Genomic DNA, 144,179 nt, shown 5'->3' with positions numbered 1-144,179 from the left:
TGTCTGTTACCATAGTTACCTATAAGGTACGACAACAACTGCAGCTCCAGAAATTAAGGTGTCACAGAGCAGAGAGTGACTGAGACCACTGACCTAAATGATCTCACGTGACGGCTCACGTGACGGCTTAGTGGATTATTAGAGAGACACTGTATTCCTGCAGGTGGAGCCAATAACCAAGTGAAACAGCCTCTGAGTGTGGCGGGTGGAACCGGGGCCCAAGGTTATGCCAGGTGCATCCGAAGATGGCGACTGGCAGAGAGCAGATGGCGACTGGCAGAGAGCAAACGGCGATCTGAATATGCATGGAGAAAGGCAGGACGCGTTTACAATTGGCTGCATGATAATCAGTTCAGCTGCCTAGCACGTGGACAGATATACTTTACATGTATGCTCCAGTGAGTGACTGCTTGACCTTTAACAGGATTGGATGGACATATCTGGTTACAATTGCTTATGCATGAGACTGCTTATATATTGAGGGTGTTATTGGAATAAACGGGAAGCTGCTTCATGAACTTCTAAAGAGTGCAGTGTCTTCTGTCCCGATGGTCGGTTGGGGAGAAGCGGCTTTCTGTAAGCGGAGCCGCTTGGAGCCGCTGGGCAAAGAAGCCTCCGTCGTAAGAGTGGCGTGAGCCGCTTGAAGCAGCCGGTGGGCAAGCAGCAGCGGCTCTCTGCACTGAGAAAAGGGTTTGCTCAGTGTCAGCACTACTCAGTCCCAACAGACTGATAAAATGATCCCTGGAAATCTCTGAAAAGCAATTTTTCAACCTCTGGTGTTTGCAAAGTTTAGGAATGCAATATCACAGTAATTGCCCAATTGAATCACTTTAGACTTCATAATACCAGCTCTGGCCACCACCACCAAAGAGAAAAAAGCACAGTGTTGTCCCATCTAGATAAAAGCAACCACCCAAATTGACCTTTGCCCTTAAGTGCCTGGTTTTACCTCCAAAATACTTGTAGAGGGAATCAATCTGAAATGTCTATTTTATTATCTTAAATGAATTGGCAGATCCATCTGTTCAAACTGTTTACACAAGTAGATGTGCCCACAATTTAAAGACTCTTGGCAGCATTTACTGAACCTGGGCCTTATATTCAAAGGAGGATGCTCAGAATCAGAAATCATTGACTGAAAGTTCATCCCACATGTTTCAAATGGCCCACACAAAGCCATTCTCATTCCCAGCTCCTTGGAGGTTCTTGTAAAGTAAACAGGTATAAAAAAGTCAAATTTATTCTTTAGCAAGGAGAGGGGTTAAAGCTTTAATGATAAAAGGAATAGAACTCTCCCTCTGTAATACTTGATTATGCTGTTAACAAGAAACACACACACACACACACACACACACACACACACACACACACCTTTTCTGGGAAGGTACACTTGCTGGCAGGATTAAGCTGGAGTTGGAACACACAGCATCTTCTCATCATTCCCCTGGCTTGGTCTTTCCTTCCCACTTCAGGGATAATAAAGATTGGTGTGAAGAAAGCCACTTACATGGGCAGGGGAGATTGCTCAGTTGGCAGAGTGCTTGCATTATGAGCACAAGTCCCTGGGTTTGATCCCCAGCACCGCAAAAAAATTAAAAAAAAAAAAAAGAAAGAAATCCACTTACAGTATTCATCTTAAGCTCTCAGTAGAGATCACAAAATCTAAAAGAGCTTGAGGCAATTCACATGGTGAAGGGTAGCTTTTCCTAAGGAAATGTCAGGGTCTGTGTGCCGTGGGATTTGGAGAGCGCTAGAAGGATTGAGAGGTTAAGTAGGAAGAACCTGGAAACATCTACATGGCAGACCTTCCCCAACCCACAGAAGTTATATGAGATCTAGATAGTTAGAAAAAGAGAAGGAAGCACCCTGTTTTCCTAATCTGTGATATTTTGAGATATTTACACAATATCAAGATATTTAAGCGCTGCTTAAATGTCCATCACTTCTCAGAACACATTCGGTCTAGACAAGATCACAGGGAGGTCACCTGGGAGTAAAAGGGGCTCCGTTCTGCAGGGCTCTGGCTGAGACAGCTCCACCACCTCATGGGTGATTGACAGAAATAGCTACCGTGGGCAGACTCCTCTCCCCACCATGAGACAGAATAAAACCCATCCTTGACTTCCCTGACTCACCCTTATACAACAGCAAGAAGGTCCCTCACAAGCCCAGGTTACACCTATATAAAAAAATATAAATCAAATGAAGTTCTTGTGCTTAATCTCAGTTATATGAAATCCATTGTCAATGGCATACAATGGGACATCTTAAATCTTTGTTTCTTCCATTAACCTTGGAGTCAACTCTCAACTTACTATATGAAAATACCTGGAAGGAGTTACTGATGGACATTAAATAGTTAAATCTTAAATTTCAAGGTGAAGAGGGGATTTCCTTTTTATTCTTATGAATCATCCTTTTTTCCACCACATTTTTCTATTGTTATTCCATAGGGTCTCCTTTAATTAATTTTGTTTCTTCATATTATGTCAGGTTTTTTTTCAACTTCTAGTATTCTTTTTTCTAATTCCTTTTCACAACAACAGATTTCTTTATTCCTTAAAAAGCACTGAGGTTGTTATTCCAGTATGTTTTAACATCAAGTAAGAATGAAGTGATAGTTTCCCCTTCAGAGATCAATCTAAATGATAATATTATTTGATAATAAGTGTATGTATACATCAATGTGTGGGTGTTAAAACTCTCTACCCAACTTTACATTTGGTAAATCATTCTAGATCACAATTTTATGTTGTGTGTTTATGTTCAACACCTTTAATGGCCATATACTTGTTGAAGAAATAAATGAATAAATGTTGACTAATTTGCACTCTTATTAGAAACTAAAATTATAAGGCTGGAAGACTTCAAAGGAACCTTTGAAGATATGGAGAGACTTTTAATGTCAGATTTCCCAATTAGCCTTCAAATTAGGGTCACAATTTTTATCTGATCAAAATAAATAATAAGAGATTGCAGTACTAGTTAGTATGGAGTACTCACGTTGCTCCCACCGAATGCAATTAAACTGGAAAGAATGCATAAAGCACCTATCTGAAGACTCCACAAAGTAAACCGTGTGAGTGTGGATGATTGTGGGAGGAACAGGACTCTCAATGGATCCCTGAAATGGTGATGGTATCACATTTATTCTCCACTTGATCCTAGCAGGACTCAAAGGCAATCTAAAACCTGAACGTGTACACCCTGTGCGTACAAAAATGATCTAAAAGAAATTCCTATGCAGGTTCCCAACACTCTGTGGGAAGGGAATCCAGCTCTCTGACCAGAGGAACTTGGTCCCAAGGGTGGGGGAAGGTATAGCTCCATTGTCTTTTTTCTGTCCATTTTCCACCACCTGGACAGGCATATGCATATGTGGAGGGAGCAATAGTGTGGGAAAAATAAGCCCCAACTTTCTAGTCAGATGTTCAAGGGGAAGGAGTCCCCTTGCAGCTGTTATCATGTAGAATAGGGACCCAAGGAAGTCAAGCTTTGTAGTAGTGGACAAACTCCTGGACTCACCCCTAAGCTGTGACACGTGGATCTGACTCTCAATATCACACCAAAGACTTCAAGAACTGAATCATAGGAAGGACCAAGACTCAGCTGTGAACACACAACACAGATACAGAGAGCACTGCAGAGTCTTTGAAAAATGAACTGTTTCAGAACCATATTGCAATAGGCTGATGGGAACTTGCGACCTCAATCTAAGCAGGATGGTTGATGGAAAACGAAGAAGGCAAAGAAAATAGCAAATTCTCCATCAGATTCAAACAAGACCCAAAGTCCTATTTTAGTATTCATAGCGTTCCAAGATACTATCTAAAATCACTTGATAATACAAAGAGCCAGAACAATCTCAACATCTCAAATGGGAAAAGAAAATAAATACCAATCTCCAAATGACACAAATCAACTTTAAAGCAGCTTTTACACAACCATACTATAGAAGTTGGCAACCACTTTTGAAACCAATGGAAAGATAGAAAATCTCAGCAGAGAAATAGAAGACTCAAATGGAAAAGAACTAAAGAATATAATTGTTGAATTGAAAGTTTCGCTAAATGAAACTTTTTTAAAAGCAAAATAAAGATGACACAGGAACAGTTCAATGGCTTGAAAATAGAGTAATAAAAATTTTCCGTTCTATTTGATCCAGTTATCCCATCCTCAGTCTATACCCAAAGGACTTAAAATCAGCATACTACTGTGACACAGTCACATCAACATTTATAGCAACTCAATTCACAGTAGCCAAGCTATGGAGCCAACCTAGGTGCAAAAGAAGCCAGACTAAAAAGAAGGAAAACTGTGTCATTCCTTTTATATCAAATTATACAGCAGAAGCCAGGCGTGGTGGTGCATGCCTATAATTCCAGTAGCTTGGGAGGCTGAGGAAGGAGGATCATGGGTTCAAGCCCAGCTTAGAAACTTAACAAGGCCCTAAGCAACTTAGCAAGACCCTGTCTCTAAATAAAATACAAAAAAGGGTTAGGGATGTGGCTCAGTGGTTAAGCACCCCTGGGTTCAATCCCTAGTCCCCCATCCCACCAAAACAATTTTTATTCAGCAGAGAAAACTATTCTACTGTGACAAAAAGAAGATCCACAGTTGCACGGGGCTAAGTGAGAGACAGCAAACTGCCTAAAAGAGAGCAACTGGGGACTTTTTCGTGTGATGGGAATGCTCTGTCATAACATGGGTGGTGAGATGGGTAAAGATGTTTGTCAAACAAATGAACAAATGAACCTTGATAAACATGAGCTGTATGACACTTCTACCAGGGTAATATGCACACATGCTGTTTTACGATAAACTGTTTTTTAATAAGTAGGAGTACACTAAAAAATAATGATAAAGAATGTAAGCAACAGTTCTTTGTCATCATTTCCAAGTATTATGGAGATCTATTTTGGGGGGGACTGGGGGTACCCAGGATTGAACTCAGGGGCACTCGATCACTGAGCCACATCCCCAGCCCTATTTTGTATTTTATTTAGAGACAGGGTCTCACTGAGTTTGCTTAGCGCCTCTCTTTTGCTAAGGGTGGCTTCAAACTTACAATCCTCCTGTCTCAGCCTCCCGAGCTGCTGGTATTACAGGTGTGTGCTACCGCTTGGCCATTTCCAAGTATTATGTATGTACACAATTATATGGTCAGTACATTTACATGACAGGCAGGGCAGCAGGTTTGATTACACAAGCATCACTACAAATGTGAGGAAATCATTGTGCTACGATGGTAGAACGTCATGCTGTCACTGAGTGATAGGACATTTTCCTTCATAATCTTATGAGACCACGGTTGTATATGCAGTCTGTCATTGGGTTGTTATGCAGCACATGACTGTAGTTTTTTTTTTTAAATTGATGGTAAAATAAATAATATTGTCTTAAGAATTGTCAACACTAAATAAAATGGACATTTGGATGCTTGCCAAAATTCATCTCACTATACATTTAGGATGAAAGCATTTTATTTTGGAAAAATTTTACTTTAATAAAGTTGACTTTGTTTTTTTTAACTCGTAATTCTCTAAGAAAGCAATTTTGCCTTCTCCTCTCTGGTAGATAAAGTCATGTTAACTAAGAGCTGCCAGGTGCGGTGGCACTCACCTATAATTCCAGTAGCTCAGGAGGCTGAGACAGGAGGATCTCGAGTTCAAAGCCAGCCTCAGCAATGGCAAGGCACTAAACGATTCAGTGAGGCTCTGTCTCCAAATAAAATACAAAATAGGGGCCCTTTCTCCGCATGGTGATGAAGTATATTAGTCTGTATTACTATGCTCTTGTCTTTAAGACCCAAACTGCAAGATTCTGACTCAGAACTCCAAATGTAGATGGAGAAAGATTGGTCCATCACAGATCACAGGCCCTAACTTGTACCACCATAGCCTGAGAAGAATGGGAATTTGTGATTGGCAAGATTGGCACTGCAAAATTTAAGAGGCAGCAGGGTGGGGCAGGATACTGTGGTTGTAGATCCCAGCAGAATTGCAAGTCTAAAATCCAAGGGGTTAATACATCAACCAAGGCATTCTTAACCTGCAGACAACTCACATCTTCCAAGAGGAAGGGACCTCTCAATAATTGGAACATGGGAAATAAACAAAAGATGGACAGTCCAGATTCCCCACAAAACCCTGCCCTAAAAATATATAGGACACAAACTTCCCTTCCCACTTCCCACCCCTTAATCTCTTTCCTCTACTGATCTCCCTTTGATTTTTAGGAGATCCACCCCACTTTTCTCTTCCTTTTTCCTCTCCAGCTTCCACATATGGGAGAAAACATGTGACCCTTGACGTTCTGAGTTTGACTCATTTCACTTAACATAACGGACTCTAATTCCATCCATTTTCCTGCAAATAACATAATTTCGTTTTTCTTTATGGCTGAATAAAACTCCATTCTGTATAGGGAATGCATTGTCTTCATAACAAAGATAATGTGAGGGGAATGTCATTCTTTCCAACTGATGCAATCTTTTGGGGAGAAAAACACACATACGCAAACACGCACACAAACCTACATATGCGTGATATATGCACAAACACGAGAGCATTGTGATTTGGCTCTTTATATTTAGTGAGTCTAATATTTTTGTTTCTATGAATATTTCTTAGCAGCCTGGGATACCCGAGAAGTTTCTAGCCTCATTTGCCTAGTGGTTCTGTGTCACAGAATATAACGGAAAAGGAAATCAGAAGCCCTGTTTCATCAGCTGACACGGAGGCAGGCAGAGGGATCACAGACAACCAGTTGGCAACCAGCCCCTTTTCTCACAGAGGAAAATTACCAGAACTCTCTGCTGAGTGACTCAGAGCAGCCAGCCACGCTGCTAGTGTTCTCTCCTCACTGGAGACTGAGCAGACGCAGCTTTGTAAACAAGACAGTGAGCTTCCCCCCTGAGGCAGAGCAGACCTCCTCTGACCAGGTGGTCTCCTGCCGTATCCAGGGACATTGGACAGATGGCACCCAATGCCCATGGGCCAAAGCACTGCAGAGGCTTCCTGGAAGAGCCAACAGAAGGGCTCCCGTGGTTAGGGAGAGTATCAGCTTTTGCATAATATGGTTTTTGAAACATAAGTCCCCAAGAACCCCATGGCTTACCTAAGCTGTCTAGAAAAACTGTGTCAGGGTGGAGGCCCATCCCTGACTGTGCCTTCCGCACACCTGTCCTAGGAGGGCAGAGGTGCCAAGACCCATGGCACTCCCAGAAAAAATGTAGGGACACCAAAAGTCAGTTGAAATATTGTGTGACAGAGACAATAGAGATTTCCATTTATTGCCTGATGCAGAATCTGCTCTGAGCCTAATGGGATAAAGACCCTCTGACATGTCCTGCTATGTGAGAAGCCAGTTCTCAGAGGGGCTCAAATTATATTCCACAAAAGAATGAATGGATGAATGAATGAGATGTCACCTACTTTTCCTCTGTAACCAACCGTAATCATGAAAAAGCTGATGTATGTGGATTAGGAATGGGCATGCGCGTGTGTATATGTGTGTGTGTATTGTTATATCTGTATGTACTTTCATTGAATCTCAGCTTCTGTAAGTACTCAAATCCAGAAAAAATATGATCTTTGGTCTATCTATGACTAGTGAGAGAACCAAAGTTGAAAACAATCTGCTCAGAATTTGCTACAATGGTAGATCTTTGGTCTAGTGACCCCATGGATAAACCACACATTTGGATATTTTAATATTCAATTCTTTTCTTCCTTTTGTAAGAAGAAACTTGATCCATCTCTAGGAAAGAGCAATGAGGGCAAATGCACCAAGATCGACACTCCAGAGCAGTAGAGTCTAAGGCACCAGTGGAAGAAAGGATGCAGAAAGTCACCACCCAGCAGCTGAGACAGAACTGCCCCCCAAATGCAGCTAAAAGTATCAGACAAGCTCCTTCCCCCCACGCTTCCCTACAAACCCTTGTCTTACTTTAGCTCTATCTGGTAGCCTGACTCAGAATCACTTCTCCCCAGGAGGAAGTGCTGGCCTATCCACTGATGTCCACTCATATCAATGCTGGCTTTCCTCTGGTCACACCTACTCTGCACAACTCTTCAGCCAGCTTGTGCCCATATTCTAATTTCAGGTGATGGATGCATCCTCCCCCTATCTCTGCCCCTTACGAACTACAGCCCCGAAAGGAGGCAACTGGTCTGGATACCTCAGTACAGAGAAGTGCCAGTTGAAGCCCTTAGCCCCTCTCCAGGCAGAATCTGCTGTGAGGGAGGGGGCTGCTACTCTTAGGATCAAGCTCGAAGCCCGATTTTCTGGGGAGATCCTGCTGATATTAAGGGCAGACAGGCTCCCTGTACTCTGGCCTCCACAAGGACATTCTCCTCTCACATCTGGAGCAAATCCCAAGAGTATCCTTTCTGAATCACACATAAAGAATGAAGAGAAATAACCCTAACTTCGCCCTACCCTGCCCCCTCCATGTTTAGGAAGATCAACAGCACTATTGCCCGTCCATCAGCATAGATGACCATCCCGTCTTGACACGGGAAAAGCTAATATCTTTTGTGGGGGGAGTGGGTGGCAGGGTACTGGGGATTGAACTCAGGGGCACTCAACTGCTGAGCCAGATCCCCAGTCCCGTTTTGTATTTTACGTAGGACAGGGTCTCACTGAGTTGCTGAGGCTGGCTTTGAACTCCTGATCCTCCTGCCTCGAGCCTCCCAAGCTGCTGGAATTCCAGGCAGGCACCACTGCACCCGACCAAAAGCTAGCCTGTTTCTGAAGGGCTTCTAAACACTGCAAAACACTGGGCACTCAGTTCCCAGGCTAAGTGAGTCTTCAGGGGAAGACAACTGGAATCTAGCTCTTGGACTGGGAGCCGTGGCAGACTGATGAAGCCCAAAGGCCCCTGGGGGTTGCCAAGATGGTGTTTTCCATTATCTTCAAGGTGAAGAGCCTGGAAGGGAAGATCCCCGAGCGCTGGGAGCGAGGATGTAAAGGAAAGTAAACAGAATGAAGAGCTGGCTGCAGTGTGCGTGCCTGAGCTCCTTCTGAACTTGGCACTGGTAGTCCCCCCAGGTTCTCTCCCCGGGAAGCCGCCCCACGCCCACCCAGGAGCCTCTGCTCACCTGTTGAAAGTCCGCAGGGATCTCCTCTGGGGCCCTGAATCTGATGTAAGCGAGATGCCTGAGCTCACCTTCACACCCACACTGGATTCTCTGCTCATTTCCCCCAGCACCGCTGTCCCTTCCTGCTCTGTTCTTAGCCCTCCATCCTTTCTCACCAAAGTGCCGCATCTATCGGCAACACTCCGACACTTGACACGGTTCTGTTGGAGTGGAGGATTCAACACTTGACACGGTTTTGTTGAAAGAGCATCCTCCCTCTTGGGAGCCAGAGGCGTGGTGTGTCTCCATGTGCAGTTGCTTTTAATACTAATAATCAATATATCCTTAGATTCAGATTATAGGGAATACTGGGGAGATTTCATGGTGCTGGGACACAAAATAGCACACAATAAAGTTTAATATTAATACTTAGATGAAATTATAAATAAGCAATTGTGATTTGCTCAAATTTGTAAGGAGCCTGTGATTTCTTTTAGTATACAAATTCTCTAAAAGTTATATGTAACTATGTGAGAGTACTCCTCTGAGCTTTGATGTGGTGTTTGGTCTTCATTGCTTTCTTAGTGTTTATGATTAAGTTTAAGGATATTTTTCCCACTTAATAAATAAATAGGCTAATCATAGGTACAATTTGTATTCTTCCTATGTCTAGTTAGAGTTTTAGTCTGTCATGGAGTACATGAAATAGAATGAATATTAACTCTAAGCTGATTCCTCTATTCTCTGTTAGTAATAACAAAAAACATTCCACTGTTAATAACTAACATTAGCCGTCTTGGAAGGGGCAACTTCTACAGAAGCTTAATGTCGCATTCTTTCAGGGAAATTAAAACTAAACAGAGTCTGGTGCCCTCTACCTTGCTGGGAACTGTTTTTCTTTTTAAGCTCTCATACAGTAAACATGTTTCTTGAATAAGATCATTAACTATACTCTTGAAGATTTTTACTTAACATTTCCTTGTATTAACCATGAAATGATGTAATCAATACCAAAGAAAAAACATACAAAAAGACTCTGTGAACAATAAAGATTCAGACTCAGCCTCAGAACACTTGGTGTCTCGGTGTGCTGTTTCTCCATCGCGCCGACGCCTCCCGTCCACCTCGGACCCCCATCATCTGCTAGGGCTGCACCCTGGCACCAAAGTAAATGGAAAAAGAATTCTCAGGAGGGGAAGAAAAAGATTACTTATTCATCACAGAAATGTTTATACTTGGAGATTATCTTAAATAACATTGTGTGCATTCACTCATTCAAGAACTATCAAATACCAACTCTGTACCCAACCTGTGTGAAAGGTTTCAAGGTGAACTGAGTCTCATGCCATCCTAGGACACCCAATTATGATAATGTGTGTGTCCTAAGGTTTTCATACAGATGGAAGAAAGGCATTATGGGAATTCAGCAAAAGAAGCTCTTAATTGTCTCTAGAGAGGTGGAAGAAGGTTTCTTGGAGGTGGTGACATTTGAGCTAGCTCTTAAAGGATGAATAGCAATTCTCTAGTCAGATAAAAAAGGAAAGAACCTAAAAGGCTAAATGAAAATCATCTAAAAAGATGAGAAGATGAAAAATCTTATGTGTATTCTGGAAGCTGTATTTGGGGCAATGTTAGAGAAGAGACCACATTTTCACTCATGTAAAAGTCAGGGTGTAGAGTGTCCTGTGCTCTCTATTTAGTGGTTGGGACATTGTCACATGGAAATTAGGGGAAATGTAAGAGATTTCAATTGGAGAGCATCATGATCAGGTTTGCATATTTAAAAGACTGCTCTGGTCACCGTGCCAAGGACACTGCAGCTGGGCTGAGACCAGAGGCAAGGGCACCTGTGGGGAGGCAGAGTCCAAGCATCAGAAGGCGAGGGTCTGAACTAACCCTGCGGCATGGGTGTGGAGAAGGGGGACTATTTGCCACTCGGTTCCCAAGGTGGCATGTTTTTCCTTCCTAATATTGTCATGTCGAATCAGACAAGAAAACACCTGCATCCCAAGACAAGGGCTGTGTGTTTTTTTTCGCTATATTTATTAAAAATTGTCTCATCCTGAGCCCGCATTGACCTCTTCCACATAAAGTGAGCAGTGGTGGTGGTGGCCATCGTTGCCGATGTCAGTGAGGACACATCCAGAACATGAGACCTGCCTCTGAACTACCATGCGTTGAGAGCTGATGTGCTCTGAATGTCTGTGTCCACCCGAAGTTCTTATGTTGAAGCTTAACACCCTGGGTGGTGGCAGGAAGACGTGGGGCCTCTGAGAGGTGGGAAGATCATGAATGAGGTTCGTGCCCTTATTAAAGAGGTCTGAGGGAGTCTGTTTGCCCCTTCCACCACATGGGAACATGCCCTCAGCCAGTAATGGGACTTCACCAGACACAGAATCTGCTGAACCTTGATCTGAGACTTCCCTGTCTTCATAACAGTGAGCAATAAATTTCTACTTATTTATAAATTACCCAGGCTAAGATGTTTTGTGATAGCAGCCTAAACTGACTAAGACAAGATTGAACACCAGCTGCTCCTTTGAATGGCATGGGGTTGTACCTTTTTCCCCGCCAACATTTATTGTTGCTTATATTCTTGATAATTGCCATTCTGATTGAAATGAGATGAAATCTTAGTTTTGATTTGCATTTCTATAATTGCTAGAGATGTTGAACATTTTTTCATATGTTTGTTGATCAATTGTATTTCTTCTTCTGTGAAGTAACTGTTCAGTTCCTTAGCCCATTTACTGATTGTGGGTTTTGTTTTGTTTTTTTTTCTCCCAATCTATAGGCTCTCTCTTCACATTTTGATTGCTTCTTTTGCTGAGAAGAAGCTTTTTAGTTCAAATCCATCCCCTTTATTGATTCTTGACTTAACTTCTTGCATTTTAGGAGTCTTGTTAAGAAAGTCAGATCCTAGGCCACCATGGTGAAGATTTGGGTCAACTTTTTCTTCTAGTAGGCACAGGGTCTCTGTTCTGGGGGTTGGGCAGCGCTAGGAAAGAATAGAGCTACTTTAGATTAGACAGATGGTAGTGAAGGGAGGGGAAGGGGTTTGGGGGTAGGAAGGATAGTAGAGTGAAACAGACAGTATTATCTCATGTACATATATGACTGCATGATCGATATGATCCTGTAATATGTAGATTCAGAAAAATGAGAGATTATGCTCCATTTATATATGATTTATCAAAATGCATAAATGCATTCTACTGTCATGTATAACTAATTAGAACAAATAAAAATTTAAAATACAAAAAAATTTTAAAAATAAAAGGCATGGGGTTATATCTTCAGAAATAAAGGTGTCATGACTGCTTAAGGCTATTCTGGACCTAAATGGGACACCTCTCAGGGCTGTTCTACCTGCAAGCCATGATGTTGGACTTTAAATGCACCATGAGGGGCCTTTGCTCTTCCCTCCGTCACCCCAGCCATCTCTCTAGCCCCTCCACTGCTCCTGCCCCTCCTCATTGAACTACCACCTTCTTGCCCTGGCACTTACTGTTTTGTCTAATTTGGAGTCTCTGCCACTGACTACTCTACTCAGTTTGTCTCTCAATTTCCAGCCCAAAAGTCCTTACTGCTTCTTTACAAGCTCCTCTGAGCCCAGAGTGGAACTGGTCGTTCAGTGTTTCATGGGCCGAAGGCACCGTGCTCATGAGTCATAGCACCTAAACATTAAATTGAAAGAAAAACCTTGACTGAAACAAAGAACAAAGAAATTACAAAATATAAGCATGGAAAAGAGATATACGATAAAAAGTGAGGTATAGATAATGAAGATAATGTAGCCCAGTAACCACCAATGATCAAGAATCAGGTCAAAGTGGCATGTGTGTCTGTATATTATTAGAGAGAATCCAAGCCTATCAGACTTTGAGTCTGAGAAGCACAGTGTTTAGAAAAATATATGTTAAAATGAATAGAAGACCCTATAAATTAAAGTTAAAATGTTTTTTAAATTATGTGTTAAAATGAGATAGAGTTGACGTTCTGAAAACGAATGAAATACCTTATTTCTGTGAATGAAAGATTATATTCAATCACGTTTATATCAACAAATAATGTTTCTTTGTTGATATATCTATTATATCAACAAAGAATAGAAATAGAAAATATAAATACATCAAATAAAAATTTAATAGAAAATTATCCAGTGGGTTCTGGCCTTATATCAGACAAAGTCATTTGAAATATTCAAAATGGTAGAATGAGACAGACATCATTACCCTATATATATATATGATTACACAAATGGTATGAATCTACCTCATGCACAACCATAGAAATGAAATGATGTACCCCATTTGTGTATAATGAATCAAAATACAGTCTGTAAAATTAAAAAAAGTAACTAAATAAAATGACTTGAAACAAAAATAAATAAATAAATATAAGTTAAATACCAAAAAAAAAAAAAAAAATCTAATAGGCTATAACTTTAGGTACATGCAAATGTTATGTGGTCCTAGGAAAATGAAAGTTTTAAAAGTTCTAAGTGTATAATGTTGTATTTCTTAGGATCACATCAAATTCAAAGGTTTAGAATTTAGAAAGGGAAGGACACATGGCACAAGAGCTTGCTGGCCTGGTTAGAGCTGTGAGCTTCTCTCAGTAGACAGAAAAATTAAGTGTATTACTTGAGCTCAAGGAAGTAAGTTAGCATTCCTCTCACAAAGTCAAGCAATCATTGACATTACAACATAAATAAAGTTAGCAATATTATCAAGGTCACAAGCAAGAATCCAAACTGCCTCCCGTCCTAAATCGCAGCTGCTAATATTATAAATTGCAACCAAACAAGCCTCAAGTGCCCAAAGTCCTTCCATTCATTCTTAAGAATAGGCTGTCTCCAAATCCGAGGACAGGGGGACTCATTTCAAGGTGAAGTCAGTTCTTTTCTGGCTGCTTCCTCCCACACTCAGAAAACACACTGCTACCATTTTCCTTGTAAGGGGGCTTCAGGCCACCAAGCCAACAGCAAACTTCACATCATCACCCAATTCAGCAGGAGAATGGGTCCACATGGAGGAAAGAACTGAAGAAAGAACTGTCTTCTGCCCAGAGAGAGAGGCCCTGTGCAGCTCTCCCGGCCACTCCCAATGGGTGGAAACTCACTTCAGAGTCAGCCAGGCTTAGGAACCAGAGACCCCAGGACCACAAAACCTACCTGCTTGAAAAGTGCCACCAAAGATGAGCTGGACATTCCTGCCTAGGCGGACACCTCTGAAGTCTAATTTTCATTCCTGTATGACAACTTTAGCCTGCAAACCAAAAGTGTGTGTCCTCAAGGTATCCTGATTAATCAAAAATAACTCTCAAGGAACTACATGGAGACACGGGACAAGAAACTTCAGAACTGCTGATACTCTCTGAGGACCTCCAGCTGCATCCCACCTGGAGGAGTCCTTTGTGTCCCCTCACCTTATCCACCTCCCTAAAGTTTCTCTTCCAGGAAAAGCAAAGAATTATAATCCTTAGAAAGTTATAATTTTAGCCAAAGGAATGCATGTTCTGTACACAGAAGAAGAGGGGGTGAGGAAAGTAAAGTCTAAGAAGAGGGGGTGAGGAAAAAAAAGAAACCTATGTCTTTTCTTTAAAAACGCATATTTGAATCATGTTTCAGCAGTACATTTTATTTGCATTTGCTGTGACTTCCTGTAATTTCAGAATGCATACTTGAGTTCCTTTTTAAATGTTTACTGTGATTCCCTTGGGGGCTGAGGAGAGATTCGAATTTTTAAAATTAAGAATTTAAAAAAAGAAATAAAGAGCCCAAAATAAGATGGCCTGAGCCACAGGGTTTTCAAGTATTTGTGACCATCCCAGGATCTATTGGCAACAATCGAACTCTGCATTTCTGGCTGGTGACCATGAGGAGCAGGAAACATCCCAGGAAACAGAGATCCTGGTGTTCTTTCCCACCCATATTCACCTGGGTGGGCTTCCTCCTCCAGGTCAGATCATCATACAGGTCCTTGCTACTCAAAATGTGGCCCCCAGAACAGAAACAGCAGCAGTTTGAAAGGTTAGAAGAAATGCACAAACTCAACCCCAGTCCCAAAACCACCTGAAGGGAACCTGAATTTCTTAAGACATGCAGGTCATTCCTGTGCACATTTGCTCTCAAGAGATCCTGTATAGAACACACTATCTACTCCACCATTGGTATCTGGAGAGAAAGAAAGGAAGAAAGGCATCCACATTTCTTCTTCACAGCTTGAGGTGGGAAGGACAGAGCTGAGGGCCTGATGTGTTCTTGGTTCAGCATGAACAAGATTTGAAAGATGGTAATGGTGGGCCTTGCTCAGGTGCACTGGGAGTCTGCAGACTGGAGTGATTTTCATAAATGCAGTTAAATCTCCCTCTGCTTCTACTTAGACTGCTAACTAGTCTTTTTTGACCATTTACTACATGACAAAAACTAATTTAAGTTCTCCATAGTACCATTTCATGTAATCCTTTAAATAATACCATGAGTATGTTCTGATCTTGCTCCCATTTTGCAGAGAAGGAAGCTCATCTGAAGAATCATAAATTAACTTGCTCAAGGACACATAGTCAGTAACCCAGGATTCCTCCAGCTCTGATCCTCAGCACCAGTACCAATGTAAACAAAGAAAAACAAAGAAATTCTGTCATTTGTGGCAACATGTATGAACCTGGAATTTGTGATGTAAATGAAATAAGTCAGGTGCAGAAGCAAATACCACATAATTGCACTCCCATACATACACAGAAATAAAGGGTAGAATAGTGGTCACCAGGGGCTGAAGAGAGTAGGTGGGGATGGGGACAGATTGGCCAATGGGTACTAAGTCACAGCCAGATAAGAGAAATAAGTTCTGGCATATGATTATACAGGAAGGTGATTCTAGTCAGCAATATTGCACTGTATGATTCAAAATAGCAAGAGTGGATTTTGAATTTACTCATCACAAGGAAATGATAAACGTTTGAGATGACAGAGAACCTAAACATCGTATTTTTATCATTATACAGTGTATGAATGCACCAAAACATCTCACTGCACTCCGTAGAGATGTGTGCTTCTTAACAGTCTGAGCAAAGGCACTTTCACACTTACAGCACTTTGCTGGGAAAGGGAAAATCAAAGCTGATGTCCCCCTTGAATGCAGCTGTCAGATCTACTGTAAGTTCAAACACAAAGAAGCACGATGCTAAGTAGTCATCCACCCCTGCTCCTCACCCTGAAGAGGAGCCGGGCTAGGTCAAGGTTCTGGAGGGAGCAGGTAGAGGAGGAGGCAGACGGTGAGATGGTGACTAATGGCTGGAGCACCACCCAAGGGCAGCTGGGAGGACAGAGCAACAGGAACCAGGGCCAGGCATCCAGAGGAAGTGGTTTTCCTAAGAGCAACAAAGGTTCTGGGAAAACAGAGGACGCCGTGGGAAGGTGAGTGACCCAGAACTCATAATGTGAGCTTCTCGAGATCAGAAGATGTCTACTCATGGTGACATCTTTTAAATTGGAGTCCTGATAGATAAACAAGTCTTCTGAATCTTAAAATCTTCACTTTAATCAAAGTACAGCCCCATCCTCCCTGAAGGCTGTCTCACTAGGGCTTCAAAACGCCTTCAAGGTCAGGTCTCCAAACAGGCATGTCTGCCATCAAGATCAGAAGAAAAAGCAAAAGAGAGGAAAGGATGGGAAACACACAGCATCAGGGCTGCCAGGTCCTGAAAAATCAGGGATCACACCCACAGCAAGAGAATCAAGTGCCCTCCCCTGGTAGACAGGTGGCTTCTGGATCCTGGTGGCCTGGTCACTGCAGAAACAGGGTTTGAAAAGAGTAGCTCTCTCTTAAATTCTGGGGTTCAAAGATGTTGATGATGTAGCCAACGGGAGAAAACTCATCGATAGTATTGCTTTCTTTGATGCAAGCTTTTAATTTAATTTTATACAGAAATTTATCACTGATCTTACAGCACAGGCATTTATTTTAAGTTGTTTTTTTTTTTGTTTTTTTTTTTTTAAGTCCTTAAATGAACATTGGAGCCTCAGGGCCAAAAGTGCTGCATTCAAGAAACTGTCCCAGACTTCTCTTGCGTCTTATCCTGTTCTGTTTTATGGGTTTGTTTTTGTCCCTCATTCTCAAATTTTTTCCAGGCAATTTATATTTGTAATCTGTTGAGTGAAACTAAAGCAACCCAGCTCTGCAGATAGAGCTCAGAGCAACGTCTTTTCCTCCAGCGCTGTGCCTCCGTCTCTGATCCCAGACCCAGGAGATGTGAGGGAGGACAGAGGGCTCCCTGGCCACCTCCCTGTAGCCTCAGACACGAAGGGAAGGAAGCAAGAGTCTTAGGGCAGGAGTGGGCCCATCTTGCTTACCCCCCAGGCAAGGTCTGACACTCTTCAGGGCCGAGTCAAGGACTGGAGCTGGACTGGAAGTTGTCCCAGAAGCCTTTGAACATTGAGGTTATTCCCCAAGGTCAGGGAGGAGCAGCAGGGCTTCCATCAGTCACACAAGCGTTCCCAGTGGGCGGAGAGCAGGCGGGTTAGGTCAGGCTGCCCCACGGAGATGGCCCGAAGTGTGCTCCTTTTATTTATTTTTTCCAGCTTTATTAAGGCTTAATTGGCAAATAAGATTGTATCAGTTGAAGGTGTGCCTGATGATTTAAATATGTGTATATACTATGAAATGATTGCCACCATCAAGCTGGTTAACACATCTATCACCTCACCCAGTGTATTTTGGTCACAACAATGAAAAGCTAACCCAAACGCCTGGTTACCATTTCGTGCAACTGCATGGTGAGAAGGAATGAAATCAGTGGCTCAAAGGAATAGCTGCACTCCCACATCCTCTGTGGCATTATTCACGATAGCCAGACATAGAATCAATCTTTGTCTACTGACAGATGCACAAAGAAATTGCAGTGTAAGAGCCACACCTGTAATCCCAGCAGCTCAGGAGGCTGAGGCAGGAGGATTGCAAGTTCGAAGCCAGCCTCAGCAACTTAGCAAGGCTCTAAGTAATTTAGAGAGACCCTGTCTCTAAATAAATAAAATACAAAAAAGGGCTGGGGATGTGCCTCAGTGGTTAAGTGCCCCTGGGTTCAATCCCTGGTGCAAAAAGAAAAGAAAGGAAGGAAGGAAGGAAGGAAGGAAGGAAGGAAGGAAGGAAGGAAGGAAGGAAGGAAGGAAGGAAGGAAGGAAGGAAGGAAAGAAGGAAGAAATTACAGTGTGTATATATATATATATATGGATACTATTCAGCATAAAAAAGAAGGAAATCCTCCACCTGCAAAAACATGGATGAAGCTGGAGGGTGTTATACTAAGTGAAATAAGTCAGACAGAGGAAGACAGACACCATATGATCTCACTTGCTTGTAGAATCTTAAAAATTAAAAAAAAAAAATTCAATTCATAGAGAAGAGAGTAGACTGGTGGTCTCCAGGGACAGGGCTGGGTGAACTGAGCAATTCCTTGTCAAAGTTTGCTCCTTTGAGAGAACTGAAGGCAGAAAAAGCTGCTAGGCAGTTACAGGTGAAACCACTTGAATACAAATAACCCTCCCCGTTTCTCAGGTCAAATCACTAGAAAGCAATCACCCTATTGTGTTTAAGACAAAGCACTAGCTGGTAAATTCTAACTTCTGCTCTATGACAAAATGATATTGTATTGTTTTCAGCCTAGTCCTAAAATCTCCAGTGGTTTATGGAAGAATATGGTGTCCAGAGAAAGTCTAATTGCAAAGACCCAGACATACCAAGGAAGTAGGGTGGTTGCCCGGCAACCAACATCCTTGCAGAACCTTGATGGGAAAACTCACACTTGGTATTGTCATGAGATTTGTCCTCCAGTGCATTTTTCATAAGCTGCAGAGAGACCTTAGTCTAGTCATCTCCCAGGAGCGCCGTCTCCTCGTTGGTTCAATATCTAGTAAGCGCATTTTGAACCCCAAACACTTGCTAAGTTCAATAAGCTGAGATGGTTTCCATATGGTCCCAGGTATAAAAGACCATATCTTAACACCAGAAAACTTCCTAAACCCTTCTATATGAATGTCCCCATGCTCTTCCTATTATTTTAGAAACTTTCTAAACGGTAGACTCAGTGATACTTTTAATTCATTCATATTTACTTATTAGGAAGGCATCTAGGCAGATCATACATCAAAACAACAGAAAGACATTTGCAAGCCCTGGTATTCATACAGGCTAAGTGCCCAGTGCACACTCAGATCCACTGGCTCCTCACAGGGATTTAAATGTCCCAGGACCTCCAGATCCCAAATCTGTTCAAAGATGTCCAACCATTCGACATGGGTGCTGGGACATGGACACTACCCTCTCGAGGAAAACCACTCCAATGCCCGCCCCACCCCCCATGTTAAAGTACCACTGGACTCTGAAGTGCCATTGCACTCTGGCTGTAAACCACCCTGGCTGTACTTTGACCATCAAAGTGTCACACTGCCTGAGATAATCTTAAAGTCCTCAAACGCTTTGGATTTCCCAGGCCTAATGTGGTGCCATTGATGTTTCTGTTTGTAATTTCCCTTTTCCTCCATGGAAGTCCTCGTGCTCATGAGACAATGATCATTTAGATATAGATAACATCTAAAGTCACCAATTAAAAAGAACATGCCACAGATACATACAACTTGGGTGAATAATGTTTAATGAAGGAAAGTGAACATGAGAGAGTGCCGTCTGCATGATTCTACTCATTGAAGATCAGAGGTGAATAAAGCTGACCTATGGTGAGAGAGGCCACAGAAGGCGCCCCTGTAAGAGCCCTGGCCCTGAGGGCCAGGCCGGAGCCCTCCTGGGAGCTGGAGATGCTCCAGTTTCGGTGCAGGTGGCCGTTACATGGGTGTACACCTACGTACGAATCCATCACACGTACGGCCAAGGAGTGTGACTTTGATGCAAATACCACATGTTTCAGATGAAGGGAAAGAGAAGGAGAAATCAACCAAGGGAATGGCCGAGAGACAAACAGAGGCTGAGAGCAAGTCCCGATGCCCTCGGCTCCTAAGGACGGGAGGGGAGGATAAAGCCATCAGCAAAGGACACTGAAAAGGGGAATTTGGAGGAGAGGATGAGATGGCGAAGGAAAAGACACACAGGCCAGCTGCGAGGTGTTCTTAGTAACTCGCAGGTAAAGAAGGATGGAGCCAGAGTGACCGGGGAAAGACCGTCCAGGCTCATCTGTGCAAATAACATGAAAGAAAGCCATCTCTTTTGTCAAGCTTTTGAAACTATCTGGGTGATTTTTAAACCTGCTAAAGGAGCCTCAAGTCTCTACTCAAGGAAATGTGACTGTCATGTCCAGGCACCACCGTCAGAGGCAGAGCAACCTGAGGACCAGCCTTCCAGGTCTGGAGATAGCCTTCCAAGGTCTGTTGAACTCATCAATCAGGTGACCTCCATCACTGCCCTGAACTTGTCACCCAGGTGACCTTCAGGGACAACAAGCCACCGTGGAGACATAAGGCTCTGAGAGAAGTGGAGCAGTGCTGATCCACACAGGTTTTCAACAGGCTTCCTTGGCCAGGTGTCTTTAGCCTTCATAGTATGCTCAGTCCTTGGCTGGAGAATAGTTTTCAAAGTAGGGGGGCAAATGCCATGCAGCTGACCAAAGGCTTTGCTTGTATGAAAACACTGTTTTCTTAATTTCTATAAAACTTTAGTACAAATCTTAAGACCCCTATTATGATCTTCCTGTACTGTGTCTATTTTGTGAACTTCTTTTCCTCATCACCTTGAGCACCAAAAACAGGTCTTTTCCTGTTGCAGACACACCCTCCCCCATTCCCCAATGGCTGCACACAGTGGGAACTCATTAACTGCAGAATACAGTAGGCACATCACCCTTGATAGAAATGATTAATAACATTGGTGAGTTCCGGATTTGATCTTAAACTCGGTTTCTGGGGTGATTCGATGAGGAAGAGCAGGATGGCTTGCTTCGCTCATGGACTGGCCCTTCAGGTGGTGACCTTGGCAGTAAAGCCAGGACAGCCTGGAGCCTGTGCCTCCAAGCCTGAGCTGAGCCTCGACCCTGGGGACGGACCCTGAAGGGGGAGGTCCAGTTGTACTGAAAGGCACCCTCTGTGGTCAAAGGCATTCTGCTTTTCTGAAAGAGGTAAAGATAAATTGTTTAAAATTCAAGAAGACATTTCAGAAACAGACTAGATGAAGACAGCTCTGTGGCAATACATGGCAGCCAGAGCAGGACAGAGGCTGAGTTCTGGAGGGCTGGACCAGGTTGCCTTGCCCTCGGGTCTCATTACTGGAAGCAACACTTTCAGGAGGTAACATCTTTAAAGACATTTAGAAGTTTCCCAAGAGATGGTGACATTGCTGGTGGCAGTATGAGGCTTTCAGAATACGCAGAGCAAGCCCTGGGAGAGCAGCTCAGTTGGCAATTAGGACGACACAGGGTCGTGGAGCTTCTCTTCCCTGCTCCAGCTATGAGTCACAAGCTGCTAATTAAGAAATCAGTGACATGTCAGGGGCTGGATAATGTCTAATGGGCTATAGCTCTTGATGGCCACGACTAATAATATTGGTGTGTTCAGGATTTAGTCCCTAACTTGATTTCCTGCGGTGATTAGATGATGAACAGCAGGATGACTACTTCACTTTGATAGGATATTGGTGATGCCCCCCCACCCACCTTCAGCCATGTTGGAGTAGCAATCATCACACACACACAGGTGTTCTGGGTAAGATGGACAGGAATCCACATTGGCCAGACTCCACGTGAACCCAGCACCCTTACTGTGCTGTGATTGTGTCAAAAGCCATTAAGGGCAGTGGAGCAAAGACATTTGAAGAGCACAGATTCAGAGTTGACTTGGTCTGACCCCCTGCCAGGCTGAAGCCAGCTTCTGCAACCCTCTGAGACACGGTTTCACTCATCCGTGTAATGGTAATAACTATAGTACCTACCTCACATGACTGTGGAGAAAAGTGAGATTAAAGCATGTAAAAGTTCTCATGTAGGGCTCATTCCTGATGAAGTGCTAGCAGAAATCCGCTAGTACTGTTATTTTTATTAGCCTCTGAAAATGTCATATGATTTAACCATTTTTCTTTACAGAAGAGACAACATTTGCAGTCCTTACTCCACCCAGGGAGAGAAGGGACCCCTCTTGATGGAGGAAGATCACTAATGAGTTGGTCGTATGTAGAGATTTCTACCATCAGGCCTAGAAGGTGACTTTTTGATCTAAGCTAGCTGGGACCTGGCAGGGAGCCGTTGAGATCCTACAGAGGAGGCGTTCATTAAGTAGCACACAGCCTTGGGGGATAATGTTTCCAAAGCAAGACGAAGGTCACCTGGCTGATGAGTTCGAAGAGCGGTTTCCTATCAGTCTCCTTTCCACTGCTGCTGGAGCAGGATTGCTTGGATCCATGCTAGGATGTTGCCATAAAAATAAAGATGACCAGCGCAGGGCAGCCAGTCTCCCGCAATCTGTGCCTGTGTAGCTGCTAATGAAAAAGGGACCAAGTGGCAGTGGCCATTTCCTTGGCTCTTCCCACTCCTGATATACAGTTTTCCAGCCTTGCTTATGAGAGACTCTGAAGAGGCAGCATGAGAAGAGGGCATTTCCTCAGGGCGGATCCACCTGGAACGAGGAGAGCACGGGCGGTCACTGTCACTTCATGTCAATGACGAGTGCACGTCAACATATAGAGACACGTGGCAGAGTCTCGGCTATTGGTTCTGACCTGGGCACTGGGATGGTTTGCCAGGGCATCTCAGACCAGACTCTGGTGTTTGCCGCCAGCCAAAGTGGAAGGAAAGGAAGAGGAAGAAGGAAGGTCGTCACACCTGCTCGACAGCAGTCTCCTTAAAGTAAAAGCTATGAATTCATTTCCCTCACCTGTCTATCTGCTAAGATCTGTCCATCATCGTTGAAATACCAAATTGTTGCTCGTTTTGTTTGTTTCTTAAATGGAGAAGTCAGCTTCACAAAATTACAGGATTTCTTCCTGTCTTACACCTGAAACTCCTTCATTTCTATTAAGCAATTCTCAAGTGACACTGTGGTGTCCAGGGCTAGCCAGAATCACCTGGAGAATGTTTTACCCACTGTGGATGCCTTGAGGGTACCTCCCACCATGGACTCATTCCTTGTATTGAGCATCCTTGATGATTGTGACGGGTGACTCGCTTTGAGAACCCCTAGAAAGGCCATTTCTATGCCCAGATTCACAGGATCTGCCCCTAATGTCATGTTTGCTAATTAATGCTCCTCCTTATAAATGGCCATCAGAAGGTTTGTCAAGCAAGATCCAAGAGGACAGTGTGTTGCAGCCAGCCAACGCTTGCCGCTTTCCCCAGGGTGTCCCTGCTTTCCTGCTGGGAAGATCCGCCCTCCTTCTGGAGACCTGACCCTAGCCCTTCCCACCTAAGGTGACCTGTACCTTGAGTTGCATCTGAACCATCCCTTCTCAAAGTGGAATCCACATTACCCCTTCCCACTCAGAAGACTTTTTCTGTTGAGATTCTTGAATATGTGACATGGGCTTGTCCTCTGGAAATACTGGAAAATGTCCAGGAACTGAATTGCAGAAAATAATTGCCCCAGTAAGTGCTTAGGAAAACTTCCTAATGAGCCCACGGAGTAGCTGTTTTACAAAAATGTATTCCGCGAGTGTATGTGTTTGTGTGTGTGTGTGTGTGTCTGTCTGTCGGTCTAAGGGAAGGAGAGGTTTTTTAAATATCAAATTTAAGCAAGGTTCTAAGTTAATTTTATATTCCACTGATGGAAAAGCAATCTGATCTCATATCTGGAAACTAGGAGAAACACAAGTTTCTTATTTATTATTTTGGAAAGAGAGCAGGACCCAGGAAATGGGAGGGGTGAGGAGGGCAAGGGTACAGGTTTTCCTTTTTCAATCACAGTTTAAAAAAAAAAAAAAGTGTTCCATGTATCATTGTGCCTTAACATCCCTAAACCATAGTTTGGAGAAAAACAATCATTTAACCTGCAGTCTTGCAATGTTAAAAAGACAGATGTCACGGAAACACAACTGTGCCTAAAGCAAACGGCCATGAAAATGACATAACTGTTTCCATGACTCCAAAGGAGCACGTTGGTCTCTGCGCAGAGATGCTTCTCCAGCACTGGGGACCTTGCCCTGGCTGGGTGTCTTCCCCACTCACAACCAGCCACTTTCTGTCAACACTCTACCCAGCCTTCAAAGTCCAACTCAGATGTCTCCACCTCCCTAGAAGCTTCCTCTGCCCTGGGTGGAAGGAGGTCTTCCTTTCCCAGAAGGCACAGGGGCAGTTTTGTCCTGCAGGGACTGTGGCAATGTCTGAAGATGGTTTGGGTTGTCACTGCGGGGAGGGAGGTGTTACTGGCACCTCAACAGGGAGAAGACGGAGGCTGCTGACCCTCCTCTGATCGGCAGGACAACAGATCACAGCAAAAGGCTACCGGGCCCCAACAGGGCCGTGCTGGGTTGCGAAGCCAGCAGGGAGGACTTAGATCGCCTGCTAGCCACAGCGGGCGTGCTGCCCACACTCTTTGGACTCGGGTTTTCTCCAGCCTCAATGGCCCACCCTCCTCGAGCTCTCTGTGGTCCTCTCTTCACTGCCTCCACTTGTAAGTGTCAGAACACACACAGGCTCCATCCTTGCCCTTCGCCTCTTGCCTCCTCGTTCTCACTCCAGTCTGTGCTTTAAATATGAGCCTCAGGTCCTCACCTCAGCCTGGACACCACCCCTGAAGTCCAGTTCATAGATCTACACCCACCACTTGGACATCACAAAGGCACGTCCAACTCGGCATACCCAAAACCGAGCCCCTGATCTTTCCCCCAGAAACCTGTTCTCCAACTCATCTCAGTTAATGGCAATTCCATCTGTCAGTTGCTCAGGGAAATAGCCTTGGGGTTTCCTTGACCTTGTTCTTCCTCTCAAACACTCATTCCATCTACCGTCAAATCTGCTGACTCAAAAGATGACCAAAATTTGACCACTTCTCCCCACATCCACCATCGTGACCTTGACCCCAGTCAACGCCATCTCACACCCAAACACAGCAGCTGTCCCCCGACTTGTCCCCTGTTCCCGCCTTATCTCCTCCTCAGCACAGGAGCCAGAGAGCCGATCATAAACCATAAGTCAGGCCTTGCCCCGCCTCTCTCCAGATCCCTCAAGGGCGCTCATCAATTCCAAAGCAAAAGCCAAAGTCCACATATTTTTGTCAGTTCTTTTCACTGCTGTGATGAAAAGAACTGACCAGAACAATTAGGAGATGAGAAGTTTATCTGGGGACTCACAGTTTCAGAAATTTTGACCTACAGATGGCGGGCTCCACTCCTCCGTTTCAGGCTCCAGGTGAAGCAGAAAGAACACCATGGTGGAAGAGTGTGGAGGAAGGAAGCAGCTCACGTGATGATCAGAAAACCAGAGAGACTCCATTTGGCAGATACAAAATCTACATCCCAAAGACATCCCCCCAATGCCCACCTCCTCCAGCCACACCCCACCTGCCTTCAGTTACCACTCAGTTAACCCCACCAGGAGATGAATTCACTGATTGGGTCAAGACTCTCCTAAGCCAATCATTTCACCTCCGAGGGTTCTTGCGCTGTCTCACACCTGAGCTTCTGGGGGACACCTCACATCCAAACCATACCTCCACATTACATTCTACAAAACCCTGAAGGCTTCAACCTGCCACCCAAAGCCACTGCCCCAGCGGCATCTCGGGCTCCTATCCTGCTTTCCTAGAGTCGGCCTGGCACTTCCAACCTCAGGACCCGGTCTTTCCTGTGAACTCTGCCTAGAACGGTCTTCCCCTAAAACCATCCTGGCTTACCCCACCTCCTCCAGGTCTTCCTGAACTGCCGCCTTCTCAGGTCACCCTCTGTGACCTTGCTGTTTAAGTGCAGCTCTCCACCTTCGCTTATTGACTTCAATATTTTTCCCATAGTGCTTAAGGCCATCTGGCACGTTAGCTACTTTTCTAATTTTATGTCCCATTCTCCCAATAGGATACAGGCTCTGTAAAGGACGAGACTGGTTTTCTTGTTTGTTTTTTATTGAGATGATATTTACACATCTTTCTGGAGCACATTATGGTAATTCAATACATGTATACAGTGTGTAATGATCACATCAGAGTAATGAGCATTTCCATCTCTCAAACATTAATCATCTACACGTGCTGGGAACTTCATCCTCTTCTAGTCATTTTTATTACTGTTTTCACAGCACGACACGCTGTCCCTAGAAAACGCTCAGTGTGATGGACAACCAAATCCGCAGTTGGACTTCAAGGTCCTCTGTGAGTTGCAGGTGCTTTGCGCCACTCACCACAAACTCTGGCTCTGGTCTCCCTTGCATCTCCCTCTGACGGTGATCTCTCGTACAGGCCAGGCTTCTGCCAGGAGTTTTTGAACACATTTCATTTCATATATATATTAGAAACTCGATTTTTAATTGAATATTCAATCACAGTGCTTAAAATGTCAAAGACACCTTTGCCATGGTGAAGGCTTCATCCTACTCTCCAAAACGCACAGCCACTGCCAGGAGCCTGGCGGGGCCTGCAAAACTGCACCCAGAGGTGGATTGTCAGGTGGTGAGCGGAGTTTCTGCACCATCTTGTGGACGACCTGGGAATTACACCTACTCCGCGGGACATTTTCCTGCGTCCAGGCTGTGTGAGGAGTGCCTCCATTTACTGATGTCTCCTCCCCACCCAGAAAGGAACCCCTTACTGCCTTTCCTCACCCTTGACTTTCCAAATGCTCCTTGCCTGGAGGTGTTTTAACGTTGGTTATTCTCACTCTCAGGAGGAAGAGAAACAAAATCTTCCTGCACGCCGCACAGGGAGGGGCCTGGGGAGGGAACTGAAGGCCTCCTAAGCTCTCTCAGAGCTCTCCACCACCCACTTCAGTGCCTTCGTGAGAGCCCTGTGGGTCAGGTCATCCCTCAATGCCCAAAGTGGCTGTCCGGTGAGGTCCAAGTCCAGGGGCTACATGGGAGTGTGGCCAACCTCCAGCCTCAAACCCGGGTACCAACTGTTCCATGTCTATGGGGATTTCTGTAATTGGCCTTTTATTCCATCATGGAAACTCAAGTTTCAGATGTAAATAACTCCTGGGAGAGGTGACAACTGGATTTCCAGTCATCCCATTCCAAATAACCAATAGCCCACCTATACACAGAGAGGGTGAGGGCAGAGGTGAAGGGTCACTGGCCGCCTAGAAGGCAGGGTGTACTAAAGGTGGACATGAAGAAGCAGACTTGTGACAAAGAAAGGACTGTGGAGTCCCAAATTCAACTTCAGAGTTCTTACAAATTACTTCCTACCCAGGCTGCCCACCCCCAGTGTGACCTCACTAATTCTACCCTGTGTATTTGGGATTGGCGGGGGAAAGGTCCAGTTGTGGATTTTTAGTTGTGGAAAGTCTGCATTACAATAACTTATAAAGTAATTCTGTTACTCTCAAGACCCTTAAACTATGACACATTATAGGGGGTTGGAGGGGGGGCAAGAATGGAGGAAGGAGGGACTGTATAGAGGGAAAAGAGGGGAGGGAGGGGTGGGGGGTAGGGAAAAATAACAGAATGAATCAAACACCATTACCCTATGTAAATGTATGATTACACAAATGGTATGCCTTTACTCTATGCACAGAGAATCAACATGTATCCCATTTGTTTACAATAAAAATAAATTTAAAAAAAAGAAAATGATAAAAGATCCTTAAACTATATTGACTATCACCAGCAAAGACTTCTGGGAAAAGGCTCAACTGAGAAGGATGGTTTGTAATTAGTGCATGAAATGCTTGAAAGGTACTGTTCTTCTCCTGATTGGCCTTGAACTTGCCCTTATGAGAAGTTTCTTGAATTATTTTAGCCAAGATTAGGGAGATTGTTTACTCTTGTGGTATCTATAAGACAATGAAAGAAAAGGGATTAAGTAAATTTAAACTTTAAGCCAGTGTATCTGAATTAGCATCAGAAGGGGAAAGGAAAAGAATAACCATTAATTGAGAGTCTTTGTCTGGAAAGCACTACCTAGGCACATTAATACGTACCACATGATGTTGGGCAAGTAACACAACCTTTCGAAGCCTCATTTCCTCATTTGTAAAATAGTATTCTGACGCCGTAGAAAAACAGTTTGGTGGTTCCTCAAGACATTTAAACAGAATTATCAAAGGATTTCACAATTCCACTTCTGGATATGTACCCAAAGACGTGAAAACAGGAGATCAATCAGACGTTTGTGCACGATGTTCATAACGTTTCTCACAGTAACCAAAAGGGAAATAACCCAAATGTACACTACCAGGTGAATGAAGAAACAAGATCTGGGGTATATCTACACTGCATTATCATTAAGACTAACAGGTGAAGACCCAGGTGCAGGGGCACACACCTGTAATCCCAGCCACACAGGAGCCTGAAGCAGGAGGATCACAAGTCCAGCCTGGACAACATACCAAGCTCCTGTCTCACAAAGGTGGGGTGAAATTCTGACACATGCAGATGAACCAGGTGCAGTAAGCCAGAACAGAGGACAAACAGCCAATGCTCCACAGAGATGCCCAGGATTAGGTCATAGGCACAAGGAGTGGAGTGAGGTTACAAGAACGGTAAAGAGAGTGGGACAGGAGTTAGTGCTTCGTGGCTGTGGAGCTTCAGTTTGAAATGATGACATTCTGGAAATGACGTTGAAAATGGCCACAAAACATTGTGAATGCGCTCCACGCCACTAGTCGAAATGTGTTCAATTGAAGTTTAACTCTGTGCAAGAAAAAAAAAAAAAGTGTTGAAAAGATGCTGTGAACTAATTGGGATCATTTTATTGAATACGGTAACAGCTTTTCCAAAATATAACAACATAGAAAGAAATCACCCAGTTTTTCTCCTGAGCCACTTCCATCCTGGACCAGTCACCTGCCCCAAGAGACCCCAACAAGACAGGAAGTTTCTTTCTTCTATATTCAATGACAAGTCCATAAGATATTTTTTTCCCACCTATAATGTAGACGAATGACCATTTTCCCTCCAGTTTTAATTGAGATGGAACTTTTTATGACTGAGAAAATGTCATCCACCAGATGAGAAAGCTGAATAACATGGGATGATAGTGACAAGACACAGCCATGGCCAGAAACGGGACCCAAGGGACTCAGGGAACATGTCATGCTGCTCTGCTTGATAGTTTTTATTTGGATGAACTAAAATCACCAATTTGGTTTTCTTTTGAAGGGGAAACATCCAGAGTATACTAGGGTATGTGGGGTCAGAGGAGGATAATCACGTGCCATGGACACGGGGAAGGGAGGAAGGACACCCCTTAACTCAGAAAACTCTGCGAATTACAAGTGGAAATAACCTACTTGCCCTAGCAAACCAAACCAAACAACAACCAAAAAAAAAAAAAAAAAAAAAAAAAAAAAACCAAAAGCAGCAGATAAGGGAACCTAAAATGCCCAAGTTGTTCTTTTCTGGAAGGGAAGGAAGCCTGGAGGACTGGAGCTTTGAAGGAAAGTTAGACTCTGAATCTCTCCACATAGGGCACTTCCTGTGTGTTCTCATCTCTTTCAAAGCCTGCACAAGTGCAGAGTCAAGACTAAAATTACAAAAGGCCATAAAATGGAGATGCAAATGGCTCCCCAGATGTGTGAATCCATCTATGAGAAATCATGTTTGTGAGGCAGATAAAATGTGAACCAGAAATAGTGATGGAATTAAAATGTTAAAGCCAGCTGAACCCACACACAAGCGCAGAGCACCTTCTGCACCACAGACGCTTGGCCAATTCCTTCCCCATGCTGATTACAGTCGAGTTGTGCATTTTTTACAATCAGGTCCCATTCACAGAAAATATCTTCTTTATTTTTTTATTTAAAAAAATTACTTTTATACATGTATACAGGGTAATAATGTCTGTCTCCCCCACCGTCCCACCCCTCCCTACTCCGCTCTGCATTACCTAAAGTTCCTTCATTCTTCCCTACCCACCCCCCACTATGGATCAGCATCCACTTATCAGAGAAAATGTTCAGCCTTTAGATTTGGGGGATTGGCTGATTTCACTTAGCATGATATTCCCTAGTTCTATCCAATTACCTGCAAATGCCATAATCTCATTCTTCTTTTAGGCTGAGTAATATTCCATTGTGTATATGTACCACATTTTATCTATCCATTCATCTGTTGAAGGGCATCTAGGTTGGTTCCATAGTTTAACCATTGTGAGTTAAGCTACTATAAGCATTGATGTGACTGTGTCACTATACTATGCTGATTTTAAGTCCTTTGGGTATAAACTGGGGAGTAGAATAGCTGGATCAAATGGTGGTTCCATTCCAAGTACAGAAAACTATCTTGATTTGAATAGTTAATTCAATAAATGATGCAGAAAGCAGAAATTCTAGCTCTAAACAAAATGTGTTTCACTTCTCCCCCACCTGAGTTGACATTAAATCATAGCAACACAATTTTAAAGGCTATAACCCCCAAAAAAGAGAAAATAAAGAGGCAGGGGCTATTGCTGATGGACACTCAAGTGACCAGGAGATGGAGAACAGATGAAGCATAGTGATATGAAATTGATGAGAGGAACCCATGGCTGGAGTCTGCATGGAAGGGGGTGCACTCCAGGAAAACATCCTGCTACCCTGCTGACCCTAGAGATCCAGCAGGACAGAAGGGATGAAGGCTTGGACTTTGGGGGCTGGCCTCACTGAACTTCCTCAGAAAACCTGGAGACCAGAGTCTCCCCACCCTCCTCACACAAGTCTAATCATCAGAGATTCATCCTCAAAGCAAATACCCCCCACCCCCACTGCAAACATCACATCTAGAATGTCCCCAACCTCCCAAAGACAAAGCCACCCAGCTGACAGGTCCTGTTCTCCACCGCCATCTCTTCAACCTGAATGGACAAGGTTGACCAGTCGTTTCAGACACAGACAATTTTTTAATGTTGCCATCCAGTGTAAAGTAGGTTATAGAATTCAAAACCAAAAACTCTAATTAGTCACTATACCCATAAAACAAACACAAGATACTCTATCAAGAGGGAAAATCAGCAACAAAAAGAGAGCCATTGGAAAATTTTAAATGATAACAATCAGAAAATTCCAACGGGGGTTGGAGAATAAAATCCAGATGATCCAAAAAAATAGATTCACAAAAACAAAGAGATAGAGAAGACAAGAGATCTAGAAGATCAAGCTGAGAAGTCAATATTAGATTCGCAGAATCGCGGGGAAAAGAAACGCAAAGAAAATGCCAGAGAAGAAATCATCTGAGAGTTAAAACAAGACGGTGAGACCGGGGGTGGGACCAGTCACCGGTGGTTCAGGATACAAGGGGAGTTTGGAGACCAGCCCTGGAGGATGTGCAGGATTCTGCTCAATGGGGAGAGGCAGGGCCCTTCCGATAGGCAGCCCAGCAAGCAAAATATTCAGATCAGGAAAAAAGCAGGATCTGGCACAGGAAACCGCAGACTCTGCCCACTGCCCGGGCGTGGGCATCTCCAGACACTGGGCTGAGCCCCGCGCTCTGTGCCCAGTGGAACCCTCCACCCGTCCCACAACCCCACTGTGGATCAGGACCCCCGGCCTGGGAGAGAAGTGACGCATCAGCGTGTCCCGGCTGGCTGGTGCTGGACAGAATCACACCCACCACGCCCTCCCTCCTTCATCTGACCCCGCTGAGGGTCCTCCGGGACACAAAGGTAAGTGGAGGCTAGATTTTCAAAGACCTCGAAGGAGCGGTGCACGTGGGGGTGGCGATGGAACTCCAGCATGTCCCTGCCGGCCGGGGAGCTCACAGCGCGCTCCCGGGTCCGTCAGCAGGATCCACCCCAGAAGGGGCAGCCCACACTGCGTCGCTCCCCTTGAGTCTTTTTTTGTGCCATTTGCATCCCATGTTGTTTCCTGTGCTTTGATTCTAACAGGGGACCCTCCTGACTCTCCAGAGGCTGGGCCTCGGGCTCCTGGGGCGGGTCGCGCCCAGGCGCAGGGGCAGAAATTGCGAGGGTCTGCTCTCCCCACCCCTCGGCCTCCACCGGTGGCTCATGCAGATGGGCACGGCAGCCCTCTCACTGGCCCCTCGGGCACTTCTGCAGTGGGACTCAGACCCCGGGGTCCTCCGCGGGATGCAGAAGAGCTCCCTTCTGCGGACGTCGCCCAGAGCCCTCCTCTGCCTCTGTTTCCTCCGCCACTTTCTCCTGGGAACACACGTGCCTCCGTCTCGGGGGCACAGCTCTTCATCTGCTGGTGTGCTTCTGAGGGCACCAACCAGAGACCGGGGAGAAAGAGCAAGCACGGAGGAGGGGGAGGAGGAGAAGGGGGAGGAGGAGGGGGAGGGGGAGGAGGAGGCTGATCACGTGCAGCCTGGTGTGCCGCAGGCTCCTGGGGAGCATCGCGCGCAGCTGCAGTGGGCTCCGCAGGATGCTCAGCTAACCCTGAGACTCGAGATGGCACGCTGCTCCCAGAAGTCTGGAAATGCTCTTCCGGTCGCAGAGACCCGGAGGCCACCCTCACACAGCGCCGCTCCCCAGGGGCTGCTCTGAGATGTTGGCAGTATTGCTGCAGGACTGACCTACCTTGTAGAGATTTCCTGTCCCAGAGTCTAGAAAACTGCACGAGGGAAGAAGCTTCGACGTTCAGAAGGCAGCTAGACCTTTGCTCCCTATGAGCTACATTTATCTCCTTCGAATTTCCTAAAACGCACTTGGGGGGAAGCTTGTTTCTTCTCCTGTTTCAGTTTAAGGGAGGAGAGTAGCTCGCCTTACATTCTGATCTAATTAAATTAGATCCCTCTGAGGCAGATGCAGGGATCAGACAGGAAGTCAGTGGAGGTGTCTCGAAACCAAGCTGTGTGCGCCTGACCCTGAGAAATTCACATCTTTTCACCCTTGAGGAGTTCAGTTCAATGGCAGATCCTGGGGTTCCTCGCACCCCGGGAAACAACAATCTTATCCCTGATGAGCTTATTTTCTGGTAAGCCTTGAGTTCATCCACTGTTGAGAAATCACCTCCCACCAGTGAAGTTCTGCTCATCTGCTGAACTGGGCTCTGGGAAGCCTATGACATTTTATTCTTCAAAACTATGTCATATTTTAGCAGGAATCATTGGAGAGATTTATATTTCCATGACATAAAAATAAAAAAACCCTTAACTGAACTGAATATTGCTTGAGACTTAATCATAAATGCAGAGACGATGACATTTTCCATCATGTGCTCAAAAAATATGTATTGAGTACCTACTATGTGCTGGGCACTGTGTAGATGCTAGAGCTATAAAGGCAAGGTTTGATAAAAAAGAAATAGACATGGCTGACATATTAGTGAGGGTTCTCCAGTAGAATCAATAGAATATGTACAGAGATATATGAGGGGAGACTTATTGGGGCAACTGGCTCACATCATTATGGCAGCTGAGAAGTCCCACAACAGGTGATCTGCAGGCTGGAGACCCTAGACACTGGTAGCACACAGCTCAGTCCAAGTCAAGTATGAAAACCTCAGACCCAGGAAAGTTAATGGTGCAACTTTCAGTTTGAGGTCAGAAGCCTGAATCCCCCCAGGAGGGGGCATTTGTGGAAGCCCTGGAGTGCAAATTCCAAAAAGCCTGGAATTCTAACGCCCAAGGCTAGATAGACTCCTGGGTACCGGCTCCCAGGGGAGAAACCAATTTGCCTTCTGCATTTACTCTTTCTGGGCACCCCCTGCTGATTGGAGGTACCTGTCACACTGAGGGCAGGCGTCCCCCACCCAGCCCACTGACATGTGTTCACCTACTCTGGCAACACCTTCACATACAAGCCCGAAGCAGTGTTTTGCCAGGCCTCTAGGTATTCTTGAATCCAGTCAAGTTGACTCCCAGAAGTGGCATTCACCACAGCTGGGATCGTGGAATCAGAAGGAGAAAGGCAGTGGGTTGAAAACCACACCCAAGATGTGAAATGGTAACTGTGATAAGTGCTTCAGAGAGCTACTGGCACAACTATGGTGTGACAAGGGGAAGCTGATGTTTACAGGGAGCTCAAGGAAGGGTCCCTGAGGAAGTGACCTCGCTGCCATCTGAAGGAGAGCATCAACCAGGGAAGAAGGCAGGCTGGGGAAGACAGGGGCCAGGCCGAGGCCCACAGTCACCCAGATCCTAGAACGCAGAGAGGAGGGTGGCACGGCAGGTCAGACCACACGGGAACACGGATACCAAGAAAAGAGGGACTGAATTCATCCTCAGAGCCATGGAGCACCACTGAAAAGTCTGCAAAAGAGGTGTGATTTGTCACATGACCAAGTGATTCAGTTCCTTGGTACGTCACACCCAAGAGAAATGAAAACGTACTACCCACAGACTCTCGTACGTGAATGATCACGTCAACATTGTTCATAACAAAAAGTCAAGACAGTCCAAATGCCCATCAAGTGATTGACACGTAGGCAAAATGTGGTATCCCCACCCGTGCAATGCAATATTATCAGCCAGTAAAAAAAGAATGAGGGGGGCTGGGGATATAGCTCAGTTGGTAGAGTGCTTGCCTTGCAAGCACAAGGCCCTGGGTTCAATCCCCAGCACCCCCCCCCCAAAAAAAAAAAAAAAGAATGAGGGACAATAGATGTGGCGACATCCATGCACTTTGAAAACCCACTGAGTAAAGGAAGCCAGGCAGAAAAGACCACATATTATAGGATCATATTTGTACGAAATGCCCAGAATAAGCAGGTCAGTGGTTGCCTAGGGCCGCAGGAGGGGAAATGGGAAGTGAGAGCTAACGAGTACAAGAGATCTTTAGGGGATGATGGAAACTTTCTTAAAATTAGATTGTGGTGATGTTTACACAACTCAGTGAATACACTCAAAGGCATGAATCCTGTGCTTTAAATGGGTGATTATATTTCAATGAAATCATTTTTTAAAGCCATAATTAAATTTGCTTTTTGGAAAGATCAGCCTGGTAGTAGTGTGGGAAAAAAAATAGAGGGATATAAAAACAAGTGAGGAAAGGCCAGCCAGGAGGCTGTTTGATGGTTGACGATAACAGGGTGGAGTGCAGAGGTGCAGCTGGAGCTGGAGGTAGAGAGAAGAGGGACCCATACTCCACTCTCAGGTGCTGGTGTCCCCGTGGCCACCAGGTGGCTCCCAGGTCTCAGGCAGGATGGACAAGTGGCGGAGGCACTACGGTGGAACAGAGGGCAAGAGGACCAAGCCTGCTTTCATGGACTGGGTTTACGTATTTAGCTCGGAAGTGCTTTTGAGAACATCCAAGTGCAAATTTAACAGACGTGGTGCCTTGGCACTCGGAGAAGATGGTACTGGGACAGAAGGTGTGGCTACTTACTGCTCCTTGCCACCGCGAGGCTTGGGGTGTGGAGTTCACCAGGGCGGACAGCAGGGGCTCAGGGTTCCTGAGTCTGAGGAACCTGGTCTGCTTCCATGACTGGTTAGACTGGTTAGACAGGCTCACCTGGAAAAGCTGAAGAAAGGTCACAAAATGGAAGAGGAAAGCCAGGGAGGGGTCATCAGAGAAGAGCTGTCCGGGGCATCAACGGGCTGCACCTTGGAATCGTCAGCGGTGTCACTGGGGCTCCATGCAAGAGCTGCCTCCTCAGAGTGATGCTGCCATAGGCCAGCGTGTCTTGGGCTGAGGAGGGAATGAGCGGTGAGGAAATGGGGGTCATGGTTTGCATCAGCTCCCCAGATGCAGACTCTGGGACGAGTATTCAAGCGCGAGTGATTGATTCCAACGCCCCAGGACGAAACCTGTCAGAAGAGGGAGGGCAGAACAGAGCGGGACAAAGCCATCCAAGGTACAGTTCTGGCGAAGCCCTACAGGAAGCTCCAGCCTGGTCCTGCCCCAACCTGAGACAAGAGAGAGTGCCTCTCATATGTTCCTGCCATTAGTTACCCAAAGTAAGTTCCTGGGACTTCCGGATCATATGGGAATTGCCTGGAGTAGATCTCAGGCTTCTCTGGATCTGCAGAGGAAAGGTGGGGACAAAGTGTCACTTGGAGCCGAGGGCGGGACCTGCAGAGGTTCAGAGCTGGGGCTCTGACGGGAGGCTGTCCCCACGGCCCAGAATCCAAGGGCCTGCGGAGATGGCAGCATCGTCTCAGAGAGCAGGTGAGGACAGTAGGCTGAAAAGGCAGACTTTGAAGAACAGGGGGAAGATGGAATGCGCAGCTGGAGGGGCACTCGGTCGCTTTGATTTAACAGGAACAACTCACACGTTTAAAATCAATGTGAAAGAAGCAGAGACAAATGAATCTACGTAAGTAATCACACTGAAAAAAAGAGGTTGACTGTTCAAGGGAAGAAAGCACAATTGATCATGGACGATTTCAGAAAGGAGGAGGGCGGTGCAGGCCGTCCACCCACGGTGGGCAGAGGGCACTCCAGCCCCAGCCGACCGGTCCCACAGCGGGCGTGGGAGACAGTCTCCTGTGCCTACCACGTGCAGACCTGTTCTTACAGGAACTATTTCATTTAGTCCTGAAAAGAGCAAGGTAGACTTCTATCACTTAACAGCTGGAGAAGCTAAGGTTTCCTTAGAATTAATTGGCTGCCTGTGACTGGAAACTTCAAAAACAGCAACTTAAACAAGGTAAAAGTGTGCTTTTCATCTGGGACCGATATGACACTCCTTGATAATCAGTGACAAAGGCTCCATCTTCTTGCTCATGTAGCCATCCGGATGCATGACTCCATTCCCAAAGTCACCTCACGGCCCCAGTGACTCCTAGGGTTCCAGTCAGTACATTCAAATTCCAAATAGTAACAAAGAGAGGTAGGAGAAGGATTGAGACTATCAAATGATTTTAATGTAATAAGTAGCTTGATACAATCATTGTACTTTGTACACATACCCCATAAATATAGTTATACTCTGTCAATATACAATAAAATAAATTTTGTCTTAAAAAAATGAAGTATCACAAAATGATTCACTCTTTTTGTTGTTTTGTTTTGTCTTGTTTTGTTGTTTTGTTTTTGTACTGAGGATTGAACTCAGAGGCACTTTACCACTGAACTAGATCCCAGCCCTTTTTATTTTTTTAATTTTAAGACAGGGTCTCACTAAGTTGCTTAGGGTCATGATAAGTTGCTGAGGCTGGCCTTCAACTTGGCGATCCTCCTGTCTCAGCCTCCCAAGTGGCTGGAATCACAGGTATGTGCCACCCCACCCAGCTATTCACTTATTTCTTGACCAAAATTTAGTCTCATTACCATACCTTAGTACAGTCATAACCAGAATATCATCCTTTGGCTAAACACTTTGCTGAGTTAATTTGGGGTCCTATTTCCCAGAAGGAATGGGAGAGTGGGGTCCACAGCTGGCACCCTGAGACAGAGTACCCTGCTGAAAGTCACCTGCACCGTCCCCACCACTGCTCAGCACTGTGCCTGAGACCCTGGACAGTACAGCTGGACAAGGAAACCACACAGAGCCTGGAGTTTTCCTCCTCATCTGCTCCCATCCCTGCTTATCATCTACACCCTGCTAAGAACTGGACGGGGAACCGGCCCAGCAAGTCAGAGCCTTTCCTCCTTATGTGCTGAAGGCTTGGATGTAATTTGAGTGCCCCACCCAAGGTCTGTATATAAGGGCTTGGTCCCCAGGGGTGTACTGGAAAGTGTTGGAGACCTTTAAAAGGTGGGTCCTGGTGGGAGGTCCCCATGTCTTGGGGGCAAGCCTTGCAATCTCTCAGCCTCTCTGCTTCCTGGCTCAAGATACAACCACTCAAATAGACACACCTGTCATCATACCCAATAGAGGAACCCTCGCCAGAGACCCATCCCCGGGGACCACCCAGCCCTGGACACTCTGGAACCGAGAGCCAAACAAATCATCTCTCCCTACCAGATGCCTCAGGCATTTCATTATAGTGATGGAAAGCTGAAGACTGAAGGAGCCAGTTGTGAAAACTCACACAATAAGTGATGATCACCCTCATTAGAGGTTAAGGAGTGTGATCTAGTGGTGAGGAGGTAAACGGGAAGGCAAGGAAGGGATATTAAATATTAGATGGAGTCTACAACTGAAGGGCTTAGAAGGAAGAGTCATTGCCAAGGGAGAAAATAGGGTTTTTATTTTCCCATTGAAAATTATTTTTAGCTGTACATATTTACAAGGCACAGCATGACAGCAATGCATGTGTTTAACCTGCAGTGATCGAACCAGGGAGACTTGCATTTTCATCTCCTTAAACACAGGTCACTTCTTCATGTTGGGAACAAACCTCAGAAGCCTTCTCTTCCAATTCTTTGTAAAATATGCAATAAATTAGCATGGACCATGTCATCCTCCAAGTGGTAGAACGCTGGTGTTTATTCCTCTTACCTAACTGCATTTGGCACCTGTTATCCAACCTTTCTGCAGTAGCCTCCTCCTGCCCTTCCTACCCTCTCGGGGACACACTCTCTACCTCTACGAGATCAACTTTTCAGCTTCCACATGCGAGTGAGAACGTGTGGTATTTGTCTTTCCCTGTCTGGCTTATTTCACTGAATGCAGTCCCTCCAGTTCTATCCATATTGCCACCAAGGACAGGACTGCCTTCCTTTAAATGGCTAAAGAATACCTCACTGTGTATAAATGATGTATGTTCTTTATCCATTTATCCATCGATGTGACACCTAGGTTGATTCCATATCTCGGCTGTTGTGGATAATATTGGCCATAAACTTGGGGGCGCAGAGTGTCTCTTGCACATGTTGACTGCATTTGCCTTCAATCTGTACCCAGTAGCTGACTGCTGAATCGTATGATAGTTCTATTGTGACGTTTCCAGACATCCCCATACTGATTTTCCTAATGGCTCTACTATTTCTTTGCATTCTTGCCAGCATTTTTTGGTCTGGTGTTTTGTTTGATTATGGCCATTCTGAGTGGAAAGATCTGGTTGAGTTTTGATTTGCATCTTTTCATGCACTTGTTTGGACATTCATATATTCTCCTTTGAGAAATGTCTTTTTGTGTCATTTACACATTTTCAATTGAATCATTTTGCTTTTTGCTGTTGAGTTTTTTGTTTGTTTGTTTGTTTTTAGTTCTTTATATATTCTGGCTATTAATCCCTTATCAGGTGAATAGTTTACAAATATTTTCTCCAGATTCCCAAGAATTTGGAAAGGGGAAATAAAAACTCTTTCTTTTGCAGATGACACACTAGAGTACCTGGAAACTCTTAGAGAATCAATGATAAAACTAATCACTGCATAATATTCTATCATGGACTGAACCCTCATTCTAGTCTGATTCCCTAGTGTCAAAAAGTAGATTATTGCTGGTTTCTTCCTTATTTCTCCCAAGTCAGGGATCAGGCCTAGTCTGTGCATGTCTCAGCTGTGTGACCATGTTAAATTTACTTAAAGTCTCTGAGCCTCCATTGTTCTCAACCTCAGGATTGAACATGAACTCATAACACTGAAATATGAAGTACCTAACAGAAGGAGCAGGAGTCACTGTGCGAGACAACCTGGTGACAGCAAATGTCGTGTATTCCACATGGCTGAGCTCAAGAAACCCAATTCCTGGTGAGAGGGTCACAGTTCACGTCCTAATTCGCATGAGGCAGATCTGTCTGGGCATCTTTTGCAAGATCCCACCAACAAAACAAAACAAAACAGATGCCATAAAGTGGCAGAGAGAGAGAAAGAGGGGTGGGGGGAAGCCTGGGAGCTTAAAGCAGCATGCTGCCCTGGGCTCCCCTCTTAAGAGGAGGTGAGAGGGGAGTGCTCTTACACCCCACTCTCAGTATGATCAACAACAGGACTGGAAAGTCACTGCAGAGCCACCGAAAACTGACTAGGGACCCAGGAAAGATAACAATACAGCTGCTGAGTCTGAAGCAGCCTTAGAAATAGCCGCCCCCCACCCCTAGAGCACTGTGGGCATGGACTTGGTGGGTGTACGGGCTCCTGCAGGGCCAGAAAAGACTGCCAGTGGTAGCTCAGGACAGGCCAGCTGGATCTCCCATCAAGGCAGATGGGCCCAGAGAAAGCCTGGGTGGGAATTTCATGTATAGTGGGCCACGTCCACATGGGAGTCTCCTCTCCAGGAGGCTCTGGCTGAAGTCCCAGGTGAGAGGCTGTAGGTGACTGGGCTCACCTGACGGAGCCAGCATCAGAAGTCACTTGGGGTTGAGAGAATCAGCACCTAGGTCATTACCAGTGATGCTGGACACCAGCCAGGAGCACCATACCGCAGCAGCTGATGGAGAAGGTCCCCAGTGCAAATTCTGCCCTCCTCCCTGGGAAATGATTGAACAGCCCAGGGCAGGGAGCAGGCGGGAGCCAGCGAGCCTGCAGAACGGCTGTGCGGGGCAGGAGGCAGGTTTTGAAAGTTAGGGAAATGTGGTAAAACTAGATTATGGTGATGGTTGCCCAGCTCTAATGAACTAAAAATCATTGAATTCTACACTTACAATGGGTGAATTTTCATGGTATGTAAACTATGCCTCAATAAAACTATCTTTAAAAAGAACCCTTGGATATAAAATTTTTAAATGGGAAATGTGGCCTAAATTTTGATGTGCAAGCTAAACTAGAAATAGCCAAAATGACTGAAGTCTCAGGAGCAGGATAATGATGTTGGTTGCTGTAAGCTTAACAAAACTCTGTCCTATGAGGACAGTGGTTTCCAGATTCACACATGTCAATGTCTTCATCTAGACTTGGACTTTGGGAAGGCACCTGGCGCAGTGTCAGGCACTGAATGTTGTTCTGTGACTATGTAGGGCAGATGGTCAGCGCCACACCTGCATACCAGGGCAGGTCCAAAGAAGCAAAGGCCACAATGAGGTGGGCAGAATTCAGCAAGCACCATGGGTCAGCAGGGCGCAGGCAAGCATGAGCAGAGCTGCAGGTTGCCCCCTGCACAACTCCAGTTGAAGCGTAATTGCCAGTGCGATGGTCCTGGGAGGTGGGGGGCCTCGAAGATGTGGTTAGGTCTTGAAGAAATGGAGGCCTTTTTTGGTGGGAGTGAGTTCTTGCTGTCCTGGGACTGGCTTGGTTTCCATGAGAGCACATTGTATAAAGCAATGTTGGCTAGTGCAACCTGCCCTCCTGCTTTTCCACCTGGTGACGCTGCAGGAAGCCCCTGACACATACAGCCACCAGATTTTGCACTTTGGGCCTCCAGATTCATGAGCTCAGTAAACTTTCCTTTATAAGTAACCCAGTCTCAGGTATTCTGTTATAGCATAAGAAAATGGACTGTAAGACTCAGGGTTTGGAGTTACGTCAGTTAAGAATCCGGGACCAACAGGACAGCAGGAAGGCCCCACAGCGTTAGCTGGGAGCAGCTGGAGTGTGGGACCAGTTTGCAGTGAGCTTCAGATTCTTTGGATTCCACCCAGCTCTGTCACATGCCCACTGAAGCACTGTGAGCCCCAGCGTCAATCGGCTGGAAGGTGGGTGGGTAAGGGCACAGCCTCGGAGCTGGATCGGGGGGCTCTGTGGCCATAACGTGCACAGACGCCCGGCCCATTCTCAGTGCTGATGTCATTGTCATTGCAGCACACTCAAGCACAGAGACGGAGTGTCATCCAAGGCACAGTTCCTCAGCAGGGTTCTCCAATGAGATTGCAGTGATCTTTCTGTATCTTTATAAAAAGAGAGAGAGAGAGAGAGAGAGAGAGAGAGAGAGAGAGCAGGAAGGAGACTTGGGAGATATAAAAGAAGATTCTAATGATACAATTTAAAAAGCCAGTCTCATTACCAATATTGCAATAAAAATCCTTGAACTTGAGAGCATTATGTTAAGCAAAATAAGCCAAATTCAGAAAGACAAGAGTTGTATATGTAAAAGCTAGAGAGAAAAATGGGGGCAGGGGAATCGGGAATCTCATGAGAACAGAAGGGAGGCCTAGAATAGAGGAAGGGGACAAGGAGGAGGGACAAGAAGGGAGGTCCTGAGGAACGAAGTTGACCATATGTATTATGCTATATGCATGCACAAATATGTAACAACGATCCCAATAGCCTGCATAATTATAATGCACCTATTTTAAAGAAAAATCCTTTTCACACCGGCCCATGATCAGATCTAATTGTCCATTTCAACGTCAAGGGCACATAGGAGTCTGGTGCTCGTGGGTCTCTTACGGTGGCGAGCGGCGTCCTTCATCCGCTCCACCTGTGCGGACGGCGCTGCCTGCTGCAGCAGATTCCCAGTGCTCTGTACACAGAAAGCTCTGGGAAGCTGCGGGCTGCGGATGGCCACAGTCACAGACAGCAGTATCCCCCACAGAGCTGGGCAAGGCTTCCGGTAATGCGCGGAGGGAGGCAGGACGGGAGCTCGAGGCTGCCCGCCTTCAGGCTGGACGGGCCGTCCTGCGGAGCCCACCTGGTCGATGGTACTGCATCCAGCTTTCCCTTACTCACATTACTGGATTCCTAAGAAAGCCAAGAGCAAAACACTCCTTCATGTGGCTCAGAAGGCATATGAGGTTATTGTTTATAATTAAGGAGGGGAAGAGAAGGGACAGAGGAAGAAAAGGAAGGAGGGAGGGTGGGAAGGAGTCTCTGATGCCTCTTTCCTGATCAGGTTTAAAAACATACTTGCATTGAACATCACGCTGTATCCCACAAATATGTACAATCACCCATCAATTAAAACAAGTAATTAGGACTGGGGCTATAGCTCAGTTGGTAGAGTGCTTGCCTCGCAAGCATGAAGCCCTGGGTTCAAAAAACACTTAAGTAATTACAATCACTCAGAGCAAGAGAGGAGAGTAGGTGATGTTGAGTTCACACCCCAGCTGAGCAGCGGGACGTGCTGCAGGCAGGCACAGCACAGCACAGAGCAGAGAGGCCTGAGCCCAGCTGCCTGGGAGGAGGCACTTAATGGCTCCTGGCGGGTGGGCTAGGAGGCGGAGGGACCCCAAGGACCAGACACAGGGGCTTCAGGGACGTACCTTGCTGGGGTGTTCTATTCAAGAGCAACTTCCCACCTCCCCACTCCTTTCCCAGCCTGAACCCCGACCTTCCAGTCCTTTGGTTTCATTCGGACCTGTGTTCAATATCCACCTGTTCCCAGTTGGCAGATATTGGGTACTTCTGGAGATGACAAGGCCCAGGATGTGACCATGAGGGTGGTGCAGAGGTGCGGCTCAGAAGAGCACTGAAGCGCTGGACTTCCATCCATGAAGTTTAAAAGCTGGGGAGCCAATTATTTAGACAATGTAGTGTAGGCTTTCCATTTCAAATGTAAGAATATGGGCTGTTGCATCTATCACCAAACAAATCTTTCACAGTTGTGTTCTAACAGCTGTGAATTTTTTCCCAAAGTGAAGTTGGAAGGCAGGGTATCCATATGTCCAGCGCCCCTGACCTCCTGTCCTTGTTTCTCATCTATATCTTCATGTATACACACACACACACACACACAGACGACTATGGTCATCATAACAAAAATCAAAGTGAATGATTGAAAAATTCTCCGTGTTTCATGGTGAAGAACAAACTCTTTAGGGAAAAAACACGAGACTTAAAAGTATCAACAGATATAGGCACATACACAAAAGCTTTCTGGGGTCCACAATAATTTTGCCAATCATTTCTTTTGGAACATCAAAGGGACCCTAAGACCCAAAAGTTTGAGAACCACTGCCTTAATAGAGTGAAGAACCACACGGTAGGAAGTCCTATAAGTGTAAAATATTGATAAAGTATCTTTCTAAAGACTGTCCCTCCCTTTTTCATCAAATGGGGATACTAGCTTAAAAAAGGGGGGGGGACTGGGGATGTAGCCCTGTGGGTGAACCGTGAGCTCACCCTTCACTGAACATGAAGATCTCACACTGGGAGGGGACCCTGTGAAGGCTGACAGTGTAGGAAACCCAGTAGCCCATCCTTCTCAACACCAGGACACTTTACAGAGGAAAACTGCAAACGCACTAACCACAGAAAAACTTCCAGCATCAAAAAATTCATATTGGGGCTGGGGAGATAGCTCAGTTGGTAAAGTGATCGCCTTGCAAGCACAGGGCCCAGGGTTCGATCCCCAGCACTGCAAAAAAAAAAAAAAAAAAAAAAAAAAAAAAAAATTGGAGAGAACCCCTATTTCTGCAAAAGTAATTTATGCAGAAAAAAGTCTTCAAGCGGAGATCTTGTTACATTGGTCAACAAAAAACCGCACACAACCACCTGTCCTTTCCTCACAGAGAACTGAGGGTTAACCATAAAAAGGAATCACCAAATGGGAGAAGTCGCTTCTGGAGTCATCCAGAATCCTTGTTCAAAGGTAATTAATTAAGGACATTCACTGGGAAGGGTTTGCTGAAAAGTGTTTTGAAGAAGTCTGAACTAGAAAAAGGTATTAGAGGAGCACACATACATTGATTGTCACAATTTGGTTAAAATTTTAATTCACTCAACAGTTCTGAACACCTACTATGGGTCAGGCACCACATTACGGCCCTGGGTTTACAGGAGTCTGAAATGGTCAGGTCTTTTCAACCTACTCGTAGGCCTGTGGACTAACCAGAAGGGAACCAGAGATGATTCTTTCCTTGTCAGACTATGCATTTTATTGTTTGAATCAAGCTCTCTCCTGGTACATTGCCTGTCCTTTTTACATGGCATGTCAAGAATCTGTTATGGTTTGAGTCTTAATGTCCCTTCCCCACCGCTCGTGTAAAGGACTGATCCCAGCTGATGGTGCTCCTGAAAGGTGGCAGAACCCTTAGCAGGTGGGGCCAGTGGAAGGTTGGGTCATTGGTGGCATGCCCTTGCAGGGACACTGGGACCCTGACCAGTGGAGGTGAGCAGCTTCACTCCACAAGCTACCTCATGACATCCTGCCTCGCCTCACTCAAGAACAGACCAAGTGACACAGGCTGAGGCCTCTGAAACCACAAGCCAAAATAAGCTTTTCCCCTTTAGTTGTATCACAGCAATGGGACGTTAAGGGCATCTTTCCTGAACATAGACCTACCTCGTACTTGACACGTATTTGATGGTAGAATATTAAGCAACCAATGTTTTAAAAGAATTGGGGCAATTAACAGAAATCAGACACAACTACCCGCTAATACAAAAAACAATACAAAACACTCGTTAAAACATCCAGATGCTCACATAAAAATACCTTAACTGGGTTTGTTGCAGGATTACACAATTTTATAAAAGTCTGTTACCATCAAGTTACACAGACCACTTTGCCAGAAGCTAACACTGACTGGCAGGGAAGGGTTAGCTTTTGAGATCATGGCACCTAGGATTAAACATTGGCACAAAACACGGCTATTTTATTGCTGCCACATTGCTTCTATCCCGCAAATTTTAACACTAAACTTAATTACAATCTCTATTTTTATCAGCACTGGCTTTTAAAGGCAGACAGCATGGCTTCTGTGTGCCAACACCAAAAGTGAAGAATGGCAAGGAGGAAGGGGTAGTTAGACACAAGAGTGCTAGGAAAAGAACAAGTTCTAGAAATAAAAAGATCCCTTCAGATGGACTGGCAGGCCAGGAAAGAAAATTCTCCAAACTTCTTTCTCAGCAAGTATTACAGGAAGATCAATTAAACTTTTCTTTTTTGAAAAAAAAAAAAAAATTAAAGTTTTAATATCAGAAACTTTAATTTTTATATATCTTTATTCTTCAAACTTCATGTCAAGTTACAAATAGTCCGTACCAATATAGCTATGGAGTGTCCTTTATGATGCACTTTCTTAGGCAGAAAACACCAATAACTAAAAATACATTGGAAAAGAACTCAGGGTAAATAACAAGTATAGAAAGAATGCATTACATTTCAGTGTGGTCCAGTATGTACACTGTTTAAAAGTGATCCCCCTTTAAAACATCACAGGTGTACATAAATTTTCTTACAAAAGAAGGAACCCACACATCAAAATTTTTTCCAAAAGTTTCAAAGTTTTATCATAGGGACCAATGGTTTAAAAACTTGTAAAACCTTGAGTATTTTAGCAGCAAATAGAAAGTTATTCCCAGTTCATTCATTTTTAAACATGGCTGAAAATTTATAAGTTTAGAGATCATGGGTATCAACTCCACTACTTAAAAACAAAGTAGTATTTAAAAATTAGATACCACTTTCAGTTTTATTGACTGCAAAAAAACTAAATATTTTTTTAAAAATACCAACAGGGTATGGGGTGGGGATGGGGCCACCAGCCTATGTGCTATAAACTGCTAAACTTACTGTGACAGAAATGTCTACAGATTCTTCATATAAAGAAAACTATAGTTCTGAGGAAACATTCTTCTAGGATTCATACTTTATTTTCACATATGCATATTAAATTTAGCAGTTTACTTTGAAATTCCTTAAAGTTTTCCTTTTCAAGTATAGACTGGTCACGCCAGTATTCCCATAAAATAGAATAATTGTTGAATGGGTGTGGGTTTTTCCTTATTGGTCATCTTTTTCTCCTTAAAAGGGAGTATTTTAAAAAATTTAATTTTTCAAGTCACTAAAGATGGTACAGGTTAGAGAATAATTTGTTTGAAAGGGGATTCTACTTCATTTTCTCCTGTGACATCTGACCCTGCTATGTAACAGTTTTCAGACTGAATTATAAACTTTAATTATGTGAAAACAAATGGAACTTGATATGGATTAAAACAGCCTCATTAGATATTTCTGGAAAGAAAATTTTTATTCTTAATTGCTGATAAGCTACTTATTCAACTGACATTTCAAGTCAGTGACTATCATTTCTTTAAAGCATTCATTCTAAACAAATACAACTTTTCAGTCATCTGAACAATTATTATTCTAAAGACAAAGCATCAGGACAAATGCTTCCATCCACCCCTGGACTAATTTTTAGATCACAGCATCCTCATATAGAGAAGTTCCATTTATTTTCTTTCTTATTTTTACTTTTTTTGGCATTTTCCTAAACATTATTAAAGTTTAAACTATGACAAGAAAAAAAGCATCCAAAACACAATACAATTACAACACAATACAAGAAAAGTTGAAAACAAAACACTGTATTGCACTGTCTCCAGATACACTGTTTTTGATGTAACCCCCAACCACTGGGTCTTAGTGCCTTTCAACACGCCCACTACCATGTGAACAGATTTATGTTCATATTTTTTCTTTTTCTTTTTTTTTGCCTTTTACTGCCTAAAGTAACAAAATCAAGAAAATAGCTAGTTTGACAGGAAAAATGTGGTGCTTGTGATTTTTTTAAATCCTAATTTGAGCATATAAGTGATACAATATTATCAATATCTAGAATTAACAAGACAAGCAATACATATGAAAGACTACATAAGTGATTTTTTTGAGTCACAACTACAGACATGAAAATCTATAAATCAAATTGTAACTCTCCTCATTATAAAGCTAAATTCTCTTGTATCTTCATGAGAATGCTATTATCAGAAGCATTCTAAATTACTTCATTTTCTAGTATAGAAAGGTGCTTTTTCATATAAGCTACCACCCCTGAATGTTTCTCTCTTTCTCTCTCTCTCTCACACATACACACCAGTGCAAACTACTCTAAAACTCCTAGTTTTAAAATTAATTATCTAGCCTAAATGTAGAAGACTTTGGGGTAGAATAGTTTTCCACAACTAATGTGTTCATGTAGACAACTAAATGTACATATGGCCAAATAAAGAATAATTTCTATACTTTGTTCTTAAAATTCTACCTTGTCTTTCAGAATTGCTCCCATTTAACTTTGGGTATTTTCCTAATTTCAACAGCTAAACAGAAAACATTGTGATAGTGACCTACTAGAGACCAATTATCACCTGGTGCAGCACTTGCTGTGTTGTCTCCTGCACTACTAAATCACGTCCCTCTCTACTGCTAATTTGTGTCATGCAGCGCCAACCAAACTACATTTGTTCCTAATAAAAAATATATAAAGAAGACACTGTCAGGCATATATTCACAAGTTCTCAATTTCTTAAAACATACATATGGGTATATTTATTTCTCTCAAATGCATACAAGACAATAATTACACAGCAACAAATCTTTCATCCAACAATGATTTGATTCATAAGCATTTGAAATTTACATAATTTCACAATGATACCCTTGTATTTTTAAATACAATAAGTAAAAAAGCCCCCCAATAACCAATTCTTATATTTCCTATTTATCCTTCTATACATCCAAACTTTAAAAAGTTACAAACTGAACATTGTACAGAACATATAAATCATGTTTAAAAACTTGAGGTTTTAAAATCACTTCTTCCCCAATCTGATTCAGAAAAATTCTCCTACTGACAAGTACAGCTGTAGGTGGTAAATTGGAGGAGGGAGAAAGAAGAGACAGACACAAGTTTGCTGTCTTAACATTTTACTAATCTTGTCAGTTAAAAATGGTGATGTCATGAGAAAGAACAGTTTAGGCTTAATATGAGGAATGGAGTTTGCCTCACAATTTGAGACAGGCATTTCAAGTATTTTCCTATTTGATCTGAGCTCACTGTTAGCAAACTGATGCCAAAAGGGAATAATTTACTTTCTTCCATACATTCGTTCAATGTCCGCCTGGTAATGCGTTTTAAGCTCTTTGCGTTTCAACTTGAAGGCATCTGTCACCAAACCAGTTTCAGGGGTCCATGGTTCTGGGCTCAAACGAATTTTTACTGGAATTTCAAATTTTTCCAGACTTGCTGAGATGATTGAAAAAGGAAAAAAAATAAAATAAAAAATAAAAAGCATTAAAGATGTATAATTAAAGTTCTTAGCAAACAGTTAAACAGTTTAACTTTCCCAGTGGGATACCCCCCAGAATGCCCAAGTAATAACCAGCCCATGAATCTTTGTTGTGGAGAAGGCGGGAGGCAGGACCTAGGTGAAGGGAGTGGGTGCTTGGGTATCTGTTTGGCGGACTCCATCCTGTCTCCAAATCCTTCTCCCCCTTCCACCGTCTCCCACTCTCTTTGCATTCCCCAACTGGCATGAAGTGACAAACTTTCCTTCACCACACCCTTCTGCCATGATGTTCTGCTTCATCATAAATACAAAGCAAGGTGAGCCAGCTAACAATGGACTAAAGCCATGAGCCAAAATAAATCTTTCCCCTTTTAAAGTTGTTTTTCTCGTGTATTTGGTTTGTCATAGTGACAAAAAGCTAACTAACAAATACATAACACAATTTTAAAAAAAGGTGAGGTGGACCCCATGGCACACACCACAGCAACTCAGGAGGCTGAGACAGGAGGATCCCAAGTTAAGAGGACAGCCCCAGTAACTTAACAAGACCCTGTCTCAAAATTTTAAAAAAGGGCTGAGGATTTATTTCAGTGGTAAAGCTCCCCTAGGTTAAATTCCTAGTACAAAAAAAAAAAAAAAAAAGAAAAGAAAAGAAGTTGCAAGTGGTATTATCGATAACATTAAAGGAGAAGCAGGAATATAAAATACAATTTTATAGGCGATTGCAGATAAGCTGATATCAACATGCTATAAATTCAAGATATTTTAAGTAACTGCATTGGTAATCACAAAGAAATGAGACATTGATCAAAACGTCACTAGAGGAAAAAAAATCAACAAAAGAAGGCAGAAAAGGTGTAAAAGTCTTAAGATATACAGAACACAGATAACAAAATGGCAATAGTAAGTCATTCATATCAGTAATTACCTTTAACCTAAATAAATTAAATGCCCAATTACAAGACACAGAATCACCAAACGGATCTCTCTTGCATACACACACACTCAAAAGACTCAACCATTCAACTACCTGCTGTCTACAAGAAACTTACTTTAGAGCTCTAAAGATACACCTGGACCATAAGTGGAAGGATACAGAAATATATACCATGGAAATAGGACCGGAAGAGCAAAGGGATGGTCATAGTTACATCAGACAAAATAGACTAAGATAACACAGTCACAAGAGCCAAAGGACATTATATAATGATGAAGGGTCAGTTTTCCAAGGAAAATGTAAGAAATGTGCATTCTTCTAAACTACATGAAACATTCTCTAAGACCACCACAGGTTAGGACACAAAACAAGCCTGAACAGAACTAAGATGACTGAAATTATATAAAACATCTTCTCCAACCACAATAGAATGACACTAGAAATCAAGAACAGATAGAAAATGGAAATATATAATTACTGAAATTAAAAGGAGAATCTCAAATCAACCACTTAACCTTACACCTCAGAAAACTACAAAATGAACAAACTAAACCCAAAATTAGCAGAAGGAAATAATAAAAGCTCAAACCAGAGGTAACATGAAAGACGACAGGAAAAAAATTTTTAAAGACTGATTTTTTTAAAAAGATTAACAAAACTGACAAACCCTTAGAGATGATAAATAAAATTAGAAATGAAAATCGTATCCAACACATTGTGATAAAATAGGAGAAATATAGACTCCTAGAAACATGTAACCTACCAAATTTGAATCGTAAGAAAACAAAAATCTGAATAGAACTATAATGAGATATCAAAGCAGAATCAAAAACCTCCCAGGAAAGAAAAGTCCAGGACCAGATGGTTTCTATACTATAAGAGACACTCACATTCCTTAAAATGGGGTTTTATGATGATCAGTCAAAAACCCAATATATGCAGTTACAAAACAACCTCACAGAGAAGCATATGAAAATGAAAGAAACTTATTGCTCACAGTTCCTAAAAGGAGAAAGGCCATGTCACCCAAGGGAAGAATGTGGGAGGAGCTGAAGCAGGCCCAACCTAGTTGGCAGGAGTGAGACTATGGACCCGTGCACAAGTGCCTGTTTTAGGAATCAAGGTAGACTACATAAGCAGTGGGCAGGAGGGTACTTCACAAGCGCTTTTGAATGTCACTAGGTCATAGCTAGGGGAGGGCAAAAAGGGGAACTTGTAATAGGGACCAGTCATAGCACACTGGTGCAACTGGCTGCCTGAGCAGGCAGCTTGGACTGTTTAAGGGATAATGAGACATCAGGAGGGAATATCAAGTTTTAAAAATTTACAATACAGTTTCAATGGAGAATTCTACCAAACATTTAAAGACAAAGTATACCAACACTCCTCAAATTCTTCCAAAGAAATAAAGACAACAAAACATGAACAAATTCATTCTATGAGGCCAAAAATATTCTGACACAAAAACCAAAGACACAAGAAAACTACAAATACCCCAGATGAATACTAATATGAAAATCCTTAACCAAATATTATCAAACTAAATTCAGGGCTGGGGATGTGGCTCAGTGGCACAGCGCTTACCTAGCACATGTGAGGCACTGGATTTCATCCTCAGCACCACATAAAAATAAATAAAGCTACTGTGTTCATCTACAACCAACCAAACAAATTCAACAGCACATTAAAAGGATTATATACCAGGACCAAGTGGGATTTATACCTGGAATGCAAGGATGGTTCAATGTATGAAAAAAATCCACTAATGTTAATACACCAAATTAATAACACGAAGGAGTAAAAAACCACATGATCATCTCAGTTAATGCAGAAACAGTATTTGACAAGATTCAATAGCCTCCCCTGATCAAAACACAAACAAACTAGGAATAAAAGGAAAATAAAAAGGAATAAACCGCAACATGATAAGTCATGTATGAAAATCTTACAGCAAATATCATATTTAGTGGTAAAGAAATGAAAGCTTTACTTCTAATATTAGGAATAAGGCAAGATGCCCATTCTTGCCACTGCCATTCAACATAGCACTGAAATTACTATGATGTACTAAAAAGATAAAACTGGATCCTAAGTTACACCAAGTGTAAATTAACTCAAAATGAGTTGAAGACCTAAACCTTCAGACTTAAACTATAAACCCTAGGGGGAAAAAATGGGGAAAATTCCACAACACTGAACTGGTAATGATTTTTTGAATGGGACACTAAAAGCACAGGCAACAAAAACAAAAATAAATTAGTTAGACTACATCAAACTTCTGTATGTCAAAGGAAATAATCAACAGACTAATGAAAAAACCTATAGATTAGTATATATAAACATGTATCTAATAAGGGGTTAATATCTATCATTTATTTTTAAAAATCTACAACTTAACCACAAAAAAGACAAACAACCTAACTTAAAAATGAACAAAGAATTTCAAGAAACAATTCTCGGAAGATATACAAAGATGATAAGGCATATAAAAAGATGCCCAACACAGCTAATCATAGGAGAAATGCAATTCAAAATCACAATATCATGTCCTCCCTATTAGAATGGCTATTATTAAAAAGTCAAAAGATAAACAAGTGATAATGAGAATATGGAGAAAAGGGAAATTTATACACAGTGTTGCGAGTATGAACTAGTAGTCTTGATGGGGGTGCCTCAAAAAATTAACAATAAAACTACCATGATTCAATAATCTCATTTCTAGACATAGTTCAAAAGAATTTCAAGAGATATTTGAATACCCTTGTTCATCACACTATTATTCACAAGAACCCCAAAGGTGGAAGCAACCCAAATATGTGCTGAGAGATAAATGGATAAGGAAACTGTAATATGTACACAGAGTGGAGCATGGTAAATCTCACAAAGGAGGGAAATCCTGCCCCATGCTCCTACATGGATAAATCTTGAAGACATCAGGCCAAGCAAAATAAGCCAGTAGCCAAAGAACAAATAGTCTATGATTCCATTCATGAGAGTCAAGTAGCCAAAATTACAGAAACAGAAATTCGAAAGGTGGTTGTCAAAGGTAAGGGAAGGACAAAAGGGGAATCAGTGCTTACTGGGTATAGCCTTTCAGTTCTGCAAGATAAGAAAGTTCTAGAGATCTGCTGCATAATAAATAAATTTAGCATTACTGAATTCTACACTTAAAAAATGGTTAACATGGAAATTGAAAGTTATGGCTTTACTACAAATTTGGAAAAAGGAAATGTACTAAAATTAAGGGAATAAGATACCTTAGGGGGGGAAAAATCTAAAATTACCTTGTAAAAGTAAACACAGAGACAACAAACAAGTTTTGAATCTTCAAAGATTAAAAGTATTTCGGGAGAGGTTTCCAAGAGGGAAAAAAACACAAGCAAGATCAAGAAGGCACATATCGTTAAGACAATGTGGATGGAGCCTGACACTACAGGAATATGCGAAGACTATAGAGTAAGTGCTAGATTTTTTTTTTTTTTCAAACCAGTCAGCATTCTACTCTATGATCCAACTCAAAATTATCTTCTTCAGTATGTACTGATACCATCTAAACCTGTGCTTTAAGAAATCACACACAGCAAAACTGCAGGGCAGGCTGGAGAAATGAGGACTCTCTTAACAGCTATGATCCTTCCTCATTTAGTTATGAATATTCTTACTTACTTACGTATCATAACACTCTTTAATAGTGTCTATGTTACATGGTAGCATATAAGTTATAGGCTACCGAAGGACAAGACTAAAAAATCATCCCAGGAATTTGCATCTCCTTCTGGGAAAAAGGTTAGTGTGTTTTCAGTTGTAAGTAGGATAACTATCCTTTTAGGCAAAAGTCTAACTTTATTATTACGTTTATTTGGAGACTGTGATTTAAGTAGATACATATGAATGGACTGTGATGGTCATTTGTATGTTTCAACTGTCTATGCTAAGATGCCTGGTTATTCAATTAAAACACTAATCTAGGTGTTGGTGTGAAAGTATTTCATATACTCCAAAAACTCTTACTGGACCTGATTCAATCAGTGTGATGGGCCTTAAGCAAAATGAGACTTCTCCAAATAAGAAATTCTGCCTTTCAACAGTGGCTTCAGCTAATGCCTGAAAGTCCAGCCCACCCTTTCTCATAGAGTCTGTCCTATGGATTTCAGACTTTGCCTAGCAAGTCCCCACAATCACATAAGCCTATTTCTGGCAATATATTTCTTAATAGGTATATATCCTAATGGTTTTCTGTATAAGAATGAAACTCAATCCCTTCTTTATATTATATATAAAATCCTATTCAAAATGGATGAAAGACCTAAATAAAAGAGCTTAAACTATAAAACTCTTAGAAGAAAACAGGGTATGTCTGTGTGACTTGGATTAGGCAATAATTTCTTAGATGTGAAACCAAAAGCAAAAGCAAGAAAAGAGATAAACTGTACAACAAAATTAAAAACCTGTGCTTCAAAGAACCCCACCAAGAAAGTAAGAACACAGAAAATGGGCAAATATTTTTGCAAATCATATGCCTGATCATCAATTTGCATTCAGAATATGTAAAAGACCCATACAAATCAGTATTAAAAAGATAAATAGTACCATTAAAAAATGGAACAAGAATCTGAATAAACATCTTCCAAAGAAGATACATGCCAATGATCACAATTAGCCACCAGAGAAATGCCAATCAAACCACAAGAAGATAACACTCAGGGCAGCTAACATCAAAAGAACAAACAATAACAAGTGTTGATGAGGATACAAAAAAATTACAACCCTAATAAGCCCATTTGGGAATGTAAAGTAGTGGCAACATATTGGAGAAGACTGGAAAAAAAGTATTTTAGAAAATAGTATGACTATTCTATTCTTCACAAGGGTTTAACTATAAAGATAATATGTCAAATTGATCCCACTCACAGGAATCTATCCAAGAGAAACAGACATTGTCTATACAAAAGCCTAAACCTGCACATTCACAGCAGCATTTCTCACAACAGTCCAGAGTGCAAACAAAAGAAGGCATACATCCACATGTTTATATAATATGAATACAACATAAACATTTACATAACATTTACATGTTTTATATATATATACACACACATATCAATAAAGGAGAATTAAGTATCATTGATACATACTATAAAGGAGAATGATGGTTAATGGGTATGAGGTCTCTTTGTGAGGTAATGACAATGGTGTTGAAACTGTGGTGATGGTTTCACGACTTGAAACATTTCATTATACACATTAAATGGGTGAGCTGTATGGTAGGCTCATTATATCTCAATAAAGATATTAAATATAAAAATAAGCAAAAGGTACATCATGCTTAGTTTTTAATGTTTGAGTATTTCACTTTATTGAGAAATAACATGTCTTTAATGTCAATTAATTAATCAATATAGCATCCGTTCAAAGTTTTATGCTACCTAAAAATTATCTTCAATCTGATACATTCTAAAACATAATTACAATTGAAATAAAGGGCCAGAATAGTGACTCCATTTCTCTCAATGCAAATTTACATTTCTCATGATCTTGCATGACATATTCAAACTAAAAAATGCAAGTTTGTATTACACTTAACGCTTAACCCAAAAGACACTACTGCTTTTACCAAATCAACAATTTTAGCTTTGAACCAAAAGAAAAAAAAGAGTACAGAATATACCCATATAGTAAACTGTCAATACATTAGCAATGTATAAAATTCCAAAAGGAGTTTTGGACCTTTCACCATGGCCTAGAATGGTTATGAAACTAAGCAGAGCCCTGAAGAACAGCTCAAAGGAGAAAGGGCCATTCCACAAAACAAAGGTTATAATGATCACGATATTAAAGAGACATGCACATCAGTTTGGTGGGAGTGGATGATTTGTGAGTACAGTAGGAAAGCTGAAATGGAAACTGGTAAGTATATATTCTTCTATCTATTAAAAGTAGAAATGGTTTCTAAGCAGGAAATGATGTACCCAAACTTCTCTAATATGACAGGTTAAACGGATGGGAAGTATTCTCTTCCCATCTCAGTTCTTAGATTAGTTTAACAGAACACTCACCTGAAATAGCAGCTTCAGAAAGCACTTTTAGGACCTCATTTTCCATTTCACTACTGTTACACAGCTCCTCCCAAGTCCCTTTAAGTCCTTTCTTTCGAGCTAGTTCTGTTAGTTCCTTTTGATTTGGCACAACAAATCCAATGACATAAGAATGGTAACTGAAATATATAAAGGACAACAACCAAGAAACAACATGGTATTGTGTGTTAACTGATTACCTTGATATTTTACAACTAAATCTTTATTATTATTTTTTTTAAATGCATGTGCCAGCCCATCTGTAATCCCAGCAACTCAGGAGGCTCGGGCAAAAGGACTACAAGTTGGAGGTCAGTCTCAGCTACTAGGTAAAACTGTCTCAAGATAAAAAATAAAAAGGGGTGGGAAAGCAGCTCAGTAGAAAAGCAGCCCTGTGTTCATTCCCTAGTACCAAAAACAAAACAAAATGAAACCAAAATATGCTTGTGCCATACTTAGTATGACATATTTATTTCATGCAAGAGTCAGTTTTACTGTCTGATTCATAATATATTCCAGGGGGAAGTTTACTGTTAAAAAATCTTAATCTGGCATTCCATGATAAATTCCAAGTATACATAACTGATGTGAGTAATGCCAGGCACAGCTTTTCTAAAAGAAAATTTCAAAAAAAGATTTATCTTTAAAAAAAAATCAGCACTTCATAGGAACAGGTAAAACAAATGTAAAATCTGACAAATATTAAGAATCGTATCTAAAAAAAATTGGGCAGCAAACCAAAATGTGATTACATTCATTTTTCTTTTAGTATGACTATCTGTATTAACTGAGGAACTCTGAGTATGCACAGAGGCAGATTTTTTTTGAAGACTATAAAATAGTAACTGGAAGAAATGGCAACAGCATCAAGAAGGGGAGAATAGTTGTGGTAATTATCATATAAGTAAAATCCAGATCAGTAGTTTCACTGAAGAAAATACTAAATGGCTAATTAAAGGGTAGAATCATTTATAAGTCATGGTACAGCTTGCTCAACTAGTCAAGTCTTTGTAAATATTGCAAAGTTGTAAATACTCTGAAAACAGAAATACTTCCTGTCTCAAGTATTTCAAATAAGGAGTATTCAACCTGAAATTCATTCTTAACTTGAGCTATACCCCAAAGTCCATTTCTAAATTGGCTTTTCTGATACCTGATTTTCTTTTTCCAATTATGTCAACAGCTATACCCACAAAATACCTTCTCATTATAATATCACTCGAGAAAAATTACTCTGTGCTATAGTGTTATGAAAAATGCAATCGAGAGTTCCAATCTAAAATCCCAACACATTTCCGAAGAACGTAGATCTGAGATTTTAACTTTAAATCCCGTTTCCCAACTCTGTATCATCTGGACTGTGCTGTAACAGTTTAGGTGGGCCATTCCTAGCTCCACCCACGAGCCAGGGTTGAAGCAACCTGGAGGTGGAAGCAGGGCGCTAAGCACCACACAGAGGACACCTGCTGACACTTCTTTACTCCCCTCACCCCTTTTTTCCTCAGATTGGTTCTATGACGCTTCCCTAGGCAGAGATGGATAATTAGCAGTACCAAGGCACCCAGAGGATTTTATTTTCTTCTACTTTCTACCACATAGGATCAACTATCAGTTGTAAGGAGAAGAGTGTTCCCAGAAATCACAGAGGAGGGGAAGAGTTCTTAGAATCCTTTGATAGAGAGGCCCATGCAGGCTGAAAATGCTTAAGGAATACCCAATGTTTTCAGAACAAACAGCATGAAGTCCACTTTCTTACCTGTTTGCATATGCACAAATGTTATCTATAAGTGGGAGATTCTTCAAGGCTGCCTCCACTTTCCCAAGAGAAACATATTCTCCTGCCTGCAGTTTTACAAGATCCTTTTTACGATCTGTGCAAAATAAAGGCAGGGAGGAGAAAACAATGAGAATACTAATAACATCTTTCACACATGTAAATACTAGCCACTCCCTGAATAATATGCTATCAAATTACTTAAAACTTTGCTAAACTAAGCATTACCAGTTATACTAAAATTAAAAACATACTAAAATTAGGCCTTAACTTTTATACAATTAAATGTCCTCTTAAAGAAAAATAATAAACTTCTACTTAAGGGACCCCATCATGAGGGCTTCAGGAGCATTCTGAATAGGTATGTTCCTGGTATTCGTGGGTACCAGGGAGGTGAAGAAGAGATGAAATGCCATCAGGAAGCTCTCATTCTGTCTGAACTAAGTGTTAGATCTCTACAATCTGCAGATTCAGAAATACTCCTGCAAGTGAAGCCTGAGCTGAGTCTCAAGGGAAGAGTGAGAGGTAGCCAAGTGGAGCAGCACTGGCAAAGGCCAGAATCTGGTCAGCTGGAATTACTGCAGCACAGGGGAAAAGGGAAATAAGCAAGAGGTGGGAGGTGAACAATGGTCATGCAACACAGGCACCCTGAACTGAGCTTCCAGCAGCCTTGGAAAGAAAGCAAGAAATTTTAAGCAAGAAAATGATCTGGCAAGGTCAGTGGTTAGTAACCACAGTGTCAGTGAGAGGTATGAGGAAGGGTGGGGACACAAACAAAGCAACAGAGAACAGAGTGGTGGGACAGTGAAAGAAGAGAAAAAAAAGTGATTCTGAAGCACATCTCATAAGCTAACTCAGTGGACTATAGAGCAGGTATGGAGAGCTGGCTGAAGGGAGAGTCTCATCAGGGCTTCTAGTTAGCATGACCAGCATAACAATGCCATTAACAGAAAAAAGTCCCTAAGAGGAGAAGCCGAGGATGGTATTTTTCACACCATGTACACAAATACACACCACACACAAATACAGCACTGGAACTGTCAGAATTTCCTTCATTTAATTGGGCAAGGCATCAGACAGGAAAGGCTGCCCAATAATCTATAGATGTCAATTCACAAAAATGAGCATTCCCTACACAAGCAGGAAAGAACGGTAAGGTCATCTAAGAGTACTGCTATTGAACAGCTTCTGAGACCCCAAAGTCTAACCTCATAAATCCTTAGTCCCTACAAAAAATGTTTTTATATTTCAGAGATGACCTAGCAGACCACACCAACATGATACAAAGATATACCCCGCACTAAGGGCAGCTTCTCTAAACACAGTTCTCTAACATAAGCCCATTTTAGAAACATTCACTTTCAAAAAAATATCTGATGTAAATTTATGATTACACAAATGGTATGCCTTTACTCCATGTACAAACAGAGAAACAACATGTATCCATTTGTTTACAATAAAATATATATATATCTGATGGCTTACCAATAATCTTCAAACAACCATCAGGGTCAAACTCTCCAATGTCTCCAGTACAGAGCCACCTCTGCCCATTTTCATCTTCAAAAAAATCAGCTTTTGTTTTTGCTTCATTTTTGTAGTAACCCATTGTCACATTTTGGCCACCAATAAGAATTTCACCCCTGGGGTGTGGTTTATCAGTATTAAAGTATCCGCCTAACAAACAAAATAATTTATAGAATTAATTCACCATTTTTATCCCTATATGTATCACACGAAAATTCAAAAACATCAGTTTCCTAATAGGAATACTTATTTTGATCTAGAGTTCCTACAGGAAACAAGGCAGACATGGAGAATGAACGAAGTTTATCAATATAAAAACTAGGGGCAATATTTCAGTTGCTTAACCCTAAGCATTTATGCTTTTAATATTTACTATTTACAGTGGGAAAAAAAGTATGTTCCAAAATCAATATCGTCCATCTACTACATAAATTACAAAGACTATACAAGTAAATTGTTTTAAAGTTTCTATCGTCTTAAATGCATGCTAATAAAGCAGTAAAAGTACTGTCAAGCATTAAATAATGGAACAAATACATATAAAACTAAATTAGTACGTATTTAGAAGATTTATTCTTACAGAAACTTCAGACTGACTCCAAGCTTAATTTAATTGAATATTTTCATTAATTCTGCTAAAAATAGTTGAAAAAAATGACATTGGAGTCTTAGAACTGACTCATCTTTACTTTGAATACAAGAAAGGTAAGTCCCAAAAAATCATAGGCAATTTTTACACTTTAATATGATCAAATAAATTTTTAAAAAGAGATTTGTACTTTCAAATCTCTTGTTTGTAGAAAAAGCAACAAACTTACGTGGAATTATACTAAAAATTTATTTCTAATAATTCTAAGTTGAAGACCTTAGGGAATAGGGAAAAAAATGTAAAACACCTAAAGGATTAATTTTATGATTTTGCTTCTATAAAATAATGTTATGATCACTCCTAATTTATCAACATTATACATTTAGTACATTTCTCAAGTTTTTGCCATAATCTTACTTGTATATATGTAATAAGCAAAATTAAAACAATTATAATTCCCCAGAATTATAATTTGAAACAAGCAAAATATATGTACCCAATAGTTCTGAATAAAATTTAACTATTTTAAAAAACAAAACAGAATGCCTGTGGGTGATTTTGTATTCTACAACAATAAAATTAAATATGCTTCTAATTTTAAAATTTAATCTTATAAAAAATTAATGCTCTGATTAAAATGGGTTATTACCTTCCTCCCAGTTCTTCAATTTGATTTCACAGCAAACTAATGGTGCTCCCACTCTGCCAGTATTGTAGTCCCACACTAAGACGCAAAGAGGGAAAAGGCATTTCAGAACAGTAGTTAATGAGTTGATTTTTCTAAATTATTAAAAACGAAAAGCTTAGACAGCACCAGAGAATCCCAGAAAGCAAAGCTGCAAACTGATGAACCACAGGCTGTGAGGCAACACAGGTATAGTGTTGGACCCACAAAGCTTTTTGGCAAACTCTGAATTACTAGACACTATTGTGACTTACCACAGCAAAATGTTTTCTCCACGAAAATCATTCAAATATCAGAAATCAAAGACGTATTTATAACATAAACTGATACTGATTAATAACACATTCAGCTTAAAAAGAGAGCAATTAAGGATCCACAAAAGAAACCACATGAATGTATTTATGATTGCTTGCTTATGTCTTGCAAACGATATTTATAAGTTTCAAAACCGTATAAAATATAGAGAACACAACAAAGATACTGAAATATTAAAGAAGTACTCCAAAGTATTTAAGATCTAAGAGAGGCAGAATAGAAGTTCTCAAGATAAAGAGGGGATAAAACTGATCAGTTAAGAGGTTTAGCCTCTATCACTATCTAGAAAATGTAAAGTAGCTTCTTCTAGTAGTGGGAAGCAAAATAACTCTCTTCTATGAAATGCAATTCACCAGTGACCACAGAACAGGTAGAAGAGGCCCTCCTCAACCAGGACATCATGATAAATTCTGGTATTATATTATCTAGACCTGAATCTAATCTCTCTACACTTACAAAGACTCCCATAAACATTTCTCAATCTGTGGAGTCTTAATACACTTACCCAAACAACTAGAAAAAAGACAATCTAATTTTTCTAAAAAGAAGAAATTTAATAACTGCTGTAATAGCTTCTTTTCCAGAATGTTACTTTTTAATATTACATATCCCATTAGTTTAGTATGAAAAATTCTTCTAAATGAATTACTGACTACTAATACTTCTACTATATCCTAAAAACCAATAATAATAATCACAGTATCTGAAATTTACCTCTATTCTGCTACACAAAAGCTTAACCACTCTTCTTTCATATAGCATAGAGAACAAACTCAAACAAACAAACAAAAAACCCTAAAAGTTGTGCCCCAGCCTCCGATGGCATTTCAGAAGACATTTCATGGATGACACTAACCTTCTGTAATTGTTCCGGCCCCGGTTGATTCAGTGAGTCCGTATCCCTGACCAACAGGACAGCAAAAACAGATATTCATGAATCGCTGTGTGGTTGCAGAAAGTGGAGCACCGCCACACAATAAAAGGCGAATATTTCCACCTAGCAAGCCTCGAACTTTGCGGAAAACAAAGCTAAAAAAAATTAATCAGAGAATCACAGGATTTTAAAGCTGAATGGGAAATTTTTAAATCTTTAGACTAATCTCTCCATTTTGTTATATGAGAGTTTAAGATTAAGTTACCTATCCAAATTTAGGAGATGTCACAACTCACTATTAAATCTTATTTTTAGTATCAACCAGATAAAGATGTATGGCTTCCTCTTAAGAAATTTTCAATAAAGTAAAGGAAATCCGTTAGAGCCACAGCAAATTGCCACAGCAATTTGTTATATCAAATGTGTGAAAATATATCACTGTTTACTATGTTAATACTAAACAATCTCGTATCTTTATAAAATTATTAATGGCAAACAAATCTTTTGCCTTAATTAGAATTATATACATATATGAATACAGCAATCTAACTCTTTTTTTTTAAAGTTCAGTAATTCAAGTTCTAAAATATTTGTTGCTTTTTAAAAATCTGGCAAATTATTTCAAATGAATAAAAAAATGCAAACACTTTATTGATATATTTCTGAAAATACACTTTAGAGAGGGTTTACTACACCCCAATTTAAAAAAGGAGAAGGTGGAGTCAGGGAAGTAGCTCAGTAGTAGAGTGTTTGCCTAGCATGAGCTATTAATACCAAGGGTTCCATCCCTAGCTATGCACAGGATGGGGGTGAGGGATACAGAAAAAGATAAGACTAAGTGGCAATCCATTTAAAAAAGAAAAGTTAGATGAACAGACTTTCCATAGCAACTTCTGTATCTCTCTAAAGATAGGTAATTAAAGTAAGGCAGGAAAAAAAACCTTACAGAATTTTAAATAATGTGAAGCACCTAAAAACTGTATTTATATTCCTATAAAAATATTTTGAACCTAACAGTTTCACTTTCTAATTTCTAACTATTTGATAAGAAAACCATATATCTACTGAATAGAAGTGAGAGTTAAAACTGGTCATTTAAAATTTTAAACAAAATATTAATTATACTTAGTTGTCATTTTATATTCATATTGAATTAAATATTAAAACAAAGATAATAAAGTATGTCATAAAATTTAAGCATAATATTCAATACAACAAAAATCATACGTGAAAATTTCAAATTCTTATGCAGGTGGATTTTTCAAGAGTTCTTTGACTTTTAAAAATAGATTTATTTCTCACAACTATCACATTAATAACCCTTCACTTACCTGTCACAAAGTGGAGTACTATGCCCTTTGGAAATCTGTTCCATTTTGTAATTATAGGCCAGGATAAACAGATTCCGTTGGAAACTGCTCATTTCATTTACTTTATTCATGACATTTTTGTAGATCCGATCCATGATTTCCTACAAGTATGAGTTAATAATCATATCACAGCTGCCTTATATATTTAAATAACAACCAACTGATATTTCTATCAATATTAAGATATTTTTAAAGACATATTCTATCAGGACCGAATTTTTAAAGAGTCACAATTAGCTTAAAAGTGAGATTTGTGCTGCCCGTGGACGCTGCCGAGAAAGCATCATTAAAGTCTCTGTTCCTGCTGCCGTCATGTCTAAATCAGAGTCCCCTAAAGAGCCCAAACAGCTGCGGAAGCTATTCATCAGAGGGCTGAGCTTTGAAACAACTGATGAAGCCATTTTGAGCAATAGGGAACACTCACGGACTGTGTGGTAATGACAGACCCAAACACCAAGCGCTCCAGGGGCTTTGGGTTTGTCACTTATGTCACTGTGGAGGAAGTGGATACAGCCATGAATGCAAGACCTCACAAGGTGGACGGAAGAGTTGTGGAACCAGAGAGAGCTGTCTCAAGAGAAGATTCTCAAAGACCAGGGGCCCACTTAACTGCGAAAAAGATCTTTGTTGGTGGCATTAAAGAAGACACTGAAGAACATCATCTATGAGATTATTTTGAACACTATGGGAAAATCGAAGTTATTGAAATCATGACTGACAGAGGCAGTGGAAAGAAGAGGGGCTTTGCTTTCGTAACTTTTGACGACCATGACTCTGTGGATAAGATTGTCATTCAGAAATACTGTCCTGTGAATGGCCACAAATATGAAGTGAGGAAAGCCCTGTCAAAGCAAGAGATGGCTAGTGCTTCATCTAGTCAAAGAGGTCGAAGTGCTTCTGGAAATTTTGGTGGTGGTCGTGGAGGTGCTCTTGGTGGAAATGACAGTTTTGATCGTGGAGGAAACTTCAGTGGTCATGGTGGCCTCGGTGGCAGCCATGGTGGTGGTGGACATGGTGGCAGCAGGGATGGCTACAATGGATTTGGTAATGATGGAAGCAATTTTGGAGGTGGAGGAAGCTACAATAATTTTGGCAATTACAACAATCAGTCATCAAATTTTGGACCCATGAAGGATGGAAACTTTGGAGGCAGAAGCTCTGGACCTTACGGTGGTGGAGGCCAATACTTTGCCAAACCACGAAACCAAGGTGGCTATGCCAGTTCCAGCAGCAGCAGTAGCTATGGCAGTGGCAGAAGGTTTTAATACTGTCAGGAAACAAAGCTTAGCAGGAGAGGAGAACCAGAGAAGTGACAGGGAAGCTACAGGTCACAACAGATTTGTGAACTCAGCCAAGCACAGTGGTGGCAGGGCCTAGCTGTGACAAAGAAGACATGGTTTAGACAATACTCATGTATGGGCAAAAGAACTCGAGGACTGTATTTGTGACTAATTGTATAACAGGTTATTTTAGTTTCTGTTCTGTAGAAAGTGTAAAGCATTCCAACAAAGACTCTAAAGATAGGTAATTAAAGTAAGGCAGGAAAAAAACTTACAAAATTTTAAATAATGTGAAGCACCTAAAAACTTTTTTTTTTTGCACCCATGCTATGATTGCTAAATGTAATAGTCTGATCATGACGCTGAACAAATGTGTCTTTTTCTAAAAAAAAAAAAAAGTGAGATTTGTGCAAATAATTTTTAATAGAACTATATCTAGATATACATATGAATAATAATAAAAAAATGCCTTAAGGCAAGAATATACCATTAGCGATTGCTTATATTGCTTTGCTTGTTTATCTTATTTATTCTTAACTAAAAACTAAATTTACAAAATAAATGAACAACTATTTGAAATGTTTTTAAAAATCTCCTAAACTTATCACATAAATATATAGACATACCACCTATTTCACTCACAAAAGGACCATAGCATTTTTTATTTTATTCTTCTGTTTTGTTTGGTTTTGGTTTTTAGTTTATGCTGCACCCATGAAATTTTCTTGTCTGAATTGCATTTTGTTTTAATGACAAAAAAATTTGTTTTCCTTTACAATTTTAAGTCATATTAACTTCAAAGTGAACTAAGAATTTAAAGCAGGACACTACTTAGGAAATTATAATTATACTTAACGCAAATTCCAAAACTTCTGCCCATTTACATTTGATTTTGGAATAACTACATAATACTACTTGGTCTGAGCATCCAAGTACCCAACACTTTTTTAAAAGCAAACTCAGAAAACTACAGGAAGCCCACATGAGGAATAGACAAAAAACTGTTGCTGTCCAATATGTATGATCTTATTTCCCAGATCCTCTCCACTCTCATTATAATTGGATACTTGGTGCTTCTCAGGTAATTCGCAAAGTTGGAATAGTGACGCTGTCACTCTTTATTGGTGACTTGGTCAGGCTTTCTGAGGACTCAGGAAGTAATTATACAATTTGTGTAGATAAAAGTGGCCTCAGGCTGGGACTGGGGCTCAGTGGTAGAGTGCTTGCCTGGATTGTGTGAGGCACTAGGTTTGATCCTCAGCCCCACATAAAAATAAATAAATAAAATAAGGTATCTCGTCCATCTACAACAACAACAAAAAAAGCGTCCTCATACCCTTCCCCTCCTATCTCCTGTTGTGCTTTAGGTTTCTACTAATCAGCAAATGGATATCACAAAAATGATTGTAACAAGAAGCTATTTAGGGAAAGTAACTGATTATATCGATGGAAGCTGAAACTAAATTGAGTATTTGGTTGATAAATTAAAGCAAGTATAAGTGTTGTCAGATTTACTTAAGGCAATATTGATATTTGGTGTGGAACAAATCCTACATAAGCTGCCTTGTCAAGTGCAGTTGCTGATGGTTCTTTAGTACTTGATATTAAATAATGGTCAATTCTTACCGGGACAGCTGCCATCAGAGTTGGTTTCAACATGGATGTATCCCCTTTGCTTCCTTTTTTTATTTTTGAAGACTATAAAATAGAAAGAAAAAGTGATCCTTATTTTGAAAACTCAATGGAATTCTTAGATTAAAAATGCCTATTGTAAATTTATCATTTTAGTGTACTTATATTCTAAAAAGCAATTAAAAAGAGCCTATTTTTTAAATGATTGTTGTTCTTCAAATACATTGTCATATTCACAGGGGAAAAAAAGTGCTAAAAATTAATTATTTTAGGTAAGTATTTCAAGTTACAAAGTTACCTGATCTGCTAAAGTCTGTGGTGAAGAGTAGCCAATGCGGCAACCGTGAGAAAGACAAACAAGCTCAGCGCTTAATTCTAAAACATGGGCCAGGGGCAAATATCCAATGTATACATCATCCTCTCTGAAAGAAAAGAGATGTAAAAAGCAAAGGTCAGGTGCACTTTCCCTGCCACAGGAGGCACATGGAAGGGTCATAGGCTATTAATTTGAGCTCCCTGCTGTTGGAGGGAGAAAAACACTGAGACAGATACTGAGAATATTAGGAAAAAGAACTACAGTCCAGTCTAACACTGAGCGGGTAGGCTCCCTGGGCAGTACCTGTTTCCACTCCTACTTGAAGGCACACACTGAGTGCTATAGAAACAAAGTGATAAGGCAAACAAACAGAGGACTGAAGGACAGAAGAAATCATCCAAGGAGGAAACGAAGTCTTCAGTGGGTTACCAACCAGAACGGAAATAGATTTCACAGGTGTCTTCCAGAAATTTTACAGAAAACATGACTGCTCTGGGAGCTAGATACAATTAAGAATAATAAATTTTATCTTAACATGTTAAAAAAATTTATGTACCTACATGTACATTTTTCAAGAACTACCCCCACCACTAAAATACAAAGGGCAACTGAGGCAAAATCATAAAGAAAACTGTGGCTCTAAGTTTTTTCCTGGGGAGTACACATTTAAAGAAAAATTTCTCTCCATCCCCAAGTTCAATCCCACAGTAATTTCATGTGTATATGTATAATTTTTATACATAATGGCATCAAAAATATCCAACCTGAGCTGAGGTTGTGGCTCAGTGGTAGAGCACTTGCCTAGCACATGTGAAGCACTGGGTTCAATTCTCAGCACTGCATATAAATAAATAAATAAATAAATAAATAAATAAATAAATAAATAAATAAATAAATAAATAAATAAAATAAAGGTCCATCGACAACTAAAAACATTTAAAAAGAAATATCCAACCACTGCACCAGATCACTCACTATACTAGTGGTGTCATCTCTGGGGATGGTTCCTTTACAATCCCTCAAACTTCATCCAGTTTCCTCATCAGTCTCTTCCCACTTCATGAGACCCTACCCTACTGCCACTAGAGTCCGTCTTAAAAACATAAATCAGCGACTATAAATATAGAAGTTGAATAAGTATTTCCTGGATAGATTATCTATTCATCTAAATTGTATTTAGGTATAAAAATGACAACACATGTAAGGCAACAATATGGACTGATTAAAATAATTTAAATTAGGGGGTTTGCAATTGTAAAACAGAAAAAATTTGCACTTTTAAAAAACCTACACTGAGTGAGGAGGATCGCGAGTTCACAGTCAACCTCAGCAATAGTGAGGCACCAAGCAACTCAGTGAGACCCTATCTCTAAATAAAATACAAAATAGAGCTAGGGTGGGATGTGGCTCAGTGATTGAGTGTCCCTGAGTTCAATCCCTGGTAACCGCCCCCTGCAAAATCTACAAATTACATTTCGAACTTCATACATGTAACTGTTTTGTACTTGATGTTAATAAACTTTTTTTTAAAGGAAATGCCTCTATGACTAGACTAAAGAAGTACTTTAGCAACATACTAAAATGATACAAATGTTGTAACAACAGGTATGAATACTTAACTATTCAGTGTTATTATTTCACTATGACATACCCCAGTTTTGGAATCCTTTTCGTCATTCCAGTTATACCAGCAATGATGTTGCTGTGGGAAATCATGACTCCTTTTGGAAGTCCTGTGGATCCACTGGTATACATGATTACTGCAATATCTGAGGGCAGTGGTTTACTATGAGGTTTGTTTTCTGTGTAGAAGAAGAAAAAAAAATGCACACTTCTAAGAAGTTCAGCTACATCACCATTTTTTTTCATAATCATTTTATTTGTTAACACAATTACTCATACAGTAGACAAACATATAAAGGACATATGTTCTATTAGGACAGACAGGTTAAATTCATAAAGAAAAGTAATGACAAGGTAAGAAAATGACAGTAGATGCTATTTAGATGGAAAAGTCAGAAAAAAGCCTCTCTGTAGTTATTTAGCAAAGACCTGAATAAAATGAGAAAAAGAGCCATAAAAACCCTGGAATTGGGAAGGGTATTCCAAGTAGAGGTAAATAAGCAATACAAAGGCCCTCAGGTAGAAATACGCTTGGCATATGTATGGAATGGATCGAGCAAGAGGAAGAGTGGTGGAAATGGTGGTGAAGGAGCAGCTAGGACTCCACAGGCCTCAGAGGCCAGGCCGAGGACTTTGGATTTCACTCTGGAACAGAAAGCAGAGTGTTTTGAACACAGCATGTCATCAATTGACAAGGATGACTATGGCTGCCATGTGGCTAACTTTAGAAAAAGCAGAAAGGAATTGAGACAAAAAGTTATTCTAATAATTCAACTAAGAAACAGAAAGGGCCTGGTAGGGTATCTGGATGTTTGCTAAAAAATGTCCTCTGCTTCACAGTGGTGAAATTCTCTTGGTCACCCTCAATAACACCCTAACATACAGACTTCAAGGAAAACCACTCTATGAACATGTTCCCAAGAGAATGAGCCCCTCTGTCTCACCAGTCTCTACTTCTAGGTCTGCCATTCACTTCTTCAACTCACAGCACGATTCTCTGCCATCAGGACGTCAAGGACACTGCTCTTTCTAAGACAACATTTGATAACTGATTGTCCTTGTCTCCAAACAGTATTTCAACTAATTCATCACTAAGTTTCCACTACAGGGGAAATAGTCCCAGCAGCCCAAGAGATTTTGCAAACTCTCAAAACACTGTGTACTCTAATAACTTTGTTTGATGCTTCTTTGGCAGTCCTAACTTCTAGACTTACCATTCTTAATTGTGCTTATCCCTGGAGGATAAAGCTGTCCCCTCTAGAAAGGCAGAGCTGGAGCAGACAGTAAAAGGAGGCTCCAGGTTAGTCCTCTGTTAACACTTAACAGTGATGCACACAGGCACAGGCAGTGGCATCATTTTATAAAACTAACTTTATACAAAACTATCAGAAAAAGGAAAGAAGAACAATGAATGATGTAAGAGAAAAAGTTTTAAATTCATTTCAAATAAATACTACTTTTAGAATATCAATAAACTAACGTTAGTGTTTTCCTTAAACTTTTCTCTTCAAAGGCTGGATGAAAGTATTTCTAGAAGAGCCCACCTTCCCCAGCTGTGCCTAGACAAATGTGATATTTGATCTAACTTGAGGATCATAACTTTGGAGGAATTCTGGAGAACATGGTGACTGGAGACTGCACATAAGGAAAGAGAGAAATATGACATACCCATGCTGCCCTTTGCTCCAAGAGCCTGCACTGCAGCCATGGTGTGCACAATGACACCCTTGGGGAACTCGGACCAGGTCGGTGGCTTCCCATCAACAGTGATGATGTGCCGCAGGCGTGGGATCAAAGAAACTATATCCTGGAAAAACACATTTACCACATTCCTTACTCTTCAAAGAGTTTAGCAAATAGTTCAGGACCCAATAAAAGTAGTTCACTATATTCAGTGACTTATTCATTTTTTGCCTCAAAAAAAGCAAGAGGGATGGGTGCACGAGCTAAAGACCACTTTTTTAGATGAACAAATACTGGTCTAACTCGCTATTGTATAGTACTAGATTTACAGTGTGCACCCTGTTCTTGGGTCAAATCCGAATCGACAAAGTTATTGCCTCAAAAAATAGTCATGTAAACATAGGCTGAAGTACAAGCAAAATCAGAAAGGGGAAGGGGAAGAGTGCAGGGTGGGGGTGTTGCAGGGAAAAGGAGCGAGGGGGATTTCACTTGTACATTTATTTTAAAAAGAATATCCCAGATACTATTGTTTTTAGAGGGAGCAAATAAGAAACTGAAGAAACCCTTTTCCTATATTTTATTAAGAATTTCCCTTGTTAGCATTTAAAATATCCTGAAAATCATTATCCAGTGATTTAAACTCAGTAAATTACTGCTTTAAAATACAGACCTTCAAAATAACAAATTTAAAACAGACTAGAAAATAGAAGTATAATAAAAGAAAAAGCTGTAACCTCTTCAATTTAGACATAGGCATATTAGCAATTTGTTAACTGTAGTCTATCTGAATATATATGAAATCTAATTTTTCTGTTCCAAAAGAAAGAATAAAGTGTGATATTCCTAAAAGCTGGCAAAAACATTAAAGATATAAAAGATCATGAAAGAAAGTATTAAGTTATCAATAAGGTTCACCACAGTAAAAATTCTGAAGTATCAGATAGTTATAAATCAACTACAGTCTTCACCTTCAACTTTGTTTGTAGGAGCTCTTTACTAGTGATAATATTGGTCACCTCTGTTTCATTTAATCCATGAACAATGGCTGGACCTCCTAGGGTAGCATATAATGTAACAACTACAAGGAAAAGAAAGAGAAGTAAGATATTCAAACACCTCATTAACTACCAAACGCAAATAACACCCCTGAAGTGGATGTGAATCACAAAGCAGCTTTCTGAACACTAGATTGTTAAATAAATAAGTCTATGAGAAATGGTGTTATGTTTCTTAAAATTATTTTGATGTATTAATCAATGTTTAAATTATTATTGTTTCACCTACAGATGTTACAATAACATGATTTTTTTACTTTTTTCTGCCTAACTGAAAAAAAATGAGACATAAAATGACTTTGAAGAAAATTATTTCAAAGCTTCTTAAAAGAAACAGTGTAAACCCAAAACTGTGAAAACAAAAAGGTGACACTTAAAGAAAAACTGGAGAATTTTACAGCAAGAAATCAGGTGAAAAGTGTCTGCTGTTTCATCTAAAAGACAAAGTGACGCCACATTTCGGCACATTTCAGGGCCATCTCGCAGACTGCATCGTCACAGCTGCCACTAAAATAACCACAACTTTAAAACTACGGATCATGCAAATGAGCACCCAGGAGTCCCCAGTTTCAGCGTGGACATGTTTTCGAGATCAGCTGTTGCTACTGACAGAAGTGGCATTTACAAAATGCCAGGAACACCAAAGGGGACTCCTCAGGGATGGCAGCAGAGCCATAACCCCTGGGTGTAGGTGTAGTTCCCTGACCCAGAAAGTCTCCTTTCAACAGGTTCAAGTAGGGCTGGGAATGTGCCTCAGCTGCAAGAGCATCTGCCGGGCATGGATAAGGCCCGGCAAAACGCAAGCGCGCGCACACACACACACACACACACACACACACACACACACACACAAAGGTTCAAGCCCCCTCACTACATTTGGCTGGTACGATTTATTCCACAATTTGATTCCTCTTCCAAGAGACCAAAAATTCCAAATCCTGACAAGAGTTCTCCACTGATTAGCTACAAGAATTTTAACCTCTTAAGGGTGGAACATTATTTTAAACAGTATCACCCTTCCCCCAAATTACAGAAGTTCACTCTTTCAGAAGTTAAGAAAGCCTACTTACGCTGAAAATTATACATAAAACATGCTTGTGCAGCAATCATCCACTCGGCCCTGGTTTCACAAAAGATGGCGATGTTGGTCTTTGCTTTCTGACCTAACATCTGTAATCCATTTCCAAAATTAAAGGCTCGGACAAAGACATCTTCATACGACAGCCAATTATAATTTCCCAGAATAACCTAATAAACATAAAAAAGATACAAATAGCTTTTAATATAAACAAATTATTATTTACAGAAAGAAGTCAGAATGTTCCAAATTTAATAACCAGTTACATCTGCGTAAGATATTTTACCCAATAAAAAGCTAGAATTGAGTTTCAAGTGAAAAATCTATTTTAAAAATCAGCTATTTTGTAATATCTTCTAGATCAACTGAAATGCTATCCTAAGTCTTTAAACTGTGACAGAATTTGGGCTTTTTTTTTTTAATTTGGGGAGAGATACTTTTTTAAAAAAGGCATTTTTTTTAGTTGTAGATGAACACAATACCTTTATTTTATTTATTTATGTTTATGTGGTGCTGAGATTCAAGCTCAGTGCCTCACACATGCTAGGCAAGCACTCTACCACTAAGCCACAACCCCAGTCCTGGGAAGGACTTTTTATTTTCAAAAATATCCTGTTTGATGGAATCTTGTAGGTCAATATCTTGGCCCTCTACTAAAAATTCACGTGCAGATTTCCTTTACTTAAATGATTTAGTTGTTAATTTAATATCTAACCTGGAACTAAGTACTGATGCCAAATTTTACTTTCCTTCTACTTAGGAATGTCTGTATTTCAATACCAAATAGTACAACATGACCCATAAATAGAAACTGGCCCTACTCCCCAAAGTAACAGAAATGTTCATGGCCGTTCAATTTGAATTGCCACATCCAAAATAAGTAAGTCTTGGTTCTAGCCTTATAGCATGAGTGCAGGTAACACTACGTTTGAGTTAGTAATAATGTTATTTTAAAGCTAGTTAACACATTTTGTCTCTAGGAATTTTCTTTAACTTAGACAAGACCAAAAATTCCTCTTTACGTGTAAAGACTGGATAAAAAAACAGACTGTGTACAAGCTCATAGATAGTTCCCAAACACAGCTGTTATTAATATATAACATCTTTAAAAAAATCTGACCATATTCATTTTTTAAAATGCAAACAATATTCAAGGAATTTTCAGACAAGGTGGGATAAAAACCAAAATAAAAAAAGGACAAATGCTGCCCTCTAGTGTCTGATTCAATGATAGCGCTACTAAATAAAATTTTTATTTTGATGAATAAAGCAACTGTACTTAAGATGGTACTTGCTTAACTGTAGTGGTGCCAAACTCTCGCCTTGCTTTGCACTGCTATGAAATGCTCAGTACAGGGAGCTCCAATGACCTCAAAAGGAGCTCTGCAGATGTGAGAAGACAGTTGAGAATTGGGCCCAAAATGTGCAAAAACTGGTTAATTATTAAGAATTGTATAATCCAAAATATAAGACTGGGTGACTTTCCAGATTCTAGAATCTAAATGACAGGCTTCTTAAATTTCAAAGAATGTGCATGGTCTGAAAAGGCATTAGATATATAATCCAAATATGTAAACTCCTGTGATTTCACCATGTGGCAAAGAAATCATATCAAATTTAATTCAAGGGTTTCCTCATACATAAAACATGTTAAAATCTTTGAAGATTTTAATATAAACGTAATTCTTTAAACCACTGAGTCATCTAGTAATTATATTTCTCATAAAGATTACATTAAGATGACAATATTCACTCCTTAATTTTATCTGATTTGCTCTATAAATTTTCTAATCCTAACTTTGTCCTGTTGTCCCTCTGGTTAGCTCAACCAGAGATTAAACTCGTTAATTTATTCTGCCTTTATTTTTAAATACTGCTGCAGAAAAACACAGCACCTTATTAAATACAGCACATAGATCTCAGCAGCTCACAACTTTATTATTCTACCCTAGTATATTCATTTTCTCCCCCTCTGAAACAGCTTTGAAACCTTCTCTACTTAAACATCCTCCCTTCCTCTCTACTTCCATGTGATCACCCTGTCTCACACTTCACTAAACAATTAGAAATTAAACAAACTCCCTAAGCTTCTTACCATCAAATTTAATAACCTACACTGATCTGTACTCACACTCTAGTCCACATGGTTGAGTGTCCCTAAAAAAGTCAGACTCTCTAACTTTATTTCAAAGGCTTCAGAATTTTCATCTCTAGTTCAGGCCCCTAACTTGGATACCCAACTTTTTTTTAACGTGATTGCTTAAGTAGACCATCTAACAGTCCCACCAAATTCAGCAAGTTCTGAAAAAGAAAATTCTCATTTATTGTCCTTTTTTCTCTTGGTCATTCCACTGTCAGTAATGTACCATTCCCTTGACTACTCAACACAAAAATCTGTGAGGTGCTTTCCATGACATTTATCTTCACAACTCATTTCTAAATCCATCTACAAATTATATCAACTATCTACAAAATATGCCCAGAATCTAGTCATTTCTTTCTACCTCCATTCCTTTCATCCTGGTCCATCTTTCCCCTGAACTCTTACCAAATTGGTCAAACTGCTTTCATTCTTATTCCCCTACAACTCATTTAAATGAGGTCACTCCCCTATTTAACATTCTGCAGGGCTTCCCTTTCCAGCAGCACTAGAGAACAAACCAAACCCCTTATCCTGGCCTACCAAGCCCTGTGGGATTCAGAAGCTACATATCTCTCTGTATTCCTCTCAAATCCTCTTCCCTGACTAATTTCCTATAAATTCACTTCATCTATTCTTCAGACGGCAAGGCTAGGTTAAGACAGGTCATGTGAGACACAGAATCTAAGGACCTCTCTCAGGATCCAAATGCCTTCTTAATTTCACACCCCAAAGACAGACCACATTCAACTGAGCTATTCCTGCCTCAGAGCCGCTACTCCAACTCCACCCACTACAAAGAACGTCCTTTACCCACGTCTTTGAGAAGTTGGTTCTCTCTTGCTATCAGGCCACGCTGAACCATCACATACCCAGAAGGGACAGTTTTCCTTGATCACCGATCCTCTTTTATTTCTTCACAGGAGATTACATTTCTGTTAACTTATTTACTGTCTCTTGTCCTTCCATGCAAATGTTAAGATCCAGAGAAGAGTAACCACAGTGACTTGTTCATTATTGTTAGAGGCATTCAGCAATTATTTGATAAACACGGAATGGGTGGTATAATTAAGTACAATTTCATTTTGAGCCTGAGGAAGTCTTCTTGTCTGTCTCCCCTCTGGCTGGCTGCCTCACTTTTTAAGACTAGTTTTAAAAAAAAAAAAAAAGGCATGCCCATCTGAACATTTAACTACTATAGTTCGGTTGTGATCAACAATCACATACATTCTTGGCCTGCCACCTCTTAAATATTCTTACCTGTGCCCCAATACATGACATAAATAGGTTGAACTTTCCTCACAGCATAGTTATCTGAATGAATGACAAGGGAATCTTTGAGCAATTTTGTTATCAAAACTTAGGGAAGAGATTAAGGTGACTTCAGAGATCACTCTCATCTCTTACACTTATCTATATTTTTGTTCTATGAAAGGTATAACATACACATTTATAATATTAAAGGTATTATTGCAACTATAACCGCATGAAATACAGAAACTCGGTAATTTAGTTTGTTCAGGAACCTATAGACATAGATGCTCTGACCATGGTCACTTACTTTAAAAGAAAACCATAAAAATAAAATGGTGACAACATACAGAACATAGTGTAAGATGAATGTACACAAATATATAACCATTCAGGACTCAGAAGGATGAAAATGTCTAATGAGGATCACCTTTTCACACAGCTGAGACAAACCTCTTTATTAAATACTAGGACTTTTTTTCCTTTCATAATTTGTAAAATAACCATTTGAAAATTATACATTTTTCTGTCTTCTTCAAGAAAGTCCATCTAGTTTTTAGCATCTCTGTATTCTAAATAGAAGATCTTGGGTTGAGCTATTTGGTATATAATGTGCCTTTAATAAACAAGATGGCAAGAAAAAGAACAAGTTTGGAAGGGAAAACCAAGAATAGACAGACGTAATACCAAACCACAGATCCCGGCCAAGAGATCCATTACTTTTTATATGAATCATGATATCAATGTTCTAACAACTTGGAAAGTAAATATCACACACATACACATAAAAGGGTAAAAAATAAGACTCTGGAGTAGGAAGCAACACAAAGTAAGGCATTGAGAAAGGAAAAAAAGGATGAGTCAATTTACAAGAACAGAAATAAGTGTTCCTATTTATCTTTTTTGGATCAGTTTAGAAGGAATGTCTGTGAAGTCTTATGTAAACACTATGATTATATAATCCCTCTTATTCTCTGTAATTAATATGTGTTAAATATACAAGAAAAAAATTAAAAATATTTCAGATATTTAGCTCAAAAAATATCTGAACCGAACTTGTGGTGTTTCTGATATGTTCATTCTTTGCAACCCTTTTCTACTATTTCAGGTACACATGCATTTTTAAAGTTGCTCTGAAATTCAATCATTCAAAGTTCTTCATTTCAACAAGACAGAGCTGCTGGGAAGGTGGCAATCAGGTGATACACAGACCCCAGGTGTTTATCTTGCTACAGTTTTATAAAACATATAGAACTTCGAAGGATGAGCTAGCAGTCACGAAAAGGTTCACCAAACCTCAAAACACAGCAGCTTTTGCTCTGTGCCTTTTTTTCTCAGTTTGTGCAAAACAAACCTTTGAAGTTCATTAATTTCAGTGGGCTGGGAATATAGCTCAGTGGTAGGATGCTTGTCTAGCATGCATGAGACCATGGGTTGGATTCCTACCACCAAGATAAAGTAACTATGACAGCTCTAGGATTTTATTCTGTCCTAATTATACTGATACATGAATTAAGAAGTTTCATATTCACCACACAAGGTTTTCTCCTTTTTACATAATCAGGAATCAGTTCACTGCTAGTCACATAAAATACCTAGGCATTTTGTGGGATATTGGAGAAAAATTAAGCTTCCCATAAAAACAAGTCTTTTATTTTACATGCTTAAACTAAGAGGACCCAACCTTTGAATTCAAATGACATATGAAGTGAAAAGACAAAAATGAATATATTTTAGATATGTGAAGCACAAGGTAGGCAGAAGAATAGAAAAGTCAGCACCTACAAACGTAGTGCTTTCAGTACCTTTTTATAACTATCGGATCCCACAAAGACAGATTCAAGCATCAAATATAACTAAATATAACAAAAGCATGTTTCACTAGATAAAATGTTCACAAATTATAATCTAGAGGTTAGAGAACAATAATCAAGTACGCTTAACTACATGACCTCAATTTTCAAAAACATTCTAATAACTAAATCTTAAGTAGAAAAATATTCAAGTTTTTCCAAGTCAGCAAAAAAAATAGGAAATATGCCTTAAAAAGCAAGGTGACTATATAACTTTATTCAGTTATCAGGGTACTATTAATGTCAGAACAACAGGCATAAATTGTGACCGTTCCAGACAAAACAAGATATAAGGTCACTCCAAAAATCAGGAAATATACAGATTATGCTGATGAATGAAAATGTTTTTAGTTTCTAGGAATTACTGACATCAACTTGCTTGCCATTTCCTTTATATTAAGAGGAAAATAACAGAATTTAGACAGCAAAATTAATAAGCTATTAAAAGGTTAAAAAACACTCCCCTCCCTTGGCTTTATTTCCAGTAACAAAAAGAACTCTTATTTTTTCTACCTGTAACCCAATGAAATTATTAAGTACTACTGATTATCATATTGTCCCTAAAGCCCTTCACATAAATTCGCAATAGTAACAGTGCTAAAGACGCAATGGTCCCAAGTACATTATGCATGCACAAAATACACACACACTCAAACCCCTGAGAACTCGGCAAGGAGTATAACTGAAAGGCCTGGGTAGTCTAGTCTTAGCTACAATACTGGTAGCTATGAGTCCTTGGGTAAATTACCTAACCCATCTCTGCCCTCAATGCTATAATTTGCAGATAGTAATATTAACTCTTAGGTTATTTAAAGTCTTAAAAGTTGATCAATAAAAAGCCGTGAAACAGTCTGGCAGGCTGGGGTATAGCTCAGCTGGTAGAGTGCTTGCCTCATATGCACAAGGCCCTGGGTTCAGTCCCCAGTACCACCAAAAAAAAAAAAAAAAAAACCCACAGTTTGGCTCATAAAAAATAATAATAAATGTGATGATCATCACCTCCATATTAAAGACAAAGGAATTGAGGCAAATTTGTTAAATAATTTTTCCAAAGTCACATGGTGAATAAGAGGCAAAGAAGATTCAAACCTATAGTCTGTGTCTGGAGTCCAGCACCACCCCCCATCCCCACCTGTTTTGTTTGTTTGTTTGTTTGTTTGTTTTTGCAGTACTGGGGATGGAACTCAGGGCCTTGCACTGCTGAGGCAAGCACTCTACCAGCTGAGCTATCTCCCCAGCCCTTGTTTGTTTGTTTTTAATTTTGCAGGGTCTTGCTAAGCTGCCAAGGTCAGCTTCGAACTTTCAATCTTCCTGTCTCAGTTTCCTGAATTGCTGGGATCACAGGCAGGATTCCTGGCTCTTAACAACTACGTTTCTCTAATTCTGGGGACAGCTTGTTCTGTTTCAAATCAATAATGGCAGGTTCCTCTATGGTTGTAAAAAGATATTTTTAAAAGTCATGCAATTGCCATAATCAAAGTATTAAGACATTATGCACCCACAACAACCCATATGAAAACCAGAGACAGAAGGTCCACACCCAAAACCTGGAGGCATCTCAAGCACCCAATACTTCTGGAAACCAGGGAATATAACCAAACTACATGACATTCTATTCCAAGTCCTGGGAGACAGCCAGATTCAAAAAAGCCTTGCAGCAGGATGCATTCTAAATGTCTTTCTGAAAAATGCAGAACAAATCAAGTTTGGAAATTCAGAGAGATGAGAGCACAGTCTAGTCCCCTTTCTCCTGCAACATCAGCAAATTCAAGCAGGAGAAGGCTGTGCTTGTCACCTGTCCCTTGCTACCACTTCCAAAAGTACACTGTATTCACAGGGAATTCAAAGCCAAGAAATGTCATCTTACCTTTTTAAAAATTTTTCCATTTGGTTGTATTTCATCTTCCTCATTTAATATTTCACGTGTTCCCAAAAGTCTCTTGTCCTTAAATTTGTTTTTTGCATACATAAAAACTTTATCCAGTGTATCACATCCAGGGTACAATAATGAGGCCAAACCATCCAAACTATTAATAGATCTGTATGCGGACTCAGGGTTTGAATCTACAGGCTTTGCTTTAATTTGGTTTGACTTCTGTTGTCTGGACTCAGACAAAAAATAAAATGGAATGTATGTTATAATAGTATAAAGTGATATTATAAAATGTATGAAATACAAAAGAATGGGATTGATGGTCTGCTTTAGCTTCATGGTAGATGGTTTTGAAGACACGTGGTTATTCATAAGTGTTCAAGAAGTAGAACTAACAGGTGTCAGCAAGAACCTAGAAGGAAGAAAAAAAATTAGTTCAAAATTATTTTAAAATAACTTGAAAGAACAGTTCTTCATTAGTCAAGCAAATGAAGTTTTTCAATCAGTTAGGAATTAGTATAATGGTCCCATGCAGTATCCCAATGTTTCTAATAGACTCATTTGTACCATATTCAATAGCAGTGAAATTAGATAGAAAAGTTTCCACAACATACTGTAAACAGGTAGCCTTTCCAACTTAACCTTTCCAGTAGTTAAGGAGAAGGAGGGAGCAAGACAGAAAGGGACAGGGAGACCAAAAATTCACTCATTTCCTATTCATTAGCATCCCATTCTATTAAAGATAGCAAATATTTTGCATATATACCACGTTCTTCTCTTTCATGACCCCAGCAGCAGCCATCGCTAAATAATCCCTGCATTCTTCCCCTATGAATGCCATTCTCACTCTAGCAAGTACTGAAGTTGGCAACATGTAACATTCATTTTCCATAGTGGTTCTAAGTATCTGCCAATTTAGGCAGTAAAATGAAGCAAAAAGGCCATACGCTTGGTCATTCTACACTCCGCATTCATCAAATTCATTGAAACTGAGTGTTAGGTACTAACACTGAGTGTTAGGTTAGTGCTAGGATGTGAGGGTGCTCTGGCTATGACATCTGTCACCCCATTTATCACCAGGGTTGATTCAGCTGTTCTGGCTGGCTAGGTGGGTATCCCCTTTCTCCCTCACTGCTCCACGTGTGTCCCTCCTGAAGTTGAACGCTCGGTTGAAGAGGATGAAGAGGACAACCTTCCCCAATACAGGAGGGCAGTTCTTCAGCCAAGGGTATACAAGTAGCTGTGCTTCCCTGCTACAACCTTCAAACAGACTCAAGACACTGTTCTAAATACAGGAAATAAAACATTAAACAAAACAGACTAAGTCCCTGCTCTTAGGGGAGCCACACTTTTACTGGGAGAGGAAGACAAGTAAATGTATATATATGTAGGTATGCACAGATCCCTGGGAAAGCCTCACTGTTCTAAACAGAGACTTAGAAGGAAAAGAGTGTTCCATGTGCCTATGTGGAGATGAAGAGTGCTCCAGAAAGAGGAAATACCACTGTATGGTTCATGGGGTATAATGTCATTCTTGAAAAAACAAAACTGAAACAAACTATTAACAAGTTGTCCTGCCCTACTCCAAATACTGGACTATGATTTCACCTCAGCTCCAGGTTGTAAAAATTCTATTCCAGCAACGTATAGTGAAGAGATTTGAGGAATCCCTTCTTTCACCCAATACCCACTTATAAGGCAAGTGTTCTATCCCATGTGCAGCAGCCAAGAACAATGAGCACAGGTTACTTTTTGAGTATCATAGTTTTATATATAGATGAGGGGGTTCATTTTGACTTATTAATACATGTGTATAACACAGTTCTACGTCAATCCTTAGTACTACCCCACTTCCTTCCATCTTCCCTCCCCCTGATCCCCTTCCTCTACTCTACTGGTCTTCCTTTAATGGAGGCAATTATATATAAAATTGAAATGCACTGTAGTACATTCATACATGCACCAAGCTTAGTTTGATCAGCTTCATTCCCCAGTTCTTCCCCTTCCCCTCCCTTCTCCCTCCCTCTTTGTTCCCTGATTCTACTCTACTGATCTCCCTTCTATCTTCACAAGATCCATTTTGTTCCTTTTTCCAAACTTCTGCACATGAGAAACAACATTTGACCCTCTGAGTCTGGCTTATTTCACTTAGCATGATGCTCTCCAGTTTTATCCATTTAACGGAAGTAACAATTTCATTGTCCTTTATGGCTGAGTAGAATTCCACTATGTATATATAACACATTTTTTTATCCATTCTTCCACTGATGGACACCTAGGTTGGATCCATAATTTGGCTATTGTGGACTGTGCTACTACAAACACTAGTATGTATGTATTACAACAATGTGTTTATTTTAGTTCTTTTGGATAAATACCAAGGAGTGGAGTAGCTGGGTAATATGGTGGTTCTGTTCCTAATCCTAATCTTTTCAAAATGTTTTCCAAAATGATTTTAGTTCACTTTTAAGGTAGAGGTTCCAGGCAGTTAAGAGAAGCTCCAAACTGACATCAGTATCTACATTCATGGCCTAGTGTACCACTCATACAGCAGAGAAGAAAAAAAAATCAAGCCACTGCCCCAGTCTCCATCTCAATGGCCTAGAGGTTCTACATAGGCCAGAGACATAAGCAGTAAGAACAGAAAACTCTTAGTAATGTCTAAGACTGAGTTTAGGTAGAACAGAAAACACAGTTCATGTCTGATAGCACTGTCAAGTACAAAGACTGTTGGTGAGCAGATAACATGAGATTGATGGCAACATGAAAGCATTAAAAGAATAAACCAATCAAATGTTTAACAGAGTACAAGGGAAAGAAATCTCTAAAAAGACCCCCTCCAAGATTCCTGAAAAATCTAGAAGACTGGCCTCTGGTACAATCCCTACCGAAGAGCATCTATTTTATGGAGCAAGTTACGGCCCAGAGCTCTGTCCAAAAGAATAAAACAATCCACCCCACAATTAGTGAAGAATAACTGCTGGTTGTGATACCACTAGAGACAAACTACTTACACACAAACTTAACAAGGAAAGCAGGAAAAGAGACAATTAAAGTCACCGCTGCTAAAACTGTTATCATCATGGACGGGCAGTTCAGGGTGACTGTGACTGTGCGGGGCCAAGAATGTGCCCTCTAAGGAGCAGTATCAGCATACTACATGAGAAAGAAAAAGCACAGTGAACTAATTTAACCACGCCACTAAACAAACACTACAGCACGAAGTCATACAAGAGGAGGGAGATCACTATTCAGAGCTGTTACACAGTGTCATCTAAAATGTCTAGTTTACAACATAAAATTATGAGGCATGCAAACGAATAGCAAATATGTCACCTACGAAAGGGAAGAAAGTAGACAGAAGTCCCTGAGAGGACCCAGATGTCAGACTTCATAGAGAGATTGAAGTGTGATTGTGTTCAAGGAAATAAAGAAAACTGTGCTTTAAAAGTTAAAAATCCAGGCTGGGGAGATAGCTCAGCTGGTGGAGTGCTTGCCTCGCAAGCACAAGGCCCTGAGTTCGATCCCCAGTACTGCAAAAAAATAAATAAAAATTAAATATCCAACTCTATTACAAATTAAGAAACATCTCCAAATTTGTTCATGCACAGCTGGGGAGAAGCCAGGACTCCCAAATGAGCCTCAGGTTCTGTTCACCCTCCCTAGCTGTTTTCTTAGACAATATATTGTATAACGGTCTGAAGACCAGTCCAGAGAACATGGATTACTGCCATGCTTAAGATCATGGAGAGAGGTTTCAAGATGGCGGCCTAGAGGGTGGCTGCATTTCATGTTGCTCCAGGACTCAGGATTCAAAAGAGGAGATATTGAGAGACTTAGGACCAACTCAAAGCAGCCAGGTGAGTCTCTCCCATAGGGGAGGCGTCCCGGATGGGGCGGTAGTCCCGGAACGCAGGGAACTTTGTGAAGTAGAGCTGCTGGCGAGACACCCCTCCCCCCGCTGGAGCAGTGAACTCGGACAACTGGGAGCATCGTAGAGGAGGCCGCTCAGCACAGCACTGGGACTCGGAGCCACCACTGGGGGTCCGGTGGCTGCCCAGGGGAGGGGCTGCAAGGAGAGCTTTTTGGACTCAGAGCGACCACTCCTGATGCCGGGGCCTCCCCAGAGGAGGAGGAGGAGGAGGAGGAGGAGGAGCAGCAGCCTGGCGAGGCGCTTGGGACTCGGAGCAGCTGCACCAGAGCTACAGGCGGTTGCCAGAGGAGGAGCTGTGCGGCGAGCTGTTTGGACTCAGAGCAACCACCCCTGAACACCAGGGACCTACCCGGAGGAGCGGGGAGGAGTGTGGTCGTTTGGATTCGGAGTGACTATACCAGAGCTATGGGCGATTGCCAGAGGAGGAGCTACGTGGCGAGCAGATTTGACTCAAAGCGACCGCTCCTGAACACCGGGGGGCTGCCTGGAGGAGGAGCACGGTGGGTCACTTGGTCTTGAGTGGCCGCACCAGAGCTCCAGGTGGCTGCCTGGAGGAGGCGTGCAGTGGGTCACGTGGACTCAGAGCGACTCAGAGTGACCGCTCCTGAACACCCGGGGGGCTACCTGGAGGAGGAGGAGGAACGGGGCGGGTCACTTGGACTCGGAGTGACTACCCAGGACTACGGGTAGTTGGCGGGAGGAGGAGGCGGGCAGTGAGTTGCTTGGACTCCTAGTGACCGCACCGGAACACCGGGCGGCTGTCTGGAGGAAGAGGCGTGCGGCGGGTCTCTGGGACTCGGAGCGATTGTACGGGGCTCCAGGTAGCTGCTCAGAAGAGGGGCCGCATAGCCAGGCGATTAGGTGCAGAGAAGGGTCCAGGACCTAGGAGGCTTCTTGGTGGAAGAGCCACACAGAGACACGCTTAGGGGCGAAGCGAAGGTTCCAGGACTGCGGGCTGGAACCCGCAGATTCCCTGAGGAGAGGCAGCCTAAGGAGACTCGTCGGCGAAGGGTGAGGCTCCCAGGTCCAGGAGGTAGGTCCGGGCCCCTGGGAACGTTGCAGAGAAAGGCAGCCCAGCCCAGGCGGTAGCTGTAGATTGAGGGGAACCTCTAGGAGGGGAACTGACCAGCGAGACCTCCCCACCAGGTGAGTCTTCCCTGGCAGGTGAGGTTTTCCCACAAGGATGGTAAAATCAGAGACACAGGCCCAAACAGGCCTTGCCTCAGCCCGCAGCCTAGTTCCCCTTTGGATGACCATTGGTCAACAAGTGGAAGCACCTCTGCCCACTAGCAGGGAATATACCCCACCTGAAGGTCACCACCCCTAGAGAGGCACCTTCCTTGTGGAGCACCGTGCTATCAACTTCCTCCAAGACTTCAGCCTACTGAAGGCTAAGAGGGGATATATAGAAATCTTCAGGGACATTATAAGTCAATAGAGGAAATCTGCAATATCTCAGTGGTCCTGATACCTGAACAATATGAGAAAAGGGAAGAAAATGCCCCAAACAAATCTAGATGTTACATCAATAAAACCCAATGACAGCATGGCAGAAGAAATGACAGGAGTTCAGAATGTACATAATTAAAATGATTAGGGAAGCAAACGATGAGATGAAAGAGCAAATGCAGGCACTGAATGATGAGATGAAAGAGCAAATGCAGGCATTGAATGATTGCACCAATCGACAGTTAAAAGAGCAAATACAGGAAGCAAAAGATCATTTCAATAAAGAGTTAGAGATATTGAAAAAACACCAAACAGAAATCCTTGAAATGAAGGAAACAAAAACCAAATTAAGAACTCCATAGAAAGCATATCCAATAGGATAGAACACCTGGAAGTCAGAACCTCAGACATTGAAGACAAAATATTTAACCTTGAAAACAAAGTTGAACAAACAGAGGAGATGGTAAGAAATCATAAACAGAATCTCCAAGAACTATGGGATATCATGAAAAGGCCAAATTTAAGAATTATTCGGATTGAGGAAGGCTTAGAGAAACAAACCAAAGGAATGAACAATCTATTCAATGAAATAATATCAGAAAATTTCCCAAATCTGAAGAATGAAATGAAAAATCAAGTTCAAGAGGCTTATAGGACTCCAAATACACAAAATTACAACAGACCCATACCAAGGCACATTATAATGAACATACCTAACATACAAAATAAAGACAGAATTTTAAAGGCTGTGAGAGAAAAGAACCAAATTACTCTCAGGGGGAAACCAATACGGATATCAGCAGATTTTTCAATCCAAACCCTAAAAGCTAGAAGGGCCTGGAACAACATTTTCAAGCTCTGAAAGAAAATGGATGCCAACCAAGAATCTTATACCCAGCAAAACTTACCTTCAAATTTGACAATGAAATAAAATCCTTCCATGATAAACAAAAGCTAAAAGAATTTACAAAAAGAAAGCCAGCATTACAGAACATTCTCAGCAAAATATTCCATGACGAAGACATGAAAAACAAAGAAGCAAATCAGCAAAGGGAGGAATTACCTTAAAGGAATTGTCAAATAAAGGAGGAACCAAGTCGTGTCTAATAAATAAATAAATAAATAAATAAATAAATAAATAAATAAAATTTAAAAAATGAACAAAATGACTGGGAAACCAAATCATATCTCAATAATAACCCTGAATGTTAATGGCCTGAATTCATCAATCAAAAGACACAGACTGGCAGATTGGAATAAAAAGAAAGATCCAACAACATGTTGCCTGCAAGAGACTCATCTCATAGAAAAAGATACTCACAGACTAAAGGTGAAAGGATGGGGAAAAATATACCATGCACATGGACTCAGCAAAAAAGCTGGAGTATCCATCCTCATTTCAGATAATGTGGACTTCAAGCCAAAGTTAGTCAGAAGGGATAAAGAAGGACATTTCATACTGCTTAAGGGAAGCATAAATCAGCAAAATATAACAATCATAAACATGTATGCCCCAAACAGTGGCTCATCCATGTATGTCAAACAAATCCTTCTCAATTTCAGAAACCAAATAGACCACAACACAATAATACTAGGTGATTTTAACACGCCTCTCTCACCACTGGACAGATCTTCCAGACAAAAATTGAACAAAGAAACCATAGATCTCAATAACACAATCAATAATTTAGACTTAACGGACATTTATAGAATATACCATCCAACCAAGAGTGAATACACTTTCTTCTCAGCACCACATGGATCCTTCTCTAAAATAGACCATATATTATGCCACAAAGCTAATGTTAGCAAATACAAGAAGATAGAGACACTAGCATGTATTCTATCAGATCATAATGGATTGAAGTTGGAAATAAATGAAAGAGTAGAAAACAGAAACTACTCCAACACCTGGAGATTAAACAACATGCTATTATATGATGAATGGATAACAGAAGATATTAGGAAGGAAATTTAAAAATTCTTAGAGGTAAATGAGAACAAAGAAACATCATATCAAAATCTCTGGGACACTATGAAAGCAGTACTTAGAGGGAAATTTATTTCATGGAGCGCATTTAATAAAAGAAGTAAAACTCAACAAATAAACGACCTAACACTACAGCTCAAAGACCTAGAAAAAGAAGAACAGACCAGCACCAAAAGTAGTAGAAGACAGGAAATAGTTAAACTCAGAGCTGAAATCAACGAAATTGAAACAAAAGAAACTATACAAAAAATTGACAAAATAAATAGTTGGTTCTTTGAAAAAATAAACAAAATTGATAAACCTTCAGCCACACTAACAAAGAGAAGACGAGAGAAAACCCAAATCACTAAAATTCGGAATGAACAAGGAAATATCACAACAGACACGAGTGAAATACAAAACATAATTAGAAGCTATTTTGAAAATCTATACTCCAACAAAATAGAAAATTTCGAAGACATCAACAGGTTTCTAGAGACATATGAATTGCCTAAACTGAACGAGGAGGACATACACAATTTAAATAGACCAATTTCAAGTAATGAAATAGAAGAGGTCATCAAAAGCCTACCAACAAAGAAAAGTCCGGGACCAGATGGGTTCTCAGCCAAGTTCTACAAAACCTTTAAAGAGGAGCTCATTCCAATACTTCTCAAAGTATTCCATAAAATAGAAGAGGAGGGAACCCTCCCAAACTCATTCTATGAAGCCAATATCACACTGATACCTAAACCAGACAGAGACACATCGAGGAAAGAAAATTTCAGACCAATATCCTTAATGAACATCGACCCAAAAATTCTCAACAAAGTTTTAGCAAATCGCATACAAAAACATATTAAAAAGATAGTGCACCATGATCAAGTGGGTTTCATCCCAGGGATGCAAGGTTGGTTCAACATCAGGAAATCAATAAATGTCATTCACCATATCAATAGACTTAGTCAAGAATCACATGATTATTTCAATAGATGCAGAAAAAGCATTTGATAAAATACAGCATCCCTTCATGCTCAAAACACTAGAAAAAATAGGGATAGTGGGAACATTCCTTAACATTGTAAAGGCCATTTATGCTAAGCCCATGGCTAATATCATTCTAAATGGTGAAAACCTGAAAGCATTTCCCCTAAAAACTGGAACAAGGCAGGGATGCCCTCTTTCACCACTTCTATTCAACATCGTTCTTGAGACTCTAGCCAGAGCGATTAGACAAACCAAAGAAATTAAAGGGATACGAATTGGAAAAGAAGAACTCAAACTATCCCTGTTCACTGATGACATGATTATATATTTAGAGGAACCTGGAAATTCTACCAGAAAACTCTTAGAACTCATAAGTGAATTCAGTAAAGTAGCACGTTACAAGATCAATGCTCATAAATCCAATGCATTTTTATACATAAGTGATGAATCTTCAGAAAGAGAAATTAGGAAAACTACCCCATTCACAATAGCCTCGAAAAAAATAAAATACTTGGGAATCAATCTCACAAAAGAGGTGAAAGACCTCTACAATGAGAACTACAGTACACTAAAGAAAGAAATTAAAGAAAACCTTAGAAGATGGAAAGATCTCCCATGTTCATGGATAGGAAGTATTAATATTGTCAAAATGGCCATACTACCTAAAGTGCTATACAGATTCAATGCAATTCCAATTAAAATCCCAATGACATACCTTACAGAAATAGAGCAAGCAATTATGAAATTCATCTGGAAGAATAAGAAACCCAGAATAACTAAAGCAATCCTTAGCAGGAAGAGTGAAACAGGGGGTATCGCAATACCAGATCTTCAACTCTACTACAAAGCAACAGTAACAAAAACGGCATGGTATTGGTACCAAAATAGAAAGGTAGATCAATGGTACAGAATAGAGGACATGGGCACAAACCCAAATGAATACAATTTTCTCATACTAGACAAAGGGGCCAAAAATATGCAATGGAGAAAAGATAGCCTCTTCAACAAATGGTGCTGGGAGAATTGGAAATCCATATGCAACAGAATAAAACTAAACCCATATCTCTCACCATGCACGAAACTAAATTCAAAATGGATTAAGGACCTCAGAATCAGACCAGAGACCCTGTAAATAATAGAAGAAAAAGTAGGTCCAGATCTTCAACATGTCGGCTTAGGACCAGACTTCCTCAACAGGACTCCCATAGCAGAAGAAATAAAAGCAAGAACCAATAACTGGGATAGAGTCAAACTAAAAAGCTTTCTCTCAGCAAAGGAAACTCTCAGCAATGCGAAGAAAGAGCCTACAGAGTGGGAGAATATCTTTGCCAATCATACTTCAGATACAGCACTAATCTCCAGAATCTATAAAGAACTCAAAAAACTCTACATCAAGAAAGCAAATAATCTAGTTGACAAATGGGCTAAGGAAATGAATAGATACTTCACAGAAGATCTACAAGTAATCAACAATCATATGGAAAAATGTTCAACATCTCTAGTAATAAGAGAAATGCAAATCAAAACCACCCTAAGATTCCATCTCACCCCAATTAGAATGGCGATTATCAAGAATACAAGCAACAACAGGTGTTGGCGAGGATGTGGGGAGAAAGGTACGCTCATACATTGCTGGTGGGGCTGCAAATTAGTGCAGCCACTCTGGAAAGCAGTGTGGAGACTCCTCAGAAAGCTTGGAATGGAACCACCCTTTGACCCAGCTATCCCACTCCTTGGCCTATACCCAAAGGACTTAAAATCAGCATACTACAGAGATACAGCCACATCAATGTTCATAGCTGCTCAATTCACAATAGCCAGATTGTGGAACCAACCTAGATGTCCTTCAATTGATGAATGGATAAAGAAACTGTGGTATATATATACAATGGAATATTACTCAGCCATAAAGAATGATAAAATTATAGCATTTGCAGGCAAATGGATGAAATTGGAGAATATCATGCTAAGTGAGATAAGCCAATCTCAAAAAACCAAAGGTTGAATGATATCGCTAATAAGTGGATGAGGACACATAATGGGGGGAGGGAGGGGTTAGTGTTAGGGTTAGAGTTAGGGTTAGGGAGGGGGGCAAGAATGGAGGAAGGAAGGATTGTATAGAGGGAAAAGAGGGGTGGAAGGGGTGGGGGGAAGGGAAAAAAATAACAGAATGAATCAAACAACATTACCCTATGTAAATTTATGATTACACAAATGGTATGCCTTTACGCCATGTACGAACAGAGAAACAACATTTATCCCATTTGTTTACAATAAAAAAATAAATAAAAAAATAAAAAGTTCATGGAGAGGCAATGAAGGTTTCCAGTCAGGAAAATGATACATAAAACAAATAGTCTTGCTATTTTGAGGACATCAGAGTACAAAAGAATAGACGTATACCAATAACCAGGAGAATGATATTATTTAACTACTTTCTTTGAAATTTATTTTCTGTGTTTTTATTGGTACGTTATAATCATACATAATGGGGGGATTTGTTGTTACATGTCCATACATGACATGACAATGCAATGTGGCCAGTATTATTCCCAGTACCTCATCCTTCCCCTCCACCCTCCCTCTAGTCCCTTTCCTCTACTCTACTCTTCTCCCTTGGATTTTCAGGACACTCCACCACCACCACCTTTCTTTTCCTCTTTCCTCTCTAGCTTCCACATGAGAAAAAAACACAGACCCTTGACTCTCTGACTTACTTAAGATAATGTTCTCAAGCTCCATCTATTATCCTGCAAATGACTTAATTTCATTTTTTATGGATGAATAAAAATCCATTGTATATACATCCCATATTTTCTTCATTCATTCATTGATGGATACCTAGTCCGGTTACGGAGTTTGGCTGTTGTGAATTGTGCGACTATAAACATGGGAACATATTATTGCTATGGTATGATGACTTTAATTCTTTAGGATAAATACCGAGGAATGGTAGAGCTGGATTATATGGTGGTTCCATTCCTGGTCTTTTGAGGAACCTCCATACCAATTTCCATAGTAGATGTACCAATTTCATCACACCAACAGTTTAAATGTTCCTTTTTCTCCACATCCTCTCCAACATTTATTACTTTTTTGTATTCTCAATGGCTGCCATTCTAATTGGAGTATGATGAAATCTCAGTATAATTTTGATCTGCTCTTCCCTAACTGTTAAAGATGAACATTTTTCCTACATTTGTTGATCACCTGTATTTCTTGTTTTGAGAAGTGTCAGTTTAGTTCATTTGCCCATTTATTACTTAGGTTATTTGTATTGGGTTTTTTTAGTTCTTTATATACCCTAGATATTAATCCTCTGTCAGAAGAATAACTGACAAATATTTTCTCCCATTCTCTCTTCATATTCTTAGTGTTTTCCTTTGCTGTGTGGAAGTTTTTTATTTTGATGCCATCTTACTTATTAATTCTTGGTATTATTTCCTGAGCTTTAGAAGTCCTATTGATCAAGATGTTGCCTGTGCCTATATGTTGGGAGTGTTGACCCTACCTTTTTTTAGGAATTGTATAGTTTCTGGTCAAATTCCTAGGTTTCTGATCCATTTTTGAGTTGACTTTTTTTCTTAATTTTTCTTTTAGTTGTAGATGAACACAAACTTTTTTTTTTTTTTAATGTGGTGCTAAGGAGCAAACCCAGTGCCCCACACATGAAGCCAAGTGCTCTACCACTGAGCTACAACTCCAGCTCTTGAGTTGACTTTTGTGCAAGGTAAGAGAAAAGGATCTAGTCTCATCCTTCCACACATCTTCCCAGCATCACTTGTTTAAAAGGTTGTCTTTTCTCCAATGTATGTTTTTGGCACCTTTGTCAGGGATCAGATGACTGCATCTTTGTCTCTGCCTTCTACTTTGTAGCACTGGACTATTTGTCTGTTTCATGATAGAGTATCGGTGGGCCACTTGATGCTTTGAATAGACAGCCCTTGCTGCTCCGCCACTGCAACTGATTTTTAAAATGGCCGTGTTTCTTTCTCTTCCTCTCTCCCTGCTCCTCCCTAATCTCTCCCCCTCCCTAATCTCAGGGGAAACAAGGGAATTACAACTCCAGAGAACATGTGGAATATAGACTTTGAGTTACCTCTTTAAAAGCCCCCAGTCCCTGCTGATGGGCAGAATCATAGCCTTTGGGACAGGAATCCCCTGCATTCCTCCTCTGCTAGCAAAGCAATAAGCCTTCCATCTCCTTTATCTTAAAACCATGTCCTCATTACTAGATTGGCATCAGGGACAAGGACCAAGCTTTCAGCAACACTAGTATCATGCAGTTTGTGTTATGACAGCTGTGTAGTATATAATTTGAAGCCAGGTATTATGATGCTCCAGGTATTATGATTGCTTTTTTGGCTTAGAACCGCTTTGGCTATTCCAGGTCTTTCGTTCTTCCAAGTTAATTTAGGACTGTTTTTTCCATTTCTGTGAAGAATGTCATTGGTATTGTGATGAGGGCTGTACTGAATCTGTATGTTGCTTTTGTAATATGGTCATTTTAATTATATTAATTCTGCCTATCTGTGAACATAGGAGGTCCTTCCATCTTATTATATCTTCAATTTTTTTCTTCTATAGTTTTCATCATAAAGGTCTTTCACCTCCTTGGTTAGATATATTGTTTTGTTTGGTTTTTGTTTGGATTTTTTGAGGTTATTGTGAATGGGATTACTTTTCTGATTTCTTTCTCAGCAGATTCATTATTGGTGTATACAAAAGCTAATGATTTTTGTGGATTTTCTATGTAAATTAAGCTATTTTGCTTAATTTGTTAGCTTTAGCAGTCTTCTGGTAGAGCTTTTTTGGATCTCATAAGTACAGGATCATATCATCTGCAAACAGTGATAATTTGGTTTCTGCCTTTCCTATTTATCCCTTTTATTTTCTTCTTTTGCCTAATTACTCTGGCTAGAATTTATAATACTATATTGAATAGGAGTGGTGAGAGTGGACATCCTTTTCTTATTCCAGATTTTTAAAGGAAATGCTTTTAGTTTTCCCCCCTATGATGTTGGCTTTGGCTTTGTGTATATAGTCTTTATGATGTTAAGTTCCTTTCTATGCCGAGTTCTTCAAAAGTTTTTTTCATGAATGGCTGCTGAAATTTTGTCAAAGGCTACTTAGATGACTAAGTGATTTTTGTCCTTAATTCTATTTATGAGGTAAATTATATTTATTGATTTGCATATGTTAAACCATTCTTGCAATCCTGGAATAAAATCTACTTGGTTATGATGTACAATCTTCTTGTTACTGAATACAATTTGCTAATATTTTACTAAGGATTTTTGCATCTTAAGTTCATTGGCATATTGGTCTTTAGTTTTCTTTCCATGATGTGTCCTTATCTGGTGTGGGCATAAGGGTGATACGGGCTTCATAGAATGAATTTGGAAGTATCCTACCCCTTTTTATTTCATGGAATTATATGAGGAGCACTGAACTAATTACATTAGTTCTTTAAACGTCTGGTAGCAATCAGCTGAGAATTCATTCTGTCCTGGACTTTTCTTTGTTGAAAGACTTTTTAGTACTGCTTCTGTCTGCCTCAATGCTAGTTATTGGGCCATTTAGTTTTCTCTGTCCTCTTGATTCAATTGCAGCAGGTCATGTGTCTAGAAATGTATCCAATTCTTCTAGTAGAGGGTAAGTTTTCAAAATAGTTCCTAATCATCCTCTGAATTTCTGTGATGTCTGTGGTGATTTCTCCTCTTTCATTTCTAATTTCATTAATTTGGGTCTTCTTTTTCTTTTGGTTAGTTTAGCTAAGGGTTTATCAATCTGGTCTATCTTTCTGTTTCTGAAATTTAACTAAAAGTTTACATTTTGAACTTAAAATATTATGATTTAATTTAAAAACTATTCATAAAATCCTAAGGAATCCACTAAAAAGTCATTAGAATACAGGGTTCAAGCAAGATTGTAGGATACAAGATTGTGTTATTATGAAATAATAATACAGTGCATATTTGGTCTTCATTCCTGATTCTTGGCACAGAAGTCCTAAAATCCTTGGAATTTTTGATAAGGGAAGGATAAGGGTCTTTTGTTATTCCATAACATGCCCCTTACCTGAGATTTTACTCATGAAGTGACTGTGGGAGGATGGGAGCTAGCTGCCAAGGGGCTAGCTGCTAGTTGCTACATGACTAGAACTGCAGCTTTCAACCCTGTCTCTGACCTCTGTGGAAGAATGAGGGACTGGAGAATGAGTTAACATAATACCAATGTCCAGTGATTTCATCAATTATGTAACAGAATTTCTGTAAAAATCCTAAACTATGTGCAGGAGAGTAGGGCACCCCAGTTCCAGAGGGACAAAAGCCCCTGCACTCAAAAGACCCTTCCAAACCTCAACATAAGTACCTCGTCATGTGGCTGTTCATCTGTACCCTTTTTATATTCTATATAATAAACTGGCAATTAAAAATAAAAGTGTTTTCTTGAGTACATGATAGCAAACTGTCAAACTTGAAGAGAGGGCTATCTCCCAATTTTTGTGGCCACATCAGACAGAAACGTGTGTAATCTGGGAACTACTTGCAGTTAATATCCAAAGGGCAAGGACAATCTCATGGGGATGAATCCTTAACCTGTGGAATATGTGTTAACTCTGGCTGGTTGTCAGACCTAAAGTAAAATGTAACCAATTGGTATCCATGGAACTGGAGAAGTGCTTGATGTAGAAAATCCACACATTTGTTAGCAATGCTAAAAGACAGTTTTATTTGGTACAAAACAGATTTGCCAATCAAGAAACACAGGTTCAGTGAGAACTAGCACCCACCAAAGAAAAGTGGACTTGGTCTCTTTTTAACCAGGAGAAGTGGATACTTGGAATAATTCTCTGGGGGAGGTAAGCAGGACTGAGATAAGCTGGTGCACATTAGGTGGTTGTAAAACTTTTAAGTCCACTGGAAAGGCCATTCAGAAGGCAAAACTGATTGCTCTTGTCATTTCTCCAACCTTGCAAGATATCATTAGATTTGGGAAAACAGCTCCCCCTGGCAGATTCAGTTTCTAACATGATGTCTGTGTGGTAATCTACCTCTTATCAGCAAATCTCTAAGGCTCAGAAAAGGACTTCTGATCTCTTTTTGGAGATTCTGTAGTCTTCTGTGCATGTGTCTGGTACTGGGGATTGAACCCAGAATGCCTTACCACTAAACTACATCCCAAACTACATTCCCAGGCCTTTTTATCTTTTATTTTGAGAAAGGGTCTCATTAAATTGCCAAGGTTAGCCTAGAACTTACAATCCTTCTGCCTTAGCCTCCAGAGTAGCTGGGATTACAGGTGTGCACCAAAGCACCCAGCTTCCATTTTGATGTTTATATTATATTTGGGTAAATATAGAAAAGTCAATTTATATCTATATACTAGCAATGAAAAATAAGAAAATGAAATTAAAGTAACAATTATATTTACAATATCAGAAACAACACTTAGGAATAGCTATAGCAAGAACTATAAAATTTGTACTCTGAAAACCACAAAACATTGTTGAAGGATATTAAAGAAGAACTAAATAAATAGAAAAACATCCCCTGTTCACAGACTGGAAGATTTGATGCTAAAATGGCAATATGTCCCAAATCGATGTACAGACTCAACACCCTCCTTATTAAAATTTCAGCTGAGTAGAGTGCGGTGGTGCATGCCTGTAATCCCAGCAGCTCAGGAGGCTGAGGCAGGAATATCATGAGTTCAGAGATAGTCTCAGCAATGGTGAGGTGCTAAGCAACTCAGTGAGACCCTGTCTCTAAATAAAATACAAAATAGGTCTGGGATGTGGCTCAGTGGTTGAGTGTCCCTGATGCAATCCCCAATTACCACCCCACCCCTGCACCAAAAACAAAGCTTAAAAAAAAAAAAAATTGGTAAGTTGATCCTCTACAATTCATATGGATACTCTGAAGTATCTAAAACAATACTGAAAAAGAAGAATGAACTGAAGGACCTATATGTCTTTATTCCAAAACTTACCACAAGCAACTGTAATCATCAGTGTGATACTAGCAAAAAGAGAGACATACAGATCCATGGATCTTCAAGTCCAGAAACAGACCCTTATATTATGGACAACTGGATTTCAATAGAGGGACAGAATTCAATAGGGAAAGAACAGTCTTTTCAACAAATGATGCCAAAACAAATAAATATCAACATAAGAGAATAAAGTTGGACCCCCCCACCTTCCTTATATCATACAAAAAACTAACAATAGACCACAGGCATAAAATAGATCATAGGCTAAAATATAAAACTTTTAGTAAGTTTTAATCACTGAGTATAAATTAGTACTAAATAATACTTCAGGAATAATGCAGTAAAAAGCACAAATATCAATTGATTATAATTATGAAAGTTACAAAATAGACAGGAAGATCAATGGTACAGAATAGAGGAATGGACACAAACCCAAATAAATACAATTTTCCCACACTAGACAAAGGGGCCAAAAATATGCAATGGAGAAAAGATAGCCTCTTCAACAAATGGTGCTGGGAAAACTGGAAATCCATATGTAACAGAATGAAACTAAACCCCTATCTCTCACCTTGCACAAAACTCAACTCAAAATGGATCAAGGACCTGGGAATCAGACCGGACACCCTTCATCTTATAGAAGAAAAAGTAGGTCCAGATCTTTAACATGTCGGCCTAGGATCAGACTTCCTTAACAGGACTCCCATAGCACAAGAAATAAAAGCAAGAATCAACAACTGGGATAGATTCAGACTAAAAAGTTTTCTCTCAGCAAAGGAAACTATCAGCAATGTGAAGAGAGAGCCTACAGAGTGGGAGAAAATCTTTGCCACTCATACTACAGATAGAGCGCTAATTTCCAGAATATATAAAGAACTCAAAATACTCTACACCAAGAATACAAATAATCCAATCAACAAATGGGCTAAGGAAATGAACAGACACTTCACAGAAGAAGATCTACAAGCAATCAATATATGAAAAACTGTTCAACATCTCTAGTAATAAGAGAAATGCAAATCAAAACTACCCTAAGATTCCATCTCACCCCAAGTAAAATGGCGATTATCAAGAACACAAGCAGCAATAAGTGTTGAGGAGGATGTGGGCAAAAAGGGACACTCATATATTGCTGGTGGGGTTGCAAATTAGTGCAGCCGCTCTGGAAAGTAGTATGGAGATTCCTCAGAAAGCATGGAATGGAACCACCATTTGACCCAGCTATCCCACTCCTCAGCCTATCCCCAAAGGACTTAAAATCAGCACACTACAGAGATGCAGCTACATCAATGTTCATAGCTGCTCAATTCACAATAGCCACATTGTGGAACCAACCTAGATGTCCTTCAATTGATGAATGGATAAAGAAACTGTGATACACACACACACACACACACACACACACACACACACACACACACAATGGAACATTACTCAGCCATAAAGAATAATAAAATTATGGCATTTGCAGGCAAATGGATGAAATTGGAGAATATCATGCTAAGTGAGATAAACCAATCTCAAAAAACCAAAGGACAAATGATCTCGCTCAGAAGCGGATGATGACACATAATGGGGGGTGGGAGGGGGGCAAGAATGGAGGAAGGAGGGACTGTATAGAGGGAAAAGAAGAGTGGGAGGAGTGGGGGAAAGAAAAAAATAACAGAATGAATCAAACAACATTACCCTATATAAATTTATGATTACACAAATGGTATGCCTTTACTCCATGTACAAACAGAGAAGCAACATGTATCCCATTTGTTTACAATAAAAAAAAAAAAAAAAGAACAAGTGAGGATAGGGGTAAGAGAAAGGGGTCGCAGATGGTGTATTTGAAAAGATGATACCACACAATTTGAACAAGTACCAGAAGCAGCATGTGTTCAGGAAGCAGTATGTAAGCCAGGCACAGTACACATCTGCAATCCCAGCTACCCAGGAGACTAAGGTGGGAGGATGGCGAGTGCTGCCTGGGCAACATGGCCAGACCCTGTAGAAAGAAAAGGGGATGGGGGAAGGGGGGGGGCAGGAAGGGAAGGAGGGAAGGAAAGGAGGACAAGCTGGGCCAGTAAAGCAGGCTGGGGATGCAGAAATGAGAAAGTCCAACTGCTGTGGCTTTGATGCTAGAAGGAGGAACTCTGATTGCAATCCAAAGCACACAAATATGCATGTTTAGAAAACAGCTGTATGTAGAAGACAATCTGAAGGCAGCAGAAGCAAAGAAATCAGGTAAAAGCTGAAATAACCCTTCCTCCTAGATCAAGAGGCTCAGGTGGTGTGACATGGGGCTGGCAGTTAGGATTCCCACCTCTTGACTGACAACCTCCAAGGATGGCAAAGTTTGCAGCTGTTCCTCAGTCCTTCCCACCAATCGAAATCTTTTTGTTCAATACATGAAGAATGGTTTCTGTATCGGGATCTTAAACAGAATTAAGTCATGAGTAAAAGCAGAGGCAATGTAAGGGTCTTGGACCTTCAACTGACAAATACAAGAAGAAAAACAGTCATTGGTTAATTGACAGAAAGTAGATGAAGATAGTTATTAAAAAAAGAAGGGATTACAATAACTAGAGTCATCTGAATGTACATAAACTATGAAACTTGAGGGTCAGAGCTGGAAGCACATATTTTGGAGCAATAACGTGATGAAGGATGAGACTGTCCCAAAAGAACATACAGGAAATTTCCAAAATCAAATTCAAAGACAGAAAACTTTGGGGGGAAAACCAAATGTAGGACTTCCAAGAGGAAAATCCCACTGAGAAAACCAATAAAACAGAACATAGAAAGTAGTGTTGTCAAAGCCAAGAAGTATTCTATAGTGTCAAATGCAGCCTAGATTTACTATTCTCATTTTATTGAAACATCTAATTTTTCTAAAGTTTTTTAGATAAATTAAGTAGAGTTATGAACTTTTGGCAAATGGCACCCTATTTACTGACTATGGAAAAATCTAAAAAATTTGAGAAATCTAGTTCTGGGTAATTTTTCATGTTTCTACATTTGTATTAATTTTGAAAAGTAAACAGAGCTACCAATCATTTCTTTCTGAATGCCAGTCTAACTAACTCTGGCTTTATCTATCCGAAGAGCACAGCACATCCCCTACCCTGCCACCCACAACCAGTCTCCTGACGCACAGCTCTATCTGGAGAACCCGCCCACGTAGGGTCCCATGAAATAGCAGGGCAGCAGCACTGAACGGTTTCATTGACCCAGCCCTGGAAATCTGCCAAGTACCTCACCTACCCAACCTTAACTCCAGAAAACAGACTGGCAGCCCACACTGGGCAGTTCAACTCAGAAAAGCCCCAGGAACAAAATGGAAAGGAGAGGAAGGGAGGACAAAGGGAACTGAGATTATTTCTTATGGGGTGATTATAATGACTGATTAGGGAATTTTAAGTTAAGGAAGGCAAGCAGGCATGCCTGTCAGCCATGAGAAAAGAAAGGGTTCATCAAAAGACAGAATCAATAAACTTAGATCTGGGGCCAGGTTAGAACCATAACAGGTGACGGTCTGAGCACAATCCTTTAAATGTGAATTACAGAGAATGTGGGTTAGGTTCGTGTGGAGATCTATGTTATAACAAGGAAGAAGAGGGTAACGAAAGCAGACTGGAATATGAGATCACTTAAGGGCAGGCTGGGAAGGAGTGACAGACCACAGAGTATCGGAGAGACACTGAAATCACTCCTTTCTAGAGTAACAGGAAGCCTGGTATTCTGGTATTCAGCTATTTAAGGATTGGGAAGACAGGAGAGACAGATGACTATAACAAGAAGGAGCAGTAAATGGCCTAGTCTGAAGGCAGCATTGTGTCAGTGACCAAAAAAAAGAAGAAAAAAAATCAAAGAATGACTGAGGAACTAAATGGACGGTTAAGCAGTCACTTATAAACAGCTGTATGTGCAATCAACCATCCATATTCATGAGTTCTTCATCCACAGATTTCAACAACCATGAACTGAATATACTGAAAAAATTTTAACTGTGTTTAAACAGAGAGTAAAGTTAAATCAACTATCTACACAGCATCACATTGTACTAGGTATTCTAAGTAATTTAGAGATTATTTAAAATATACAGAAGGATGTGCATGTTATATACAATAGCCCCTTCTATGAGAAACTTGGGCATCCTCATGTTTTGGAATGTACAAAGGTCTCAGAACCAATTACCTGAAGATACTGAAGGAAAATTACACATGAACTGACCCAAAGGGATTCTGTATCTTGCTCATTTTAAGAAAAGGGCAAGAAAAGAAAAATGCATACAAAGGTACACTTGGTTATATGATTGACAATAGGGGGAAAAATGAACAAGTCAAGGTTTTAAAGCAACTATCTCTAAATATATAAATGCAGGTCAAAGTACATTAATCTTGCACCAACTTCCTTCTTCACTATTTTTAGAATTGCTCATTAAAATAACAAGATGAGTCAAGTTTAACAGCAGTAAAAGAAAATGAATTATTATTATTTATATACTAGATGAGCAAATACCAAATCTTAAAATGTGAAACTGTGTGATAACACATAGACAGGTTCAAACACTTCAAACGTGTTTTTAAAATGTTCTATGTAAATGGCCAGCTGCATGTCAACTTTATATCACTTTAATTAGTAATTGCCTAGAATCAAAATAATCAAGTATAAGGAAGATCTTTCCCCCTGTGACCTCTATTATTAAAGATAAAGACTACAAGAGCCTTGGAAGGAAATAGAGTTGATAGGATTTTATGTCATTGTCAGAAAGGTGAAAACAGATCTTTGGGTTATGGAAATAACTGTACATAAAATAATGGAGATTAATGCCCACCCTCAAAATCACTCTCAATTACACCTGCCTGCAGTGTATAAAATTGATGTTAAATAGTTTCATGCTAAACAGTTACTAAAGAATATTAACAATATCAGAGTCATACTGCCTATATATTAACTGCTCATTTTTCAAAAAAAATATTGCTGCAATTTTTCATCTGAAAACAGATGGCGTATATTTTAGTAACAGAAAAATGGTGACTGAAGATCACATTTATATGTATAGTAAATGGTTCTACCTGCTAAGATCTATTTGCAGCTAAAGATAGACATTTCAAGATCCTCTTAAGCTTGAAGGATGCAGCACAGTACCTCAATCCAAAATTAGTAAACTGTGATATTATTCTCTACAAAGATGGTAGACTGAGCAAAGAAAGAGGAGTCACCCTCAGAACTGATATTTGCAGTATCCACAGGATAGAAGTCAATTAACTCATTAAATTCACTCTATAGCAAAAGGGTCCTCATAAATGCAAGCAGCAACTATTATTTGCTATCTGGAAAGTTTCTTTAAAGGGGTTCTAATGAACGTATTCACTTCTCTATCCCTGAAATCTAAAAATATATATTTGCTTTAGAAGAATGGTTTAAAAACATTCACTGACTGTATATCCTGTATCTGGTTTCCATTACTATTAGAAACACCTGAGATAAATCAGGAGGAAGTTTCTTTTGGCTCACAGTTTTGAAGGTTGAAGTCTATGACTGACTGGTCCCATTGCTTTGGCCTGAAGTCTACTTTATCTGAAATAAGGATGGAAACTCCTGTTTTTGTTTTTCGTTTTTTTTTTTTTTACTGAGTCCATGTGCGTTGGTAGGTTTTTTTCCCCCATCCTTTCACCTTTAGTCTGTGGATGTCTTTTTCAATGAGATGAGTCTCTTGCAGGCAGCACACTGTTGGGTCTTTCTTTTTAATCCATTCTGCCAGTCTATGTCTTTTGATTGATGAGTTCAGGACATTAATGTTCAGGGTTATTACTGAGATATGATTTGTATTCCCAGTTATTTGGGCTTATTTTTGAATGGTTTCCTTTAAAGTAGTTCCTCCCTTTGCTGACCTCCATTGTTGTTTTTCATTTCCTTCTCATGAATATTTTGTTGAGAATATTCTGTAGCACAGGCTTTCTATTTGTAAATTCTTTTAACTTTTATCATGGAAGGATTTTATTACATCTTCAAATCTGAAGGTTAGTTTTGCTGGGTATAGTATTCTTGATTGGCAACCATGTTCTTTCAGAGCTTGAAATACGTTGTTACAGACCCTTCTAGCTTTTAGAGTCTGGGCTGAGAAGTCTGCTGATATCTGTATTGGTTTCCCCCTATATGTAATCTGATGCTTTTCTCTCGCCTTCAAAATCCTATCTTTATTTTATATGTTAGGCATTTTTATTATAATTGCCTTGGTGTGGATCTGTTGTGATTTTGTGCATCTGTGTTCTGTAAGCCTCTTGTATTTGATTTTCCGTTTCATTCTTCAGGTTTGGGAAATTTTCTGCTATTATTTCATTGAATAGTTTGTTCATTCCTTTGGTTTTTATCTCTGTGCTTTCCTCAATTCTGATAATTCTTAAATTTGGTCTTTTCATGATGTCCCATAGTTCTCTGAAGTTCTGTTCATGATTTCTTACCATCTTCTGTTTGGGCAACTTAATTACCAAGATTGAATATTCTGTCTTCATTGTCTGAGGTTCTGTCTTCCAAGTGGTCTAGTCTTGGTAATGCTTTCCATTGAATTTTTTAATTTGGTTTATTGTTTCCTTCATTTCAAGGATTTCTGTTTGTTTTTTTTTAAGAATCTCTATCTCTTTGTTGAAATGATCTTTTGCTTCCTGCAGCTGCTCTTTCAACTGCTTATTGGTGTGATCATTCATTGCCTGCATTTGCTCTCTTATCTCATCCTTTGTTTCATGAATCATTTTAATTATGTATAATCTGAACTCCTTTTCTAACATTTCTAACCATACTGTCACTGGATTCTATTAATATAGAACCTAGGTTTGTTTGGATCATTTTCTTCCCTTGTTTTTCATGTTGTTCATGTATCTTCCCCTCTAGCAGTGCAGATCTGGGGTATTGCTGTTTACCCTTATAGACTTATAGTGACCCTACAGGTTACCAATACCTTTTCTGACAATGAGCTTCCAGTCTCCAGCAGGCGTCTCAGGATGAGATTTGCCTCACCTAAAGATGAGCAATACGGTTTCCAGTATAATCCAAGATGGCCACTCTGGCTTCCAAATGTGTTGGCAAATGGAGCTGCAGCATAGGGTGTGGGTGGGGTCGGCTGCAGGTCCTGGAGGCGGGTGCAGTTGGTAGGGCAAGGGTCCTGGTAGAGGGAGCAGTCAGCTGAGGGCCCCAGAGGCAGGGAGTGGTTGGTTGAGCTGAGGGGTCCTGCAGGCGGGGCTCAGTCAGTCCAGCCAGGGGTCCTACAGGTCCTGGCTGTTGTCTCAAAATGGCGGCAGCCATGTGTAACCAAACCTGCAGGTACTGTGACAGTGGACTTCCAGGCAACAGCAGGCAGCTGGGGCTTCACTGGCAGTCTGTAGTAAGTCTGGTGGCTGCTGTCAGATGATTGGCAGGTGAACTTCGGTGGAGGGGTGATGGGTAGGTGAAAGGCAGGGAATGGACAGGAGAGGCGGGGAAATGGCCGATGGTAGGCGCCAGTGAGCAATCTGCACTCAAAAAGATGTCAATATGCTGGCAGAATGCAGGTGATCACAGCAGACAAATGGGTTAAACAGCAGGGGATCGATAAGCAGCAAAAACTGCCTCACCAAGAAACAGATATCCTCTGCTTGAAACCCAAGTTACGGGAGCGACAAGGAATGCGGCCTCCCTCTAGTTCGCTATCTTGGATCTCCTGGCCCCATTGCTTTGGGCCTGTGGTGGCACGCTACTTCATGGTGGGAGCATATGGCAGAGAAGATGACCCAGTCCCTTCACAGGGAGAAAGAGGCTACGGTCCCAAAATCCCCTTTGAAGTTATGACCTCACAGATTTAAACTCTCCCTGAAGGTCTCACCTCCCAATAGAGCCATTTGCAGGAAACTGACTTTAGCACATGGACCTTTGGGGAGATGCTTAAGATCAAAAACCATAGGATTCTGGTGTACCCCACCACTACCACACACACACACACACACACACACACACACACACACACACTCCACCCCACCCAGACTAAACACATGTATGGATACATGCATGCAAAAATATACACACACATCTCAGTTCTGCCACCAGTACCTTGACTAGGACACTAAATCTTAATTTGCTCACCAATAATATTGATGGGATCCAGGATTCGATTACCACAGATCAATTTTTTTCAATTTTTTTTTAGTTGTAGATGGACTCAATACCTTTATTTTTATGTGGTACTGAGAATCAAACCCAGTACTTCATGTATGCATAGGTGAGCACTCTACCACTGAGCCACAACCCCAGCCACCATAGATCGATTTTAATAATATATTCGACTGATGTCTAAGGCTCTCAAAAATCAATTACTAATAGCCACCAAACAATGAAGATATGTGACCTGAGGAATTAATTTCTTGTCTTCTATACAAACTATTTCCCCTTTTTGGAAGGTGAGGGTGGGAAGGTAGGGAAAGAGTTCCATTGGATTTATTTCCATAATGCCCATTTAAAAAAAAAAAGATTTCTAGAATCCTTTTCAAAACTTCTTACCTTCTCCAATCAAACCAGATTCTCTCCATGATGAGTAAGTGAACAGGTACAAGAAAGGGATCGAAGAAAGACTTTAATTCATTTTCATTTGTGAATCACAAGAATGCACTATCCCAACGACAACAAATGCTTTCCTAACATACAGTCTAAAGATAATATGTGAAGTCATAGAACTGCTGGTTTGACAGAGTGATCCAACAAAGACTGGATGGGCTCAGACCTGGGTTAAGTTTACAGTCAAGTAAAGGAGAACTGCTTCAAACCCCCATGCATGACTGAAGACACTCCAGCTTTACTGCATTGGACAAAATCTGATTTCATACACTCATCCTGACCTCTCTATCCACACAGCTAGAAAAGGAAACTACCAGACAGTGTTCCCTCAAGCAAATGAATGTGTGAAGCCTATGTTCCACAATAAAAGCAGTTAAGTGGACTTTTTACACACAGGAACATCCCTTCATTCCTACTTAGGTTGCCATATTTATCAAATGTAAACTGAAATTTAACTGGATGTCTTGTATTTTATATGGCAACTCTACTCCCATTCTCAATCCACCACCATGTTACAATTAATTAAGATGAGCAACTACCCTACTTTACCAGAGCAGCAGAGTTTCCCAGAACACAGAACTTTCAGTACTAAAAACCAGGGAAGTTGGTTGGGGATATAGCTCAGCTGGTAGAGTGCTTGCCTAGCATAAAAAAGGCCCTGGGTTCAATCCCCAGCACCACGAAAATAAAAAATAAATAAATAAATAAAAAACCCAAGGAAGTTCCAGGCAAACCAGGATGTGCTGGTCACCCTACAACCAATCATTTCATAGAGTTAGCAAACTTCACTACAGCCTGGGCTCTACCGCTAGGTAAGTTTAGTCTTTTTTAATGAAATAACCTTCTGTACCTTATTTCCCCATCATCACATATCCAATACACAAAATTAAAGTAAGAATAAAATGTGAAATGCAGTAGATACCAAGGAATTTTAAAAGCTAGTTTTTAGTATAGAAGGTATGGATAAAAGTTCAGTCAGTTTCATGCAGTTTCAAAGCAGATAGGTACCTGTTTTATTTATATACTTTATATGATTCAATGGCAGTGCTTGCAACCCTAGTTTGATTACATATAAACAAGGTTTAAAATAGACTCAGTCCTTTCAGAACTATGGCAATAAGCTCTGGGTTTGATGCCAGCTTCTCATTTAATCATCATGTAACCTGGGGCAAGTCCCTTTAGACCTTAATGCTTTAGGCTCAACTGTAGCTTGGTGACAATGCCCCACAAAACTCCTATTAGAAACAAACAAGTAGGTGAAAGTACTCTACAAAAAGTACAAAACATAATGCAAGTGTTAACAGTACTTTAAATTTTGTTGCTTATACAACCATGTATACCACCATCCTTCTTTTGTCTTGATTATTTTCTTAATGCCTACTGAGAGTGCAAACACCAAAGTTAATTAAACTCTAAAAGTGTACCTGGGCTATTACATCTAAGGTTTTAAGGTTGGTTGGAAGAGGCCAAAGTCATATGTCTATCCATGAAGTCCCTTATAAAACATAAAATAATAATAAGCAAAAAAGAGTAAGAATGATACTTAACATATCTTGTATTTGGAATTGGTAGTAGTCCATTTGGCATCTCTGGCTAGTCAGTTTTAGGGATCTCTCTCCATGAACTTCAGTGAGTAGATTACAAAACTCATTTATGTTTAAGATGCATTCACAAGCTAAGAATATTTTTCTGTTTTTATGACTTTGTGTTAAAATTTAAACATTTGGATTTTATAACACAGAACTACTGAATCCCACTTTCTGGATCGCACTCCAGTCCCAAAGGTAGCGAAAAACACTTGATAAAACTCAAACTGTTTAACCAATTCACCTTCCATATATTTGAGATGTTCCTTAATAAACTAACTCTCAACAACCCCAAGCCAGGACCTAACAAGACACAACAGAATCTTCAAAAGTGCTCTGTAGTCCCATTCCGTCATCTCAGTTGTCATGAACTGTGCTGCTAATCACCTCCAGTCCCAGCATTCAAACATTTATCCTTCAATCAGTTCTGGGTTCTGAATCATTTTGCCTCAACTTGCATGCCTACAGGAAAGCCTATTCCTGTTTTTCTTTCAACTTTATTTTCCCAAGCCATATTTACCTATTATATCTAAAAAGAAGTGACATGAAGCTTTCTCCATTAAGAAATAACTTTCTATATTAGAATTTTGTTCAAATTTGACTCACTGAAGGGGAGTGGGGAGGAACGGCAAGACATGTAAAGCAATCACTATGTTATCCAAAAGGTGAAGCAGAGAAACTAGACTCTAATGTCCTATTCAGGAGCATTATTTGATATACTTATCACTATGTGCCAACCAGACAAGAAATGAATGCCTTGACTGTTTTAAGAAAATACTGAATAGAACTATTTACCCTGTTAGTACTCCTTTGTTTATTCCAATCATCTTCAGCAAAATGGTTAATGAAAATGAACTGCATATATATTTAAAGAGAACATGAACTATTAAATTACAATAATGACATCAATCTAGCTTGTTGATAATCTATGTCGATCCAGAATCCTAGTCCTTTTAATTTCAAGGATTATCTGTGGTTTACTAAGATTTCTTAAATGTTTCCTTATCTTCTCCTTCATTCCCTCCCCTACACACAAAGCCCAGGTTCTTACCTTTATGTTGGGCAAATCCGTTAAAAAAACAAACTGAACAAAAGATATAGTATAATTGGAACTTATAAGGATATTGGGGGAAATAAAGATTAACTATGGAATGAATTACCTCCATCACAACTAACATAAATTCACCTTCGTTTGTACTACCTAAAAGTTAAACAGCTAAGAGTAAGGTTTAAACATGCAACTACTTCCTTCAGTCAAGTTCTATTTTCTTGATATAATGTTACCCGCTTTTATATTTTTCTTTTTAATTCTTAATGGTGCTTTCTTTTCTCATAAATCTTCAATTGTTTTACCACTAATAAAGCTTTTCCTTAACAACATGTTTCAAAATGAAAGCAATTAAGATACTTATTTCCCTCCTCTTCTCCATTCTTGAGTGTACCATTTTCTGGCATCTCAGCTTTAAGTGTTCAAAATCCAGACTGCATTTTTTAAAAAGATAAAAGAAAAAGCTATCCTAGTTAAACTGCCATGAAAAATATTTGGCCCAACTCTTAAGAAAACTTTTCTTGTCAACCCAACTTGCTGTTGTACCCATTTCTTTCACTTCTCATCACTTTCACATACAAATGAAGATTGTGAACATTTCTCTAGTGCAGGGCTATACATACAGGTAACACTTTCTGATGCCAAGTGAACACAGAACATTGAATAGAAAAATAAGTTATTAAGAGCTGAAGGTCATTAAAACTTTTCTACTGTACAAAGTATTTAAATATGAATTACTATAATCATGACAAGATATGATTTTTATTATCAATAGAAATGAGCATCAAAGAAAAGAATGAGTAATGAACTTGCTGAGAATTCATACATAGACTTGACACATTTTATTACAGCTGTGATAAAGGTCTATAAATTTATTCATATACAATTCTATTTGCTAATGTTTTCTTTGAAATTCTGAAGTCATATTTTGATAGACTACTAAATATAAAATTATGTATTAAAAATCTGCTTTCCCAGATTATTTAAGTTTTAAATATGACAATCGCACAAAGGACATATACTCATGTGAATCAGCTTCAGTGTTGACCTCATTTCTTCAGTGAGGGACTTGTGAACACAGGCAGTTCCCAATTGTGAAAGGTTTGAGTTCTAGAATTCAAGACACAGAGTTCCCCAAGGAGTTCATGACATCCCCTTTAATTCATCATATAATTAACCTATGAAATGTGACTCTGAGCTTCCTTTCCACTTTTGGTTACCTGGCCAAGCCTAGGCAAAATTATGACAGGGACAAAATTACTCTTGTCACCAAAACATACCACTGTTTCCCCATTCAAAGTTTGGGATTCCCGTAACCTACTGACCACTAAAAGAAATTTGTTGAGGCTGAGGAATACTGTACTGTTCCAAGATGTTCACTTAGTAACTTCGAAGCACTCTTAATTGTACAACATATATCCCTCAAAGAGACATAGACACAAAATGTCTTAAGCGAAGGACATCAATGGGTAAAGTATATTCTTTTATCCATCACCCAGCTTCATCAAAAGATGGGAGAATTGGTTATGCACACAAAGGTCTGAAAGGACACACTCCATAATGCTTAGGAGTACTCCCTAGCAAAAGAACAGGGGAACTATCCAATTTCATTTTCACATCACAGAATGCTAAAAACTTTCAGTCACTTGATCCTTATTGTTGCCCCCAAATCTCACAAACTCTACTTCACTTCAGAAATCACAATAAAGAAAACTTTGATATATTTTGTAATGCCAAGGACTGCTTTAATTATCATATAGCACCTTCTAAAGGTTAACAAAAAGTCCACTGCTGTTTTCCTGAACTTGAAACCACAATTTCTGTTAAAATCTCCAGTTAGAAACTTATAGTAACACTAACACAAATTTAAAGTGGCCATCAGGTGCTGAAATGGTTAACACTAGTATAATTAGTGATAAACTTAATAAAACAGAGGTTATTCAGTTCCTATCCTTTGTATAAACACAATGAAATCCAAACTGAGGAAAGGAAGGTACACAACATTGCTGAACAACGTGGTTTAATGCTCAATAGAGGAGTTAAATACGAAACCATTGTCTCATAACTTTCATAACACCACAAAATGGAAAATTTTTCATCAGTTTAGCCATAACTGGTTTAGCTTAGTATATTTGATGCTTAAAGAAATATTTCATAATAAAATATTAAATATTTTACCAGTTGACAATGGTAGGAGGTACCAGTACCTTCAAGATAAGGGCCTTTGGGTTATTACCTGTCAAAACAAATACATGAAGACAATAAGCATTACTCATAGTCTAGTTAAAAATATAAACTTTTCCCTGAAAATACTTTACTTTTAAAACTCAGCAGAAAATTTTTGAAGAGATTTTCTAGAGACACTTTCTATCACAGTAGCAAATAACATTTTATCATGTGATATTTAAAAAAAAAAAAAAAAGTATGGTATTCACTGCACATCTACTGGAATGGCCAAAATCCAATATACTGACAACACCCAATGCTGGCAAAAATGAGGCGCAACAGGAATTCTCATTCTCTGCCCATGAGAATGCAAAATGGCATCGCCACTTTGGAAGAGAGAGAGAAATGTCTTATAAAACTAAACATAATCTTAACATATGATCCAACAATCAAACTCCTTCCTATTTACCAAAAAGAGGTAAAAACATGCTCACTAAAAATTTTGCACGCAAGCCAGGTATAGTGACACACACCTGTAATCCCAGACACAGAAGACCATAAGTTTTAGGCCAGCGTCAGGGCAACTGAGCAAGACCCTCCTTGTCTCAAAATAAAAAATAAAAAGGACTGGTAATGTACCTTGGTGGCTAAGCACCCCTGATTTCAATCCCCAGTACCAAAAAATAAAACTGCACATGAATGTTCATAACAGCTTTATTCATAATTGCAAAACTTGGAAGCAACCAAAAAAAATCCTTTGATGGATGTATGGATAAATAAACTATGGTACATTCATACATTCAAACTATGGAATATGATTCAATGCTAAAAAGAAAGGAGTTATATAATGATTCGTGAAAAGGGAGGAAATGTAAATGCATATTACTAACTGAAAGAAAACAATCTGAAAAGACTACATCCTGTATCATTTCTACTATATAGCATTAAGGAAAAGGCAAACATTTGGTGAGAGTAAAAAGGATCAGTGGCTGCTAGAAGCTTGGAGGTAAGGAGAGATGAACACATAGAACACAAAGAATTTTAGAGCAGTGAAAATACTCAGAATGGTATTAAAAGGGCAGACAGATGTCATTATACATTTATCAAAACCCACAGAATACACAACACCAATAGTGAATGCTAATGTAAATAACCGACTTCCAGTGAAGGTAATGTGTCAATGCATGTTCAACTATAACAAATGTACCACTGGTGTGGGATGGTGATAAGGAAGACAGCTGTATGTGTCCTGTGGTAAAGTTCTACTAAAACTGAGAAGGGCTGGGGACATAGCTCGGTTGGTAAAGTGCTTGCCTCGTAAGCACAAGGCCCTGGGTTCAATCCCCAGCACCGCAAAAAAAAAAAAAAAAAAAAAAAAAAAAAAAAACCTTGAGAAGGAAGTACAGAGATTTGGTAGTGAACATAAACCTGCTTAAAAAAAAAAAAGGTCCATTAAAAACAAGGGACATTCAAAACTCAAAAAAATAAAATGCATAGAAAGATCAAATTTATTTACTCATTAAGATGATAATAAAGAATAATAACTGAAATTATTCACAGGCACATGCTGTTCACAAAACACATTTTTTTACATTATCCCATTGATTTTTCTCAACCACCTGTCAATATAGTCATTTTAAAAATTATTTTAACATCAGCCCAAATTCAAAGGGCTAGAAAAGCTAGATCTTTTGAATCAAAATTCAGCATACCACTGCATCATTATTAGTTTTCTCATGTTCTGTAAGGCAGTCAGATATAGAGAGGAAAAAAGAAACAGGCCTTAAAACCAGATATAACTGGGTTCAAAATCACTGCTGTTTCTTATTAGCTATGACGCTAGACATGTTCATATATCCATCTGGGAAGAAAACATCTTATGAATGCCCTTGTTAATTTCTTGTGCCAGTTTCTTCAAATATAAATGAGAACAATGATACCATTCATATCGGTATTTGCACAATGTCTGTAAAGAAAACAAAAGAAAGCAGGCTATATAAACAGAAAATTCACATACTAAAAAAAAATGGTTAACCTCACTATCAAGGAAATGTGAAGCAAAACAGTATCATTCTCCCCTATAATTTTCTTTTAATGAAAAAAATTATAAGAATTGAAAAGGATATAGGGAACAGGACAGTTCTTGGTACTTTGGGGGAAATGTAGCTGGTTTGGAAGGCAATTTGGCAGCATCCAGCAGAAATGTGAATTCCTACGACGTACCAAATGTCTCTTAAGTAGTTTGCCCTAGAGAAAGCAAGGCACGTGTGTATACTTACTTTGGCCTACACTTTGTTGTGTTAATTAAATGGTCCAATGAATAGTCCCTAGGGTTTAATTAGTCCTCAAAAAGTTCCTAGTCCACTGTAAAGCCTGACAAGGCAACAAAATGTTTTACCAAGACAAATACTATTAGGAGAAGTACAAGGACTACATTACAAAACCCAACAGGCAAAGGCAGTCCTCTGTCCAGGAGGAAGAGAAAGTCAAGGAAGTCATTATGAATGGAATACATATATTTTTGTCTAAGTACAACAATAAATGCAGGCAATAATAATGACATCTGCAAACGCACAGAGGCATACAAACAAAAGAGAAATCATAGAAAACTCTTAAGTACTGACAGAAGCCTAAACAAACCACCTCAGAGGTATCAGGCTCTAATATCTGGAACCTGCAAATGTTACCTTATTTAAAGGATCTTTGCAGACGTGATTAAATTAAGGATTATGTGACAGGAACATGATCCTCGATTATCCACTAAGCCCTAAAAACCATCACAAGTATCCTTGTAAGAGAAAGACAGAGGGATATTTGATACACAGGAGATGATGTGAGGCAGAAAGATCCGACAATGCTGGCCTAACAGACTACACTGATAGAAGGAATGCCAACACCTAAAAGAAGCAGGAAAATAGAAGGGACAGATTCTCCCATTGAACCTCAGAGGGACAGAAACTGCTGGCACCTTGATTTTGGCCCAGTAATACTGATTCAGACTTCTGGCCTACATCGACTGTAAGAGGATAAATAAATTTCTGCTGTTTTACACCACCAAATTTGTGGTGATATGTTACAGCAGCCCTTGGAAGCTAACACAGTAGCTCACCGCCACTGAAAATGAATGCCACACTAAGCAGGTGAGAAATCAGTCAGGTTTCTGAAGAAGTATCATTTTCATGCACAGAATGACAAAATGAGATCTATGTTTCACAATATTAAATCTGGTGGCAGTGTTGACAACTGGTGGGAAAATAAACAAGAGTAGTCATTACAGAACTAAAAATCCAGACAGAAGATAAAACTTCCGGATCACCAGATGGATAAGAAAAACCACCTCTACAAAAGAAAGAGAAACAGGGAGAAAGGATCCTCGATGGAAATACATAATATAGAAAATGGGGGAAATTTCTAAATATGTATATGAATTAATATTCTCAGTAGGAGAGAGACTATCATATGTTCACAAAACAAGAGTAGGATGCTATATAGAAGGAATAAAAATAAGAAAAAGCTCTTGGAAATTAATAATAGCAGTTGAAATTAAAAAGTCAACACAATTATCAGAATGAGATTGAGAATATTTCCTAGAAAGGAAGGAAAAAGCAAAGAATAATCAAAGAATCTGACTCCTACTTAAAAATAAGATGTCAAATGAACCTAAGAGATCCAAGTGCCACTACAAGGAGTTCTAAAAAGAAAAAAGAAGAAGAAAAAGAGACCGAAGAGGCAGAAATCATTGAAGCATCCTACAATACAATATCCTGGAGCTGACGGACACTAGTCTTCAGACTCAGAGCAGATGAATGACAGAAAACACTGACCTCTTGATACAGTCTGGTTAATTCTCAGAGCACAATGTATAAGAAAACCATAAAGACTTCCTAAAAGGCACAAAAAGCAGATCTCTTACAAATAAGGTGTGCTTGTAAGAGATCAACAACAAGGATACTTCTCAGAGTAAAAGCTAGTGCTATTAGAAAGTATAATTTGAGGGTGCTTCCCACATATCAGGATGTATTGTTGCTCTTTTCATAAGAGGGAGAGTCACACTTCAACAGACAGCTGAGCACACTGGAAGCCAGATGGCTATGAACAATGCCTTAAAAGTTTTGAGGGATAGTAATTCCAAAACCCGACATAAGTACACAGGACAACCTCTCTAGTAGATGTATTGGAAAATAATCTCCAAATACTAGCACACCTAATCCAGCAGAGTTAAAAGAGTACTATTTCACGGCATGAGGATGGCAGGTTTAAAGCCAACCTCTGCTAAGCAATTTGGTGGGACCATCTCTAAATAAAATACAAAACAGGGCTGGGGATGTGGCTCAGTGGTCGAGTGCCCCTGAGTTCAATCCCCAGTACTTCCTCCCCCCACCAAAAAATAATACATCACATTCAAACGTGGTTTGCTTACAAGTATAAAGTTGCTTCCCTCGGATTCCTCAATTAACATTCTCTATACTAACAGGTTAAGTGGAAGGAGAGAGGTGTGATCATGTCAGTGTATATTTTTTAGAAGTACTTAAGAGAATAGCAATCATTAACTTTAAAAGATATTTAAATTTGTTCGAATTAGTTATACAAGACAGTAGAATGCACTTGGACATACCATATACAAATCAAGTATTAACTTCTCATTCTCTGTACATGATCAGAATTACGACAGTCATGTAATCATATATGCACACAGGGTAATAATGTCCCATTCATTCCACTGTCTTTTCCACTGCCATACCGCCTCCCCTCTGTCTAATCCAAAGTACCTCTATTCTTCCCTAGCACCACCCTCCACTTATTATGAATTAGCATCCATATATCAGAGAAAACATTTGGCCTTTGGTTCTTTGGGACTGGTTTATTTTGCTTAGCATGATATTCTCCAGCTCTATCCATTTACTGGCAAATGCCATAATTTTGTTCTTCTTGAAGGATGAGTAATATGCCATCATGTATATATAGCACATTTTCTTTATCCATTCATCTGCTGGAGGACACCTAGGTTGGTTCCATAGCTTAGCTATTCTGAATTGACCTGCTATAAACACTAAAGTGGCTGCGTCACTGCAGTATGCTGTTTTTAAATCCTTTGGGTATAAGTCAAGGAGTGGTATAACTGGTTCAAATAGCGATTCCATTCCTAGTATTTTTGAGGAATTTCCACACTACTTAAAAGAGTGGTTGTACCAATTTGCATTCCCACCAGCAATGAGTATGAGTGAACCCTTCCCCCCACATCCTCACCAACGTTTATTGTTGCTTATATCCTTGATTAATTGCCATTTGGACTGGAGATGAAATCTCAGTGTAGTTTTGTTTAGAATTTCTCTAATTGCTACAGATGTTGAACGTTTTTTCATGTATTTGTTGATCAACTATATTTCTTCTTCTGTAAAGTGTCTGTTCAAATTCTTAGCCCATTTAAGATTGGGTTTTTTGTTATTTTGGGTGTTTTGGTTTTTGTTTTGGTTTTTTTGAGTTTAAAAGATACTTCTTAACAAAAGAAAACTATCCCCCCAAAAAGTTTATTTATCAGAAATGAAAAGGAAGCATCATACATAAAAGCAATTTCCATTAAAGTAAAACTAAGACAAGGAAACCCACTATGATCATAACTACTGTATGTTAAGAAGACTCTAGTACTACACTGCCCAATGCACTAACAACTACATAGTGCTACTGAGTTCATGGGATGAGGCTTGTTCAAACTGAGACTTACTCAAAGTGTAAAATTACACAGAGATTTCAAAGACTTGATTTTAAAAAAAGAAATGTAAGATTGCTTATTAGTATGTTTTGTATTAATTATGCTGAAATATGGATTTATTGCATTAAATAAAATTAAATTCACCTGTTTCCTTTTACTAGCACGTGTCAACCAGAAATTAATATTATATATATGGATCACATATTTGGCTTTCGCTACACTCTTTTGGATGGTACAGTGGTCTAGCCAATACAATGACAAGTAAAAAAAAAAAAAAATGGTAAGTATAAATGCTAGAAATGGAGAAACAAACATTACTGAGCACAGATAAGTGGCTATAGGACAAAATCCAAAACAAAACAATCATCTGAAAATTATCCCACCAGAGGGAGAATTCACTAAGGCATCTAGACACCAAATAAATAATAAAAGTTGTTTTTCCTATATAGCCAGTTAACAAATGAAAAGGAAAACGATCTAACTCACAACAACGAAAACAACCTTAAAACATTTCATGTTATACAACACCCATATCAGGGCAGGGGATGTGGCTCAGTGACAGAACACTTGCCCAGCATGCATGAGACTCTGGGATGGATCCATCTGTATACACACACACACACACAAAATGCTATTGTGATGGACACTAAATATCCTGAACATAAAGACAGACTTGTTCCTGAGTGGAAAGAAAAAATGTTATTTCTGCCAAAATTAATTGATAAGCCAAATGTAAGACCAATCAAGGTATTACGTAGGCTCCTAGTGAGATTTTCCTCACTGTTTTGTATGCTTTCTTAACATTAATTCTGAAGTCCATATGGAAGAAAAAAATTAAGATTAACTAATAAAGTTTAAGAGAAAAAGAATACTTAATGCATATTTGTCCTATTAGATATTAAAACAAACACTATTATTCTGGTACAGAATTTGAAAACTAGACATAGTCATGAGATTTTTGAATTAACAATTGTGGCATTTAGATCAGTGGGTAAAAATGATTAAGTTGCAATGTAGCTGGCTTCTGCATCCACCTCCAGAAGACTATGGCAAATATGGACATCCACAGCTGCAGAGTGAGGCTTATATTTAAAATATATATGGAATCATATAAAATATATGGAATTAGGATATGGAACTGGAGAGAGAGAAAACAAGCTAAGAGGATTGCCAAAATAAACTCAACCTTCGAGATTCAGTTTAAGCCTCCATGAAGACCTCCCTGGACACACAGACAGAGCTGAATCACTTCTCTATGATGATTTCTCCCATCATGCCTGCCCAACAAAGAGATGCATAAAAGATCACAACAAGGATCACAAGCAGCCTGAGATGGCTGGAACACTGAAAACCTGGGAGAGGTTAGAAATGAAAATGCTGCAGACAGAATGAGATAGGTTTTTAAGTAAGACATTTGAACAAATGTTTTTTTAGACTGACTGCTTGGGTCAACATAGAAAACAAACCAGAAGGGATTTCAAGCACACACAGAATGAAGAGGTGCAGAATTTAAGGTAGCAGAGGATAAATAGGACCAACTGTAGAGACTTTTCTGAAGCAAACAGGACCCATCAGGTAGGATACAGAGTTAGGGCTTTGAAGATTAATGTCAACATTTCTGTGGAGGAATCTGTGGCTTATAATAAAAACGAGGAATATAGGAGGAAAAGCATATATATATATATATATATATATATATATATATATATATATATATGTTAAAGTACATGAATGTAGGGTGGGTATTAAGTTTATAGGAAAGACCAGAGGAGATATTCAGTATATTGTCAGAAATAAAGGGTTGAGGGCTCCAGATACAGCTAAAAACACAGGTTAATTTAGAGTTATCATTGATTCTACTCAGACCATGGAACCCCCCAGAAACAGTATTTTCAGTTATAAAAGGATTAAGAACAGACACTAAAAGAACCCGCAAGAAAGGTGAAGACACACAAAAGTCGAAGCCAAGAGTGAGCAGGTAAGAGTGTTATGATAGGGTCAAAGGCTCTGGAGAAGGCAGGAAGTGGCAATGATTATTCAAGTGCAGAGCAAGCAACTGGTCTGGCCTGAAAACAACCCATCACTTTCTTGCCTGCATCATATAACTTTCAAAATCTGATTTGTTTATTTACTTTATCAGCTAATTGTTCAAATACACATTTATCGACAGTGAGTTTATTTTTTCAGATTTCCTGAGCTCCCACTAATAAATGTATACTGATCATTTTAATAAGAGATTGATAGCTTTCCAAAATTTTTCTGGAATTATGCTCATATCTTTCAACTCAATCTAATAAATGCTTATTCGGTAACCTATGCCCATTATTATACTTGACACTCACTATGAGTGTTTTCTATATGCTGGGCACTCACTGTGTACAGCAGTAAATAAAAAATAAATATCCTTGAGCTTTCTTTCTAGGGGAGGGATAAATTAAACAAACCTACTCTCCTTCATGGAGCCCAAAAGAAATACAGTATATCCTTAACTTATCTAAAAATGAGAGCAAATACAATCATTATTTCATAAGGCTATTTAAATAACAAAAAAACAAAAACTATAATCAATCATCTGTAGTTAACATGCCTGTCCTCTGGCATCATACAACAGAAATAAACCTCATTAACTTAAATATATACTCAGTCAGCTCCCATTCATCTGTGAGTAAATTAGTTATGCACCAAGGGTAATTTCTTATTGATTCATGTTCCTGGATGGTGTCCTATTCATGGAGTTTCTACTACATAGTCTACTAACACAAGATACACTGTGAAAAATATGCAGTATAAGACTTTCATGAAATAACTCAAACATTGCACACACACCAGTTTTACTACGTCCACCATTTTCCAAAGGACCTTGCAGATCAGCTCTCAAAATCCAATACCCTGCAGTTCATTACAGGGAGTCAGCCCTCTTCACCTCCACTCAATTTATCTCAAAGACTGTCCTGAAACTAATAACTGGCATTCCAAACATGAGTACCTTTAATACTGTGTACATGTTGCAGGATGCTGTGAACATTGTAAATCATGCATGAAATAAAGAAATTTAAAAGATGAAGAGAAGCCAGGCACAACAGTGTGCACCTATAATCCCAGTAACTCAGAAGGCTGAGGCGGGAGCAACATAAATTCGAGGACATCCTCTGGAGACTCAGCAAGACACCCCCTCTCAAAATAAAAATAAAAACAGATGGCTAAGCACCCCTGGGTTCGATTCCAAGAATGAAAGAATGGAAGAAAAGATAAGATTGATCTACCATTTTCTTCCTGTACGCCAGTGAATAAAGGACCACATACCCTGCAAGGAAGACGTCACAAAACTAGGATGAGGTAAAGTGAGATCTGGGCGCTAAAGCCACAGATTGGTGGCCAATGCTCAAGTACTTCCTTGCTTCTATCCAAGACTTCCATCTCTGTAACTTATACTCAGGATATTCTGATCTCCTTCTCGGACCTCCCACTTTGCAGGCAGATAACAGCATCTCACACAAAGTAGATGCTCTATAGATCTGCTGAAAGGATGGGTCAATGAACCCCAAACACCCCATTCCTGGCTTTATCTGACTGGTCCTACCCTACCAGTTTTTTCACTCAATCCCCATCTGATCTCATCTAAACCTCCAACCCCCTTGACTTCCCTGATCCCTACTGTTAACCACTACAACCCAATTCCTTCCTTCTCAGATTCTTTCAACCCCTCTAGACTGTGTACTCCTTCTATTATGTGTGGTATTTCTCTGGCCCTCTAGCCTACCTAATGCATTTCTCTTCTGCAACTATTCAGTTCATCTCCCATAGTACCCCTCAGTGGATTCCTCTCCAACACTCCAAATCTCTTTCACCTTACTTCTACTGCTAATATCTTTGAGGAGGTAAACCTTCATGATTTTTTATCACCATGACTTCATAATAGCCCAAGTTATTCTTCCCTTCCATTCACCCAAGTCAATCTCCCCCAAAGAACCATCTTATCTACTATTTTATTTTGAACAATTTCAATAGGTAGAGGGAATTTTATGTAACTTTTTTTCTTTTCTTTACTTTTCTTTCTTTTTTTCCTTGAGACAGGATCTTGCTGTGTTGACTAGGCTGGCCTTGAACTTCTGATCCTCCTGCCATTGCCTCCACAGTAACCAGGTTCACCGCTGTGTCCAAGTCAGAAAAATACTGAAAGCCATAAAGTAGTTTAAATATCTGTTGAGGGCTGGGGATGTAGCTCAGTGGTAGAACACAGGTCTAGCACTGGTTTCAATCCCCAGTACAACAAAAATAATAGTAACAATCTACTGAGGAAAGCTATCCCACACAAGGGCAGGAACAAGAGTACCAGAAATTAGAGCTACTCCTATAATTTACAAATCCCAATCTATTGCTCCTCCCACCATTCACCAATCATTACTTTCACACGGGTGCAACAGTCCCAATTCCACCTCAGATGTCACCTCAATTATAAAGTCTTCTAACATGTGCTTAGTCACTCTTCAAAAACACAAAATACTCTGAATATACCTATTAGTCCTTTTCTCATGAATTATGTTTACTGTGTTATTACCTACCTCAAAAAGGTAAACATTCTAATGATTCATCTTTGAAATACCTATGCCAAGAAACCTAGAAAACATTACCTTATTATATGTTCTATACATTTTTATTGACTTGATGAATATATTTTTGAAAATGAAAATAGAAGAAACATGACAGAAAACAAGTTAGTAAAGAAAAGCATGTCTGTGCTTCTGAAACTGCACTGAAAACCCAAAGACAGGTAAGGGGACAGGGAAGCTAACCAGTTGGTTCCCTATTATCAGCTCATTCAACAATCAGTCAATACTTAAGGGGAGCAGCAATGAGTGAGGCCGTCTAGATTCCCATATGTGATCATTCCTATGGTTTAATATGGTATAACTAACCTTTCTCAGTTCTAATGGCACTTATTTCTAAAATCACCACATGAAAGTTAAGTACAGATATGGTCGAATTTATAAAAAATCTATCATTTTTTTCAGGAATCAAAAGTAAAGGGACATAAAATGTGTTGTAAAATCAACCAGTGAAAAATCAACTTTTATTTTCTTGAATAAAAACCCAGATTTCAACTGATCCTATATAGATCAACTATTACCCTCATCTGAATCACAACTAATGGATATAATAGGTCCTTCCCTCCAACCCAGCACACTCCTTCTCCAACCCCCCCTAGTACCAGTGAAAGGGACAAAGAGAACTTTGAGGGACACTGTACCTAAACTATTCCTCAGAGTTGGAGGGAGAAATTTTTACAGTGAAAACAGCAATAGATTAATATGGGTTTGAATAACCTTGTATGTGCTATTTTTAATATTAACAGGTTATTTATAACACAAAAACGTAAATCAAATGCTAAATTTTTAAATTATCTCAACCTCCTCTCTACATTCAAATTTTCACACAAATGAAAATTTTGCAAGCTTCAGTTTTTTACTTTTATACCATTAAAGAAAAAATTTAAATCTAAAAATTTTCTGTTCTTCAAATTCTTTAGCAGGGAAGGACACTCATAGCTAATGAATAAAAGTAGCACAATTATTTAAATCAGATCCAGATTAAGACTGGTTCAACCAAAATAAATATTCAGGCTGCTAAGAGAAAGGTTTTTAATTACACAAAATATTCTTAATATGAAAAAACATCTTTCTCATTTTCAATACATAACTGTACATTCAGGTGCAATGTGAAGACACTCACAAGCCGCTAGAGGGCACAAAAATAAATACAGTCACTCTGGAAAGCAGTTTTGTGATTTTTATTAAGAGTCTTAAAATTTTTCATAGATTTTGATCAACAATTTCACTTCTGGGAATCTTTAATGAGGAAAAAAGGTGCCTGAAGATTTCCATTATGGTTATTTATAATAGGGGGATAAAGGAATTAAGCAAATACCCAAGAACTGGGAAACGGCCAAATACATCATGATATGTACGTATACTAGATTATAATATAGCCACTAAAAATATTTCAAAGAATATTTACTAACACAGGAATTGTTCCTGATAAATGACAAAAGGTAATTAAAAATTAAGGGGCTGGGAAGATAGCTTAGTTGGTAGAGTGTTCGCCTCACAAGCACAGGACCCTGGGTTCGATCCCCAGCACCGCAAAAAAAAAAAAAAAAAAAAAAAAAAAAAAAAATTAAATACACACAACTCCACTTTTGTTATTAACACACACACAAATATACCTAAAGACTGAAGCACCAAAATCTCAGCAGTGGCTATATCTGGAAAGTAGAATTAGTGGTTATTCTTATTTTCTCCTTTATGCTTTTATGTATTTTCTAAACTTTTTCAAGTGGACATATTATGATAAAGAAAAACTTTAAGCAAATATATAAATGCATTATAATTTCTATAAATTTATATAGAAACAGAACTAAAATCCTGTTTTACACAAGAAATTGACAGAATCTACCAAATAAACACATTTACTTAAAATAATGTGCTCAAAACATCCAACTCTGCAAAATATTATGAAACATTATATAATCTGGCTGAAGTTTCCCACTGACAACTCACCATGTGGGCAATACTAAAACAATAATTACAATTAGATATACTGTTGCAAGTTTATAGAAGTTTAATACTGCTAATTTCAGTAAATCCCAACATTACAAATCATACAATTCAAATCATGAGAAGAAAAGTTATTTCTATATTTTATAATAATAAAAATTAAACTTCCTGTAGTAAATGAGAACCAAAGCATACTGACTGGACAGAGCTATTACTAGTTAGCTGGCACAACAGAGCCTCCAAATTCCTGAATCTATACACTCTACTCTCAATAAAGGCCTTTAAGAGAGAGCTTTATTTTCACTCCTGTCTTACACATTTTGTGTCTGTTTACCTTGTGTCCAGTTTCATCTCAAACAAGCTCATACAAACTCCTGTCACTCCTGGCCTTCTTGTGGATTCTTCCCCATGCCAAGTCTCCACATCACTCCCAAATGCTTCAAGCCTCTGCCTCACAAGCTGCCCACTCATCCCTACCTCCCTACCACATCCCCCTCCACCTGGATTTGTTCAATGCCACTTCCTCTGAGGAGTCTCCCAAGTTGACCTAGTTTGATTCTCTACTATCAGCACCCTCAATTCCACCTTTACAGTACCTATTGCATTTGTAATTAAATAAATGCTCATGGAACTGCTTAATGTCCACTTTCCCACTCTAGGTGTTGAAGAAGGGCAGTATTTTTCTTACCTATCACTATGTCTAGTGTACAATAGCACCTTCTTCTGTGTACAACCAAACTCTACTAATTTCTTAAAATCTAAATTGATTAGACAATCTCTTGTTCCCAAACCTCCAAAGGCCCTAACTCCATCCTGAACTTCTCTAAGGGTGTGTCTCATCTTGGGTTTCATCTATTTACTGCCCACTGACTGACATGGTTTCTGGGAATCTTATTTATTGAAATGTCTAAAAAAAGACCCAGTCAAATACCCCAGTGAATTAATTACATGTAGTAAACACAGAAAATAAGCACAGAGCTAATAGGTAAAGTATTAAAAGACACTTGAAGAATTAAGGCATAGGTAATACAAATCCTGAGTCAAATAAGAGGGCAGAGGGAGATGAAAAGAAAAAGAACAAAGATGGAATAGCAGATTTTTTAAAAAGCAAAAAAGGGTTACAGAAAAGGAACCCGAGGTCCATTAAGACTAAACATTTTGGATAACACCACGCTACCAGTTCCAGCAGAGAATGACAAACAACTGGGGCCAGGCCACATGTTCTTCCTGTTCTCTTCACTTGCTGGCTACTCATCTCCATTCCTACTCTGAGAACCTTTAATTCATTCAACAATTACTTTCTGAGTTGAATCAATACATAAATGAGTTTTTCCAAGGTCTTAATTGTTTTTGTCCCTTGTGTCTCTGCTCCTTGCTTCCCCATGGGATGTCATTTATCCTCATCTCCTCAGTCCTCCTAAGCAGCTGATGACTAAGTGTAACCTATCAAAGCTCCTCTTCCCATCTCCACTGCCCCTGAACATCCAATGTGAGTGTCTTTCTCAAATTCAAGTCTTTCTTCAAATCCAACTTAACTTTGATTGTACTTAGCTAATTCTTCCATGGTTATTTTGGCCAAACATAACCTCTTCTGTGTACAACCAAATTCTACTAATTTCTTAAAATCTAAATTGATTAGACAATCTCTTGTGCCCAAACCTTCAAAGGCATACTACTTATTTAACCATTATCACATCTAACCAGTTACCTACCCATAGCCTGAAAACGCTTGTCCTTAAGAATTAATACTTCCTAGTTCCCTTTAAATGATGTATGCGGTGAATTTCTATAACAGATTCACTAACTTGATGGATTAAGAATGCCATGTTACTGTTTACCCGAAATCACAAAGAAGGGAAAGAGAAGGAAGAAAATGGAATAAAGAAAAAAGGAAGTTAAAAGAAAAGTTAGGAAAGAAGAGGGAGGCAGAGAGATAAGAGGAGCAACTAACAGGCAGCCAACTGTATGCCCTGAACTACTATCTACTGTCTCCCTCAATCCTCATGACCCGGTGCGATCAGAATTAAAATCTTTCTGTTACAGAACCTCAAATGAAAGGTTGAGAAAGGTTAAACTCAAATTTACATATCAAGTTTTACACACACGGATTTCAATGGTTCCTTCTCTACTCAGCAACACAGTTTAATGATGATAAAGGATAACATACTTAGAAATGTTACCTGAATTATTTTAGGTTCATATTTTAAGATATTTATAACTAATAAAAGTAGACTCTTGTTAGTTATGTGAATGAGAAGTGCATGGTGTCAAGTTACTTTCGATATGCTGTATATATATTTCCAAGAGAATTTAAGCACAAAATTAATCCTAAATGATTAACGTTAAAATATAAGAAAAACTAGCTAATGTCTCTCAATTTCATCAACATCTCTTCCTAATCTCCAGTAACAAGGGTTATAATGAGACATCTCCTTGAGGTATATTTATATATGTAAGATAATAATGCTGCTTCAAAAGAGAAGACAATAATAAAGAGTAAACTTTATAAATCAAAACTAATAAAAATAGTTCATATTACTGAATACTAACTATTCTCCAGATACCTATCTCATTTAAAATCTTGTGATCTACAGGTAGATTCTATTATTAAGTCTACTTGATAAAGAAATTGCAGCATAGAGAAATTAAATGAGCTATTCAAGTTCACATGGCTTTTTTTTTTTTTAGAGCCAGGATTCACATCCAAGCAACTTAACCCCAAGTCCATGTTCCCACTCACCAAACTGCAATGGAAAAAAGGCACTACATTTTAGAGGATAATTCTTAAAGAAAACAAGCACTAAAGTACAAGACTGCACAAAGAAATATAGCCCAAAAGAAAGGACACGTGTGAACTGTCTTTTATGAAATTAGAAGTGAAATAATATTTATATAACTATAAAATACTAAGAACAAAAAAGAAAGAAGGTAAAACTATGTTAATTAAAGTTCACTAAAAAAAGCCTTACAGGAAAAGTACCCATTATAGATTTGTACTTTAATGGAAAAGGGCATCTTAAGTCAAATAACAAGGATTTGAGGAGGGCTAAGATTAAAATATAAAGAACAAAGAAAAAGGAGTGCAAGGTAACTATTATGTCAAATTGGGTTTACAGCCAGGCACAGAGGTGAACACCTGTAATCCCAGAGACTTGGGAGGCTGAGGCAGGAGGATCACGAGTTCAAAGAGCCTCAGCAAGAGCGAGGTTCTAACCAACGCAGTGAGACACTGTCTCTAAATAAAATAGAAAATAGGGCTGGGGATGTGGCTCAGTGGCCAAGTGCCCCTGAGTTCAATTCCTATTACCCCCCTCCCAAAAAATGGGTTTAGAAAAATACTCTTCTTCAAGATACTTATTATAATTAATATTTGTAATAACAAAAAAAATGGAAACAACCTAAAGGTCTACCGATAAAGTAAAGGAGAAATAAACATAATATTGCCCTAAAATGTAATGTACCATCTTCCAGTAAAAATAAACGTAATAAATCAACATGCACCCACACTCAGAAACTCAACTGGTGAAACCTTGCTGATAAGTGACACTGAGTGGGAGAAAAACGTGTTCACAAGAATACATAAAGCATCATCTACATAAAGTTTAAAAATGTACAAAACAATACAGTATGCTTTGAAGATACTAACGTGCAGTAAGACCGTGGAAAAAATGCATAGAAATAATAAACATCAAATTCAGAGCAGTGGCTAAAAGTGGAAGATTTGGGGATGGGAGTTGGTTTCTTTAACTGAATTAAAATGTTTGAAATATTTTTCAGACATAAAGTAGATCTACACTTTATGTACGAGGAAAAAATGAAATTGGCAGATTATGGCATCTCAAATTCCATTATATTCCTGATCCAAAAGAGAAATCTAAGAGGGCAGTGTTAGGGCTGGGGATGTAATTCAGTGGCAGAGTACTTGTCATGCAATGCTCAAGGCCCTGGGAGGGATGGAGTGAGGGAGGGAAGAAGGGAAGGAAGGAAGGAAGGAAGGAAATGGCAATGATAAGGACTGCTGTGAAGGAATGTTAAAAGAGAATAGATCCAGAAGTATTTATGCTCAAGTACAAGAAAATTCTGGTAAAATTCTGTTTGTTATTTCTTATCTTTTCCCTACTGTTAAAAAAAAAAAAAAAAATGAAGACTTTATTGGGGACAATAACTGTGCAACTAAAACAGATATAAACATTGCCCTTAAATGTCATCATAGTTCCTTTCCAGATATAATCATGCCCTTAGAAGTCAACGTGAATAAACTTCAAGACAAAGGGTCACCCTAGAGAGGATGGGCTCTAGAATCAAACTGCAGGGGATAAAACCCACCACAAATTGAGGCAAGTCACTTTTGATCCTGTTACCTCAGTTTCCTCATATGTAAAATAAGAATAATAAAAGAATCTATCTCATAAGAGATAGAAAAGAAAATTAGAAAAGTACCTGGCCACAGTAAATGCATTACTATTACTTAATTCCATTTGTTTAAAAAAAGAAAAACCAGGTTTTAGAATACAATTAAGACCAATTACTTTTTACATGAAATAGGGGACAGATGGAAGAGCTGATCATGACAGAACAGGGAAAAATGGGCAGCTTTTCATCTCTTGAGCAAGCAATGGTCAGACAGTAAGAAAAAAATATTTAATTTTCTTAGCAATATTATTTCATCTTCGACATATACATACATACCTGTGTATGTACGTATATACACACAACCACCACCACCACCACCTGGTCCAAATTCAAGGTAAAGCATTGTCTTTCCTGGCTCCCTTGTTCACCTGGCAAACCTTGGCTCATTTTGAAAACCTGACTCACCCCCACTGCTCTGCGCCCACTCTGCATTTTTTTCTTCTACCGCAGCACTTACTAAATTACATGTAACGTATCTATGTGTACATGCCATCTTCCACTACGCCACACTGTAATGTTTTTGTTCATACACTTCTTTCCTTTCATGAGCTCTCTGAGAGCAGAAACTAATTTTTCATCATTTCCAAATTCCTGGTGCCTTGCAAGATAGGCATTAAATAAATAGATGAATGAATAAATCAAGGGTCCTGCATACCATTACAACAAATGCCTTCACAAATAAGTAGATACCTATGTTTGGAAGTGACTTATCTAAAAAAGAGTAGTTACCAATTCTAACTGAACAGCTGATCAAATGAGTCCACTGAATCATCCTTCAAAATGGGAAACAGTAGTATATAAGAAAACATATTCCAGTAATAATAGATGCTAAAACTTAAAAAGGCACTTAAAATCTCAGAAAAGAGAAGTAATCTGAAAACGTTTTCTTAAGAAAACAAAACTAAGCACATAGGAAACACAGAATTTAATATTTCTCCTTCAGAAAAGGCATAAACTATAACCAAAAGTCAGATTAAAGTATATAACTTAATATGGTGGATGAAATCAAGTCTAAACCACATACTAAACCAATTTCATACAACGTTTCTGTGGTGTGGGTTTCTCGAAGACTAGGTCATGAGTCAGCAAAAATTGGTTTGATTTTGAGGAATATAACAGTTCTTGGCAATTTTAAGGAATATGTTTAGAATTCTGTGATAAAATACAGGTTTGTTTTCCATTACTATAGAAGACGTGCCCCTTGCCCCTCCTCCCATCTAAGCACAGGTTTTGCTAGTGCTTTGAATTTCATCCCCCTCCCATCCTCTCAGAACTATGTAGAAATAAGTGACCCTTTCTCACCTACGTTCAGCCTCTCCCTCTCAACCAAGCTTTCCCATCAACATTTAAACAAGTTTCCTATATACTTGCTGTCTCTGTCTCCCTCACCTGCCACCAGATCAGTCCCTCCTGTGTAGGTTACCAATAACTTCCATGGTGCTACACCAAGGACAGTTCTCAATTCTCCTCTCTCAGGGGCATTCCACAGTACTGAATACCTCCCCAGCAGGAAACCTGCTTCTGGCGTCCTCTCACTTTCCTGGCCACACCTCTTGTCTCCTTTGCAAACTCAGCCTCCTCTACCCAACACCATGCTAGGCCTCCTCCTCTGGTCCCTCTCTATGCTTCTTACTCACTAGCATGGTTTCAGCAACCGCCAGGGCTCACCCTGCTTCTGCACACTAAACCAGTACCTCAACAGAGGGCAGCTCTAAGGGATCATTTGCAAAACTAGAGTCAAGCTTTCCCCATATCCAAAACCTAGTGCGAAGCCCAGGTCAGTGACTAGCACACACGCCAACCTTCACTGGTGAGTGCACAATCTAATACTCATTCAACACCTCACACCTTGCATACTGTTTACCACCATGCTGTGACAAGTTTACTCTAAAATCCTCCACTTTCTCAATATTTCTGTTCATCAGGGCTCTTTTAAAGGCTCCAATGAGCCAACATCCAATAAGTACTTTGGAAAGCAGGAAGAGTTAAATTTGAGTATTAGTATTAATTACACTGAAATCTTGGAGATAGGGACTGTGTTGTTTTCATATTTACTCCACATGGTACAATGAAGTTCAGTGCTTTGCATGCAGCTCACATTTAGTAAAAGCATTGTAGTAAATTATCTGTATGGGCTTCACACATGTTCAACTGAAATATTTACATACTTAATTAAGTCTATATTTCCCAATCCATGACATCATTTGTCTCCTGAGAGCTGAGAATTTAAAGTTAAGTCACTCTACAATGGATAAACTACAATAGATACTTCTGATAATTATGATGCTGCTTATCTAAAACTAGAAAAGTACCACCTCTGGCCCAGCCTCCTGGGGGAGGGGGGTCTAAATCCCATCTTCAAATCCAAATCTCACACAAAAGATTTCTACTTTCCAACTGTTCAACAAGAGAAAAAATGTAAATAGTTCAGGACTATTAAAGATTTAAGTACCCTGAAGGCAGACAGAATGACTGTTTGAAAAAGTTTCCTATCTCCTTTACGTATCTTGAAAGGTGAGCTGGAATAACATTATAGACAGGAACAGATGCTGAAATGAGTAAGCACTGCTCTCAAGTTCTCAAACTCTTATGTTATGTATATTCAATTACAATCTCAGAATGCAACGACTGTTGCCTAAAAAAATCTCACCATACTGATTCAAAAAAGTTCCCTAGATTTTCATCTAAATCACAATCTTGATTATAATCTTCATCCACTCAGTATCTTTCCTCCACTGCACGTGCCATAACTTGTAATTATTCATTTATCTGTATGATCATTTGCTTGAGTCCGTTTCCTGCCTAAGGACACAGGTCCAATCAATCCTGTTTACTGCTCTATCGCCAGCACCTAGCAAGGTTTCTTATATGAAACAGAAGTTAGAAGGTTCTAGCACAGCAATTAATTGAATGAAAAAATGAATTAGTGCCAGACATGGTGGTGCACACCTGTAATCCCAGCAACTCAGGAGGCTGAGTCAGGAGGATCACAACTTCAAGGCCAGCCTCAACAACTTAGTGAGACCCTGTCTCAAAATAAAAAATAAAAAGGGCTGGGGATGTGGCTCGGTGGTTAAGCAATTAGGGACTGAACCCACCTCATCCCCCAAAAAAGAATTAGTCATTTAACTGGAACAAGACAGCAGGGAAACACATGGAAATAGACCTTGAGGCTTGAATATCTGATCCCCCTCAACACTGGCCCCTACAAAGCAAGAGGCTGATTTTCCCCTCATAATTGATTTGTCCTTCATTTCTTCCGCATTTCCTTTCTTCCTTCAAGGAGGGCATTTTTAGACTCATAGAACATTTGATCTTTAAGTTACTCAGTACTGATGTCTTACTAATCCAATAACTGAGCCCCAAATATACCATATGACTTGTCACCTTGACCCTTAAGTCCAATAAGCCATTCTTGCCCTATACCCCAACAACTCTGCCATCCCACAGAATCAACCCTTTTGAAAGAAATCAGAAAACGCCAGAAGGGGAAATGAATGCTGTAGTGACCATATAGACCTTACTCTTACCTACCTGTGAGAACTGCATGGGAAGATGCCAGAAAACACAAGAATAAAGTCTGTGCAATCGACTCCCATTCTCAAAGCCTCTTTCTTGTGATAACTTTCTAACACACTCTCAGGAACAACTTAGCAGCACCCCTTACCTCTTGGAGCCAATCTGGGAACACAAAATAGGTTCCAATGATCACGAGAGATGGTGTCACCAAACTACAGCTCTCCTGGTCACCCAGACCAAAAATCCACCCAGGAAACTATTCAGTCGGCCACCAAGGAGAGGCAACACATTATAGTGGTCAGATGTAAGAGCTCTGGATTTAGACAAGACCGTCTGAACCCTAGCTTCTCCTCTTACTAGCTCAGATCTGGGGGCAAGTTAACGTGTTCCCGCTGCAGTTTCTCCCGCTGTAAAATGGGTAACCACGGCCCTAGAAGGTTGTTAACAGTTTAAAGATACTGTGCATAATGCTCTCAGAACAGCGCATGGCATTCAATAAATGTCAGCAGTCATTTTATTCAGCTATAATCGCTTTCACAGAGCCTATTCCCTCTCTAGCTCCCATGTAATTTTCAAGACGTTGTTCTACCCTTTCTGTTGGTGGAGGGACCCTATATACAATAGCTTGGAGCACATTTTCTAGAACTAGAGAGTCTGGGCAAACCAGTTCAATCTGTGCCTCGGGGGTCTTCATCTGTGAAACGGGCCTGATGGTACCTACCCCCACAGGGCTGTTGGCGGCAAGCACTCTCTCGGTGTTACGCATCCCAGGACATACTAGTATGTAATTAAAATGCACTTAGGAAAACTGTACCTGCAGCGAGCAACCCCAAACCCGGGTCTCAATTCCAGTCCTACCACCGCCCAGTCGGAGCGCCCAGCACAAACAGCCAAGGTCGACCCTCCTCACACGCCCAAATTCTTCCCACGCCCTGCAGCCACGAGCACTCCCGCCCTCCAGCCTGGGCTTTCCGAAGCCGCCGGGCTGCGCTGCCTCCCACGGACACTGCACCATCTCATTAGAGTGGGCGACCCCGCCCCCGTCCCCGCAGCGCCGGGAGGGACCCGTGCATCCTCCCTCCCGGGATGCGGCTCCCGGCTCATGTGGGCTCTGGGCAGAGGCCCCGCCGCCCGCTCCCCCGACCCGGGCACGGACGCCTCCCACCCCGACCGCCGCGGGCCGCCCGCGCGCACAGCCCCTTGGCGAGGCGGGAGACCCGGGCCCGGGATGGCCGCGTTCCCCGCACCCGGGCGCCCCTCGGGCCCAGCCGACCGCACGCGGAGGCTGCGCCGCCAACCGGCCCCCGCCGCTCCCACAACGGGCGCCGCACTCACCGCGACGCCGGGGCCGCGGTTCCTCCGGCCTCGGGCCCGCGCAGGCCTGGCTGAGCCCCGGAGCATTCACGCCCCGCGCCGCCTCCAGGGGACCCCGGCGCGGCCGGCGCGGCCGCACTGCGAGGAAACGACCGTCTGCGTCCCGTCCGCCGCCTCCTCGTCCCAGCCCCGCCGCGGCGACAACGGCGACGTCGCTCCCCGGCGCCGGCTGAGCAGCGTCTGTTGAGCCGAACCCCGGGACGCGCACCCCCGGCTCGCGCTCGTTGCATATGCAGAGAGGCCGCCGCCCATTGGCCCGCGGGCGGTGGCGCGTGCGGGGCTGGGCCTATCGCAGGCCGGCCGGGCAGCGCGGCGCTGGCGGCCAGGGGCGGGGCGGGGTTACTACGGGTCATTCTGCGGAGCCGCCGCGGAGCAGACCTGGCCGCGGCCGGCGCGGGGCGGGGATGGGGTCCGCGCGGAGAGACCTGGCCGCCGCTGGCGGGGCTGGGCGGCCGCGGGACGGGCGGCCGCGCCGCGGGAGGAGAAGTCGGTCGCGTAGGGTCCGCCGGAGGGCCGTCCCTCAGGTGCAAAGACCCCCATGGCCCCCATGAAGAACGCCAAACGCCCTTTTATTGCTGTGATGTATAAATCTTAATATAAATCATGAAATAATATGCACATTATGTTTCTCTCTTCGTTTAACTAGGTTCACTCTCCTGTGCACAAATTTGTGTTCGATCTTGCAAAATACAACTACTTTTGGAAATGCCTGGAGCGGGAAGAGACTCTACCGCTCAAAACATGCCGATTATTATTTCTATTTTGTGGACTTGATTTAACCCAGCAGATAACCCGTTTTCCCCTAAATTCACTCACTGTGCAAGTCTGATATCTGTTTTCAAAGGATAAAGTTTACTCCAAATTATTGGTTTTGAACGCTCTTGGAATATCTAAACGTGTTGCTCTATTTTTAGAGTTTGTCATCGCTTCTCATTTGAGACGCTACAAAAAGAAAAAAGGTACTCAGATGCAGGTAGACTGCAACCAAAACACTAATGAGTAGAACGAAAACTGCAGGGTACTCTCTAAGAAAGAAGACTTTCATTAAACGAGTAACAGTAGGATTGGGCGCTTTTTTTTTTTTTTTTTTTTTCCCCATCCTGAAACTAACCTATTATTTAGCCGGTCTGTGAATCTGTGAACTTTTTTTTTTAAATTAGGTGAAAGGTTGCGTTCCTGAGCCAGCCTCAGGCTAAAGCAGGGGCTCACTTCCCAAGAGAATCTCAGAATCGGGAAGCTGCTAGAACTTGCACAAGGTGGAGCGATGATCACTAGGCAGAGAGCTCACTCACGGGCCCAGAGCCAGTTCAGCTACCTAAAGGGAAGGACACCTGACTCAGGCAACCTGTTTTCCCACTAGAAAATATGGCAGTCCGATTGCTCCTTAATCCGTGGAAATAATAGCAAAAGACACAGAGTAAGTGGAACTCAAAAAAAAGTTCTGCTGTGCAGAGGGTTGCATATCTTAGAAGTAACAGTTCCAGAGCCCTGAGAAGCCGCTGGAAAAACCTGACTTCTACTGGATGAAAAAGTGGAACTTTTTTTCCCATCAATGATCCAAAACAGATGAGAAAAAAATTTCACCAATATTTCTTCATTATCTCTTTCCATATTATGGGATATCTACAGTATATATTATAAGCACAAAATTATATTAAAATATTTCTTGGAATTAAAATGCTAAATTCTGATCTTGTTTTCCCTTTAACAGACTAAACAGAAATGTAATATTTCTAGTCTCTACATCATTTTTATTTGTTTGATTAATAAAACACATATGCAGTTGCTTTTCTTCTAGAAAGGTTTTCAGTATATATTTAGAACTTTTGAGAGTTACAGAATTTGCTACATTTTCTTTATTCTTATAAAAGTTCAATTTAGAAACTAATGACCAACTGAATGAAAACATCTATAGGAGCAAGGTAGTCCCTTTTAATATTTTGTTTATTCTCCAAACAGGGACATTAAGGGAAGATGTCTTTGTAGTTTGCATGAATACCTAATGATCTGTTTTGACCTAATGTTTAAAATTTTAACAGAATCTATTTTGGTCTTTCATTTCCAGTGAGTTTGTTGGAAGAGGGGTTAAGGTGGCAGATGATATTCTGTAGGATAAGAAGGTTCTGGCTTCAAGGAACAGAACACTCTATAAACAAACAAAAAACTTTAAAATGACACTTATTAGTTTACAAAAAAAAAAAAAAAAAACTCAAGAGGCAGGTCAAGTCCAAAATCGGCCCAGGGACTTTGTCATCAATGAACTGGCTTTTCCCATCTTTCACTCAGTCTCAGCATATCAGCTTCATCCATAGGTCCTCACCTCATAGTCTTATATGTCAATCACAGTCTCAAGTGTCACATAAAGACACAGCTGCATCTAACCAAAGAATAGAGGTATGTTTGCCAAACTCCATTTTTTGTTACACTCTTTCTCAGAAGGTTCACAGCAGACCATTCTACAAATCCCAATGATCACACATACCCACATACCCTAGCTGCAAGGGAGGTTGGGAAATCCAGCATTTTGGGCTGAATGGAAGTTCAGCACCACCAGCAGAGAGGAAGCCAAAGGAAGGAATAAATGTGGGAAGGTTTAACCAGAAATGAATGCCACGTATTTCACCTGAAATTACTCATCTATGACTAATAGTGGCTTAAACGATAAAACCATCACTTACCCAACTTAACAAAATGTCCAGCAGGCAGTACCAGTGTTGCTTCAAAGGCTCCACAAGGTCTTTAAGATCCCAGCTCCTTCAATCTCTTTACCTTTCTCAGTAGCCACATTGCCTCTCCCTTCACAGTTATAACTGCAACTGCTCCAAGCATTATTGTCATACCACCATCCAAAGCCAAAAGGGAAGGGTGGATTCCTCTTACCAGTCACTATGTGTTTAATGGGGAACTGAATTTTTCCAAAACTCACTTGCCCCCCACCTCCCTAAACCAATTGCTGGCAAATGAAATAACCCTAATAAACCTGAATCAATTTCATGGAAACTTTTAAGATCATCTCCTAGGGTTGGGGGAGGGTAGTCTAGCTACTGCGCATACAGTATTATTTGACCTCTAAGTATATACTGTGTTTTGAAGGACAGGGCTTCCCCACAACAGAACATCATCCCCAAGATGGCTCTTTAGCCGGACTTTTAAAAGTCATTTCAAATGTCCATCAGCCAGCATTTATCAATGATGCAATATGTGGTAGGACCCATGGATTCCATAGTCACATGCCAGTCACTGCACCTCTAACATAAAGTGGGTCCTTTGAACCCAGCACAATATTATGCAGGATTCTATGGTACAAATTAGACACTCTGTGAACCTTGGTTTGCTCAACAAACTCACACCCAGGTTATATGTCTGCCCCAGAAAGGACAAATGCCTTCTTTAGACACCAATGGAGAGAAAACCCCAAAGTGGAGATTCACAGGTACCACAAATACTATCAATAAGAAGTTCCTCTAGTGGTGCACACCTGTAATCCCAGTGACTCTGGAAGTTGAGGCAGGACTATTTTGAGTTCAAAACCAGCCTCAGCAACTTAGGAAGGCCCTAAGCAACTCAGCAAGACCCCATCTCTAAATAAGATACAGAAAAGGGCTAGGGATATGGCTCAGTGGTTAAGCACCTCTGGGTTCAACCCCTGTACCAAAAAAAATTAAAAAAAGAAGTTCCTTGCATTTAAGGTGATTTGATTTTGTTCTTTTCATAATTAAAAACTGATCAACCTCCTTTCAATAACTCTTGAAGTGCATGAAAAACTTTAGAGTCCTCTTTTACTTTTTATTTTCCAAGCTAGACAAACTATATTTTAACACCATTTCCCTAACCACCCTAATTTCTACCCCTTTACTCATTTTTACTGCTCTATTCTTCCTTTTCATCATTTGGAGAACAAAACAGACAATCCCTAAATTTTAACAGGACCTGTGAAATTGCAAAATAAATTGAAAGGTTCTATTTCAATCCCTTATACACCAGAATTCTATTAAAATAAATTAAAATTAACTAGCTGTTTAAAGAAACAACAGACACTTTTTATTCCTGATTCATTTTTATTAATGAGAATTCCCAGTTAAAGCAACCAACTTTTATTAGCTACACATTCTTAAATGTCTCAAAGTCACTTCAAGTCTATTAATGAATATATGAGCCTCTACATATACAATCTTGCATATTATCTTTACTAAATCTTCTCTGTAATTTATCAATTCATTTGAGTCTCTTTCCCTCTTATGTATGTAAAGAGCACTGAATTCAGGACGTTATATTAAACTCTCCAAAACACTTGGGTTTTTTTTTTTTTTTTTCCTATTATTTAAAAAATCTTCTGTAATATGGACTTGATATATTTGACAAAAAAAGAACCCTGGATGTGTCGGAATTAAGTCTGGCTACATGTTACGAGGAACGTAAAATAATAGTGACTGAAAAATACGAGGGTTTTTATTCCACACAAAAGGGATCTCAAACTCAGTACTCCAGGGTCAATATGGCAACTCTCTGAAAACATCAGGAACCCAAGATGTCTCTTTCTGTTTTATCACTCTCAGTGTCTGACTTCCAAACTCATGAAATAACTACTGAATTACCAGCCATTACCTCTGCATTCCAGGATCAGAAGGAAGAAAAGAAGGCTGGAAAAAGGAGGCAATTCCCAGTAATCCCTTTAAGGACATTTCCCCCCACTCAATACCACTCCCCACACCTCATTGACCAGCATGGAACTCATAGCAGAACGTGCTATGGAAGCTGGAACATAGAAGTTCTTAGAAGCAGATATTGCCATGGTAAATCAAATCAAGTGTCTGCCCCTCACAATGCAGAAGAGAATATATACTGGATAAGCAACCAAAAGTCTCTGATTTCTTGATGAAGTTGGGGCGACTGAAGGAAGAAACAGTATGTGGAGCACTGAAATACCTCCCTTAGCCTGATGATAGTCAAGCATTTAGTAAGGACCTGTAAAAGCGCTCATTTGTTTCTTCCTTTGATTTAGAACTTGTGACAACCGAGAGCAATTTTCTGTTTTTCTTTTTTTTGTTGTTGTTGTTTTGTTTTGTTTTTTTTAATGAAAAACCCTTATATATGTGATGGTCTGGATCCCAATGTGCCCCAAAAGCTCATATGTTGAAAGTCTGGTCCCCAATGTATCAAGGTTTAGGCAATGATTGGATCACAAGGGCTCTGACCTCATTAGTGGATTAAGCCATTTGTCCATTTGATGGATTAATTCACTGATAGCTGGATGAACTACTGGGAGATGGGACCTAGTCGGAGGAAGCAGGTCACTGGGGGCATGCCCGAAAGGGTTTATCTTCCCCTGAGTGCTTGTGTTCTTGATCTGGTGTTCTTACTCCCCGCCACCACAGCCCCGCCACACACACACACCTTCCTGACTTCCTTGAGCTAAGTTGACAAGGACTGAATCCTCTGAAACCATGAGCCAAAATAAATATTTCCTCCTCTAAGTTGTTCTTGTCAGGTATTTTGGTTACAGTGAAGAAAAGCTGACTAATGCAATATAGTCGTGAAATAAAGTAATTTCCAAGGGTTCTCTTTTCCAGAATTATCTATATTCCTACCTTTCAGAATTCCTTAACAAACTTACTCCTCATCCTTTCATCCTTTTTATTTCTTTTCTCTGGATCTGATAGAATTTCTCTATATCATTACAAAATATTTGGAAGCCAAGCCTGGATTCAATACACTTAACTACTTGAACATTAATTCAACAAATATGTAAGTCCCTCCAGATGTCAAGGACTGTGCTAGACGCTACAGCTGCAGCACTTACAGAGACTGAAAACTTTCTGACCCTCAACTTTATATTCTATGGTCATAATGATAAATTTAAAATGATAAATAAGATAACAAAAAACAAAGATAATTACAGTGCTCTTCAGGCATTTAAAAATGGAAAAAAGGAGGCATCAAGACAATTTTAGCCTGAGAGGTTAGGAAAGACAACTCACACACTTGATATTTAAGCCCTAATGAGGAACTGCCTCATTTTTATAGCAGAAAAAAAATATTCCTCTGACTTTGAAGGGTTTCTCTTAGAAACAAGGAGCATATTCTTGTATAGTATGGTCTGCACCTGGCTTTACAGGACTCCTTTTCAGAATCCAGATATGTCACAAGGAACACGTTCTTATCCTCAAAGAGTCCATTAGATCTTGCTTTATCTTTTAAGACAGTAAACTTAAATGCTAAGGGCTCAATGAAATTCCTATGCAAGATGACTTCTCCCATTATCTTTGCGCTACTGGTTTATCAGACCTCTTTAGTTTATAAGGAGTAGAAATGCAAATTAATCTTGCTGAAGCAAATGGAATTTGTTGACTTACAAAATTAAAGGACCCAGGCGTATATCTACCTTCAGGGACAACTTGACAAGGGGCTCAAAAGATGAGAAGAATGTTGGTATTGATCAGTACCTTAGGTGCCTTGGTATGGGTGGGTGCTCCATCCCAAGGTTCCATGGTAGCAGTAGGGCAAGGGGCCCCTCCAGACTCTTATCCCACTGGAAATTCAAATTCTCTTCCAGAAGTCTAATTTCCTTTTGTGGGGTTATGTGTCCCTGTGTCCACAACACTATGTCTGTGTCCACAACACTATGCTGTCCATCTAGGCCTGACTCATCCGCTTCACTTGGATCTTTGGGTGGAGTCCAGCATTCTCACCCCCAAAACACTGAGGGAATGCGGTTGGGGAGGTGGGGGATTCCACAGGGAACTCAGAGTGCAATAATTAGCAGAGTGGTTAAAGAAAGCACAACATGGGGGAGGGGGGGCACCACCGTGAGCTCAGGGCTTCTTGTGCTTCTTTCTCAATTCTGTGATGAGCACTGGCACTTCATTTCTTTGTCCTCAGGGTCTCCCGATGTGCTCATAGGTACACTTTCTCCTCCAAAACAGAACATGGGTTGAATTTAACTATGAGCACTGTATATTCATGCCTGTGTTTAGAACATATGTAAACCAATGTTGGTATTGACAGCAGACATGGAAATCTGCTTTACATCCAACTGTTTCTCAAAAGCTTAACTGAGACACTATCCTCTCGCAGCATGAGAACTTAGGTCAGTTACTTCCTCTGTGACATCTGTTTATCACTCTTTCTATAAATTTATTCCTATATATTTTTCTTAATCATTTATTTCAATCCACATTTAACTGACCCTGTCATAAGTCTTCTAATGCTTTGGTTTGCCAAGTGTGCTCTGAGGGGCAGCAGGATGAGCATCAGCAGGGAGCTTGTAAAAAATGCAGAATCCCAGGCTTACTTCAGGTCTCCTTGGGCCAGACCTACATTTTAACAAGATTTTCAGGTGCATCATAGACACAGAAAAGGGAGTATCACTGATCAACTGCTCTAGACCTGCACCATTCACTGGAAATACAATAGGAATCAAATAAGTTGTCTAAAATAGTCTGATAGCCACATTAAAAAAGAACACAGGGAATAAATGAAATTAATTTCAGTAATACCTTCCTCCTTGAGGTACAAAATAAAACTTGGGAAAACCTAATTGTGATTTTACTGCTTTGTTAAATAAAATGTTCTGTGGACCAGCAGTATCAGCTTCAAGGGAGAATTTGTTAGAAACAGAGACTCCCAGGCACCTGCCTAGATTTGCTGAATGGAAATCTGCAGATTTTAACAAGGCAATCTGTGTGCACATACAAGTTCAGGAGGCACTGACTTAACCTTACTGTCGGTTCCCTCTACCACCTAAGGTAGAAGTACTTGCAACTTAGGCTGAGAGTCAGACGCAGAGAGAAGAAAACTACTGACTCAAAACAATTGGGAGGATCCTAATTTCTAGTATCTTGTCATACTGAACTGGGGCATGATGGAGCTTCCCACAGAGAGAGAAGAAGTTGGGGGAAGAGCAATAAAAGGTCAGAACTGAAGCTTTGTCCTGGTTGTTTCATCCAGAAAGCAGGGCTTCTGCCAAACTGAGAATTTGGGCTAAGCTAGAAAAAAAAAAAAAGTATATCATCTTTTTTGAAAAACCAGTTTTCTCCATAAGTAGCTTTATCCTTCTCAAAGATAGCATTCCCACCTCCTACCCCTCACCTCACCCCGCTCAACTGAGTGAAGCCAGTGATAACCACGAAGTTAGAATCTGCCTGGCAGACTCACTTTATACCAATGGTGTTATTTAAAGAAGACAAAGTAATTCACCACATATTGGTTTTAACTACAAAATCACAAATTCTCATCTATCCACTTTTCCATCAGCTAGTTTTAGCAAGTGCAGAAAGAAGAAAACCATCAAATGGACAATGAGTGAGGACTTAGTGAGAATTTGTTGGTTTTGGTGAAGAACCCCAATATATCCCTTTCTATTATACCACTATTGAAGTAGCTCTGAAAAATCATCATTTCCCTCAATACTTTAGGATGCATTTTCCAGAAGTAACCATGAGACAAATGCACTTTCACAGGAGATAAAGAACCTAATAGATAACATTTCAAAACTAGCTAGGAGATCATTTGTAGAAGATCATCTCTAGCATAGACATCTGTCGTGTTGTCTCTGTAGGCTTGAGGGCAGGTGGCCATACAGGAGTGGACAAAAGGAGCCGAACCAAGCTTCATTGGAATTTAGCTCTTGGGCGAAATTCCCAGCTCTCCAGGGTACAGGTCAGGGTGGAGAGCCGAAGAAAATCCCACGTGGCCCAGGCTGCCCAGGGTCTTTATGGGCTGGAATAGGCTGGGGGTCCTGCTGAGTGATAGGTGGATGTAAGGGTCAGTAGGGTTTATCTGTCCGCGTTTGATTGGTCGCTCTGGCCCGCTGTCCGCTGCCGGCTGCCTTGCTCTCTGTGCTTGCAGTGGGTTGCCAGTTGTCCTGCTACCTCCCCTGCAGCTACTCAAATCCGACCTAACACTCTCTCCAGCAAATCTTTCTTCCTCTGTCTCTGTTGTCATCTCTTCCCTTTGGGGAACGTCCCCTCCCCATCCTGTGTGTTTCTGAAGAACTCACCAAACGTCGTTCACACTGACCACAGATCTCAGTACAGCACTCAACCTGTCAATCAGAACATCTCTTCCCCGCTTGCCTCAGATATTGGTTCAATGATGGTCACATGATTCAGGGAGAACCAATCAGAGTTCATTCCTGGCATTTTATATCTCCATTTTGAGAAAGAAATGAGTTTGGAACCAGGTAAGCCTGAAGTTTACTGAATCCATATAGACTGTCTCGCAGAAGCCATCAGGCTAACACACTGAGGGAGCCAGGTAAAGAAATGGGGGTAATGATCTCCAAATCCAGTAGTACTTCAGGTCAGCACCCACTCCTGTTTTTCCAGTGAAAAGAGTCAATGAAAATGAAAAGAAGATTTAAAAATGAAATTTAGGAGGCTTAAGAAGGTAGTTTGCAATGATCACAAATTTACTGTTATATCTTTACTAAGCAAACAGTGCGAGGTACTATGCTAACTTCTGGATGTGCTTGGCATGCATTCTATCTTCTCATCTGCTTAAGTGGAATCACATTTCTAGGTCTTCTTTTTCTTCCAGCACTAGGTCAGATAAGCTCAGGTTTCCAAGTGAATAAAGCAAAAGAGATGCATAGAATGGCATTTTCTTTTAGACAGAGCTTCCCTTTCTGTTTTGCTTGACTTGGTGAAAGTATGGAATTTCCATTGACTATCAACTATTTTTAAAATCAAAAAGCAAAGTGTTCAGATGGGAAAATAGCACTCGTCTATGGAATCAGTGCTATTTTTTTTTTTTTAATTAAATCTGATAACTATCCCAGAAAGCATTTCCCTGTTTAGGTAACTTCTTGAGATCCTGAAATTAGTGGGTATAGAACTTGGACTTCTCCCCAGGCCTGCCTGATTCCCTGGAGCTCATGTTTTTTTCTGTGACACTACCTTGCTTTCCAGATAACAGGGCAGTATTGTCATCTAGGAGGCATATCTTGTATTACCCCAAGTCAACACATTTGACTATTTTGGAAGTGTAGTCAACATTCTATAAGTCTCAGTGTAAAATGGTGTAGTTAGGTAAGTAATCATAAGATTAAGCCTGCATTCAATGAAAATCCAAAACAGAGATTCCCTTTTCCCCAAATATTGACTACTAGGAGAAAGAAAGTGGAGGAACAGGAAGAAAAAAGAGAGAGAAAAGGACTAGGAAGAGGAAATTTCTGCCAGATAAAAAGGAGAACTCCAAATAAGAATCATTGCTCAAAAGCCATCTCTTTCAAGTTATGAAATTAGCACATAGGGAGGAAAAATGATATCTACCTTGTTTATCTGGAAAAAAATTGCGATTTTTTAAAAACAAAATTTAAATAGCAATTAGGAATAGAAAAGAAGATTCTAGCCTGGGGATTTGAAGAGCAGGGCTAGAAAAATTAAAAGCTCAGCGAGGCTTCACTGAGTGCTACACCCGTACGACTCTCCACTACCCCACCCAGCCCAACTCTCCCTATTCAAACTTGTGTGGCACGATTTCTTGGCACTTCTCCACTCTTCAAAACTTGCCCATCCTGTATCTCATTACCTAAAGGCACACTCTCAGTTTTTCATAACTTAATCTTTTAATCTTATAATACGGTCATGGAAAAATTACTAAAACATATTGCTGCATTGCACATGAAAAATCGAAATGCATAGAAAAAGAACTAGAAAAATACACAATATCCGAGAAGAGCGGCAAATGGCACATGAGATGGTGAAATGAGGGCAGATTTTCACCTTTTGTTCCACATATTTCTGTCTTTTAAAAATCTGTTGCATTAAACACATGTTTGTATATTACTTATGTAATGTTTTAAACAAATTAGAGGGAAAGCACAAGAAAAGTTCTGGTTCAGTTCATCCTCTCTTTCCCAGGAGATTCTGTTAGAGAAATCCCTAAATACCTAGAATAGGTTTAAAAGAGGGCTGGGGAGATAGCTCAGCTGGTAGAGTGCTTGCCTTACAACCACAAGACCCTGAGTTCAATCCCCAGTACTGCAAAAAAATATAAATAAATAAAGAAGTAAATAAAGGGTAGGAGCTATCTCTGGGATAGGATGATAAAGTCAAAGAGGAGGTATTTCCTGGGACCTTTTAATGCAACTCCACTCAGTGTAGATAAAGGCAGAACCTACGTGATCGCAGTCACCATCCCTTGCATAACCATTTGAAACAAACTTGGGTGTTCTTCTGTGTGCCTGTGAAGAGTTATTAAGTTTTTTTGTTTGTTTTGTTTTGTTGTTTGCTTACTTTTCAATAATGGAGATTGAATTCAGGCTCTCACACATACCAAGTAAGTGGTCAATCACTGAGCTCTATCCCCATCCCAACTTTATAAAGTTTTAAGGAATATTAGCTAAATACAGGGTGACCTCTGAAAGGGAAGGGTCAAGGAAAAGTCTAGACGCTTTCCTGCTTTCTCTATAATATTTCAATTTCTACAAGAAGAACGTATTCATATTTTGCTATTGTAATTAAAAACAAATGTAAAACAAAACAATTTTGAAAAATGCAGCCCAAATGGACAGTCAAGATGCTCCTTCTAAGTGGGCAATATTTACGAAATCTGAGACCCACCACTCTCACCAAGAAACTCTTTCCTGTGCTATAGGTCCCTAGGATCAGTGACCAGGGGAGTCACTGGGTGAAACACATTGTCATTATATGACCACAGGAACTCTGTATTTACATTTTAATTCTAGTTTTGCTGGCTACTCTGATTTCTGCATTTACTGTATTCATTTGCAAGTGATAAAGACCCAAATAGAAAGCCCTATTGAAACAGAATTTCTTTTATCATGTAATTGGAAAATCAAGACAAAATAGGCGAAAGGGGAATGAAGGGATGGGAGGGGGAATAGGAATAGGAAATCAGACATAACGAATCAGACATAACTTTCCTGTGTTCATACGTGAATACGTCACCAGTGTAACGCCACATCCTGTACAACCACAAGAATGGGAAGTTATCCTCCATGTATGGATAATAGGTCAAAATCCACTCTATCGTGTATTAAATAGAACAACAACAACAAAAAGACAAAATAGGCTTAGCATCATACAAAGTTGGGTTAGATACTCAAGCATTGCCCTCAGTGGTGTGTTCTCCTGCCTCTCAGCTCTTACCTCTTTTTTATGGGTTTCATTCTTGACTTTCTTCCACATGAACAAAAATGACAGTTATTGTAATCTTGGAGTCTCAGGGGCTCAGGGCCTTACCATCATTGTTGGGAAGGTCATTTATTAACCCTTTTTGATTTAGACTGAAAAAGAATACTTTTCTAGTCAGATATCATTCAATCCACCTCTTTCATCCTCTTCTATTTTCCAAACATGCATTTGACTCAGTTCTCATCTATAATAATTAGCCTTGTGAGAGTATTATGTAATAAAATCAATATTAAGGGACTGGGGTTGTGGCTCAATGGTAGAGCACTTGCCTAGCATGTGTGAGGCACTGGGTTACATCCTCAGCACCACATATAAATAAATGAATAAAAATAAACATCTATCAACATCAAAAATATTTTTTTAAAAAATGAATATTAAGACAGTGCAGTAAGGGGTAGAGTTGAGCTCCTTCAGGTTGATAACAGGAAGCTCCAAAGGAGAAGCCTACAAATCACCCAAGGGTGGTCAGGACACCTTGTAAGAGAAGATGATATTCAAGCGAAGGATACATAGGAGGCGAGCAGACAGGTGGAATACACAGGAGTGGATGGACATTCTAAGTGCAGAAGACAGTATGTGCCCAAGCACATAGACAAGCTGGTCTATGGCACATATTTGAGATTACTAATAGGCCAGAATAACTGCAGCCCAGGTGATGTGTAGGAAAGAACAGGAATGAACTTGTCAGTCAATCAAGCCTGGATGTTGGGAATTAAAATTATAAACAAATGTTCACAGCTGAATGCTTTCAGGTCTCAAACAAAGAGAAAAATATGACCAAATGTGGTTTTGTTTGTTTGTTTAATCACTCCTTAAAAAACAGATTGCAAAGGACTCAGACTGGTGATAAATATGGTGTACAGGAGAGGATCAGGCTGGTTTTGAAAGGACGGATTAATCAAAGCACAATAAGAGTGGAAAAGAACTGTATTAGCAACATACAGGAGAAGTGGCAGGGCAGGAAAAAGTAAGGGGAATGAAGGGAAAGAGGAAAGATGAGGAAGTGGTGGAGGCTGGGGTAGTGCCCTGGTTTCTGAGTTGGTGACTGGTTGGTTGATGCTGCTGTCATTCAAACAGAAACTCAGGGTTCAGAAGAAGATGGTGGATATGGTTGGGGGGCATCCAGTTGGAAGTATGTAATGGATGTAATGGTCAAGTTCAGGGCTAGAGATGTCATCAGGGAACCGGTCCCTGAAGTCTCATCTGTGAATTGGCTCCGTCTCAGGGGGTCGTATAACATGACAAGTAGGACAGACAGAACCCCGGGTGTCACCAGTATTTGAGTCCAATGAATAAAAAGGAGTCAGGGAGTCAGAAGGAAGATGAAAATGAAGGCGCCAGACTTGAAAGGGTGGGATGAAGATGTCCACCTCGCTGAGCATGGCAGGTTCTCGTCTTTGCAATTATTTGTAATTTTGTTTTGAAAAACAATCTCATACCTCTCCCTGCTCCGGCTTCTCTTTACTAAAGTTACAGACAGGACCTCGGGATAAGAAAAGGCTTCAGAAAGACTGCCGCCCCAACAGAACAGCCAGTTGGGGTTGTTTTGGGGCCCTCCTACATGTTGTTAGCAGGTGCTTTTCACTCTCTTCTGCATGCTTGGCTGCCTTCCAGGTAACTGAGGTCATAAGATGCATGACGCATTCCAGTGGCAAACCTTGTCTTGACAAAGAATCAGCTGGACTTCTTGAGAAAACTCTATTTCCTTCTGAACCAGGAAACTCTTTGTACGAAACCCAGGGGCCCTCTCTTCCCAACTAAGAAAGAACCAGTGAGTAGACACACACACACACACACACACACACACACACCACATGTCTGAATTTTTATCTTCATAGATCACAGACAGAGAAATTCATGTATGGACCCCAAAGCCCAGGGGAAAGGTGAACTTGAATGCAACCCTGGCTCTGTCAGTCAGTGGCCACTTGGCCATGAACCCTCCTCTGAGCCTGTTCTCCCTGTCAAATAGAGGCACTCATTTTTATCTCACTATACTGTGTGAAAAAGAAGTGAGATCATCAACATGGTAGAGTTTCTGGTTTCACATGAAAAGAACAGAAT

General features: G+C 40.1%; 1 protein-coding gene, 1 long non-coding RNA gene and 1 pseudogene across 5 annotated transcripts; 1 reads left to right on the top strand and 2 right to left on the bottom strand.

The window, feature by feature from the left end:
* Positions 1 to 27,721: 27,721 nt before the first annotated feature.
* LOC306658527 lies at positions 27,722 to 28,754 on the bottom strand. The gene is made up of 3 exons (XR_013763073.1): positions 28,479 to 28,754; positions 28,139 to 28,388; positions 27,722 to 27,991 (listed from the first exon to the last, which is right to left on the bottom strand). It is a non-coding gene; the product is annotated as an uncharacterized lncRNA (long non-coding RNA).
* Positions 28,755 to 45,678: 16,924 nt separating this feature from the next.
* On the bottom strand, positions 45,679 to 130,162 carry ACSL3 (acyl-CoA synthetase long chain family member 3). 3 transcript variants are annotated; one of them, XM_079135136.1, is made up of 16 exons: positions 129,919 to 130,162; positions 128,732 to 128,745; positions 78,671 to 79,088; positions 71,552 to 71,729; positions 70,395 to 70,504; positions 69,412 to 69,550; positions 67,772 to 67,922; positions 66,103 to 66,226; positions 65,799 to 65,870; positions 62,854 to 62,993; positions 61,505 to 61,677; positions 60,298 to 60,372; positions 59,018 to 59,209; positions 57,515 to 57,629; positions 55,741 to 55,898; positions 45,679 to 48,704 (listed from the first exon to the last, which is right to left on the bottom strand). In XM_079135136.1, exons 3-16 carry the CDS (start codon positions 79,046 to 79,048, stop codon positions 48,547 to 48,549), a joined length of 2,163 nt encoding a protein of 720 aa, XP_078991262.1. In that variant the 5' UTR covers positions 79,049 to 79,088; positions 128,732 to 128,745; positions 129,919 to 130,162; the 3' UTR covers positions 45,679 to 48,546. The 3 variants fall into 3 exon arrangements, with proteins under 3 accessions (XP_078991262.1, XP_078991260.1, XP_078991261.1); XM_079135134.1 differs by lacking the exon at positions 128,732 to 128,745; XM_079135135.1 differs by lacking the exon at positions 129,919 to 130,162 and having other exon boundaries at positions 128,599 to 128,738.
* Positions 63,001 to 64,384, top strand: LOC306658324 (heterogeneous nuclear ribonucleoprotein A1-like; annotated as a pseudogene). The gene has a single exon. The product of its transcript is annotated as a heterogeneous nuclear ribonucleoprotein A1-like (transcript).
* Positions 130,163 to 144,179: the final 14,017 nt, after the last annotated feature.

The sequence above is a fragment of the Sciurus vulgaris genome (assembly GCF_902686455.1).
Source record: "Sciurus vulgaris genome assembly, chromosome: 3".
In the NCBI taxonomy this organism is placed as follows: Eukaryota; Metazoa; Chordata; class Mammalia; order Rodentia; family Sciuridae; genus Sciurus; species Sciurus vulgaris.
This window is presented reverse-complemented; position numbering and strand designations above follow the sequence as displayed.

Bases quoted from the DNA above. Each gene is read 5' to 3' on its own strand.
- ACSL3 (XM_079135136.1), bottom strand. From the start codon at position 79,048: ATGAATAACCACGTGTCTTCAAAACCATCTACCATGAAGCTAAAGCAG. The intron at 71,730-78,670 runs GTAAGATGACAT...TATGTTTATTAG, and splicing joins ATGGAAAAATTTTTAAAAAG to GTTATTCTGGGAAATTATAA. The intron at 62,994-65,798 runs GTAAGAATTGAC...TCATACTTGTAG, and splicing joins CTCTGATGGCAGCTGTCCCG to GAAATCATGGATCGGATCTA.